General features: G+C 47.9%; 8 protein-coding genes across 16 annotated transcripts in view; 5 read left to right on the top strand and 3 right to left on the bottom strand.

Moving 5' to 3' along the window:
* The first annotated feature begins 6,524 nt into the window (after positions 1–6,524).
* PYCR3 (pyrroline-5-carboxylate reductase 3) lies at positions 6,525–17,314 on the top strand. Of its 3 annotated transcripts, none has more exons than XM_028736033.2 (7): positions 6,525–6,709; positions 10,798–11,097; positions 12,043–12,107; positions 12,853–13,032; positions 14,896–15,108; positions 15,681–15,773; positions 16,827–17,314. In XM_028736033.2, exons 1-7 carry the CDS (start codon positions 6,556–6,558, stop codon positions 17,007–17,009), a joined length of 1,188 nt encoding a protein of 395 aa, XP_028591866.2. In that variant the 5' UTR covers positions 6,525–6,555; the 3' UTR covers positions 17,010–17,314. The 3 variants fall into 3 exon arrangements, with proteins under 3 accessions (XP_028591866.2, XP_077788814.1, XP_028591867.2); XM_077932688.1 differs by having other exon boundaries at positions 6,530–6,709; positions 10,798–10,979; XM_028736034.2 differs by lacking the exon at positions 10,798–11,097 and having other exon boundaries at positions 6,532–6,709.
* A 2,542-nt stretch (positions 17,315–19,856) lies between these two features.
* Positions 19,857–23,200, bottom strand: TIGD5 (tigger transposable element derived 5). Its single transcript, XM_028736032.2, has one exon. The coding sequence runs from the start codon at positions 22,563–22,565 to the stop codon at positions 20,655–20,657; it is 1,911 nt and encodes a 636-aa protein (XP_028591865.2). The 5' UTR covers positions 22,566–23,200; the 3' UTR covers positions 19,857–20,654.
* A 131-nt stretch (positions 23,201–23,331) lies between these two features.
* Positions 23,332–51,784, top strand: EEF1D (eukaryotic translation elongation factor 1 delta). Of its 5 annotated transcripts, XM_077932684.1 has the most exons (10): positions 28,781–28,852; positions 32,296–33,554; positions 35,242–35,365; positions 39,560–39,631; positions 45,429–45,500; positions 46,655–46,754; positions 46,969–47,072; positions 48,350–48,622; positions 49,982–50,176; positions 51,693–51,784. In XM_077932684.1, the coding sequence occupies exons 1-10, from the start codon at positions 28,796–28,798 to the stop codon at positions 51,729–51,731; spliced, it is 2,295 nt and encodes a 764-aa protein (XP_077788810.1). In that variant the 5' UTR covers positions 28,781–28,795; the 3' UTR covers positions 51,732–51,784. The 5 variants fall into 5 exon arrangements, with proteins under 5 accessions (XP_077788813.1, XP_077788810.1, XP_077788812.1 ...); XM_077932686.1 differs by lacking the exon at positions 39,560–39,631; XM_077932685.1 differs by lacking the exon at positions 45,429–45,500.
* A 6,451-nt stretch (positions 51,785–58,235) lies between these two features.
* On the top strand, positions 58,236–86,720 carry NAPRT (nicotinate phosphoribosyltransferase). Of its 2 annotated transcripts, XM_028736030.2 has the most exons (13): positions 58,237–58,590; positions 65,916–66,043; positions 67,359–67,441; positions 69,258–69,388; positions 71,139–71,254; positions 71,913–72,106; positions 73,272–73,412; positions 75,977–76,061; positions 78,375–78,455; positions 80,553–80,655; positions 82,393–82,550; positions 84,681–84,788; positions 85,639–86,720. In XM_028736030.2, the coding sequence occupies exons 1-13, from the start codon at positions 58,347–58,349 to the stop codon at positions 85,696–85,698; spliced, it is 1,632 nt and encodes a 543-aa protein (XP_028591863.2). In that variant the 5' UTR covers positions 58,237–58,346; the 3' UTR covers positions 85,699–86,720. The 2 variants fall into 2 exon arrangements, with proteins under 2 accessions (XP_077788809.1, XP_028591863.2); XM_077932683.1 differs by lacking the exons at positions 84,681–84,788; positions 85,639–86,720 and adding an exon at positions 83,531–83,611 and having other exon boundaries at positions 58,236–58,590.
* Positions 86,721–88,206: 1,486 nt separating this feature from the next.
* Positions 88,207–89,638, bottom strand: LOC114600188 (uncharacterized). The gene has a single exon (XM_028736026.2). It carries the CDS (start codon positions 89,247–89,249, stop codon positions 88,533–88,535), a length of 717 nt encoding a protein of 238 aa, XP_028591859.2. The 5' UTR covers positions 89,250–89,638; the 3' UTR covers positions 88,207–88,532.
* A 203-nt stretch (positions 89,639–89,841) lies between these two features.
* LOC114601255 (uncharacterized) lies at positions 89,842–92,742 on the top strand. The gene has a single exon (XM_077932682.1). The coding sequence runs from the start codon at positions 91,614–91,616 to the stop codon at positions 92,445–92,447; it is 834 nt and encodes a 277-aa protein (XP_077788808.1). The 5' UTR covers positions 89,842–91,613; the 3' UTR covers positions 92,448–92,742.
* Positions 92,743–96,089: 3,347 nt separating this feature from the next.
* LOC114600187 (ubiquitin carboxyl-terminal hydrolase CYLD-like) lies at positions 96,090–116,042 on the top strand. 2 transcript variants are annotated; one of them, XM_028736025.2, is made up of 15 exons: positions 96,090–96,233; positions 98,032–98,511; positions 100,045–100,326; positions 103,116–103,191; positions 104,100–104,308; positions 105,840–105,993; positions 106,198–106,333; positions 106,684–106,794; positions 107,466–107,557; positions 108,353–108,419; positions 109,154–109,286; positions 109,976–110,084; positions 111,493–111,611; positions 112,133–112,352; positions 113,995–116,042. In XM_028736025.2, exons 2-15 carry the CDS (start codon positions 98,050–98,052, stop codon positions 114,177–114,179), a joined length of 2,355 nt encoding a protein of 784 aa, XP_028591858.2. In that variant the 5' UTR covers positions 96,090–96,233; positions 98,032–98,049; the 3' UTR covers positions 114,180–116,042. The 2 variants fall into 2 exon arrangements, with proteins under 2 accessions (XP_028591858.2, XP_077788807.1); XM_077932681.1 differs by lacking the exon at positions 96,090–96,233 and adding an exon at positions 97,538–97,558.
* A 5,220-nt stretch (positions 116,043–121,262) lies between these two features.
* LOC114600186 (1-phosphatidylinositol 4,5-bisphosphate phosphodiesterase gamma-1-like) overlaps positions 121,263–122,334 on the bottom strand; it is a 75,117-nt gene continuing 74,045 nt past the window's right edge. The window contains exon 31 of the mRNA XM_028736024.2: positions 121,263–121,646. Coding sequence (XP_028591857.2) covers positions 121,595–121,646 — 52 coding nt within the window. The 3' untranslated portion in view covers positions 121,263–121,594. The remainder of the gene's footprint in view (positions 121,647–122,334) is intronic.

Below are 122,334 nucleotides of genomic sequence, written 5' to 3'. Positions count from 1 at the left end.
AGAGTTTTAGTGCTGGAAGGAACCCATCTAGTACAATGCCCCTGCAACAGAGGAATCTTTTTGCTCAACGTGGAACTCAAACCCACACAACTCTGACATTAAGAGTCTCATGCTTTTACTTCTGACAAGACAGAAGTACTGGTTTTGGGGGACAGGAGGCGGGCTTGTGTGGGGGACTCCCTGGTCCTGAATGGGGTAACTGTGCTCCTGAAGGACCAGGTGCGCAGCCTGGGAGTCATTTTGGACTCACAGCTGTCCATGGAGGTGCAGGTCAATTCTGTGTCCAGGGCAGCTGTCTCCCAGCTCCATCTGGCACGCAGGATGAGACCCTACCTGCCCGCAGACTGTCTCACCAGAGTGGTGCATGTTCTAGTTATCTCTCACTTGGACTACTGCAACGCGCTCTACGTGGGGCTACTTTTGAAGGTGACCCGGGAACTGCAATTAATCCAGAATGCGGCAGCTAGACTGGTGACTGGGAGTGGCCGCTGGGACCACATAACACCGGTTCTGAGAGATCTTCATTGGCTCTCAGTACGTTTCCGAGCACAATTCAAAGTGTCGGTGTTGACCTTGAAAGCCCTAAACAGCCTCAGCCCAGTATACCCGAAGGAGCATCTCCACCCCATCGTTCAGCTCGGACACTGAGATCCAGCACCGAGGGCCTTCTGGCAGTTCCCTCATTGCAAGAAGTAAGGTTACAGGGAACCAGGCAGAGGGCCTTCTCGGTAGTGGCGCCTGCCCTGTGGAACGCCCTCCTAGCAGATGCCAAGGCAATAAACAACTCTTTTACTTTTAAAAGACAACTGAAGGCAGCCCTCTTTAGGGAAGTTTTTAATGTCTGATGCTGTAAAGTTTTTAATATTCAGTTGGAAGCCGCCCAGAGTGGCTGGGGAAACCCAGCCAGATGGGCGGGGTATAAATAAAAAATTATTATTATTATACCGACTGAGCTGGGCATGTTGAATTTTAAATTACCAAAAATGAGGGGTGCTAAGAAGTTGTAACGTAGGATGCGGGTGGCGCTGTGGATAAAAGCCTCAGCGCCTAGGGCTTGCCGATCGAAAGGTCGGTGGTTCGAATCCCCGCGGCGGGGTGCACTCCCGCTGCTCGGTCCCAGCGCCTGCCAACCTAGCAGTTCGAAAGCACCCCCGGGTGCAAGTAGATAAATAGGGACCGCTTACTAGCGGGAAGGTAAACGGCGTTCTGTGTGCTGCGCTGGCTTGCCAGATGCAGCTTGTCACGCTGGCCACGTGACCCGGAAGTGTCTCCGGACAGCGCTGGCCCCTGGCCTCTTGAGATGGGCGCACAACCCTAGAGTCTGTCAAGACTGGCCCGTACGGGCAGGGGTACCTTTACCTTTTAAGAAGTTGTAACATGTCTGGGAAATTCAAAAGGTGTTTGGTTTTCTTAAAACCAATACAATTTAGTTTTGCTTGGCAAGTAAAATGTATGAAAAAAATGCATAGAAATAAAAAATGATTGCCAAGTACTTGCAGTTATCTTGTATATTATTATTTAGCATTACATGACATTTTCAGAAGGCAAAGTCAAAATTCCTTTGTTTTCCGAAAGCCGTTTATGTGCTTCATCAAACCTAGACGTAGCAAGCTAAATGTCGCATCACAAAATAGCAGATTTGAATTTCTCACACCCAAAAACAAATTTTAAGCGCCCCCCCCCCCCGCTGAATAAATTTGCAAAAAGTAAGTTTCGCCCCCTAAAATGACACACCCTGTTAATGGTTTCACGTTGCAATGTATTCTTTCATGCTGTGCCTCTGGCTGTTAATTTTTTTGTAAGTGGCTTAGAGAGTCTTTTGCAGCAAATTACTAATAAGTCAAAAAAACCATCCAGTCTGCAGCCAGGATGCCACCTAGAAAAATAGGCAGACATTGGGTCGTGGTGGTGGGAGGGGCACCAGACCATAAACCTCTGCTGCTAACGGAAAACTTTAGGGGGAAAGTGCAGAGGAGACATTTTCTCCAGCTGGGTCCTTTGTCCAAAATTAAGGGGAAAGGGGAAAATTCACATTCCCTGTTGCTCAACTTGGGAGAAAGAGGGGCGGGGGTGTCCCATAAAGGTAATTAATAGCACTTCAATAGCACTGCTGCCCTGTTGAAAGCTATTGTTTTCCAAAGATTATTCTATCTGGCTCCACAATAGACCGAGATAGCCAATTGTTTGGGGTATATTCCTGCAAAGGCAGCCCTGGAAAAAACCCCATAGAAGTAGCCCTTCAGGATGAGACTTTGGGGCTCGTTGGATCCAGCATGTGATTTTCCCACAGTGGTCAGTCACAGGCTCTCTCCACTCCCCCCCCCCCAATATAGGGAAGGGTCATAGTTCAGCAGAGACTGCAGTGGTAGCCAAACTTGGCCCTCCAGCTGTTTTGGGACTACAACTCCCATCATCCCTAGCTAACAGGACCAGGGGGCAGGGATGATGGGAATTGTAGTCCCAAGACAGCTGGAGGGCCATGTTTGGCCACCATAGAGCAACTGCTCTGCATTCAGACGGTCCCTGGTTCACGCCCCAGCATCTCCCAGGAGAGGAGAGGTGGAATAAACTCTTGTCAGAAACTCTGGACTCAGTGTAGACAATACGGAGTCAGAAACAAGACAAGACATCTTTCTCTGTGTTTCCTAAGCAGAGCATGAAAGCAATAGCTTCCCCCATTCCCTCCCGCTGCAGCAACTGGCATTCCAAGATAGACTGCCCGAGAACATGGAGGTTTCATTTTGCTAGCAACGTACCCAACAGCGGTGCTTTTTCCCCTGGGGGGACGCAGGGGTACGCACACCCCTAAACATTTTGTGAATCTAAGTTTGGCCTCATTGAGGGGCAGAATTTCAATGTGTGTAGGAAAAGGGGAGTACCCCTATATATATATACACATTATATACAGTGGTGCCTCGCAAGACGAAATTAATCCGTTCCGCGAGTCTCTTCGTCTTGCGGTTTTTTCGTCTTGCGAAGCACGGCTATTAGTGGCTTAGCAGCTATTAATGGCTTAGCGGCTTTAAGAGAAAGGAAACAAACTCGCAAGAACTCGCAAGACATTTCGTCTTGCAAAGCAAGCCCATAGGGAAATTCGTCTTGCGGAACGACTCAAAAAACGGAAAACCCTTTCGTCTAGCGAGTTTTTCATCTTGCGAGGAATTCGTCTTGCGGGGCACCACTGTATATTAGGGAAAAAAGCACTGCCCAACAGCATGAGCAAGCATGCCTGGAGCTTTCAAGCCTGGTTTTCTTTAGGTAAGCAGTTAAAGACATTTTTATAAGAATAAGAATGAATAGTTTCACCTTTGCTCCAGAAACAGAGAGCAGGCTGCATGCTCTTCCTGCTAGGGGCACAGCCAGACATGCTATCACATGCAGTAAGGCATTCTGGAAGAACCATGAACCTTGGTAAGCTGGATGTGGTCAAAAATGAGATGGCAAGAAGGGGAAGACATAGAGGCAGTGAGAGATTTTACTTTCTTGGGTTCCATGATCACTGCAGCTGGTGACAGCAGTCACAAAATTAAAAGACGCCTGCTTCTTGGGAGAAAAGCAATGACAAACCTAGACAGCATCTTAAAAAGCAGAGACATCACCTTGCCGACAAAGGTCCATATAGTTAAAGCTATGGTTTCCCCAGTAGTGATGTATGGAAGTGAGAGCTGGACCATAAAGAAGGCTGATCGCCGAAGAATTGATGCTTTTGAATTCTGGTGTTGGAGGAGACTCTTGAGAGTCCCATGGACTGCAAGAAGATCAAACCTCTCCATTCTGAAGGAAATCAGCCCTGAGTGCTCCCTGGAAGGACAGATCCTGAAGCTGAGGCTCCAAGGCTTTGGCCACCTCATGAGAAGAGAAGACTCCCTGGAAAAGACCCTGATGCTGGGAAAGATGGAGGGCACAAGGAGAAGGGGGCGACAGAGGACAAGATGGTGGGACAGTGTTCTCGAAGCTACCAGCATGAGTTTGACCAAACTGCAGGAGGCAGTGGAAGACAGGAGTGCCTGGAGTGCTCTGGTCCAGGGGGTCACGAAGAAGCGGACACGACTAAACGACTAAACAACAAGGCATCCTGGAAAGTTTCAGGTCAACACTATTTGAGCAGAAATAGGTGGGAAAGGACTCAGAAGGTCCTAGGTTTAATCCCTGGCATGTCCAAGGAGGACTGGCAATCCACACGCACAAATACCCCACCTGAAATCCCTGGGGAACTGCTGCCAACCTGTGTAGACGATACAGAGGTAGACTGACCAATAGTCCCATAAGGCAGTTTCCTGTCCATCAACCAGGAAATTCTTTAGAAAATGAAATTATGATTTTATTTTTTAAAGACCCATACCAGGTAAATTGCAGAGGGTTTGGGGTGCCTAGCACCTTCAAAAACCATGTCAAGATTGCTGCATTGCAGCACGTTGGACTAGATGACCGTTGTGGTGCCTTATGATTTTAAGGCTTGGCATCTGGATATTTTCGTGGAGCCAGTAGCAGCTCTAGAAGCAATGAGCTATTTATTCATGTATGCTACGACAGCGGCAAGAGTCTTGATAGCACAAGGATGGAAGAACGAAGAAACCCCGACAAAGGAACAGTGGCAAGAGAAATTGGTGAACTATGCAGAATTGGCTAACATACAAACTGTGAGATAAGGACAACTGTGACTTCAAAGAAGAATGAGAACTTTTTACAAAGTATTTAAAAAGACAACAAAATAAAATGGACTCCTGGGCAGGTTTTGAATAAATATATGCAAATTTAGTGATTGGTAACATGGTAGATAAATAATATAAAGATGGAAATAAAGAGTGACATGGCTTGAGAAATCAGAGGAGCTGAGGGAAGTCTCAGTGGGGGAGGGCGGGTTTGATGGGGTGGGGGAAAATAATGAATATGATATATTCATTTGATATATTATGTTGAAATTGTTAATAAAAAAATTAAGGGAAAAAATAAAATGGAAGCAGTAAGCTAAAGCGGGACACCGAAATGCTAAAAATCCCATGTAATTTGGGAGACAGAAGAATGTTGACCACTCCCAGCAAAGTCTGTTACACCCCCTAGTCAGCAGCAGTGTAGCATAGTGGTTAGTGTGTCAGACTAGGACCTGAGAGACCAGGGTTCAAATCCCCACTCGGCCATCCTGGGTGTGTCTTTGGGCCTCTCTGGCCTACCCTACCTTACAGGGCTCTTGTGATTGTTAAAAGGAGAAGGGGGAGAAGCATGAATGTCCCCTTGAAATCCTTGGAGAAAGGAGGAGGAATATGAATGCAATAAAATAAAATGAAATAAAATACGCCTGGGCTGCTCCAATCAAAAATTCTATACAGAATCGGAATGCATAGGGGAATACCTGAAGAAATATGGTGTTAAAGCAGAACTCTTAATAGGCAATTGTTAAGCGTGTAAGGACAAAAGAAGCAATTATAATTTAACAGTTTTCAAGTTATTCTATTTTGTTAAAGCAACTAGAAAAAAAATTATTATGATGGGAAGATCTCACACAGGTGAAGGGAAGCAGTGGGGAGGAGGGGAGGGTTAGGTTGAATTTGGGAAATAAAATAATATATGGGACAGCAAAGGATATAATAGATTCTTATAGACTAGTAATATATTGTAACCAGAATAGAAGTTCAAAAAGGGAAGTAAATGTATTTTTAGTATTTTCATTATGGTAATTATTATTATTTTAATTTTTGAAAAGTTTTTATTATTAAAACAATTCAGCATTAATACACGTTACGAATACACAAACATACATTTCATACAATCCTTAAAAATGTCCATACATACCCACACTCAATCCCACAGATAATTCCTTTCCCCATCACCATCTACCACCCCTCACCCCACCTTTGTGTTAGTCTTCCAATCTACTCAATTGCAATTTCTTTCCACTTCTATTACTTTCTTTCGCACACCTTTAACCTAATTTCATGCTTCTTTTTCTGTTACACATTGTTATCCATCTTATTTGGTATTTCAGCATTTTTAAAACGGAACTTGTTTATTCTAATAGGAGTTCTGATTTTTCAGTATGGTTTTGCAAGTATCCTTTAAGCACCTTGGAAGGATCTCAAAAGAGAAGATAGACAGGGACAATAATTATTATTTCTTATCGGTAGAAGGCAATGTTAATTTAGGCTTCTTCGTTTTGCTTTCTGTATAATTTTCTTAAGTCAATAAAAAACGAAACAAAACAAAACAAACCCCTCGACCAATCATCTCCCCACCTGCCTCGCCGACGTCTCCGGATTCCCCCAAACGCGCATTTCGAAAGTTTCCCGGCAAAAGCGCTACCAAATCCATTCTTATGAACGCCTCTGACGGTGACGTCAGAGCCGGCCCTAGCCAACCCGCAGCCGCGCCGGCCCTCCCACGCCCCGCTTGGAATCCAGCGGCGGCCAATCAGGAGAGCGGAGGCGAAAGATGAATGGCCGCGTTCTGAATGGCGGCGTGGGATTCATTCGCGCTCACCGCGCGGGGAGGAACCGCGCGGCTTGATTGGCTCCCTGGCTCGAGCGGAGGGCGGAGTCTGGGCCGGGCCACGTGGGTATTATGAGTTCGGCTCTTAAGGAGGAGGTTAAAAAAAGGGACAATCCGGCCGGTCCGTGGCAGATTGCGGAGATGGAGAAGCTGCGGGAGCTGCGCGTGGGCTTCATCGGGGCGGGGCGCATGGCCAGCGCTGTGGCCCAGGCGATCCTGCTGGCAGGTAAGGGCAGGTAGGAGAGGCAAGGTGTGTTGTAGGGGGGAGGGGAAATCTCCTGCATGGACAAAATCCTAGAAAAAGCCCAAATCAGCAGGGGGCTGGGATCTTCAAAACCCCTTTTAGGAAAAAGGAACGCCATCGGATTGCAAATGAGGCTTGCTTTTGAGTAAACCTGCTGTAAGTGATGAGGGGCCCAGAGGCCAAAGGTGGCGGATCTGTTGTTGCGCGGTGCAAAGGGCGTAGGTTGAAAGACAGACTAAATATGATTTCTGGTTAGAATACTTGCAGGGCGCTCGGCTAGGTGACCCGGGGGTGGGGAGACTCTTCAAAATCTGCAGTTCTGTGTTTCTATGTGGCTGGGAAAGACCCACCCCCTGGTTGAACTGTCTTTGGGTAAGGCAGCCTCTATATCTGTCGGGAAGAGGCATTGCGACAGCAGGTGCCTTGTTTTGAGAAGATGGGTAGGCAAACTAAGGCCCGGGGGCCGGATCTGGCCCAGTCGCTTTCTAAATCTGGCCCGCAGAGGGTCTGGGAATCAGCGTGTTTTTACATGAGTAGAATGTGTCCTTTTATTTAAAATACATCTTTGGGTTATTTGTGGAACATAGGAATTTGTTCAAAACCCCCCCCCCAATATAGTCCAGCCCCCCACAAGGTCTGAGGGACAGTGGACCAGCCCACTGCTGAAAAAATTTGCTGCTTAGAAGGTCTCTGCTGCCAAGCTAGTTCAGGTGTGCTGGAACATTGGTTTTGCAGATGGTGCTGAACTACAATTCCCATCAGCCTCAGCCAGCATAGCCAAAAGCCGGGAGTGATGAGGATTATAGTTCCACGACGCCAGGTGGGCCAAAGGTTCCCCACACTCAAGTCCGATAATGCTGCATTAGTTGGCAAAATAATAATAATAAATTATTATTATTTATACCCCGCCCATCTGGCCAGGCCTCCCCAGCCACTCTGGGCGGCTTCCAATAATAATAATAATAATAATAATAATAATAATAATAATAATAATAATATAATTTATTGTTTGTACCCCGCCCATCTGGCTGGGTTTCCCCAGCCACTCTGGGCGGCTTCCAACAAAGATGAAAGATACACTAAAATGTCACATATTAAAAACTTCCCTGAACAGGGCTGCCTTCAGATGTCTTCTGAATGTCAGGTAGATGCTTATCGCTTTGACATCTGATGGGAGGGCGTTCCACAAGAAGGGCGCCACTACCGAGAAGGCCCTCTGCCTGGTTCCCTGTAACTTGGCCTCTCGCAGTGAGGGAACCGCCAGAAGGCCCTTGGAGCTGGACCTCAGTGTTCGGGCAGAACGATGGGGGTGGAGACGCTCCTTCAGGCATACTGGACCAAGGCCGTTGAGGGCTTTAAAGGTCAGCACCAACACTTTGAATTGTGCTCGGAAACGTTCTGGGAGCCAATGTAGGTCTTTCAGGACCGGTGTTATATGGTCTCGGCGGCTGCTCCCAGTCACCAGTCTAGCTGCCGCATTCTGGATTAGTTGTAATTTCTGGGTCACCTTCAAAGGTAGCCCCACGTAGAGCGCATTGCAGTAGTCCAAGCGGGAGATAACCTCCATGGACAGCTATGAGTCCAAAATGACTCCCAGGCTGCGCACCTGGTCCTTCAGGGGCACAGTTACCCCATTCAGGACCAGGGAATCCTCCACACCTGCTCGCCTCCTGTCCCCCAAAAACAGTACTTCTGTCTTGTCAGGATTCAACCTCAATCTGTTAGCCGCCATCCATCCTCCAACCGCTTCCAGACACTCACACAGGACCTTCACCGCCTTCACTGGTTCTGATTTAAGTACACTGTAGGAAGTACACTGGTTCTGTACTTCCTACAGAATATTAAAAATGCAACAAAACATCAAACATTAAAAGCTTCCCTAAACAATCTAAAAAAATCTCACTATGTACAGATTCATAAGTCTGTGTGCTACAGGACTTCTGTTTTTGCATGTAATTGAGTATTCGGAGCCCAGCTGCAGCTTAATAGCATTGATAGCGAGCTCGTTTAATTTTACAGCACAGTGTAAGCCTACGTACGCTTAAGTTCCATTGAGTCTAATGGGGCTTACTGTGAGAAAGTGCTACAGGATTGCAAGTAGAATAGGACTTAAAAGTGAAAGGTAAAATATAAACTGACCCTAAAATACCAAAGGCCATTTCAGTTACGGGTTCAGAGGAGGGGTTTTTTTTCTAGAAGGGGTAAGTGGAGTCCCCCCCCCCCCCACCCTTAGGCCAACTTTGTCCTGTGAAATACCTCCAAGTGGAAGAATTTTTCCAAGGCCTTCAGACATGACAAAACTTGAGTAACAACAACCTCCATGTGTATTAAGCAATACAGAATTGTATGCTTTATAAACAGTAGCTCAGTAACATCTTTAAGATATCTAGTTCTGGGCTGCAAAATAGGTGGGGCTTACTTCAGAGTAAGTGTACTGCAAATTGTGTCCCAGAATGGGAGGTGGGGGAAAGTTTTGTAACCGAGTGTAACTGAGCTTTTTATTGCTTTACATCCATCGTGGAAAATTACTCCGGCTCATGGAAAGATACTCATCTGTCTTTGATGATTCCCTTCCTTGTTCCTTGTAGCACGTAATACCCCATGCACAAACCCCCAACTAAATCTTGTCCCGTGGAAGTGCCAAATTGCCTGGAAAGTTGTGCAGGGGAAACTTGGCTAACAGCATGCCGGTTGCACAGTCAAGATGATAAGCAGGACATCTAATTGCACATGGAAAATGACCAGCAGCTGATAGAGCCAGGCAGAAACATGGTCCTGAAAGGCATTATGTGCCAGGAGGTGTTCCCAAAATTTCCAAACATACTCCATGGGGAGTCCCATATAGAGTTTCTTTACGATACGATACAATAATCTTTATTGTCATTGTCCCATACAGAACAACGAAATTGAAAAATCTACCGTATTTTTTGCTCTATAAGACTCACTTTTTCCCTCCTAAAAAGTAAGGGGAAATGTGTGTGCTTCTTATGGAGCGAATGCAGGCTGCACAGCTATCCCAGAAGCCAGAACAGCAAGCGGGATCGCTGCTTTCACTGTACAGCGATCCCTCTTGCTGTTCTGGCTTCTGAGATTCAGAATATTTTTTTTCTTGTTTTCCTCTTCCAAAAACTTGTGGTCTGGTGCGTCGTATAGAGCGAAAAATACGGTACATAAGACATTCAAAACCCAACAAGCCTCCTATCCCAGCTATCCCAACCTGGTTAGCCCCTAAAAACTCTGATACCCCATTTTTAAATACAATATACAGTACTCCCATACAGACTCATTAAAGGTAAAGGGACCCCTGACCATTAGGTCCAGTCATGGCTGACTCTGGGGTTGCAGCCCTCATCTCGCTTTATTGGCTGAGGGAGCTGGCGTACAGCTTCTGGGTCATGTGGCCAGCATGACTAAGCCGCTTCTGGCGAACCAGAGCAGCGCACGGAAATGCCGTTTACCTTCCCGCCGGAGCGGTACCTATTTATCTACTTGCACTTTGATGTGCTTTCAAACTGCTAGGTTGGCAGGAGCAGGGACTGAGCAACGGGAGCTCACCCCCAGGTGGGGATTCGAACAGCCGACCTTCTGATTGGCAAGTCCTAGGCTCTGTGGTTTAAGCCACAGTGCCACCCGTGTTCTTGACCACTCCAGGAGCCTTCCACAATTGGTTGCTGCAGCAAGGCAACTCCTGACCACAGCTGCCGCCTGACCAACAGGGGCAGAGCTGTGTCCAGGAACACACCAAAACGGCAAGCCCCATCTTTCAGGGAGAGTGTAACCCTATCACTGGGCTTGTTCATCCCCTGGCGAGAACACACCTGCCTTGTGCAGTCTGAGTTTCAGCTTGTTCTTCTGCATCCAGTCCATTCACGCGGTGGTTCAGGAGATCCAGAGCTGTGTGCCATCTGCCTATTGGTGACTGTGAACTCCAAAACTCTAGATTCTGTGTGGGTTTCATGTCAATGTTGGGTAGGTAGAGGGCAAGGTGGAAGTTTTGGGGGGACACCCGAAAACAAAAGTGCGAAGCAGGGGCTGCCCCTCGGAACTACCTTCTGGAATCTGCCCTCCAGGAAAAGCCGGAGTCTCTTTGTTACGGCACCCAGAAACCCCATCCCAGGAAGGACAGCAGGGCCGATGGCACCGAAAGTGGCTCAGGACGCCATCGGAAAGAACAGGGACATTCTGTCCGGGTCCAGCGTCCAGCATCAATCATCCACCAGGGCGACCGAGGCAGTTTCAGTCCCAAAACCAGGTTGGAAACCAGAGTAAAATGGCTGAAGATAATCTCCCTCTCCCAGGAAGTCCTGGAGTAGGGTCATCACCACACACCCAAGCATCTTGTTCAAAAACGGAAAGTTGGAGACCAGACGGTAAATGCTGATATTATTAGGGGTCTGGAGAGTTCCTTTAGCAAAGGATGAACTACTACAGTGTTTTAGTTAGCTAGCATAGTGTGGACACACTTTCACAGATACATTAATCTTCACCATCTAAGCCAGGGAAGCAGGGTTTGGAATAATAATAATAATAATAATAATAATAATAAATATTTATATGCTGCCCATTTGACTGGTTTGCCAGCCACTCTGGGTGGCTTCCAACAAATTATGAAACCACAGCAAAACATTAAAAACTTCCCTAAACAGGGCTGCCTCCAGATGTCTTCTATATGTTGTTAGTCTCCCAACTCCTTCCCGTTCCAATGGTTAGGGAAGATGGTGTTGGAAACTGGCTCCCTCGGGAAAGGCTGACTCCTCTTCCCAGGCACTGGGGCCTGTTGCCAGTGATCTTCCCTGGCTGGTCTTCGGTCAGACCAGGGAGATCTTCAATAAGTGACACCTCCTCCTTGAGAGATGCACACTCCCTTCCCCCTTGCATGCCAGCAGGAGAAAGAAAACAGTCCGAAAGTAGTCTTATTTCATTCTACTTTATTCCTGGACTGTACACTGTACAAGAGCTTGCACAAAGCATGTCAGCTCTCTCAGAAACCTCCGAACATCTCACTGACTCCCCCTTTGCAACAACAACAACAACAACAGGAAGGTCTCAAGTTACACTGAGAACAGGCCCTTTTTGGTGCAGCATCCCTGAGCACTCATATTACAACAGATGGCAGGTAGAGTCTTGCACACCTGGAAGGCAACAGGTTGTGCATCCCCTGCCCTGAACCACTTGGAGCCCAAATTCCTTGAGATTGCAGAAGGGAAAGACAGCTTGCAAAAACAGAGTGGTCTTTCTCCTGCTGGGCTTGTGTTTGGGCAAAGCATAAGCTGCCGTACATTCAGCCAAGCTTCCTTTCTCCCCATCTCTCGCAGGAGAAGTCCAGGCAGTGAACATCTTTGCCAGTGCTCCATCCAACAGGAACCTGGACAAGTTCCAGGTAAGTGAAGGCCAAATGTCAACAGGACCTGAATCAAAAGGGCTGTGAAATGCTAAAGGCCATCCTTTCTGTGGCAGCCGCTAACTTGGATGGCTTGGAAAGGGGAATTCATTCTAACAAATGAGGAATGGCTTTTAAAAGTAATGGACGATGTTGAAATGGCAAACTGACAGCAATATTAAGAGATTGAAATGATGGAATTCTTATAGAAGGAGGGAAGCCCTTTTTGGACTATTTGGAAAAGCACTACAGTATTGTCAAATGACGTTGTGGGCAGGATTAGAGATGGGAGCAGCGGAAGTAAAATGACAAAGTAACTGTATTAGAGGGATTTCTGTAATAGACAAGTGTTTGATCTATAATGCAGTAGAAAAGGGTATGAACAAAACCATTCTGGAGGTGTGAGTGGGACGGCAGTACATGAAATGACGTTGCTATTTAATTTGAAGCCAGTTTGCAAAAATTTGAAAGTTCAATAGAAGTTACATTAAAAAAAATGAAATGAGCAATTCAGATCTGTTGATCCATGGGAAAATTAAGCACTGGGAAATGTTCTGCCCCACATCACTGAGTGTCTAAACACCAGTTAGCCAGAGTACATGAGTGGGGAACTGTGTGCGCTGTTGGACTCGTCACAGTTGTGGCTTTCCTAGAGCCATGTGCTCAACATAGGCCTATGGTCTGATCCACCTGCAGGGCATGAAGTTCTCATGTTCTTACCTTGTGATCTCTCTTTTGAATAAAGACCTTTGAGTGCAAGACGACGCACTCTAACCTGGAGATTCTGGAGAACTGCACCATCGTATTCCTGGCTACCAAGCCCCATGTGCTCCCCGCGGTTCTGCGAGAGATCGCGTCTGCGGTCACCAAAAAACACGTCGTTGTCTCCATGGCAGCTGGAGTCACACTGCAGGCCTTAGAAGAGGTGAGTTCTTGGAGGAGCAAGCCCACGGGCCCATCCCCATAGGCACACCCAGCATGGTGAAGTAGGGCGTTAATGAACCTTGCAGCCCAATCATCACTGTCCTCTCCATTGAATTTGCTTTGGGCTGGAACTTGATTGTAAAAGTTTAGGGAAGCTTTTAATGTTTAACAGACCACTGTATTTTAATATTTTGTTGGAAGCCGCCCAGAGTGGCTGGGGAAACCCAGCCAGATGGGTGGGGTATAAATTATTATTATTATTATTGCCGCCACTACCTGGTATGTGCAGGTGAGGCTGCAGCTCACTGGAACATCTCAGGTTTTGCACACAATCATGTCAAATCCTTGGCACCTGCAGTTTAAACAGAATCTCTGTTAGCAGAGAAGGCCAGTGCTAGTCCTACTCAGAATAGAGCCACTGAAATGAAAGCGCATGACTAAACTGGGCCCATTATTTACTTTATTTAGTTGTAATCTGCACTTTCATTAAAAAAATAATAATAAACGTATTGAGGCGGTTTGCAACATGTAAGGGAAAAAATCCATCAAGAAGCATAAGTGAATACATGTTGGTTAAAAAGGAAATTCATACTGCAAAGGATTGTCTGAAGGATAGTTAATTTCAATGGGTTCGCTCAGAGTAAAACTTGGTCGGACACAACACTTAGATCAGTGGTTCCCAAATGGGCGGTACTGCCCCCTGGGGGGGTATTGGGATTACTTGCGGGGTGCTAAGAGGCAAGGGGTGGCAGGGGGAAATGACTATCAGGCTTTGAAAAGCTGGTATCGCTGGACTGAGTTCATCTCTTTTGTTCAATTAATTAAACCAAACAGTTTTAATTGGATTTTGAATATATGAGTAATTATGGTTTTCAGTTTTAGAGAGCTCAGTCAGTAGAGCATGAGGCTCTTAATCTCAGGGTTGTGGATTAGAGCCCCACGTTGGGCAAAATATTCCTGCTTGGCAGGGGGTTGGACTAGATGACCCTTGTGGTCCCTCCCAACTCTACAATTCTATGCTTCTAACAATATCTTAGTGGGTCATGCTCATAGCTGTCAAGCGTCCCTTATTTCGCGGGACAGTCCCTTATCCCAGCGCCGTGTCCCGCTGCTGTCCCTTATTGATGATGTCCCTTAAATTTCCCGGATTTCAAAGGAAGCAGCTCCTCTCCCTCCCTCCCTGCCGGCCAACTGTGTTGCTTGGCCACGTTGCTCACCCAATAAGGAGTCTAAGAACGACTGGGGGGTGGAGCTTGCATGCCTTGTGCCGATCAAATCGGCCGCGTTGCCTGGGGACTCGCCTTTGCTCAGCGCTTCCCAGCGGAGAGGTGACGGTGGTTTTCCTTGCTGCATCCCCTTTGCTGGGTTGCTGCGCTGTGGGAACCACCGCTTGAGGCTTGGTTTGGCTGCTGGCTGGGCTTTCTGCCCTTGGGTCGGAGGGGCTCAGAAGTTGAACATACCTCTGCCTGGGAAATCCCTTATTTTGGCTGCTGATCCCTTATTTTCGAGGCTGCTGGTCCCTTATTTTCAAATCTGTAAGTTGACAGCTATGGTCATGCTGGCTGCTGGCCTGAATGTTTTTAATAGGATAGTGGGCACTGGGGGTGAGTTTATGGAACCAAGGGTGTGGTGGCCTTAAAACATTTGGAAACCACTGCCTTAAATTCCCCATAACTTCTAGGTGGTAATCATATTATCCACTCAGTTTAAACAACATCTCGTTAAAAAAACTGTTCCGAATGCAAGGAATCCCTGCAGAATGTTGCCGCTTAAGCTCAATCCTTGTGGCTAAATGTTAGGTAAAGCATCCCTGCTTGCAAAACTAAATACACATTCCCTCTTCTTCTTTTCTGGGGTTCCACAGCTGCTTCCGACTGGGACCAAAGTGCTGCGGATCATGCCCAACCTTCCCTGCGTGGTCCAGTCGGGCGCCATCGTTCTGGCTCGGGGCACCTGCGCTGAGGAAGAGGATGTGGCCCTGCTGAAGAGGCTGCTATCTCATAGTGGGCTGTGTGAAGAGGGCCCTGAATCCTACATCGACATCCACACAGGGCTGAGCGGCAGCGGCGTTGCCTATGTGAGCTACCTTTTTTGTTGGGTCTGCAAGTGGCCTCTTAAATAGTAGGCATGGCATTGGGTTTAAACACATATTCTGCAGTTCTCGCCTTTGGCATCCCCAATCCGGGGTCCCCTATTGTGCATGGCTGCCCACTTGACCTTCAGCCGTTGCTGGAGTACAGCTCCCCATCATCTTATTGCTTTGGCATGCCAGTGGGGAAGATGAAAGTTGGAGTCCAACATCATATTCAGATTAGCCAAGCACAAGTTAGCGAACCCTTGCCTTGAGCTTCAAGCCAATGCATGTGTTAGTTTAAACTACACTGTTTGTCTAGCAACCTAGACAACACTTGCTTATAATCTTTGCTTTGTCTAAGTTAACTCTACCCCTAAAAGCAGAGGCATTTTGTTTACTTTTCTCTCCCCGCTTGCTGAGACCAAGATGCCTGCTACTTTTGCTCTCCCATCTCCTCAGGCCGTAAATAGTTCCTGCATGAATAAAGCCTTTGAACTCCAGAAAGTGATTATTGTAATCTAATTGGATGGTCTGGTAATGGTTTCCTCTTCTTTATTCTCTCCCCATCGCCACAGGCATACATGTTTGCTGAAGCATTGGCGGAAGGAGCCGTAAAGATGGGGATGCCGGGGCCTATGGCCCAAAAGATTGCTGCTCAGACCCTCTTGGTAAGGAGCTGTGATTCCTGCCAACCTCCTCCGTCCCTCCACCATCCCATCCCTCGATAATCTCCCTTGGTAACCTATAGGTTTAAATGATTGCAGTGTTATATGTAGGGATGCCTCTGAAGAAAATTTGGAAACTTCAGCTGGTGCAGAATTCAGCAGCCAGGTCGCTCACTGGGGCAAGATGGCTGGCAGCCCAACTGCACGGGCTGCCAATTACTGTAGGTTTTGGGCCCAATTCAAAGTGCTGGTTAAACCGCTCAGGGTTGCAATACCTCAAGGACCGCCTCTCTCTATAGGAACCAACCCAGACCCTGCAATCATCCCACAACACAGGGATCTTTTGCCTAACATAGATCTTGAACCCACAACCCTGGGGTTAAGAGTCACATGCTCTACAGACCGAGCTAAGGATCTATAATTCTTTCCTCGAAGCTTGAATTTCTCCTGGATTCTTTTTAATTTGATGTTTTCATTGTTATAAACTGCTTTGAGATTTGCTATTTAAAATGCAGTGGTACCTCTGGTTGCAAATGGGATCCGTTCCGGAGGCCCGTTCGCAACATGAAAAGAACGCAACTCGCAGCAGCGTGTCTTTGCACACGCAGGTTGCAATTTGCCGCTTCTGCGCATGACGTCATTTTGCACATCTGTGCATGCGCGAGCGGCAAAACCCGGAAGTAACCCTTTCCGGTACTTCTGGGTTGCTGCGGAACGTAACCTGAAAGAACGTAACATGAGGTATGACTGTATAAAGCAGTATAGAAATGAAAATAACGTTAATAATAATTTATTATTTTTTCCCCAGCCACTCTGGGCGGCTTCCAACAAAACTCTATTGTGGGGGGGGGGACCCAGAGCCTAGACATTTCATTGTGGTGACCATAACCTAGGTTTAAGGTGCCATTTGGCAATTAGATTATATATCTGAGTTTCTAACACTGTGATTGAGCAGTGATCTGAACTTTGGTTCCTTGTGTGGAAATCCAATGCACTATCCACTCCCCCCCCCCCCATCGTCATATCTGAAACTGTATTTGTTGTCTTTTCTTCCAGGGAGCAGGAAGAATGATCCTTGAAACAGGGGAGCACCCAGCGGTTCTGAGAAGTGCTGTTTGCACCCCAGGGGGAACAACTATCCATGCCTTGCATGAGCTGGAAAAGGGGTCTCTTCGCTCTACTGTCATGAACGCTGTGGAGGCAGCCACCTGCCGTGCTCAGACATTGGGCAAGCGATAGGAGGGGGTGGGCATGTGGTGACCTTGGCGATGGAGGCCCCCGCATCTTATGCGTGGGATCCAGGATAGAGAACCACCTGGAAGAATTCTGGGGCAGATGGCCTGGAGCTGTTGCACGTGTGAACTTCACGATGCAAGTCTGTTTTTTCTTTGGAAGATTGACACTCATGGGATTTTCTCCCCCGCTGCCCCCCCCCCCCCGCCCCGTGACTCAACAGTAAGGGAAGAATCCACACCAGTGACAATCATCCTCTCTCTCCGAGCCCTCAATATTATTAAACACAACCCAACTCCAGGCTTCCTATCCGCATGTTAGCTTCTCTTGTGTCATTATGTACCAAAGTTACCTGAGCGTACAAGCACTAGCAGAAACGAGCCTTTTGCACTGTAAAAGGTAAAGGACCCCCGAAAGTGAAGTCCAGTCGCGAACGAGGGGGGGGGGGGGAGCTGACGTTTGTCTGCAGACAGCTTCCAGGTCATGTGGCCAGCATGACTAAGCCGCATCTGGCAAAACCAGAGCAGCGTATGGAAACGCCGTTTACCTTCCCGCCAGAGCGGTACCTATTTATCTACTTGCACTTTCACGTGCTTTCAAACTGCTAGGTTGGCAGGAGCTGGGACCGAGCAATGGGAGCTCACCCCGTTGCAGGGATTCGAACCTCTAACCTTCTGAGCGGCATGCCCTAGGCTCAGTGGTTTAGACCACAGCGCCACCCGCGTCCCTGTTTTCACACTGTACCTCGCTTTAAAACAGTGGTTCTCAACCTGTGGGTCCCCAGATGTTGTTGGACTACAACTCCCATCATCCCTGAGCTCTGGCCTTGCTAGCTAGGGGTGATGGGAGTTGTAGTTCAACAACATCTGGGGACCCACAGGTTGAGAAAGTCTGCTTTAAAAGAAGCTGCACTTCTGGTACAGAGAATGGTGTTGATGGAAGTAGCAAAGGAACACATCTGGCAGAGTAAACTTCAATAACAGATGAACCAAAAGCTGGCTGGTTAAATAAGAACGTAAGGAGAGCCTGCTGGATCAGTCCAGTGCCCCATCTAGTCCAGCATCCCGTTCTCACAGTGGCCAACCAAATTCCTCCTCTGTTGGGAAGCCCGTCAGCAGGATCCGAGCACAAAGAGCCTTCCTGTGGCTTCCAGCAAACGGGCGTTCAGAAGCATCTCTCCCTTGTGGCTCACAGCCATCGGTAGTGCACTGAAGCTCCTTAGGGACATAGAAGCTGCATTATATTGAATCAATATTTACACTGACAAAGCAGCACCGTTTCAGAGTTCTTTCCCACCTCTTCCTGGGGTTGGCTGGAAATGGGGCCTGAGACTTCCTAAATGTGCTCCGCCACTGAGCTAGAGCTGTCCTACGCGGGCCTAACGCTGCACAGGGGACCAGAATTGTACATTGCTCACACAGTGCAAGGGAGACAGGACTTTTCCTTTCATAGGTTCCAATCGGGCCCAGGCAAGTGTGCTTCATTCAGAGTTTGTGCGTGTGCCATTGGGGTGCCACTGTCTTATTGCAGCCAGGCTGCAAAAGGACAGGCATAAATCCATTACATTAAAACAACTGGATCCCACTGCTGATCTCTTATCACAGAACTGGGAAAACAATACAGTCATACCTCGTGTTGCATTTGCTTCAGGTTGAGCGTTTTCAGGTTGCGTCCCATGGCAACCCAGAAGTACCGGAAAGGGTTACTTCTGGGTTCTGCCACCCGCACATGCGCAGATGCTCAAAATGATGTCACACGCATGCGCAGAAGCATTGAATTGCAACCCGCAGATGCGGGTTGCGTTCTGCTCAGGTTGTGAACTGGGCTCCGGAACGGATCCCGTTTGCAAACGGAGGTACCACTGTAAATTGAATAAAAGGCTTCTATTTCCCAATTGTTGTAAAGTGGTATCTCGGGTTAAGAATTTAATTTGTTCTGGAGGTCTGTTCTTAACCTGAAACTGTTGTTAACCTGAAGCACCACTTTAGCTAATGGGGCCTCCCTCTGCCGCCGCATGATTTCTGTTCTCATCCTGAAGCAAAGTTCTTAACCTGAGGTACTATTTCTGGGTTAGCAGAGTCTGTAACCTGAAGCGTAACCACTGTACTCTGAAATGGAAAAGAGTCTGCTTCTTGAGGAACACATTGAGCATGTTCAGGAATCATTTTGGGTTTTTTTCAGTTCTGTAATAGGACAGCATTAACCCCCAAAAAGCTCCAAACACACACACACACACGCGCGATGTGAAAATTCAAGTCTCTGAAGTCCAATTCAAGTCTGTTCACAAGTGAGAGACCAGTAGCTGTACCATTTCATTTTATTAAATTAATTCTTTGGCTGGCAGGCAGGGTGGGTCTCTCATTTCCAAAGCATCCAAGTAACTCCGAACCCATGGAGGGTTAGCACCACCTCATCTCTCTGTACGTCACCCAAAGCTTCCTGATCATCTCACCAGTCCTGATCCAGTGTGCTTCTTGGAGAGGCATGTTTTTTTAAAAAGAGGAGATTCAGCAAGAAACTCAGGAAATACGGAGGGGAAGAGCAAGCAGCCCTTTCAACAAGTGTGATAAGCTTACAAAAAAGGTGGTTGGGTGAGGGGAGTTACCAAATAGTCTGTTCTGACGCTGTGGATGGCATAAAATTAGAGAGTACTATACTCCTGCCTAGGCGCTCTTCCCATTGCACAGCTCTGCTCCTTTCCCTCTCTGCTTTCGGACCTGCTTCCCCTGTCACTCTGGAATCTCCACCCCCTTCACTGCGCTCTGGCGGAGAAGCCGGTCCCGACCCCCAGCTCCCACTCTGGGTTCCCCCGCTGGTCCCCTGCTCCTGACGAGTCCCCCCTGTGATTCCCCTTGGCCTGACCACAGGCGCCCCCTTCTGGGAATCCTCCGATTCACTTGAAAGACTCATGGAATCCCTCAAGTCATTGTCATCCTCTTCCTCGCTGCCCTGGGATTCTTCCCCCTCGCTCTCCGTCTCCTCCCTCACCTGTGCCTCTGTCCCTGAACCCCTGACAATACATAACTCTGCTTTTTAGGTAACATTTGAATTCTAGAGCCCTGCTGTGCTTCTGCACATTCCCTTTTCTATTCAAGTATGCCTACATGGCCAACTCACACCTCAATCTTTTGTTTGACACTGGAAAACCACTGCAAACTCCCCACCCCTTTTGCAGGGAGCACCCCCCCCCCCGAACCACTTTGAACTAGCAGCGAGATTGTCTCCACCTTGGGACAACTTTTTCAACCTGTTTGCTGGACAGGAGAAGTCTTTAGTTTTACCCTGCGTAGAGTCTGTTTGAAAGGAAACCTCCGCCATGCATAAATTCTAAGTAAGAAGGAAGTCCATGTGGTTCCACCATAGGCAACAGGCAAGAATTGCACCCTGAGCAAACGGTTTAGGGAGCAGAGGTACCCCTCCTGCCCCTCTGCTGTTAATAGCCACTTTTTCCAACCCCCAGAACTTGGGGAGTCGAGCCCCTTTAACAGCCTCACCCCAATGCTCATAGGGAGGGGGAAGGAACTATCCTGTTCTGCCCTGATTGTGCCATTTTTGTACTTCCCAGTGATTATGGGCACACGGCACAATCCCCTATTGCTGCATAAAGAGTAAACACTTCCACCAGATATGTAGGTGAGTGCAATAATCTGATTAGCTGTTTTGCTCTGAGCCGCCTTGCCAAGAGTTGGGTTCAGCTGCCTTCTGCAGCCTTTGTGCCATGCTGATGAAGGACCGGAGCTGGACCACCTTCAGCGTCCCAACTTCCTGGGGATCCTGGCTCTCCAGCCAGCGCAAAGCCTTCTGGAGGCCTTGTATTGCTTCCCGGGCAGTGGGCAGCGGAGTATCTCCCATTTCATCACTCCCACCACCTCCACCATCTCTTGTCCCAACTGTTTCTTCCTCCTCCTCGCCTTCCCCTTCCTCTGTGTCCGGAATGACATCATCTAAGTGGAGCCAATCGGCCACTTCTTCCGGAACCAGCCGTTTGCAGGTAAGGGCAGCCAGGTGTACGAGGTCAGCGAAGTCCAGGTTGTCCACACCTGCAGAGGCCTCTCCCGACTCCTCCTCTTCGCCTCCAGAGTGGGGCTCAAAGGCGGCACGCAAGCCAAGCAGCCAACATTTCTCAATGGATCCAGCCGGGATGAGATCCCAAGACAGGCCAGCTAGGCAGAGCATATCCTCCAGGAGAAAAGAGCGGCCAAAGTCCAGCTCTCCGCCAGGTTTTTCGGACTCCCCCACAGCTGCTCCTCTCGCTAGGCAGGCCACAGCCAAGCGCAACAACTCCCGCTTGTACAGCAGCTTGAAGGCCGACACAACGCCTTGTTCCAGCGGTGGCAAAATCCGGCCTCTGCCTCCCAAAGACCCTCCTGCTGCCTTGGAAAGGAAGAGCGCTCGGATAGACCCGTCCGGAGTTTGAAGATGGGGCGACTCCTCGGAGTGCGCGGAGGCGCAGCTGAGCAGGAGGACGGCTTTCTGCTGGAGGCAGCTGCGGCGCAAAAAACACCTCACGCTAGGCACGAAATCGTCGAAGAACCAAATCCGCAGCAGGGAGCGGTCCAGCCGGGCCCGGGGGCTGTAGCGGTAGCAAGCTGGGAGTGTCTCCCTCTTGCGGCACCGGAGGCAAGGAGGGTCCCGCAGGCCTCCCACGACCAGCGGTTTCAGCTTATGGGAGCCGGTTAGATTTGCGGCGAGCAAGACCGTGACCCCGTTTCCCACCCACGATGGGAGAGGCTGCGGCAGTCGCGCCTGGCCAGGCAACAGCTTCCAATAAAGCCCGGTCATGTTAGCGTTGTAGATTTGGTCGTCGCTGTAGCCGCCTTCGTCTGGTGGCGCAGCAGCCGTGGGCGGCCGGGTATGGTCGGAGAAGGCAGAGCAGGGGGAAGCAGCGTCCGCTTCGGTTCGGAGGGCAGGCGTGTCGCCCGCCGCCCCTAGGCCACCCCCCTCACGTTGGCTGGAAATGCCGTGCCGCTTCTGCCACCGCCAGAACCACCCGTGGCTGGCCTTGAAGGTGCATTCGGGCCCGTAGATCTGCCGGGCAAAGGCTTCGGCCTGGGCCTGGATGGCGGGTCCGGAGAGCGGCACGCCGTGCTGGCGCAAGGCGAGGAACCACGTGTAGACGGCGCGGTCAATCTCCTCCTCGTTGGCCAGGCGCATTTTCTTGCGGTGGGTGCCCACCTCGCCCCCTAACTGGTCCAGGAACCAGCGCAGCTTGCTTTCGTCCTTCAGCCAGCCGCGGAGGGTGCCGCCGGGGACCCCGAAGTCCCGGCACACCGAGGCCTGCCGCTCGCCCCTCTTCACGCGCTCGATGGCCTGCAGCTTGTCCTTGATGGAGTAGGCCCGGCGGAAAGCCATCTTGGACGCCGGCAGCGGGGAAGATGGGGCGGCACGGGGGGCCCGCCTCGCAAGGTCGTCGTCGGGCTTGCCGCAAGGCGGGAGCGAGGAGCCTGCAGGCTCACCTGTCGCTGGTGGCTGTTTCATGGGGGAGGCCTGGTCCCCCCCAGGGCTGCCTGGGGCCCCGATCCCTTCCATTGCAGGGAGGAGGGCACCTTGCCCCCCTGCCATGGCGGGCTCCTTTCACTTCCTTCCCCCTGAGGAAGTGCCCCAAACAAACGAGAGGGAGGCTTATGGGGGGGGGCGGGAAAAGCGGGGCGCGTTATATCCGGGGAGAGCTGAAAAGCGAGGGAGGGGCAGGAGGGGCGGAGCGGCCGCCTTTGTCTTCTCTGCCTCTCTCGCCTTCCGATAGGGCAGGCCGGCTTAGAAGGCGCATGCGCCGCGGGACAGCTCCCTTTCCGTCCCCCCACCCTTTTCCATGGAATCTTCCTCTCCTCTGCTGCTCTCCCCCATGTTTTGCGGTCTGTTGGACTCTCTCATGCTCTCTTTTGGATCGTTCCAACCCGTCGAATCCGGGGGGGGGGGATAGTCCAGTGAAAGAAACTGGGATTTCTGCCTTCTAAAATCCGCAAGTCTGTTTCACCGGATATGTTGCCTTAAAAAAAAACCTAACAAAATTTATCTTTCTAAAAAGAAGCTAAAAGCCTCACGCTGCCGTCATCCTGTTTTGCCTTTCACTCCCCTCACCCACTTTCACCGGACTGGGCTATTCCATTGACGACCCCTCTGGTAGGGGGGGAAGAAAAGAAAAGAAAACGGATTAACTTCACCTGCACATTGTTGACTGTTAGTAAGATTATTAACCCCGCCTTAAAAAAACCATTCCATACTCCATTTGCTCCGCGGCTCTCCAACTTCCTCCTTTTCATTTCCTTGCACCCATTCCCTCCCCCCCCATTTCCAAGCGGGGATGGCGCGCCCCGAGCAGCCGCGTTCCCAGAACCCCCCGCGCGGCGCGTGCCTTCTCTCTTTCCTCAGGCGGAGACCGCGCGGAGCGGAGCAGCTGCTGGTTCTTCCTCTCGGGTCCCCCCCCCCCAAAAGTACCGTTTCCCTCCTCTCACCTAACGGTTATTGCGTGAGTAGAGACCATTTCTTCTCACGGGGGGGGGGGAGTTGAGAAGCGGTTGCTAGGCGACGCTTTACCGGCAAAAAAGCGGGGGGGGGCCCTGATATTTCAAAAATGGGCTTGACCTGAAGCCTTCCCCTCCCCACGTCCCATCATGCACCGCGGGGGCCTGACTTTGGACCGCCAGTTGCAGCCTCTGCTCTATTTCTCTTCTCTCCCCCCCTCCCAATATGGAAGCAGGAGGGAGGGGGGAAGAAGCGCGCCCCTTACAGGTGGAATGGGAACCCAGGGGGCCATCTAGTCTGACCCCCTTTGATTCAGGGTTTTTATGTTATTTTCCTGGTTTTATTGTGATTTTTTTTCCTTACTCCCTCCCCAATGTATGGAAGCAGGAGGCGGGTTAGGAAAGAGGCCCTTTTATAGGTAGAATTGCAGAATCGGGAGGAGATTCCTTAGGGATCGCCTGGTCCACCTCCCTTGCACTTCCTCTTCCTTTCTTTCCTGGCTAGAAAATTATTGTTGTTATTTCTTTGTTTATACCACCCTTTCTCTCCCCCCCCTCCCGACCAGGTATCAAGGCAGCTTACACAAATTAAGACAGCATGGATAGCATTCAAAAAGCTAAAGGAAAAAAAACGTGAAAGGTGGTTGCTTAAAAGTCATTGAACTCAAATGGAATTAAAATAGTGGCGTATTTATTAATCTAGCTGTATGTGTAGAACAATATTTAAACACCTCTAAATGGGTACACAAAAATGCTGCCATTTGTGCCCCACCCCCCTATGTTGTTTCCCTCTGTCTGTTTTAGATTGTAAGCCCTTTTAGGGCAGGGACCTGTCTAACTTGTTTGTAAGGCACCATACACATAGATATTGCTATAAAAGAAATAGTATTATGTGATAAATGCAACTTTAAGAAGAGGGGTGCTGCTCTAGCTCTGGGTTATTTATTTATGAATTTTTTTTACTCCACTTTTTCTCTCTGAGGAACTTGGGGTGCTCTTCCACTCACCCCAGTCTTACCTTTCCCATTGATGTGGTCGTGAGTTGGGTTGTAATTGGCCCAGAGAATAAATCTGAGAGGTTGCTGCTCCAAATCTTGACCATGATTCAACATTGTAGGCTGCCTTAGGCAAGTGATTGTCTCTTGGTCTTAAGTTGGGGTGATAACTGGTCTCTTCTATAGCACTGCTGTAGCACATTGGTTATAGTGTCTAGGGAGACTTGGGTTCAAATTCTCACACAGCTGTGGATCTCATTGGCCGATCTTGTTGCGTGGGTCACCATCTCTCATCCTTGCCTACCTCACGGGACTGCTGTCTGGATGAAATGCAGGGAAGGAGAGCCATGTATGCTGCTTTGACCTTTTTGGAGGAAGGGTAGGATATTAATGTAATGTTTGTGAAGCCCTTTCAGTTCTTCAAAGTACTAGGTAAACGCCAAGTTGCAGGGGTGTGCAATTGGCCATTTTGGCTGCTAGCATTTAAAGCTGGTTTTCGCCATGCAGAATACATCATGCGAAAGGCTGGGCTGGATGAATCCCAAACTGGAATTAAGATTGCCGGAAGAAATATCAACAACCTCAGATATGCAGATGACACAACCTTGATGGCAGAAAGTGAAGAGGAATTAAAGAACCTTTTAATGAGGGTGAAAGAGGAGAGCGCAAAACATGGTCTGAAGCTCAACATCAAAAAAACGAAGATCATGGCCACTGGTCCCATCACCTCCTGGCAAATAGAAGGGGAAGAAATGGAGGCAGTGAGAGATTTTACTTTCTTGGGCTCCATGATCACTGCAGATGGTGACAGCAGCCACGAAATTAAAAGACGCCTGCTTCTTGGGAGAAAAGCAATGACAAACCTAGACAGCATCTTGAGAAGTAGAGACGTCACCTTGCCAACAAAGGTCTGTATAGTTAAAGCCATGGTTTTCCCAGTAGTGATGTATGGAAGTGAGAGCTGGACCATAAAGAAGGCTGATCGCCGAAGAATTGATGCTTTTGAATTATGGTGCTGGAGGAGACTCTTGAGAGTCCCATGGACTGCAAGAAGATCAAACCTCTCCATTCTGAAGGAAAACAGCCCCGAGTGCTCACTGGAAGGACAGATCGTGAAGCTGAGGCTCCAGTACTTTGGTACTTTGGCCACCTCATGAGAAGAGAAGACTCCCTGGAGAAGACACTGATGCTGGGAAAGATGGAGGGCACAAGGAGAAGGGGGCGACAGAGGACGAGATGGTTGGATAGTGTTTTCGAGGTTACCAGCATGAGTTTGACCAAACTGCGGGAGGTAGTGGAGGACAGGGATGCCTGGCGTGCTCTGGTCAATGGGGTCACGAAGAGTCGGACACGACTAAACGACTAAACGACAACAACAATCAGGCTGCTATGCCATGCTGACTGACCACCTGACTGCCTCTCTTATGCTGACCTATCTTATGGGCTCGGAAGAACTGCTTTGCTGAATCATACCCAAAGGCTGCTTCTTCTGGCATTTTTGCCTCAGACAGTGGCCTTATGGATGCTTTTGAAATGCTTCCAAGCGAGGCATGCAGGTGATCACTTCCTTTTGTGTCATCATTTGGTAGTTGGAGGTGAAATGCTTTCAGGCATAGTCTTCTGTTTTTGCCATTCCTTCTGTTAGCCCATGGTAGTCCTGTCTTCCATGAACTTGAATAATTCCTGAGGTTGTTTCCAAGCAGCTGTGAGCCAATGCAACCTTCCTCCAGGAAATATGTAAAGCTGTACTTCAAGAAGCTTGTGGATGCATATACAAAAAACTGCATTTTCTTACTAGGTGGTCTCTTGCCACATATGTGATCCTTTCTACTCGCAAGTGAACTGTTTGTGATGGAGTCCGAGGCGTTCTCAAGAAGAAACATTATTTCACACAGTGCTCTCTGCATATCTCTGCCACCCAAGGATTGAATTCTTTCACCAACCTTCTCTAGCCCAGCTTCTTCATACAGCTAAAGAAATGTGTCTGCATTTACTTCTTAATAATAAATGTGAGGGATTGTTTCTGGTTTTTGGTTTGTTACTGCCCCGTCTTTGAAACATGACTGGCTACAACATCTGCTGTAGCTATAAAGCACTGCAGCATTCCTGAGTATCTCTGCCTGTGACAGTTCTATCTTTGCATTTCCTGCACTCTAACCACTGTTCCATTTTTAATTCAGTGTTGTTAACTACTGTATGCTATCTTAACTGCTTGTGGATCATACGTATTTTTTTCTTCCCTGCATTAAATGTTTGCTGTTGGATTTCCCTTTTCTTTTTATAGCAGTATTTCCTCTGTCCTTCTTGTTCTTCTCTCTCCCCCCCCCCCCTCACTTTTGAGTTTTTATTTTAAGTGACCCTTAAAACAGAATGCTGGACTAGATGGGCCTTTGGCCTAATCCAGCAGAGCTTTTTTTTAAGGTTCCTACCCTTACTGTTGTGTTGAGGGTTCTGGTTCAGAAAACGGACAGGCATCTCTAACCTGACACTGTGACAGAATACCTTTAACTAGGATTGGGAAAAACACAAGTGCCTTAAGACCTGGTTACATATTTTCTCAAATGTTTTTCCTCCCCATCAGAACCAAGGTTGTTGTTGTTGTTTAGTCGTTTAGTCGTGTCCGACTCTTCGTGATCCCATGGACCAGAGCACGCCAGGCACTCCTGTCTTCCACTGCCTCCTGCAGTTTGGTCATTATTTTTTAAGCTAAGGTGCAAATCTTTACTTGAGGATTTTGCAGTTCCACCACCCTTGGAAGATCGGAGCAGAGAGGTAGGTCCGGACCAGGGCATTCTCTGCAGTTGTGGAAATCCTTCCCTACAGATATGTGTGTGTGTAGCACCTTCATTATACATCTAACAGTCTTTGACACCTGGAAGTGTGCTTTCAGGATCCACACTGTTCCTGCAATAGTAATTAATTTTAACCGTTTTAATACTGATTTTTCAGCATCTTTAACTTCCTCTGGGACCTGCTGGTGAAGGGCAGGTAATAGATTTAAATAATAATAGCTGATCGCCAAAGAATTGATGCTTTTGAATTATGGTGCTGGAGGAGACTCTTGAGAGTCCCATGGACTGCAAGAAGATCAAACCTATCCATTCTTAAGGAAATTAGCCCTGAGTGCTCACAGATCATGAAGCTGAGGCTCCAGTACTTTGGCCACCTTATGAGAAGAGAAGACTCCCTGGAAAACACCCTGATGTTGGGAAAGATGGAGGGCACAAGGAGAAGGGGATGACAGAGGACAAGATGGTTTGATAGTGTCTTCGAAGCTACAAACATGAGTCTGACCAAACTGCGGGAGGCAGTGGAAGACAGGAGTGCCTGGCGTGCTCTGGTCCAGGGGGTCACGAAGAGTCGGACACGACTAAACGACTAAACAACAACAGTCATAATACATTTTCCTTTTCATTATGTGGGCTTCTGAGGGATTCTCTATTATGGTAGCCTCCTGCCATAGAGGGTGGAACTTTCGTGTTACATACAGGGGAGAGAGCTACCCTTTGGGAGTGGAGCAGGTTTTTCAAGAGTCAAACCCTTTTTTGTTGTGCTGTGTTTCAGATGTTTCCACTTCTGCACAATGCCATAAACTGCTTCTACTTGTCTTGTAGGATTGTGCTGTGATGGTGGGTTTGAATCCCTTGGTGGCTTTACGCTTTGGCTAGTATGTTTCTGGAAACAAAATCATCTTAACCTTTCTGTTTTCTGTCTGTCTTTCTTAATGCTATCCTAGGAACTAAAAAAGTAAGTACTTGCTCACAATATTCTTGCTCCTTTGTTTGCTTGACTTACTCGAATGAAAAGTGATGCCCAGTAAGGTAGATCTACTAGGCTTGGCTTTTAAAGTATTTAATAGCAATTGTGGCATTAAGTATTTATATTGTACTTGTGTCTTTCATTTTGATGCTGAGGCTTTTGTGGAGGAGTGGATAGCATCTTATTTCAACAAAAACAGCAGGAATGCAAAATTACTACTGTCTTCCATCATCTACAGCCTCCTAATGGAAAATACGTCCTCTGCTGCTGATAATCTGAGGTGTATTGCCTTTTAGACAATTGTATATTGCTTTTAGATTCTACCCAGCTCTTTTACAAAAGCTTGGTAGCAACTCCTGAAAAAATAAGTGATTAACAGAATACCACATTAAAACCTATTTAAAATAAATCTACATTAGCTTTACTATGGCTGTTGAAAGCCAGCCCAACCAAGAAAGCTTTTTCAGGCTGCCGGAAGGTATTCATGCTTGACATATCTCTATTGTGATTTCCACAACTGTGTAGTGACTGCTGATTAACCTCGCAATATATATAATTACCGCTCACACTAGGTGTCATGTACAGTACAGTTCTGGAGACATTCCTATCACAACCAGTAGGATCAGAGGAGAGGGTAAGGCCCACACTATTAAACTTTTGTAACCATAATCTTAGCATCTCTCAAACAAAACAAAAAATAGTAATTATATTAAACTTAAAATATGCATTTAAATAACCCCACCTACTGTAAAATGCTGCCTCCTTTTTGAAACAGCAGTTTCGCTCACTGGCTTAAAGCAATTGGCTCTTAATTCTGCTAATCCCAGAATAAGATGGAACATTTAGGGGGAACACCATGTAAGCACCCTTTCTTTTTAAGGATTTGGGTTTTCAAACAAATTGTCTATGCAGTTCATGTAGAAAAATCATGCCCATGTCTCAAAAGTGTGTATCCCTTTTGAGATAATCCAAGTCATAACTGAAATAATTTCACAAATATATTTACTGCTGCTGAATCCTTTTAGCTAACAGCTCCTCTCATAAAAATTTCCAAAGTGATAGCCCCAATATTTAGCATTTTGTAAGTCACCTGATTTTGACCTTAGGATGGAAGGTTCACTGCTTCTGTTACGTGCTCTTTGACACTTCAAGCAACTGGAGAATAAAAAAATTAAACTCCTCTTCCCGCCCGCCCCCCACTCACTGTTCCTTCTCAAAATATGGCTCTTTTCTCCAAATTTAATTCAAGTAATTTGTGGCTGTGGAAGAATCCTATCTATCCCTTGTGTCTTTTGTCAGCCTTTTGGTAAAATCCTTGTTTTCCCCCTTCTCCAGCTCTTTCCCCTCACCCAGAACTGTAGCTTACTCTTTTCCACTGTTGGATGCTGCTTCTATTTCTAGGGGAAGCTTTAATATTCCAAATTCTCCCCAAATCCCTTATCCCTTGCACTTAGTTAATGGCTATATCAAAAGGTTGTGGAAGAGTTACCACGAGTTCAAGCACTGTTCCCACTTTGCTCCTCCCGTAATACAAACAGGAACAGCAAACCACAATTTCTGGCTTAGCACGGTGTCCGGATCAGGGATCATGGTTTATTTCACTCCCTGCCCCAAAATAATAATAATAATAATAAACTGCTATGTGAATCCTAAGATGTGCACTTTGTTTCTTGGCCATGGCTTGTTTGAGCGACACAAACCACAATCCCTGGTTTGGACATAATGCTAAGCAAGGGGTCGTGGTCTCTCCTGCTTGTACTAGGGAAGCAACAAAATGGAAACTATCTCCACCTTGACAATAAACCATTAACTATGGTTTACGCTGATGTCCGAATGCAGCCAGGGTTTCATACAGCTTCTGCCATGTATGGGACAACTGGCTAATTCCCTTTTTATGCAACGTTAAAAATACGTTGAAACTAGGATTCTGAGGTTACTGTAAATATGGGACCTACTTTGTACGTGGGTGGTGCTGTGGGTTAAACCACAGAGCCTAGGACTTGCTGATCAGAAGGTTGGTGGTTCGAATCCCCGCGACGGGGTGAGCTCCTGTTGCTCGGTCCCTGCTCCTGCCAACCTAGCAGTTTGAAAGCACATCAAAGTGCAAGTAGATAAATAGGTACCGCTCCGGCGGGAAGGTAAACGGTGTTTCCATGCGCTGCTCTGGTTCGCCAGAAGCGGCTTAGTCATGCTGGCCACATGACCCGGAAGCTGTACGCCGGCTCCCTCGGCCAATAAAGCAAGATGAGCGCCACAACCCCAGAGTCGGCCACGACTGGACCTAATGGTCAGGGGTCCCTTTACCTTTACTTTGTGCAATGTGCTGGAAATGTGCAGTGTACCTGTTTCGACATTCATTATATGCACTGAGAGGCCATGTGCAAGGAGAGGCAAGAGGTTTACTCCCATCAGTCACTACGTTTCATCCCCTGAGATGGCATTGTGATGTCATTGCTGTTCACTAGTCACAATGCCCTAGAGGTTTTACACAAAGGAGACTCCCTTGACCAAGTCCATACAGCTCCCAGCTTTTCAACATCTTGATATGAACTTGTTTTCAATGGGGTCAGGGCTGGACTTTTAAGAAGTAAAATTTTCCATTTTTTTTAGAACGAGCATTCCATTTCAAGTCACCAATAGTAAGTAGGGAAATTTAAAAAATGCTTTTCAAGAAATAGAAAGCTCATTTTAAAAATGATCCTAGTTTTGGGGGTGTCCAGTTCTGATGCGTCTTTCAAGTTATTTCACTTACACAATAATTACACATTCACAAAATTGTCCACAGTGATAGACCCAATATTTAATACTGTACCAAGAGCACAGATTTTAAACCACATGGTAAATTTCAAAAGTTTGGATTTCATTAATAGCATAAATATGGGCACAAATCACACCAATCACAGCTTTGAACCAAACTTTAACCTCAGTAGGGCTTTCATGAGATGTAGATTGGATTATGACCATCAGCTGCACACTATGATATTCGAAATTTGAGGTCAGTTATTCCCTTTGGAGTTGTTGGACAGTTGCTACTGATTCATTCATATTCTGACATCCTCTTGCAAAAGGAGTATGAAGTCCTAAACAGTGCTCATTTACATTTTAATAACTGATGCTACTTGGATATATAGCAATGTGACTGATAACTTTGGTTTAGATAATAAGTTTTATCATTTGAGCCTCATGAATAAAAGATCATCCACAATGCGTATGTTGTTCCCAGCCTTCAAATGAACAGTGAAATAGATTTGCTAATTTTGAGATCAACATCTGTTGATCTGCTAGACAGTCTGTGAACTTTGAAAAGCCGTTTGTTGGCTCTGGGAGGGCTAATATTGCCTAACCCACAAATTCCAATCCGAAGTACAGCAATTACTTGATCTACTTTGCCTCTGCCATTCTGTGTGATGATGTCCTATGTGGTGGTACCTCGGTTTTTGAACGTATTCCATTCTGGAAGACTGTTCAACTTCCGAAACATTCAAAAGCCGAAGCATGCATTTCCAGAAGCATTTACGTCCAGGAAACTCAATACGGAAGCCGCGTGGCATATTCGGCTTCTGAAAAGCGTTCGAAAACCGAAGCAGTTACTTCTGGGTTTTTGGCGTTCGAAAGCTGAAGTTCGACTTCCAAGACGTTAAAAAACTGAGGTACCACTGTATATTCCAGTGAACATGATGTGCACTGGAAGACAGAGGGTGCAAACCAGATCATTTCGTTGCTCTTACTGGTTCTGGTCTGCATCCCAAGATACGGAACTAAATTTATGCTGCATCGAATAAATCTACTCCCCCCCCCCCTTGTGTAACAACAAAACAATTTTGGCATGTGAAATGCAGTTTGGGGAGGCAGAGCCTTCTAGAGCAGCTTATTTTGAGCAGCTTTGAAAATTGATCAACTCTTGAGTATGACTAGCATTGGATTTTAACTAGGGCTCTGCATATATGTAGGTAGTAGAACCTGAGGTCTTGAAATGAATAGAACCTAACTGCATGCCATTAGTATGTCTTAGGTTTTTCCCCCCCCTGCAACTATATTGCTGTGCTTGTTTCTTAATGCTGCCTCCCCGTTTGGAAGATGAGGACAAGGAAGCTGCTTTATCCAGCGGAAAAAGTCTGGGTGGACAAGCACAAGTATGACGAGGCAGAGAGGCTCCACTATGAGAGGGAAGCAACCTTAGCAGCTTCTGCTGCCGGGGCCTGTCAAGAGGTGGTGGCGGTGAACGGCTTCTGCCATGAGGAGGACCCTGTGGAAGAAGAGGTGAAGGGAAACCTGTGGAGGTCAGGAAGCAGGAAGAAGCAAAAGAAAAGGAAGTGCTCCCCCAAACGCAAGCCTTTAGACCCCAAAGTGGACTTTGTCCTGGCCGGGTTACTGGCTGACCGTGTCTGGTTTGACAAACCTCTCTTTGACCGGGCGGAAACAGCTTACAGGAAGAAGCTTGCTGAAATGTTGTTGCAGGAGGCTTCTGAGGGCCTCCCGGCCGCTGAGCAGTCTGCGCTGGTGCCCTGGTCAGAGGCAGAGGTCTTCCAAGGTGATACGAGGCCACAGAGAAACCTGGCTGCCTTGCACTGTGCCCATGGCAGCCTGATGGCCTGCCACCACATCATCCAGGATGTTTGGGTCAACAAGTTCAACTTTGACGACGCTGAGAAGCTGTTTGTCGAAAAATCCCAGTTGGTGGCTCTACCACAGACCCTGGACCTCTCATCCACGCCATTGCACGGCAGTAGTGGACTAACACCAGATGAAGGCTATGTGACTGCACTGCCTACTCCTTCAACACCAGCCCAGCCTGCGGATATCATCGTGGATACCGGTGCGCCCCCAAATCTGCCTGATACTTTGATCCAGCCGGTGAACGGCAAGCCTCAGGTGTCGAGTTTGCAGGCGCTGATCTCGGAGGTGTGGCTGGAAAAGCCTATCTACGATGACGCAGAGAGATGCTTTTACACAAACATGTTTGACGGGCACCCTCCGGGAAAGGTGAGGTTGCAGGAGTGTGGGCGCCCGGAATCTTCCAAGAGGAGCCGGAAGGACAAAAAGGGCCGTAGCACAGGGAAGCAGGCAGCAGCAGGCAAGAGGGGGAACAACAACATCTCTGCAACGGCACCTCCAGATTCTGCACTCTCACCAGCCACCTGGTATTTCATTCACAAGGACAGCGAGTCTGCGTGGCTCAGCAAACCCACCTACGACAGTGCTGAGGCGCAGTACTACATCTCCAAAGCCTCAAAGCTGGCAAGCAAGCAGGAGAGTGCCGGAATGCCCGAAACGATGTTAGCAAAGCCATCGCAGCCAGCTGCTCTCGCTTCAAGCGCACCAGAGTCTCATGCTAAGTAGGAAACGCTTGTTCTGGGGTAACATTCCTAATGGGCCAGGATAGTGTGGAAGAGCTTCTGTATGTAAAACATTGCAATGTGTTGTGTCCCACTGTAGAAAGATGTAAGCAGGCCATAATAGACATCCATGTTAATTGGGCCAGTCCAGGTTAGAAGGAAGAAGGGAATGGTTTTATGATTTGTCCTCCTCAGTTGCTGGTAGTGCTGCTCTGTACAATTTAAGCTTATAAATTATTCCCATTACTTTTGCAGAGCCTGTTAACTTGTTCAGGGGAGGCATCTGAAACAGGATTTACTATCTCTGTATTATTATTACTTTTAGGGAATTAGTACCCTGCTCCTCATGCAAAAACCTCCCAACTAGCATGCATCAGAAGAGCAATTTGTTTGATTTTATATACGGTATATATGTAGGGCATTAAGAAGTTCTACATAATTTTATATACGCAAGTCACATCCATTTCTCATGTGCCTAATTTGTGGGAGCTTTTGTTTTTGGCAGATGTGGAAAAGCTTTTTAAAAAATAGGACCTCCACAGATACTGTATCTGACCCTTTTTGGCTGTGTCAAACACAAGCCGTATTAAGCTGGAACCATACCCTAAAGTGCTTCTTTAGCAAAGGATTGTTGTCACTTGAAGGTATGCTGAGTGGTGACTATGGCTTTGGTGGTTTTGGACTGATCTGGACGTTTATGTGAATGGAATGAACCAAACAGATACCTCTGAAAGGTTCTTCTTTTTGTTGGCTCTGCTTTTTCCTGCAGTTTAAGTGTTTCTCAATAGCATATAGCATATTGCAAAATCTGATGTTTCTTGTCAGGTTCTCCCCTTTCCCTCTTCACTTAAAATCTTCTATCCTGTGATCCTTTTCTGTGTCACCCTGCCCAATAGTAACCATGTAGTCTCTCCTGCCATGCAGTGAACCTCCCTTAGTTTTGAATTCCACTGCCACATGCAAAATTCTCACCTCTGTTTATGAATGTCTATTTCCCATTTAGACACAAATTTAATGTGCTTCTCTTTTGGCCAGTTTACCAAACCACTGTGTACTAGAAGGAAGGCCTCCACAAAAGGGATGGGATGTTTTGCTCTTTAGTAGACTTTGCCCTGGTGCTTGGCTTTGCATTATTTTAAGCAGGTCTATGCTGTGTCCATTGGTGGACATTGGTTAATGTGGCTCCACAACACTCCATATATATTTTTTGCCCATAAGAGTTGAAGTGCTACTTAAAATCATTTACGTAGAATCATTTTGGTGGCTTATTCAGGTGTCCATAGAGCTGGTGTCATAGCTACCCTCCTGTCTGGGCAAAAGAACTCTGCCTAGCCCTCCGAGAAAGGCAATGTCAGGAAAGGGTTGTTTGAACATGAGCATATTGAGAAAAACTATTCTTAACTGTTGGTTGGACTGTGGATTTTCACGTGTCTTGTCTCAGGGTAGTTGAACTGGTTTTTTAAAGAACGCTTGCTTATCAATGTCAAAAGGACTGAACAGGCAACCAAGTGACTGAGCAGTAGGTTCCTAATTGGTCCCATTTACACAAGCCTTCCCATCTCAGGTAGGGAGGCAGTGGGGATGTGGCCCAGTGGGATGGAAGAGGGAGATGATGTTTGACTAAGCTGGCCCTAACCGTTGACCTGAAATATTTCTAGCTATTTATTTAGTCTCCCCCTCTTTTCAGAAACATGGCCACCAGCTTCCTCATGCATGAAAAGATCTGGTTTGACAAGTTCAAATATGATGATGCTGAGAAGAGATACTATGAACAGAAGAACGGTCCAGCTGCTAGCCCCTCCTGCCAGCAGGTAAGATGCAAATACTGTCCAGGGGAAACAGGCAGCTTGCATGGCACAATCCTTCTGGAGCAGGTAGCAATATGGTGGGGGCTTTCTTCATACCTGTATGAAGTCATTTCCATTAACAATCTCACCACCTACTGAACACCAGATGAGCTTTGCTAGCCTTTGCCTAGCCTCCTGCTAATCAGATGTCTGTGGGAAGCCTATAAACGGGGCTTGAAGGCAACAGCCACCTCCTGCTAGTTCCTGACCACCACCATATACTGCTTGGTACCTGTAGGATCTACGAAACAATACCCTACGTAGAGTACCTCTCACATTATTCTTGGAGCACCAGACGTCTTAAAATTATCTTCCTGCTTATCATCTCCTTGTCAAGTACTGGGCTTTTGCCTTTGGTTGCAGAACAATCACTCTGCTCCCCGCCCCACCCTACTCTATGGTACAAGTGAATCCAAAACATGTTATTTCCCAGTGGGATGCACTGCCTTGAGGGGGCAAGATCTCCTTTCCCTGGTTCATTTCCAGGGAAGAAGAGCTCCTCAGCTACTGTACAGGTGTTGTAGTTTGAGTACTACAAGAGGTAGTGATTGCCAAGCAGGTAATTTCCAGTTTAGCTCCATTCCACATTCATTACCCCTTGCCCCTCGAACCTTGCATTCTTTGCACTTCTAAATGTTTGTCCTTGAGAGTGCTGGCTAGGGTAGAACAGTGTGTATTAAAATAAAATTTTGAGCTATTTGAAAAGGAAAAGGAAGCCATAATTGCTGCATTCGGGTGCAGTGCTAATATATGACTTAACGATATGAGGCCGCACCATGGTGAGGTTTGGTCTCTCATGTTCTCCTTCTCTCCCCACTTCCTTTGTGTGCTAGGAGAGAAAACTTTACTCTTTCAGTTGTGCTTTGTGACAAAGCACAATTCACTCCTCCCCCCCCCCGCCCCCAAATATATGCAACTGGCTTGTCCAAATAGTGGCAAACCAGGATCTGATCGTGGTTTGATAATCCCAGTTTAACCATCTGTAGTTTGTTACAAAGAGAAAACAAATGCTTCAGATTTTCTCCTTTGTAGGTGAAGGGCTGGGAAGGCCTGTTATGACACATTCCCATATTGCTAAACCAGGGATGGGGGACATTTTTGGCCTGGTGGCCCAGATCTACAATTCTCTTTTGTGCACCCAGACTAAACAGGACTGAACACTCAGCACATCAGCTGGTGAGAGGGGAATGGAATCCTGCTGTGCCTGTCTGCCCCATACCTGATGTCACATAGGATGTTTGGTGTGGGGCAGGTGAGTGTGATTTCAGGGAAATGATCTTGCAGGCCAGATGGTGGCCTAGATTTGGCCTATGGACCAGAGGTTTCCCACTCCCGTGCTAAACCATGCTTTAGTGTTCCATCTGAATGCAGCCACTGACTGATTTAAGCTGTTTCCCAATAATCCAGGTTACTCTGAAAGGACAGAGTAGGAACAGCATTGCCTCCCTGGCATTGAATAATGGAGACGAGAGGCAGGATTCAGTAGTGTTGATGAGGTTTTCTAGGCTGCAAGAAAACAGCTGTATAGCAGGAAGCAAAGTTTTGTGACTATGAACAGGTTCCATAGAGGTTGCTGTTGACTCTGTTATAGAAGATGGCTTGTAAGGAAGGGAGAAGGTGCAGGAAATTCTTGCACGTTCTTTCTTACGAATGTTATGAACAGCATTTGTTGGACACCTGCATACTCCCCTCTTCCTCACAACCTACAGCACTGCTTTTATCTGGAAGCTCATCTAAAACCCTCTGTGTCTGCACATGCAAGACATTTCCCCTCTCTTTTCTTGCAATCTTAGAAAAGTTTATATAGGCCCCTCCCTAAGGGTAATAGTCTCCAGATTAGACCAAACCGAAATTAAATTTCTGACTCAGCAGCAGCACAAAGACTTGCCGCGGTGTCAACTGAATTTCTGCAAATTCGTCCAGGTTAGGGTGGAAACACTAAATGTAGTGACTGGGCCCCCACAAATATGTAAAAATGCAAAACTGAAAGATGGTTGAAATCTGCAGGTCTTTTTAAAAATAATTCCCTGAATGGTAGATTCTGCATCTGTTCAGCTACATTTGTGCTGCCTTCAGTAGTGACATTATTGTAGGAACTAGAAATGCTCACCTGTGAGCAATTGTGTACATGGTACAGGCTCTCATAGGGTCAGGCTGTAAGTGAAGCAGAGGGCTCTCTTTTCTATGGTAAGCAGGCGATCAAGTGAAGTTCGCCCCATATCCAGAAGCAGCAGCTTCTAAGTATTCAGTCTCCCAGGGCGTATTCTCCAAGCTGCTTTGTTAGCTAGTAAGGAACTTGAAGCAAATGAGACTGACATTCATTAGGGCAATGAAATTGATAAGCGTCTTCTTTAAATAGGCTGACTTTCCTACATCTTGAGAACATGACAGTGTGATGGCCTATACTTGTAATGTCTAATAAAGATTTGGCGAAGTAAGTAGAGAACATGACAGTTTAGAAGGATGTTGGCTCTTGCCAGGAAGGATTAGACTGGTGCTTTCCAGGGCCCTGTTTTCTTTTGGCGTTTTTTTAACACATCAGGGGCTGCCCAGCAGTGTCACAAGAGAGACTGAAGTGTGCCTTCACAGTATTCACCATTCCAAACACAGATTCTTTGACGCAGCTTGCACTATCACTAGTCACCGGGGAATCCTAGAACACCCAACATTGGCCAGAAAGTTCTATCCCATCCCTGAACCCTAACTGAATGGACAGACAGGTGGGTGCAATATGGGAAAACAGCATAGACTTGGCTGTCCCACAGGTCTAAAGAACTGGTTGAGAAACTACACATCTTCCTGCATTGCAAATAACTTGACAGTTATTTGATTCTGTGATTCTGTTTTTTGGGTATAAGACTGAAGTTTGTGTCCAATTTTTTTTTTAACCTGTGCCACAGGTGTCAAAGGTTTGGGGAAATGTTCATGTAGGATCTGATGCATACTAATCTCAGCTTAGTTTGTGTGGCGGGCTTAAGATGCATGGCCTAGGCAGTGTGATTGCCACCATTAGAACAGCACAGCTTTCATGATTTAACAGCAGTTGTTATGCCAGAAGATACAGTCTAGATTAAAGTTAAACCCAGCATCAGGTCAGCACGAGGAAACTTATGTTCAAGGCTCTGATGTGTAGATTAGAGTACCCCACACAGAATTTGGTGTTCTGAAAAATTTCACCTAAAAAAGTTTGCAGTCACAATGGTTGAGAGGCGTTGCTGGAGAAAGACTCAGATGAGAGGGCACCTGGTTTGCCAGCAGCTGTGGCATCAGTGCTTGGCCCAACTCTGCCCCCCATCTCATGGCTTCCTTATCATGTTATACATCTAGCCCAGGTGTGCTTGCCATCTCCACCATGTTTCCAATTCTGTCACCATCATTCTTGATGTAGTTGGGGAGATGCCAGTTTTTTTGAAAGCCTGGCACTTAAGAGCAGAATCTTGTTCAAAACCAAGTATATTCAGATTTCATAATCTAGGCCAGTGTTTCTCAAACTTGGGTCTCCAGCAGTTGTTGGACTACAACTCCCGTCAACCCTGACCACTGGTCCTGCAAGCTAGGGATCATGGGAGTTGTAGTCCAACAACAGCTGGAGACCCATGTTTGAGAAACACTGATCTAGACCAAAGAATGCAAGTCTCAGTTCGGGATATGCGGCTGCCCTGCCTTTGATGTAAGAAATTTATCGTGTCTATAAACCCACTCTATTTGCATAGGGTGAGTAGCAGCAGTATAAAAAGCACTTTTGTCAATTCGCAGTCTGCATGTGCACTTTCTATGGCGAATAGGGTCACTGACCCAGACACTGACTTGGGTATGGCTGTGTCATGAATAGCTACACCCGCTTGTCTGATGCAAAAGTTGGTGGGAAGTTGGAGCGTCCCGGTGGCTGCTGCCTGGATCCTATCCTGCAGCTTATTCCAGAAGACAGGCTGGATATAGCTGCCGACAACATAGTTGTTTCATTCTGCAGATGGATTTTTATGCTCACTAATTTTTTTCAATGGCTGACTGCTCTCGTACACAGTAAAAACACTTTCCCTTCTTTCATGTGATCCACCCTCAGTAATTTCTCCTGTATCTGTTTGTGCCTTTTTAAAAAGAACAAAAAAAAAACCAAACCAAAAACCAAACACTTGGTTCTTTCTGCACTGTTTGCAGGAGAACGGAGCCAGCACGATCCTACGCGACATTGCCAGAGCCAGGGAGAATATCCAGAAGTCGCTGGCCGGAGTGAGTACCTGGGCGCTCTCTCACCAGCTGGCTAACTGCATTCATTTTTCCTAGCTATGGCATATCTCACAGATATAACTCCCCCTGCTCCTACTGTGATTGATTCCCCCCCCCCCAGAGCCTGTGTGTGTGTCGCTTTTCTTACCATAAGTCAGAGGGGATGGATGAGGTGGAATGAGCTCTGTCATATCATGGCATCCTATTTGTGACATAATCCTGCTTGCTCTAGCCAGATTGCATCTGCAGACTAACCCAAAGTGGAATTGCGGTGTGGCATTCCATTAGCTCATATTTCAGAACCAGAGCATGCGCTTGGGAGCAGTCATAGGGCGCAGCTTTTGCTAGGGTGCCATTTCAGACGACAGGTGGCAGGTTGCAGCCTTGAATCCAGCCTTATGATATGTTCTCGTATGTCAGTTCTACTCTAGCGTCTTGACATACATTGGTGGTTAGGAGCTTATAACATGGGGGGGGGGTGATTCAAGCATGCATTCCCCCACCCCATCTGATCTAGCAAAATAAATTGCATGCAACTTCCTCTGTTTCTGTTCTTTGCGGGCTTAGCATTTGCCTAGCTTCACATTAACGTAGCACTTCAGGGACAGCAGTTGACCTGTCAGCAGGGGCATTTGTGAGCTGAACAGTGAATTTCTTGATCCAGTTTCCATTAAGACACATGCAGAGAGATTGCATTTGCACATTCTGCCTCCGGTGAGCTGGTTTGGCTGTGAATTTTAACTCTGAATGCTGCTGCAGCAACTTAGCCTGGGTTTGCCTAAACAAAGGCAGTTGACTTTCTTTAGCAATCACATTGCTGTTCCTCCTGAGGAGCTTGGAGTCATTTGCACAGGTTCCCAGGCTCTCCAAATTCCTTAGCTTCAGCAATAGAACTGGATCGTATGCAGTTTGGATCAGGAACACAAACTTCAATTTGATGTTTAGTGGGCATGTCCTCTATAGTTTCTCATAAAGAGAATCTTGTTCAGTAAAGCAGGCAACCAATATCCCAGATTCTTCCCCAGGTGATTTTTTTTTAAAGAAAGAAAGTAGCCCTCACCCACATTCTTAGATGCATGCAAAGTAAAGCCCCAATTTCAGCTCCTGAGTGAGAACAGGAGTTGTTTTTAGGAGCGGCTGTTGAACTGAAGTAACTGTCTGTGTTAACTGTGACCTCGGCTATGGAGCATAGCTAGAGTGCATAGTGTAGATTTACAGTTTCCAGAAAATTTGAAGCCATAGTGGGGGGCAGAACTGTGGTTCCTCCCCCTGGAAATTTTTATGCAAAATATGTACTGCATATTAAACCAAAATTTACTTTGCCGCTTTAAGTACATAAAATGCATCATCTATAACTCAGCACAAGAGTTTGCCCCCCAGATTTCCAATCTTTGTTGGAAAAATGAAAAAAGCCCTCATAGGTGGGCATAAAAAGCTCCTCTTTCCCATTGTATATATTTTTCTGAGCCTCGTTGACTCTAGTGCTTCTTAATGCTGCCTTCTGCTTTCAGGCAGTAGTCATTAGGATATGTCTTCTGTTTTAGCTTGTGGGCCTTAAAAAGATTAGATTTTTCTGAAGAAGGCAGAAAATCTTATTTGCAGGAGAGGGCATATAGTAAAGCAGTCATCGGTGGCCCTGTGTGGCATGTGTCTGCTTTCTGTTAGCCACAGCAAATTGAGAAAATGAAGCTGTACTGCCTGGGGCTGATGGAAGTTGTAGTCCAAAATAAGTGAATAGCTTCAGGTAGAGAGAGGCTGCAGTAGAGGAATGAGCTGAAGTGACTCGTGAGTGTTAGGTGAGAAGCAGAAGAATGTGGGGTTTGAGGTGCTGCGAGAAGATCCTTCACTTTCAAGGACACACCTTGGGGACTTACAAAAAAGACAAAATAAATTTGCCTCATCTTCTTGCATTTAGCCGGGAACTTTCATTCATTTGCATGGCTTCCTTTTGGAAACAAAAGGGCATCTTTCTTGCTTGATTTCATGCTTGCATTAACAATTAATCTTGGGTGTGTTAATTTGAGCCAGTGAAGGGCTTTATTTATTGACTGAATTTGCATCCTGCCCTTCCTGCCGAAGGAGCCCAGGGCAGTTTTGACTTTGAATTATGCCTGGATGGCTCTGGATAACACTTGGTTGCTTGGCAAGTAGATGTGCGGCATGAGCAGAATAAAAAAAGCCCCTCTTTCCATTTTGCATTTGCATGGCCTCTCTGTTTCAAATAACGGCTGTTTTCTGCTTTGTTCTGTTCAGCTGCAGCACTTCTTATTTTCTGCATGTGTGGCGTATTAAATGGGTACGTGTCTTTAGTTGATGAACAGGTGGGGTCCCTCACAGTGGGTTTGATTTGACACTCTTTGACTTCACATGGCTGAAGCAGAGAAGAGAGAACAAAAAGTGACTCCCTTGGGCAGGCATAGGCAAACTCGGCCCTACAGATGTTTTGGGACTACAATTCCCATCATCCCTGACCCATCACCCCTGGTCCTGTTAGCTAGGGATCATGGGAGTTGTGGTCCCAAAACATCTGGTGGGCCAAGTTTGCCTATGCCTGCCCTTGGGCATCTTCTTGCCTGTTTTCATGCCTCTTAAATTCAGCCCCAAACTATATATACTGGCTTCAGTACTCTTAAAACTTGGATAGTAAGACAGCCTTGTATTTAACAACTTGCCTGGTGCCTATAGCGGGTTAGGAGTCCCACGCAGGTGAGTGAGTAAGCTGGTGCAGAAGGAATGGATCTCTCCATTCTGCTTGGTTTCCATGCCGACTGCAGAAAACGAAGGGGAACTCTCCCCCTTCTCTCTGTCTTCCCTCCACTGGCTTGTTTGGGAGGAGGCAGTATTCATTCTCTCTCTCCCCCCCCCCCCCCCCGCCCTTCTCCCTCTAAGCCTGCTAAAGGGCAACCATCCTCTCTTTCTACAGTGATTCACTGCAGCCAGCATGGAGACACAAATTGCTAGTCTCTTAGGCTAATAAAAAAAGGTTCAGGCTAGTTCAGGCTCATTTTTATTTGCAATATTTTACTCTGTCTCATCATTGCATAGTGAAACCAGGGCAGGCAATAGTCAAAACGTAAAATTATAAAACAGTTTCCAGTTAGGAAGCAGGAACAAACAAAGTTAGGAAGCAGCCTGTGGGTCCCCAGATGTTGTTGGACTACAACTCCCATCATCCCTGAGCACTGGCCTTGCTAGCTAGGGGTGATGGGAGTTGTAGTTCAACAACATCTGGGGACCCACAGGTTGAGAAAGGCTGGATAAACAGTCTTGTCCAGTCCCATAAAAGCCTGCTGGCAAGTATGTGTGTTAATCTGGCGGTGAAAGATCTTCAGTAGCTCATTTCAGCCCTAATCCCTGGCCTTAACCCGGACTGAAGTGGGTCAAGATAACTGGTCTAGGCAGGGCTATTTTTCTAGAAAAAAGGGTGCCAGAACTCACCATAAACACCTCCCTCATTCTCTTAGAATGGCAATGACACCCACCTGAGAGATGCTGGAACTAAGCAAGTTCCAGCTGGAAAAAAGCCCTGGTCTAGGAGATAGTTTGGCCTTAACTGCATATGGTAGAATTCAAGATCTGAAACAGTTAGTCATCCCTGCTTTAAAAAAATCATTTGGTAATTGTAGGTCCTTTAGCTCATTAAAAGCTCTTAAAGCTGTGGGGTTCCTTTTAAAGCATTTGTTTGGAAGATTTATAGACCACTAAATATTTGACAATTTTAAAAAGGATTTCCCATCCTGTTTCTTTTGCATTTCCTTGTTAAAAACTTGGAATGGCAGCTTGAACTAATCTCCATTGTTAGGCTTTGGTAGCCAGGCTACCACCAAATGCGGAGGGCACCAGATTGACCAAGGCTGCTCTGTTAAGATTGCCCAGATCAGTACTGTCGGCTTTTTCAGGGGAAGAGAAAGGGATTTGTGGTGGTGGTTTGTGAGCACAGCGTATGAGTTTTGTGGGTGTGTTTTTCTTTGTTGTGCATTTGATTTCTCTGGCCGCTGTAACACTCTTATTTTTAAAGCAATTTGCCATTCCTCCCCTGCTTATTAAAGGGAAGGACTGATTATCCTGATGGATAATCCAGAACTTGTTTTTCCACAACTTGTTCTCTGAATTGATTTAATTGTGTTGTCTCAAACGTTCCAGCTACAGGACACCAAGCTTCCTAAGTGGGTTTTTTAGAGGAACAAACAAATTGTGGTGACTTGGGCCTAGTGCTAAGTGTAACATGAACTCATTTTGATTAGGAGGGTCGGTTGCAGCATGTTTAAAAATAAAAAAAATAACCAGACTACAAATGGAGCTGATGATCAATTTATTTTAATAATTCAAGGAATGGCAGATACAAAATGCAGAGCTATGACAGTACTAAGAGATGGAGAGGCAAGTTGCAAGGCAAAACTGGGGGGAGAAAACAACCTGCAACAGAACCACAAATAAAAATTTAATGCCAAAAAGAGAGGACATTTTCATTTGGGAAATGGAACATTGTTCCACCCGGACTGCAGCTCTCCCGGATTTCAGATAGGAGACATTCCCAGTCCTATCTGGAGTTGTGAGAGGTTGAACCTGGGACCTTCTGCATTCAAAGCATGTATTCTACCACTGACCTTTGGCCCTTCACCATTGTCATAATATGCAACATCAGACAAAGGTAGGAGGAGTTGTGGCATACATGGAGATGGTGCCAATGGTGCAAAATTTAAGAATCATTCTAGGAATCTATGGTATAAACAGGTTGTGAAAACAGTTACAGTGGTGCCTCGCAAGACGAAAATAATCCGTTCCGCGAGTCTCTTCGTCTAGCGGTTTTTTCGTCTTGCGAAGCAACCCTATTAGCAGCTTAGCGGATTAGCGCGTTTAGCGGCTATTAAAGGCTTAGCGGATTAGCGGCTAAAAGGCTATTAGCAGCTTAGCGGCTTAGAAAAAGGGGGGGAAGCGGGGGAAAAAATCGCAAGACTCACAAGACGTTTTCGTCTTGCGAAGCAAGCCCATAGGGAAAATCGTCTTGCGAAGCAACTCAAAAACGGAAAACCCTTTCGTCTAGTGGGTTTTTCGTCTTGCGAGGCATTCGTCTTGCGGGGCACCACTGTACTTGCAAATGTGACTACATGCTGCTCACCTCAGGCTCCAAATCACGTATGAACAAGTTATACAGCATCATTCCCCATAAATAACCTCTGGGGATTTCCCCATCACCATTCCTCCCTCCATCACAAGAATTCTCCCCCTACTTCCACTTTCAGTTTCTTGACTAGTTCTCTTACTTCCTGGCTGAGGTTACCTAGGCCTAGGGACTTTGAATGAGGGACTTAAAATGTATATGGATTGTTTTCACGTGTTTGTGTCTGAAATAATCCTGGCTGTTCCGCTAAGCCTAATGGCATTCCAGTTGCCGTGTCTATGGCTAAATTGCAAGTTGCCTTAACTGTTTAACACAGAACTTTCTCTGCTAAGCTATTTCTGCCATTTCCGTGTCGGGACAAGTTGACAGTGTGAGCAGCTTATTTTGGGCTGGAATGGTAGGATTTGCTATCTCTGGTTAGGCAAACAAGACCAATTCTGTGCCCTGACCCTAGTTGAAAAGAACAGAACTTTGAAGCTTAAACTCATTTTTTAAAAATGCACCCCAGGTTACTGTCTTACTCTCAGAATATTGATTTTACTTAACTTTTCTTACCTAGGCATGTTTTCCTGCATGTGGGTTGGACTGCTCTGCTTAGCTGCCCACATCTGCATGAGTGACCAGAGTAAACCGTGTATTTTTTTTATTTTTACCATAAAATACTCTTGCCCTTTCCAGCTCAAGACAGTTTTGCAAAACCCCCACGAAGCCCCTCCAGCACGTCGCAAGAAGCAGTCAGGTCGCGCGACTGTAAGTCGCTTTTGGGGGCGGGGGGAGCACAACAACCTGTTTGTTTGTCTGCCAGGGTCAGCCCTTGCTCCTACGTCAGGCCCTTCCTCTGCCTGTTCCCCATCCTGTCATTGTGCTGCTTTGCAAATTCAGTGCCGTTTAAGGGTCTAGTTATACATAGTTGTGCTTGTGGAAAATATCCACACAGTTATGTTCAGTTATCCTTCAGGAATGGCTTCTCAAGTAGGGAAAGAAACCTATATTCTAATTTTTAAATTAAATTTACCGGTAGTTTTTATAAACATCTATACTACTTAAGCAGCAGAATAACTGAAAATAGTATTCCCTAACCCACCTTTCTAGAACCCTTAGCTATAAGCTGCCATAGTTGTGATTAGATCCCAGTCATAAGATTCTCTGGTGCAAGGAACTAGCTGAAGCTCTCACAAGGGGCTTGTACAAACCCCCTATGATTTCTGATGCTTGTCTGTTGCTTATTCGATGTTCCAGTTTGCTTTTGAAACTCACAGTTTTCCTTGCAGAGTGGAGGACTGCTGTTTAGGACAGGAAAGTGCCTCGAGTCCTTTTAGGCTCACGGCGCCTTGGATCCTGGCCAAGTTCTCTTGAGAAGAACTGGAGCCATCTCTCCCAGTCTTGTTAAAAAAAAGAAAATTGTCTCCCATCCCTGTGTAGGATAGGTATTCACATTATTTGCCTTGCATGATGGTGTGATCTTAAGAACAGAATACTGATCATGTTCGGCAGGGTTACCTCCCCCTTAAAAAGAGGTGCATGCCATACACATACCCCCCCTTTTGAGCCATTCATACACATGCCATGCAAATATTATCGTACTTAAGATATCAGGAGGTACCGCATAGGGACTATTTGACAGCTATGTTTTGTTTTGAATTGCCTAAAAGCCCCACAGGAGCACATATTCAGGAGTTGAGGAACTGTGTACACCACAGTTTCCATCATGGGGCTCAGGCCATGTGCTATTTGTCTTGCACCTTCTGTGTGAAAAAAGCTTGGTCCCTGTTGCTCTCTTCATGGCTTCCCCCATCCATTTCTCTCCTGTCACTCTGGCTCTGTTATGATAGAGCGTCTCTCTTGTCTGATGTGTCGGCAACCAACGGCCTCACCCTTCTCCATACTGCCTGTCTCTTTTTCAGAGTGTGAGCAGCACCTCCGCAGCAGGACCGGCTGGGGACCAAAGTGAGCTGGTCACCAGGATCGCGACCCTGGAGGCAGAGAATCAAAACCTTCGTTGTGGTGAGTGGCGAAACCGGATTATGACTTGCAACTGACGTGCCGGTAAAATCTTCAACGTTCTCTTGTTCAGAAGGAGGAGTCTGTGTGTTTTGACTTCTGCCAGCGTTCTGCTGATGCTAATACAGTAACTGGCAGGAAGGAAAGCAAAGTGCTCCATGCTGTCAATTTTGATCCCATTCATTCAGTGTTCTCTACCCCTCCTCCCATTTTCCAGTGGTTACAGACCTTCAGCTTGCCATTTCCAGACTTGAGAACCGCCTGAGTCTTCTGGAAAAATCATCTACCTCTCATCACCCTTCACCGCCACCACCAACACAGGTAAAACCATTTCTAAAGGAACATGCCATCCTATGTTTCATCCAGTTGTGGACAGGAACTCTGGGGGGGTTTTGGGGAGTGGCGGCAGTGGGGTTGCAGAAACCTCTACAGGGTGTTTTTATTTAAGCCCCATGGAAAAGTACATAGTCTCAACAAGACCTTTGTGTGGTAGAAAGGTGGAACAAGTTCCTTATCTGTGGGGTAACATCATTTGTTGTTATTGGAGAGCTTTGTTGCAGGAGGAAATCGGCAACAGTGGGCACTTCACCTTCAACTGTTAACAATCTTCTCATTAAGGAGTGTCAGGGTTCCCCAGAAAATGTGTTTTACTTTGAAAACTATTCCCTTAATCTGTGTGTGGGAGTGACCAAGTAAAAACTTTAAGTTTACCTCTTGCACTGGCCTGGGCTGTGATAAGTTACTGTCTACATTAGAAGATCCCTGCTGAGTTATCCCAAAGACCCATTTAGTTCAGCAGCCTGGTGGCCAGCCAAGTGCCCACCAAGTGTCCATGGGAAACTCCCACGCAGGATCAGAACACAACAGCACTCTGGGGTGGAAAGCCCAAATGACAGCCCTCTCCCATAATTGTCACGAATCACAATCCATTTTGGTGTTTCTACGCATCTTCCTACGTTTCCGAGCACAATTCAAAGTGTTGGTGCTGACCTGTAAAGCCCTAAACGGCCTCAAAGCCCCAGTATACCTGAAGGAGCGACTCCACCCCCATTGTTCAGCCCAGACACTGAGGTCCAGCTCCAAGGGCCTTCTGGCAGTTCCCTCGCTGCGAGAAGCCAAGTGACAGGGATCCAGGCAGAGGGCCTTCTCGGTGGTGGCACCCGCCCTGTGGAACGCCCTCCCACCAGATGTCAAAGAGAAAAACAACTACCAGATTTTTAGAAGACATCTGAAGGCAGCCCTGTTTAGGGAAGTTTTTAATGTTTAATAGACTATTGTATTTTAATATTCTGTTGAAAGCCACCCAGAGTGGCTGGGGAGGCCCAGCCAGATGGGCGGGGTACAAATAATTTATTATTATTATTATTACTTCTATTCATTTCAATGGGGCTCCCTCAGGGTAACATGATGGATTGTGCCCCATGGGTCAAATTTGTGCTTGCTTATTGGCTGGCGCCGAAAACCCACCTTCTCACACGTCTCCCCTTCTTTTGCCTGTGACCAGAGTTCCTCCGCTCCTAGCGATTACCTCCCCTCCCTTTTGGCATTTGCTTTTCGCTTTCCTTTGATGCAAGATTTATTTTGGTGTCTCCTTGAAGCATGTCACTCCCATGAAGAAGGTGGAGCCGTTGACCCATTTATCAAGGAAAGTTGAGCTGCCTTCTGCTTCGTCTACAAGGAAAGCAGAGACCTCCGCGGCAGCGGCTGCAGATGAGGACGATGACGACATCGACCTGTTTGGTAGTGACGAGGAGGAGGAAGACCAGGAAGCTGCCAGAGTTCGGGAAGAGCGGCTCAAGCAGTATGCAGAGAAGAAGTCCAAAAAACCTGGCCTGATTGCCAAGTCTTCCATCCTCTTGGATGTCAAGCCAGTAAGCTCCTATTTTTACCCTTTTCCAGTGAGTCAGTATCATGGGGATAACTTCAGGTGCTCCACTCAACTGGTAAAGTGTATCTTGTGTGAATTGGGTGTTCATAAAGAACTCTCCACCTTAGCCCTGAAGCTCTGAGTGTGTTGTCTCTGCCCTTTTCTTCTCTGTCTCTCACCCTGTCTCTGCAGTCTTCTGGGGTGCTGGAACAAATAGAGGAGAGCTATGAGCATTCCATGTTCTCTTGATTGTAGCTGCAGAACTGAGTGTCCTGAAGTTTGGACGAAACAAATTGAGCTCTCAAGACTGATGTAGCGCTGCCTTGGAGTACTAGGCCGTGGTTAATGGGCGTTGCTTAATAGGGTTCCTAGTGTTTGCTGGTTTGGGCTTCCTGCCTAACTCCAAATTTGGCATCCTCTAAGACTTTTCTTAGAACGCGGGTGGTGCTGTGGGTTAAACTACAGAGCCTAGGACTTGCCGATCAGAAGGTCCGAATCCCCACAACAGGGTGAGCTCCCGTTGCTTGGTCCCTGCTCCTGCCAACCTAGCAGTTCAAAAGCACATCAAAGTGCAAGTAGATAAATAGGTACCGCTCTGGCAGGAAGGTAAACGGCGTTTCCGTGCGCTGCTCTGGTTTGCCAGAAGCGGCTTAGTCCTGCTGGCCACATGACCCAGAAGCTGTACGCCGGCTCCCACAGCCAATAAAGCGAGATGAGCACCGCAACCCCAGAGTCAGTCATGACTGGACCTAATGGTCAGGGGTCCCTTTACCTTACCTCCACAAGGCAGAGATGTGTTCTACATTATAAAAGGTACCAACTCAAGAGGTCATCTTGCTGTAGCATAACGTATTGAAATGTAATTATCTAATAATTTTTGCACTGCAAACCTCCCAAGTGAACCTTGCAGCCCAATCATCACTGTACTCTCCATTGAATTTAATTTGGGCTGGAACTTGATTGTACAAGTTTAGGGAAGCTTTTAATGTTTAACAGACCACTGTATTTTAATATTTTGTTGGAAGCAGCCCAGAGTGGCTGGGGAAATCCAGCTTTGGGGATATGTTACATTTGTCAAAAAAAGAGCTCGGTGGAGTAGCTTGAAGACAGGTGAAAGGGAAGATCTAAAGTTTCATAAAATTGCTAACTAGATTTTATTTCTCACCAATGCTGGTAAGCTAATTGACAGTCATGTATGGCTTCTCCATTTCACATATTTACTTTTGGATAATCTCTGGGAAGTCTTTTATTCCTGCAAGCAACCTTGCACTGCCTTGTGTCAACTGTAATCCCTTGGCTCCTGCATTTTCTGTACTGATTGTGTTGCTAACTCCCATTTCCCCCTCTCCTTTCCCTCCTTCAGTGGGACGATGAGACGGACATGGCCAAGATGGAGGAATGTGTCAGATCTGTCCAGATGGATGGTCTGGTTTGGGGAGCCTCCAAACTGGTCCCAGTGGGTTATGGCATCAATAAACTCCAGATCCAGTGTGTGGTGGAAGATGACAAAGTTGGGACAGATATACTGGAGGAGGAGATCACCAAGTTTGAAGATTACGTAAGTTCCCACGCAGCGCTATTTCTCTGGCCCAGTTGCCCAGCCCATGGTGATATAATTCTGTACTGTAGAGATGGATGGCAATCTGTCATGGATGCTTTAGCTGAGATTCCTGCATTACAGGGGTGTGTGGACTAGATGAGCCCTTGGGGTCCCTTCCAATTCTATGATTCTGCGTCCAAGTTGTGCAAGCCTCTTAACAAGATCATATTGACCATATTGGAGTTGATCCAAAACAATTGGGGAAGAGGTGGAATTTCATGAACATTCCAAGCTATTTTGGGGGGGGGAGAGGACTTTTGGGGTTTTGCTTTTTTTCCCCAGGGAGGGAGCTACAGAGAGAAACACACACTGTCCTGGCATCCTGCTAATTCCCACTCCCAGATGCCTTGAGTAACTAGGAATAATGCAGGCCCTTGACTAGGACTACATTAGCAAGAAACTAGTGCAAAAAATTAGGCTTTTGGCAAGAGCTTTTGAGTCTCCTGAAAAGCCCATCTTTGTGCTCAAACTTTTAGAACATTCAGTTCATCCCCAGACTTTAAAAGCTTGTGTTGATGCTGTTGGCAGTGCCAGAGGCTTATATTTGTGCATTGAGCTTGGGTCTTGCTGGTTTGTTCTCTCAGCTCTTATACCATCTGCTGCTAGCTTCGTCCCAGGAGCAAGTCTGCCACGTTCACTTTGCCAACCTGGTATATACCCTTCATATGTTTTGGATTGATGGTGGCTGTGATCCAAAACATCCGGAGGGGACCATATTGGTGGGAGGTGCATTGGTGATTGAGTATTTGCTTGCTAAGAGGTTATTGTCTTGTGCTCTCAAGGGTACAACAGGCATGCATCCCTGTGGCTTTTTAACCTTAACCTTAAAAACGCTGATGCAAAGCGTTTGACTAAGGCCTAGTGTAGTCACATTAGTAGAACTTGTACAAAACGTTTCGCAGAAATTAGATAGACAGACAGACAGATTCATTGGATTTGATATCCCGCTTTATCACTACCCGAAGGAGTCTCAAAGCGGCTAACAATCTCCTTTCCCTTCCTCCCCCACAACAAACACTCTGTGAGGTGAGTGAGGCTGAGAGACTTCAGAGAAGCGTGACTGGCCCAAGGTCACCCAGCAGCTGCATGTGGAGGAGCGGAGACGCAAACCCAGTTCACCAGATTACGAGTATACCACTCTTAACCACTACACCATACTGGCTCTCATTCTGTGTAGCTGCTTATGTACCAGGATGCGATCTGCATAGGTCACTGAAGCTGAGTCCCTCTTAAACCAGCAGCTGTGCTTGAGAGTCCCATTATGTTTCCAAGCCTTCAACACACATCACACCTCCTTCTTAATTATCGTAATTATCACGAGGGTTAGGGTTTTCAAACGATGCCTGGATCAGATTGCAGAGTCTGTGGTTTGCACACACGGCCCCTTCGCTTAGGCCAGTCTTGGGATTTACTTTTTTTGGCCTGACGGTGCAAAAACTCTTCTCACTTCATTTTTCTCCCTTATGTCTTCCAGGTGCAGAGTGTTGACATAGCTGCTTTCAACAAGATCTAACGGCAAACCTTTACACTTTCTAAAGCTAATAAAAGGTCAAGAGTTGGAGAGCAGTGCTGTGTGAGGGCATCTTTCTTTTCTGTTCTAGGAGGTGCTGCTGATCAGAGGGACCAGCCTTTTTCAGCTCTCCTCCTCCAGGGCGCCTCCTCTTGTTTTGGAGGTGGTTGAACTTAAATGTGCACTGCCTGGAGAGAAAGTCGCTGGTCCTGTTACGTTTCTTGTGCAAATAAAGCTCATTTCAGATGACCTTGTACTGAAGATGTCCCTGCAGCATTGTCCGTGCACACCTCACCGGCCACATGGACAATAGCTGGGTAACGTAGGGGTGGCTTGCATTCTCTTGTTACAGAGATTTAGTGTTTATTGTTCTGGATTTAGTGTGTGTGCATGTGCAACCACACACACACACACACACAATCAAATGCACAGAATAGGATGGGATGTACCTGACAGCAGTTGTACATCTGAAAAGGATTTTGGAAATGGTAATAAGTTGCAAGCTGAACATATGTCTGCAGTTTGTGACTGCAAAAAATATATATAGTTCCAGGCTCTCCATTTTAAGAGGGATATAGACAAATTGGAGCCTTTTCTCGGGGGTTGCTATGACAGTGGTCAGTGGTAGGGAAAATGAATCCTACAAGAAGGTTGAAGGAAGTGTTATGTAATATTAATGGAAAAGGTTCAAGCCTTAGGTCAGGCATAGGCAAACTTGGCCCTCCAGATGTTTTGGGACTACAATTCCCATCATCCCTGACCACTGGTCCTGTTAGCTAGGGAGGATGGGAGTTGTAGTCCCAAAACATCTGGAGGGTGAGTTTGCCTATGCCTGCCTTAGGTATAAACATCGGTTAGTTCTTGAGCCAGAAGGAACATAAGTGCAAGGAGACAGATTGCCCAGAAGGGGGAGATCCTCTGTGAGGTTAACAGTTGCACAAAATCCTCCTTAGGGTGGAGTTAAACTGGAAAGGGAATGTTGGTCTGCACGTCAAGGTAGCTCCCATGCTTTTCTACTGATTGGGAGAAGTTGGCTTGGGCTGTAGGTCCAGTTTACATGTCAGGCTAACATAGATGTCAGCACAACCTGCCCAAGTGGGGATGAGCAAAGCAACCCCACCAACCTCTTCTAATGCAGGCAGTGGAAGAGCTGCAATGTCTTGGTTTCACAGTCCTGGCTGCTTGAACCAGGTATGATGGGCATCTTCAGATATCTAAAGGGCTGTCATATGGAGGGTGGAGCGAGCTTGTTTTCTCCTGCTCCGGAAGGTAGGCCTCGATCCAGTGGATTAAGTTACGAGAAAGGAGATTCCAACCCAACCATAGGGCAGAACTTTCTGACAGTAAGAGCAGTTCGACAGTGGAACAGATCTCATGAGATGGGGTGGACTCTCCTCCTTTGGACGTTTCCAAACAGAGGTTGGATAGACATCTGTCATGTATTCTTTAGTTGAGATTCCTGTATTGCAGGGGGTTGGACTAAATGACCCCCCCCCCGGGGTCCCTTACAACTCTGTTTCTGTGACTTCCAAGAACTCTGAGCAGTTTCAAAACAAGCCAGCTTCAAACCAGGGGAGGGCACCATGTTCTGGAATCTGCCCCATACCTCTACCCTAAATTTCATGTTGCAATAGACTAGTTTGCATTAAGCCATTGTGTGCTCTGCTGCCTTATTGGGGCGTTGGAGGGGAAGGCTTGCTCTTGTAAGGACTAAGCATGCATCCAAGGAAACGGGGGCAATTGGCAGGCCCCCAGCTGGCTCCAGCCCACCAGCCGCTGTGCCGGGCGAACTCCGGTCCTTGGTGCAGCATAAATCTGTGACACAGGCTTTAGAAGACTGTGCACACTATTCAGCAGAGACAACGCTATGCAAACAGAAGTGGCATGAGCATATTTACAAGCAGGTTTATTCAGTGTAGATCAGGACAATAGGAAACACGTCTGATCTCCTTCGTGTCCAAAGCAAACAGCATAAGCAAAAGCTATACACACAACGGAAGTTCCCAGCAAGCTGTGCTGGAATGTAAACAGACATGTGCCATGCAACAATTCCACATGCCTGTTCCTTAAGGTGGAGCAGAATTCTCAACAAGGACATGGATACACGGAGCAATGGATCCAAACTACAAGAAAGAAGATTCCACCTAAACATTAGGAAGAACTTCCTGACAGTAAGAGCTGTTTGACAGTGGAATTTGCTGCCAAGGAGTGGTGGATGTTGAGGGCCTGCTCGACATCCGAAGAAATCAGTCTCACACCAAGATAGGTTGAAGAAATCTGGCTGCTCTAGAGCTACTGCAGCACAGTCTTTATTGTGTGAAGTCAGAAAGATACAAAATACAAGCAATGCAACTTGTTCTCAGCCAGCAGATAAGGGCCATCGCACTAGACCACGCAAACGATCAGGCCATGTTACGTTGACCAATCATTTGGGACAGCACGAGCTATTCACGCGCTGTTCATGCTCCAAGGATGCTTTTAGCTATGAAATCACCCTGCAATAATAAGAACTTTGCTCATGCTCTTATGTACAAGCAATCATTTTCCCACATGTCTCCTTCTTTGGAGGTCTTTAAGCAGAGGCTTGACAACCATATGTCAGGAGTGCTCTGATAGTGTTTCCTGCTTGGCAGGGGGTTGGACTCAATGGCCCTTGTGGTCTATTCCAACTCTATGATTCTATGTTCCGCTTCTGCACAGAACTTGTCTCATCAGCACACTTCTGGGGTGGGCATTGCATGGGATCAGATATGTGGTGCATTAATGTCTGCAGAGTCAGCTCTACATGAATAGATTAATGATGTCTGGGAACCAAGGAAGCAGCTGGCATCTGCTTATATATCCCATCAACAAATCCTTCTGGGGTTGCTGTAGAGAAGCTTCTAAACAGCCTTTGCTTTGAAACCTTCCAAGCTGCTGCTGTGTTTGGTCTGGTGAGACGCTGCTGAACAGGGGCTGTAAGGCCAGACAGGTTTTGCGTGTTCTTAAGATGGTGGTAATCCCACTAATGAAACAGCTACGACTAAGCCTGATAAGTAGGAGGAAGGTGAAATTCCATCTTTGCTTTGAAATCGGAGAGGAGGAATTAAGAATGGGAACATTTGGTAATTTCCACTGGCCACGTTGCATCCCCGTAATTAAGCAAACGCACCTCAACGTGAGCAAAGAAGCATGTGCAATGCTCACACCTCTGTATAGTTAAGGAAATCACACTCTTTTAGCTCTGAATGCTGCACCTCCTGGGCTCTTAACACAGGTTGCCCCTGTTTCTGTAGCCCACTTAGGATACTAGAATCTGGTGCATCTCTCAGCCTTGGGGTGAGAGATTTCTCCATGTCCTCTTGCTAGCATTGGTCAAAATGTATGTGTTGTCATTGGATTATTTTTTAAAGCCAGGTGACAGCAGCCACGAAATTAAAAGACGCCTGCTTCTTGGGAGAAAAGCAATGACAAACCTAGACAGCACATTAAAAAGTAGAGATATCACCTTGCCAACAAAGGTCCGTATAGTAAAAGCTATGGTTCTCCCAGTAGTGATGTATGGAAGTGAGAGCTGGACCATAAAGAAGGCTGATCGCCGAAGAATGGATGCTTTTGAATTATGGTGCTGGAGGAGACTCTGGAGAGTCCCATGGACTGCAAGAAGATCAAACCTCTCCATTCTTAAGGAAATCAGCCCTGAGTGCTCACTGGAAGGACAGATGCTGAAGCTGAGGCTCCAATACTTTGGCCACCTCATGAGAAGAGAAGACTCCCTGGAAAAGACCCTGACAGAGGACGAGATGGTTGGATAGTGTTCTCGAGGCTACCAGCATGAATTTGACCAAACTGTGGGAGGCAATGGAAGACAGAAGTGCCTGGCGTGCTCTGGTCCAGGGGGTCACAAAGAGTCGGACACGACTAAACGACTAAACAACAACACAAGTTTCCTATGGGATCATGAAATTGTTAATGGAGCTTTGATTCTTAATGCTTCGGTGTTGGGGTGTTCAAACAGGAGGGACTGCTTTAGTTCTCACACTGCTTTCCACTCATAATAAATGGCTGCTGTTAAATCCTATGGTAAAAAAAAAAAATCAGTGGTGGAGAGGAAATTTGTGGGCAGTACGCAATCATGGTTGGATTGCATCCTGCTGTTCAAAGGTAAAAGTCACCTCATTGGCCCAACCATCACTGATCAATGCCTGAGCATCTGCTGTGCCTGCAAGAGATCTCTGGTTTGGTCCCTGGCATCTCCAGGTAGCAGAGATGGGAAGAACTTGCTGCCTAAAATTCTGGAAAGCCACAGCTGGTCAGTGTACACAATACACTGATGGACCCCAGGGTCTGGTTCAATATAAGCTTCCCCTGTTTCTACATGTGAACTGCGTGCTTCGCAGAGCACATAGTTAAGCTACGGATTCACTTCTGCAAGATGTGATGGTCATCAACTTTGATGGCTTTAAAGGAGTACTGGACAAATACAGTTATACCTCAGGTTGAAGTAGCTTCGGGATGAATATTTTTGGGTTGCGCTCCGCGGCAACGTGGAAGTAATGGAGCGTGTTACTTCTGGGTTTCACCGCTCGAGCATGCGCAGATGCTCTAAATGATGTCACGTGCGGAAGCGCCGAATCGCGACCCACACACGCAGGTTGTGTTCACTTCTGGATGTGAATGGGGCTCTGGAATGGATCCCGTTCACATCCAGAGGTACCACTGGTAAGTGGTAAGATGTAAGTCTATCGGCAGGTACAGTGGTACCTTGGGTTACATACGCTTCAGGTTACATACACTTCAGGTTACAGACTCCGCTAACCCATAAATAGTACCTCGGGTTAAGAACTTTGCTTCAGGATGAGAACAGAAATCGTGCTGCGGCGGCAGCAAGAGGCCCCATTAGCTAAAGTGGTGCTTTAGGTTAAGAACAGTTTCAGGTTAAGAACGGACCTCCAGAACGAATTAAGTTCTTAACCTGAGGTACTAGCCATAATACAGTGGTACCTTGGTTTAAGAACAGCCCTGTTTCGAACTATTCGGTATGCAAACTCCGCAAAACCAGAAGTAGTGTTCCAGTTAGCGAACTTTACCTCGGTCTATGAACGGATGCCGAACGGTTGAAGGGCACCGGCAGCGGGAGGCCCCATTAGGGAAAGCGTGCCTCTGTTTAAGAACGGCTTTGGTTTAATAATGGATTTCGGAACGGATTAAGTTCGTAAACCGAGGTACCACTGTAATAATTTTATTCTTTATACCCCGCCCATCTGGTGGGGTTTCCCCAGCCACTTTGGGCGGCTCCTGACAGAATATTAAAAACACGATCAAACATTTAAAAACTTGCCTAAACAGGGCTGCCTTCAGAGGTCTTCTAAAAGTCAGATAGTTGTTTATTTCCTTGACATCTGATGGGAGGGCGTTCCACTACCGAGAAGGCCTTCTACTTGGTTCTACTGTGCCTCCACTGTTGGCGGGAAGCAGCTTGCCCCTTGCTGCTGCTGCTGCTGGGAATACCAAGTGGGGAGAGTTCTGCTTGCAAGCTTCTCCTGGATGCGTCGCTGGCCTGATTCATCTGCAGGGCTTTTTTTAGACCAGCCTCTCCCACAACTGTAGCAAATGCACAGGCACTTGGGGAGACCTATAGGAATGGGGTGGGGTCAGGGCCGGATTTAGGTTTGAGGAGGCCCTCAGCTACTGAAGGTAATGGGGCCCTTTATATGTCCGGCTGTCCTTTGTCAACAACAAATTTGTTGAATATACAGTCATACCTCGGGTTGAATGTGCTTCAGGTTGAGCATTTTCGGGTTATGCTCTGTGGCAACCCGGAAGTAACGGAGTGCGTTACTTCCGGGTTTTGCCGCTTGCTCATGTGCAGACGCTCAAAATGACATCACCTGCATGTGCGGAAGCAGCAAAACACCACCCGCACACGTGCAAATGTGCCGTCGCTTCTTACGTTCTATTCAGGATGCAAACGGGGCTCTGGAACGGATCCTGTTCACATCCCGAGGTACCACTGTATGCTAATTTATGGACCTCATAGGTATCTCAAGCCATTTGCCCATGTGGCCGTGCAACCAGTCCATGCAGAATGTAGGCACCCTATATATAGAAAGGAGCAAGCCAGTGATATTTTAGGGAGCAGGCGGGGCCCATGACTTACATCATTGGCGCCTACACAACACAAAACACTGTTGCTGTCTGTAGGTTTTATTCTATTTGTTTTTTATTTTATCTTTTGGAAATGTACATCCAGTATTTTTTCCCGGGTTTTTTGGGGGGTTGCAAGGGAGTGGGGCCCTAATTTATAGCTTGCTTAGTTTATGCGTAAATCCGGCACTGGGTGGGGTGGCTGATGGTTCGTGGTCCTCCTCCTCTGCGGACCCGCAAGGGGATGGAGAGGGCACGCCGTGCACCGCGATCACTTCCCGGGTCTGGCGTGCGCGCTCCAGCCGCTTGCCCTCGGCCTACATCTCCCAGGCGCCTTAGGGGGGAGGCGGCGCCTGCCCTCCTGCCGCCCCGCCCAGGGCTGCCCCCTTGGCACGTGGGGGAACCGGGCGCCGCCGCGGGACTCCGGAGCCTGGTGTCCTCGGCGCGCCTCCGAGGGCGCACAGGGCGCAGCGGCGGGCGCGTCTGGGTGCCATGGGCGAGCCGGGTCCCCCCGGCGCGGAGGCGCCTCCGCCCTGGCGCCGCGGGTCTCTGGCGCTGCTCACCGACCTGTACCAGTTCACCATGGCGTACGGCTACTGGCGGAGCGGGCGGCACCGCGAGGCGGCCGCCTTCGAGCTCTTCTTCCGCCGGTGCCCCTTCCAGGGCGCCTTCGCGCTCAGCGCCGGTTTGGCCGAGTGCCTCGCCTTCCTGCGCGCCTTCCGATTCTCCCCGGCAGGTGAGCGCGGGGTGGAGGGGGGCGCAGAGACTTTGCAAGTCAAGGAAAGGGTGCAGGGGGGCGCGGGTCTGCTTCCCAGGGAAGCACTCTGCACGTGGCCAGAGGCTCCGCGCTCCAGGCAGCCGCGCAGCTGAACTGATCGATGGGGAGGAGGCGGGGAAGAAATAATAAAAATTTATTGTTTATACCTCGCCCATCTGGCTGGGTTTCCCCAGCCACTCTGGGCGGCTTCCAACAGAATACCGTCATACCTCGGGATGAATACGCTTCAGCTTAAATATTTTCGGGTTGCGCTCCGAATTAGGTAACCTTCCTAATTTGTGAGGTTCGAAGAAGGTGGTTAAACTGCTTTGTGGAGCGACTGGCTTGTGTGTTGAGCGTATGGCTCTCATGGGGCAGGTCTGACTTCCTGGGTTGCAGGATTTGTCCTGCCAAGTGAAAGGGGAGCTAATTCTCAGCTGTGTTGAGAGCAACCTTGCCGGGTCCACTTCTGCTCTGCACATAGCTGGGTAATGGACTCCCTTTTCCCATAGGACTTAAGAACCACATGTAACTCAAAAGTCTGCATGTTTTTACAGCACATGCAAGAGCTGATCTTGCAAAAGAGGTCAGTTCAAAAGCATGCCAGTGCAAGTAGATAAATAGGTACCGCTCTGGCAGGAAGGTAAATGGCGTTTCCGTGCACTGCTCTGGTTCGCCAGAAGCGGCTTAGTCATGCTGGCCACATGACCTGAAAGCTGTCTGCGGAGAAACGTTGGCTCCCTTGGCCAGTAAAGCGAGATGAGCGCCGCAACCCCAGAGTCGTCCGCGACTGGACTTAACTGTCAGGGGTCCCTTTACCTTTAAAGATGGTCTGTGGAAGCAGAGCATGTGACCACTGTGGCCCTGATCCACACCACACCCCGCTCTTTCCTCTCCAGCTCTTTTTCAAGTGCGGCCTGACATTTTCCCATTTGGCAGACGCCAGACCATGTGCTGGGATGCGGGTGGCGCTGTGGGTAAAAGCCTCAGCGCCTAGGACTTGCCGATCAAAAGGTCGGCGGTTCGAATCCCCGCGGCGGGGTGCACTCCCGTCGTTCGGTCCCAGCGCCTGCCAACCTAGCAGTTCGAAAGCACCTCCGGGTGCAAGTAGATAAATAGGGACCGCTTACTAGCGGGAAGGTAAACGGCGTTTCCGTGTGCGGCTCTGGCTCGCCAGATGCAGCTGGCCACGTGACCCGGAAGTGTCTCCGGACAGCGCTGGCCCCCGGCCTCTTGAGTGAGATGAGCGCACAACCCTAGAGTCTGTCAAGACTGGCCCAAACGGGCAGGGGTACCTTTACCTTTAGACCATGTGCTAAGTGAAACATTTACTTCGCCAGAGTGTAAAGGCATTTCCCTGGGCTTTGCAGATATTTCCTGATGTCTCTGGGTTTCCCGAGGGCTTCTGGCATCTTTCCCTGCTAACCTTTGATCAGCAGGGGAGAAAGAACCTGCTCTCTCTGTGAATTTCCATAACTTGGAACTGGGAATGGAGGTGGCAAGGGAGAAGAGAGGAGAAGAGGCTGTGCTTGACTGAAATTTGGGCGTGGGAAACAGGAATGAGTCTAGCTACGCAGCAAAGGCTGTTTGTGTGTGTACATAATTACGGTTTTACCTCCTTTGACACCTAACCCATGCGCTGTCTCTGTCACAGCCTTGTGGACCGAGTTAAAATCCTGATAACCCGTTCATCTAAAAACACCAGAAAATTATCTCTCTTTGAAAGTGGTATCTCAGACTTTGCTTACAGACTTAGTCCAGTATCAGTTCAACAGAATTTTCTGTGTACAGTGGTACCTCAGGTTACATACGCTTCAGGTTACATACGTGTAATGGTTCTAGGGGTTGCTCGTGCGTAAGCCTGTGCCAACACCTGGCTGGGTTGCCTAAGTGAACCTTTCCTGTCCGGAGAGCCACTCACCCGTGGCTGTCTCAATCGCTGGCAGAATCCGTCAGTGGGCGTTTCTTAAACTTCTTCCAACAAAGAAGTTCTTTGACGCCCAGTCTCCTCCTACTCTCCCTGCGCGGAAGCCTTCTGCACAAGGAAGGCGTAGGCAGCGGAGGACCCTTCCTCTCCCCGCTGGTCCCCGGCAAGGAGTCATGTGACCGCCTCTCTGATTCCCCCATCTGCCCCCCTTCTCCACTGGAGCTACGCTAATTCCCTTCCCCAGAAGATGGGCTGCTTCTCCCAATCCCGGGACGCTCTCTGGGATCCCTCTGGAGCTTGCTCGCTCCCTCTGGCACTGATGGCAGTTCCCTGTCAATACGCTTCAGGTTACAGACTCCGCTAACCCAAAAATAGTGTTTCAGGTTAAGAACTTTGCTTCAGGATGAGAACAGAAATTGTGCTCCGGTGGCGCGGCAGCAGCAGGAGGCCCCATTAGCTAAAGTGGTGCTTCAGGTTAAGAACAGTTTCAGGTTAAGAACAGACCTCCGGAACAAATTAGTTACTTAACCCGAGGTACCACTGTATTATCTTAAACAGATTTTCTCCCCCAACCAACCATACTCATTTATTATATGCTTTATATATCTTTTCTGTTTGTTTGTGGTCCTTCCTGCCAGCCAGCCACGCATCAAAAACCCCTCCTCATATTTTTGTTTTTAATATTGGATGTTTTGTTATGTTTTTATGTGTGTGGGAAACAAACAACTCAGAGTAGCTGGGGCAACCCAGACACATGGGCTGGGGTATATATAATAAAATAATGAAATTGTTGTTGTTCAATCATAGAATCTTAGAGTTGGAAGGGACCCACGGGGTCATCTTGTCCAACCCCCTCAATGCACCCCCTGCACGGATGTTGTTTCACCAGTGACTCTGTCATGCCAAGTTCTTGTTTTGAAGGCAGCCCTGTTTAGGGAAGCTTTTAATGTTTGATGCATTAGTGTATTTTAATATTTTGTTGGAAGCTGCCCAGAGTGGCTGGGAAAGCCCAGCCAGATGGGCGGGGCATAAATAATAATAATAATAATAATAATAATAATAATAATTACTACTACTACTACTACTACTACTACTTGTTCACACCGTGTAGCCTGGTGCCGGAGTCCCCGTTGTCATCCTGTGGCTCTAGAGCAGGGGTCAGCAAACACTTCGACCAGCGGGCCGGCTCACTGTTGTTGTTGTTGTTGTTGTTGTTGTTGTTATTAAATTTTATTTATACCCCGCCCTCCCCACCTAAAACCGGGCTCAGGGGCGGCTAACACCAGTATAAAACAATTGATTGAAATACAACTTAAAAACAAGATTAAAATACAACATTAAAATGCAGCCTTATTTCAGTAGGAACTCAAATCAAAAACTTTTTTTGGGGGGGGGGTGAAAACGTCAAATCTTCCCCAGGGCTAACTGTCCAGACTGGTCCTATGTGGCCCAGAAAAAAGCCAGGGAAGTCCCCAAAGAGGAGTTCCATCACAGAAGAAGAAAGGAAAAAGGAAAGAGGGGAAGGGGATCAAGTTGATTCCAAGCCAAAGGCCAGGCGGAACAACTCTGTCTTACAGGCCCTGCGGAAAGAAATCAGATCCTGCAGGGCCCTGGTCTCATGAGACAGAGCGTTCCACCAGGCCAGGGCCAGTGTTGAAAAGCCCCTGGCTCTGGCTGAGGCTAATCTGACTTCCTTAGGGCCCGGGACCTCTAGGGTGTTGCTATTTATGGACCTTAAGGTCCTCCGCAGGGCAGACCCACAGGACAGGTGGTCCCGTAGGTACGAGGGTCCTCTAAGGAAGAGAGGGAGGGACAGGTGGGATACATGCCCATGTGGCTCCTCCACGTTACACAGAGACGTCTTAGAATCATAGAATCCTAGAGTTGGAAGAGACCACAAGGGCCATCGAGTCCAACCCCCTGCCAAGCAGGAAACACCACCAGAGCACTCCTGGCATATGGTTGTCAAGCCTCTGCTTAAAGACCTCCAAAGAAGGAGACTCCACCACACTCCTTGGCAGCAAATTCCACTGTCGAACAGCTCTTACTGTCAGGAAGTTCTTCCTAATGTTTAGGTGGAATCTTCTTTCTTGTAGTTTGGATCCATTGCTCCGTGTCCGCTTCTCTGGAGCAGCAGAAAACAACCTTTCTCCCTTCTCTATATGACATCCTTTTATATATTTGAACATGGCTATCATATCACCCCTTAACCTCCTCTTCTCCAGGCTAAACATGCCCAGCTCCCTTAGCCGTTCCTCATAAGGCATCGTTTCCAGGCCTTTGACCATTTTGGTTGCCCTCCTCTGGACACGTTCCAGTTTGTCAGTGTCCTTCTTGAACTGTGGTGACCAGAACTGGACACAGAATACAGTGGCACTATTACTTCCCTTGATCTAGATGCTATACTCCTATTGATGCAGCCCAGAATTGCATTGGCTTTTTTAGCTGCCGCGTCACACTGTTTCTTAGGAACATCAGAAGGGCCTGCTGATTCAGGCCAGCGGCCCGTCTAGTCCAGCATCCTTTTCTCACAGTGGCCTGTAGGAAACCTGCAAGCGGTACCCGAGCTCACGAGCATCTCTCCCCTCCTGCGGTTTCCAGCAACGGGTATTCAGAAGCATCACTGCCTCCAACTGTGGAGTTAGAAGATAGCCATCCTGGCTAAGCAGCCATCCATAGCCCTCTCCTCTGTGATTTTTTCCAGTCCTCTTTTCAAGCCATTTACCGTATTTTTCGCTCCATAAGACACACCTGACTATAAGACGCATCTAGTTTTTAGAGGAGGAAGGGGGGAAAGCCCTGTTTTTTTGAGGATCAGTTCACAGTTGTGCATCTTCTTTTGCAAAGGGGAAAAGCCCCGTTTTTTGAGGATCAGCTCAAAAGTTGTTGAGCTTACTTTGCAAAGGGGGAAAAAGTCCTGTTTTTATGGGGTTCAACTCACAGTTCTGCAGCTTCTTTAGGAAAGGAAAGGGAGCCGTTTCTACAGTTTCCAGACAGATAATCTAATCAGCCAGTCACACGTCGCTGGGGAAACAAACAGCCTCCGCCTGCAGAACATTCAACAGTGGAGGCCTGGGTCAAGGGGCCGGAAAGGGAGCCAGCGATCAACCACACATAAGACGCACAGACACTTCCCCCTTTTAGGAGGAAAAAAGTGTGTCTTATGGAGCGAAAAATACGGTAGGTTGCTGGCACTCCCTTCCTCCTGTGGCAGGGAGTTCCACAGGTTAACTGTGCTGCAAGCAGTGCTTTCTTCTGCCTGCCCTGATTCCCCCAAATCTTCATCCCCGCTCGCGGCTTCACATTGTGATTCAGCTGGGATTTGTCCTTCTGCTGGTTGCATCACATCCCAGCACGAGTTTCTTCCCTTTGTGGTTTGGGCTGTTGTTGACTGGACGATGTTAACAAAGCCCAGGGCCATGGATGAGTAGAAAAATAATGAGGTTGGGTTTTGTAAACAGAACAGATAAAAAAAACAATGAAGGCCTGGCAAACAGAGATCGTCTGAAAGTATTTAGGGTGTGTGTGTGTGTTATTGTGGCTTTTTTTGTGCGTCTGAGAGCACTCGTCCCCATGGTTTTATGTATTATAATTTTTATTAAATTTCTAAAATTTCACATTTTGACTTCAAATCAAATAATTACATTGCTGAAATCATTTAATGTGTCAATACGAATGGGAGTTGTTAATATTGCAGTTGCTGTATAAGGGATTGTTATTTTGCCTTGAGTGTAATGGAAATTACGTAATAAGATTTTGGGATGCAGGAATAAAGTAAATTGTCAAACCATCAATACTAGCATGTGGGGCCCACCTAAGTTTTATAATTTGGCCTCTGTATGATTGGTATTAGTAATTGTATTATAATTTGGCATTGTTATAATGAGGCTATTATTGGATCATTGTAATTGAAAACTAATAATAATAATAACAATAACATTAACAACAACGTTGCTTTGTAAACTGACTTCTGACCCATACCTCCAGGTTCATATATCAGACTCTTATCTATTACAGAAATCTCTCTAATACAATTACTTCTTCATTTTTCTCCCTTTGCTCCCATCTCTAATGCTGCCCGCAATTTCATTTTGCTATAATGCTTTTCCAAACAGGACAAGAAGGGCCTCCAAAACACTTGTCCCCCTGTATATGTGCTTGTTCATTTTGCTGCTCTTTGCTGTAACAGAATCTCGGAAGAGAATTAGCAAGAGGTCTATAATGCAAAAATACGATGTAACGGTAAAGGAACCCCTGACCGTTAGGTCCAGTCGTGGCCGACTCTGGGGTTGCAGCGCTCATCTCGCTTTACTGGCTGAGGGAGCTGGCGTACAGCTTTCGGGTCATGTGGCCAGCAGGACTAAGCCGCTTCTGGCGAACCAGAGCAGCGCACGAAAACGCCGTTTACCTTCCCGCCAGAGCGGTACCTATTTATCTACTTGCACTTTGTCGTGCTTTCAAACTGCTAGGTTGGCAAGAGCAGGAACCGAGCAATGGGAGCTAACCCCGTCACGGGGATTCAAACTGCTGACCTTCTGATCGGCAAGTCCTAGGCTCTGTGGTTTAATCCACAGCACCACCCAACCAAAAGGCAAACACCAAAACCATCACCTCTAAAACCCCAACCATATCAACACCCACATGCCTAAGAGAATAGGAACACCTTCACCCAGTGAAAAGCTAGCAATTTATATACATTTGTACCTTGGAAGTTGAACGGAATCCATTCTGGAAGTCCATTCGACTTCCAAAACGTTCGGAAACCAAAGCGCAGCTTCTGATTGGCTGTCGGAAGCTCCAATCGGAAGCCCCGACGGATGTTTGGCTTCCAAAAATAGTTTGCAAACCGGAGCAGTCACTTCCGGGTTTGTGGCGTTCGGGAGCCAAAACGCTTGAGAACTAGGCTGTTCGAAAACCAGGGTATGATTGTACAGGTTTCTGGAGGTGTGACAGGATTGGGCAAGGAGGTCTTAAGCTGCATCCTAACTCGGTTCAGCTCAGTCAAATGCTACCTGGAGAAAAAGGTAGCGTCAGTGGATCTCTTATTTTAAAGGCTCAGGTTTTTTCCTCCTCTGATAGGCTTGGCCCAGCTCCTTGCTCCTGAACAGGGTTTGGATCTGAAGTGAGTTTTCTCCAGCTTCTGTTGCAAAGGGTTGCTGCCTTAAAGCGACTGATCACGTGATGCTCGATATAAAAATCTGCTTCTGCTAACACCATTTTAAAGAAAATAGCTGCTGGGAAAGCCGAAAGGGTGTTTAGTTTTGGTTTTTTTAAAACGCTTTCAGCTTTTCTGGGCATCGTCCCTTTTCCTTCAAACCGTCCCATGGAAACTTCCCCTGTCGCTCACAGTTTCTTCGTGTGAATCCTTCCTTTCCAGACATCGAGTATCTTGAATCTGTCTTTCCCGCTACCACAGAGAAAGCTTTCTTCGATTACCTGCGCACGGTGGATGCGTCCGAAGTTTCCGTCTCCGCCGCCCCAGAGGGATCCGTTGTCTTCGCCAGGGTGGGTGTTTTCAAGGAGTAGTTTCTGCCTGCGAGGTGTTGAGCGGACAAAGGCGTTTGGGGCCGCACATCAAGAACCTCTCGCATCGCACACACAAACTCACAAAGGCATCTTCAGACCTGATAGGAAATGCATGTTTGCACATCTGGTGGGTGGGACCAATCGTCTTTGCTGAAATTGTCAATTTTAGTCAGCTTGTGGTGGTTATAGTAATCCATGTGCTAATTGTTTCTGTTTGCATTCATATTTCAGAACATGTTGTCTAATGATTTGTGTTGCTTTAAATAGTGGTGGTTTTTTTAAAGATATTTTTATAACGTTGCAAATTGCCTAGTTATATTATTACTATTATTATTTCTTACATTTATTTGCCACCTTTTCCTTCAAGGATTTCAAGATTCTCCCCCACCTCCCATTTACTCCTCACAACATCCCTGTGAGGTAGGCTAGTCTGAGAGGCAGTGATTGACTCCAAGGTGAGCTTCATAGCTGGATTTGTCTCCCAGGTCCTAGTCTGACACTCTAAGCATTCTGGCTTTCTTTGAGCTTACGAGGGATTATATATCAATTAATATTTTTTGTTCTCGAAGCTACCAGCATGAGTTTGACCAAACTGCGGGAGGCAGTGGAAGACAGGAGGGCCTGGCCTGCTCTGGTCCAGGGGGTCACGAAGAGCCGGACACGACTAAACGACTCAACAACAACAAATATTTTTTGCTGCAAATTCGGGGGGGGGGGGAGGGAAAGCACCATGTTTTTCGCCCCATAAGACGCACCTGACCATAAGACGCACCTAGTTTTTAGAGGGGACATGCAAGGGAAAAAATATTCTTTAAAGGGAGCTCTGAGCAGAGCTTGTATGCACCCCAGGCTCTGCTCAGCGCTCCCTTAAAAAAAATTTCCCCCTTGCATTCCCCCTCTAAAATCCAGTCAGTCCCTTCTCTCTCCTCCGGGAAAAGCCCCCAAGAGCAGCGTGGAGCGTGTGTGTGGCTCTTGGGGGTTTTTCCCGCCTGCCTCCTGCCTGCATTCGCTCCATAAGATGCACACACATTTCCCCTTACTTTTTAGGAGAGGAAAAGTGTGTCTTACGGAGCGAAAAATACGGTATGCATTTCTGCCCTTTGTTACCTAAGTACTTTTAACAAAAGGTGCTTCCTTTTAAAACTTCACCTGAAGGAGCCTTCAGATGCAGAAGAGACAGGCCTGTAGGGGGTGATGCATGGAGTTCTCTAAAACCGTAGCAAAAAATGGCAGGTCCTGATTGGTTGCAAAGGAGTTCTATGATACAGGTGTGTTTCTGAATTCCTTCCTGTAGGTGCCGGTGCTGCAGGTGAAGGGTCCCTTGCTGGTGATACAGCTTCTAGAGACCACCCTGCTGTGTTTGGTGAACTACGCCAGGTGAGGATGTGAGCGGGGGCCAGAGGACCTCCTTTTCTTCTGGCCTCTGTGTTTTGGTTAACACTGACGGCAGGATCTTGTTAGAATTCCTGCTCCGTGATTGCAGTCATGGGATTGTTGTCTATCACGTGACGGTGTGTGTTTTGACTCCACAGAGTGGGAAGTGACGGAGACAGGATGTTTGTGTTACTGTGTTCCGTGAAGTGGGACTGTTGTCGTTTGTTTTTTCTCTTTGCTGTCTGATGCTAGAGAGAGAGGGAGCCATGTTGCAGTGCTTCTCCGTGTGTGTTTATATGTAAATAAAGTAGATTAGCCAAAATGCTGAGCTGCTGAGGTCTGTCACACATGATGCGCAAACTCTGCGGATCCCTAAGTGTGCCGGTGTCGGTTGGCATCGGTTGCTGTGATGTTCAGGCAGAAGAAAGCTTGTGAAGCTCCCAAACAATCCACCAGGAGGGAGAGAACATGCCAGTCGGGCGTGTGTCTCTGCTAAGGTCCTACTTGAGCGTAGGCCGAACTCCTGACAGATCTGTCGTGCTGAGACTATAATTGGTGCACATCGCCCCTGTGGACTCTGGACTTGGGGGTATGGAGTGGCAGGGAAATTCTCCTAGAGGCTGCTTGGCAGGTTGCCAGTTTCCTACATGGAAGTCGCTTCCCGCAAGTGGAAGACAAAGGAGCCCTCTGGAGCAGAGGGGGCAATGCTCAACGCTTCTGCACATTTAAAAAATTGCTGTGTTCGCAGCACTGTTGTGAATTCTGTGTGTGGGTTTGCAACCGGTGAAGCAGGCTTCCATTAGGCCTGGGGGGCAGCGCATTTTCCAAAGGACTGGAGATGTCATAAGGTAAAGGTAAAGGGACCCCTGACCATTAGGTCCAGTCATGGCTGACTCTGGGGTTGCGGCACTCATCTCACTTTATTGGCCGAGGGAGCCGGCGTACCACTTCCAGGTCATGTGGCCAGCATGACTAAGCCGCTTCTGACGAACCAGAGCAGCGCACGGAAACACCGTTTACCTTCCCGCTGGAGTGGTACCTATTTATCTACTTGCACTTTGACGTGCTTTCGAACTGCTAGGTTGGCAGGAGCAGGGACCAAGCAACGGGAGCTCACCCTGTTGCGGGGATTCAAGCCGCCGACCTTCTGATTGGCAAGCCCTAGGCTCTGTGGTTTAACCCACAGCGCCACCCGCGTCCCCGGAGATGTCATAATTGGACGCAAATGTCTATCTAGAGATGCATCGAGGATTTTGTGGGACTGTGTGGAGAACAGGGAGGGCGCATTCAAACATTCGCCCATCCGAACTTTAGGAAAACAGTTTTTCTGGATCGAACACACAGCCCAGCCATGCTTTCCCTCTTGGAGGTTTTCCCCCTTTCACTTGGTGTCCCTCAGCCATGCAGATGTTATGGACTCCAGTACCCATCACTCCCAGCCAGTGGGGCCAGAGGGTCAGGGATGATGGGGGTCGTGTTCCGGCAGGCATCCAAGAGGGCACCACGTTGGGGAGTCCTGCTCTCTCTAGCCCAGCCTTTCTCAACCTGTGGGTCCCCAGATGATGTTGAAGTACAACTCCCATCACCCCTAGCTAGCAAGGCCAGAGCTCAGGGATGATGGGAGTTGTAGTCCAACAACATCTGGGGGCCCGCAGGTTGAGAACCGCTGCAGACACTCTTTCTAATGTGCACTTCATCCGAAATCAAAAAAGGAATTGTTCCTAGAAAAATCCCAGCAGTGCATTAAGGAAACCCTCTGCTGTGTTGGAAAGCAATAAAAGGATCGGTTAATATTCAACCTGAATTTTCCTCCTTGCAGCCTCGTCGCTACGAATGCTGCCCGATTCCGGCTCATAGCAGGCCCGGACAAGAAACTCATGGAGATGGGGCTGCGTCGTGCGCAGGGACCGGACGGGGGCCTCTCTGCATCCAAGTATACCTATGTGGGGGGTAGGTTCTGACTCGTGACTCGCCCTTCGCTGGCCACTAGGCGGCACCACCTGCCTTGCCCTTGCTGCTGTCACCAGAGACTTCCTTTTGGGGTTTGGTCTCTGCCCATACCGACACCACGAGGATCCAAAGAGCTCGTAAGCCAGGTTTGGGAAACATCTGGGGACTTCTGGATGTTGCTGGACTCCAGCTCCCATCAGCTGCAACTTAGGTGGCCAGTGGTTCAAGGATGATGGGATTTGTAGTCCAGAAACGTCAGAAAGGCTGCAGGGTCTCTGTCCCTACTGTAAGGGAAGGAGTCATGCTTGGAGATTTGAGGTGGAAACCTGCAGCAGGATGGGGGAGACTGGTTGGGTTTGGATATGGGGTCTGATGGATTCGGGGCAGGGTTCATTGCAGAAGCCCTTGAGCTGAGCAGAAAACAGACTGGTCCCCTTAGTTTTAGCTGCTCTTCCTGAGATTTTAATCCTTCCCCCTTTAAACCCTGAAAATAACAGCACTCATTCACAGTTACGGTCACAATTAGTTTTTTCCCCCCTTTGTTTTCTGCATCTTGTTGACTTTTTGCAGATATATTCTCAAAATTTTATATGTCTGTATTAAATAAGCAACCCTGAAAAAGGAGGCCCAAACCCCAAAGCCTTCAAGTCATACCTCAAGACTCGACAGCTGCACCTCTTATGAAGAAGACTTTTCCTTCCCAAATGCATCCTTCCTATTTTCTCCTATCATGGGTGAAAACAGTACACTGCGATCGCAGTCAACTTGTGTGATTTCAGCTAAGAGAGAGATAGTAGTAGTAGTAGTAATAATAATAATAATAATAATAATAATAATAATAATAATAATAATAATAAATTTATTATTTATACCCCGTACATCTGGCAGAGTTTCCCCAGCCTCTCTGGGTGGCTTCCAACAAAGTATTAAAATACAGTGGTCTGTTAAACATTAAAACCTTCCCCAAACAGGGCTGCCTTCAGAGGTCTTCTAAAAGTTTGGTAGTTTTTTATTTCCTTGACATCTGCTGGGAGGGTGTTCTACAGGGCAGGCGCCACTACCAAGAAGGCCCTCTGCCTGGTTCCCTGTAACCTCACTTCTCATAGGGAGGGAACCGCCAGAAGCCCTTGGAGCTGGACCTCAGTGTCCAGGCAGACCGATGGGGGTGGAGACACTCCTTCAGGTCTACTGGGCCAAGGCTGTTTAGGGCTTTAAAGGTCAGCACCAACACTTTGAATTGTGCTCAGAAACGTACTGAGAGCCAATGTAGGTCTTTCAAGACCAGTGTTATGTGGTCTTGGCGGCTGCCCCCAGTCACCAGTCTAGCTGCCGCATTCTGGATTAGTTGTAGTTTCCGGGTCACCTTCAAAGGTAGCCCCACGTCGAGCGCATTGCAGTAGTCCAAGCGAGAGATAACCAGAGCATGTACCACTCTGGCGAGACAGTCTGCGGGCAGGGAGGGTCTCATCCTGCGTACCAGATGGAGCTGGTAGACAGCCGCCCTGGACACAGAATTAACCTGCGCCTCCATGGACAGCTGTGAGTCCAAAATGACTCCCACGCTGTGCACCTGGTCCTTCAGGGGCACAGTTACCCCATTCAGGACCAGGGAGTCCCCCACACCCGTGATAGCCTATGCTTACCCGTGGAGGCTCACTTCCGATTTGGTTCCTGCTGAAGGCCTGGTGGAAATGGGTCCTGGGAACCATGCAGGCCCCCGCAAACCTGACACGAGTCCCTTCTCTTCCAGGGTTCGATTTTACCAGCAACGTCCTCGCCGGGAAGCTCTATGGGATTCCAGTGCGGGGAACTGTAGCGCATTCTTACATCTTGTCCTTCACCTCGCTGGCTGAGGTGAACCCGCGGGTTAGTATTTGGGGGGGGGGGGACGGGACGGGACAGGTTGCAGAGGCATGTAGAATGTTTTAATTTTAGCCTTTCCTCTTTTTTTGCAATTTTATTTATTTATTAACATTCTTATGTTACATCGGTAAAGAATATCACATTGCAATACAATGCTTATTATCATATATTTTTCAACATGTATACAAAATTGATGTACAAACTCTATATACCTAAAGATAACAAAAAAGAAGGGGGAAAAACAAGGACCAAAAACTATTCCAAAATAGTATTTGTACCAACATTTTGGACTTCCTGTCTATCCCGTTGTATATTCCTTTTTTACAGTTGAATGTACTCTTATTAATGTATATTTGTTTACATTTTGTCTAATACATTCCTATATTAATATGTACCCTTGGTCTTATTTCTCAACTCATCTTTTTAGCCTTTCCTTACTGTTGATTTTATCTTCTCGAAAGAGTTGCTTCTCCTGCTTTTGCTTCTCAATCTACCGTTTGCTCCTCTTCGTAAACCTGGGGCTTTTGCTTTTTTTAAAACAATCGAGCGGTGCCTAAGTTTGGCGGAATAAATGCACCAATGAGATCGCTGGGTGGTCGGTCCAGAATCCCAAGAGGCGACCGGGCCTGGATTCTGATAGCTCCTCTGTTCCTCTCTGCAGACCCTGATCCCACGACATGGAAAGGAGCCTGTGGATTTTCTGTCCTTAGTGGAGACATGGCTGAGCCGGGTTTGCCAACTGCTGCAAGCCCCGCTGGAGACAGTGAACCGTGGGGAGCTGGCTGCCTTCGTCTCCTACGCCATCACCTTCCCACAAAATTTCCAGGGTCTTTTGGACACCTTCTGCGTGATGAAGTAAGCTCTGCGCTCCAAACCTAAATTCGTTATTCTTGACTGTATTCACACACTCCTTGATTCGCCAATGTCTCTTGCCTCCCTCCTCGCTTTATCGCAACAACAACGCTGTGAGGTAGGTTCGGCTAAGAGGCAGGGACTGAGCCCCAAGGCCACACACAGTGAGCTTCATGGCCGGGTGGGGATTCGAACCCTGGTCTCTTCTCAGGTCTGGCACTCTAACCACTGTACCACACTGTTCTGAGGCCAAGTGCTTACGATCTGAGGTTACATTGGGCTTTGCTTTGTTGTTGTTGTTTAGTCGTTTAGTCATGTCCAACTCTCCGTGACCCCATGGACCAGAGCACGCCAGGCACTCCTGTCTTCCACTGCCTCCTGCAGTTTGGTCAAACTCATGCTGGTAACTTCGAGAACACTGTCCCACCATCTCGTCCTCTGTGGTCCCCTTCTCCTTGTGCCCTCCATCTTTCCCAACATCAGGGTCTTTTCCAGGGAGTCTTCTCTTCTCGTGAGGTGGCCAAAGTCTTGGAGCCTCAGCTTCAGGATTTGTCCTTCCAGTGAGCACTCAGGGCTGATTTCCTTCAGAATGGATAGGTTTGATCTTCTTGCAGTCCATGGGACTCTCAAGAGTCTCCTCCAGCACCAGAATTCAAAAGCATCCATTCTTCGGCGATCAGCCTTCTTTATGGTCCAGCTCCCTACAAACTTATATTTATACAATACAGGGATCAGTCTAATTGTGCCAAGATGTTTCCTTTTATTCCACAGTTTTCTAAATATTCTTTAAATATTCCCCAATCCTTATACAGTGGTACCTCAGGTTACAGACGCTTCAGGTTACATACGCTTCAGGTTACAGACTCCGCTAACCCAGAAATAGTACCTCGGGTTAAGAACTTTGCTTCAGGATGAGAACAGAAATCGTGCTCCTGCGGCGCAGCAGCAGCAGGAGGCCCCATTAGCTTCAGGTTAAGAACAGTTTCAGGTTAAGAACGGACCTCCGGAACAAATTAAGTACGTAACCTGAGGTACCACTGTAGACTTTTTGTTTCGGTTGGGCTCTTACTCTTCCTGTCGCTTTCGCTAGCTGCAGATATTCTACTATTAGGATTTGCCAAGCTTCCATCCTCCTTACGGTTTCTTGCAACCCCTTCCCTGCCCACAGGAGCGGCATCCCGAACTTTTGTGCCGTCGCCCTGGCGCTGAACGAGTTGGGCTACCGAGTCATTGGCGTCCGCCTGGACAGCGGGGACCTGGCCAAGCAGTCGGTGGAGATACGGCGAGTGTTTCGCACCTGCAGCAAGCAGTGAGTGTGCGGCTGTTTCCCCTCACGTTCCCCCCAGATTTGACCTTTCCAGGCGGAGACGTTACTGCGGAGCTGATGGCTGCTGATCAAGGCCTGATTCCTGATTCCAGCCAAACTCAGGTCCATCTCTAGATTTCTTTTGCTTCTCATGTTCCTCAGTGGCCTGTTTCACCGCCAGTGCTCAGGCGAGGGGTAGAGAACAGAAGGCCATTGCTCCAAATGCAGCCCTCCTCTCTCCCTTGCCCCCTAGGCCCTCGGGAGAAGGGCCACAGCTCAGTGATGAAGTGTTGGCTTTGTTTGCATATGGTCTCGGGTTCAATTCCCGGCATCTCCAGGTCTTTGGCGATCCCTCGTATGTGAGTAAGATCGTCTTCCAAAAACACGGTTCTAACAATGAGTCCGTGACTGTGGAGGCCAATTCCGGATCCACACCTCCTTCCACAGTGGGAACATAGGTTTCCGGGCGGGAGTTGATCCTGGTGTGGATTTGCCAAGTGTGCCTTCCTCTGAGCACGTCTCTCCCTTGCGTCCTGAGTTCGAGTGTCTTCAAAGCCCAGGACACCTTTGGTAAAGGCTGTTCTTCAACTGGAGCGCTCGCAGGCCAGTGTTTCCCAGTTGTCAGTGTTTATACTACATTTTTTTAGATTTATAATAATAATAATATAATAATAATAATTTATTATTTATACCCCACCCATCTGGCTGGGTTTCCCCAGCCACTCTGGGCGGCTTCCAACAGAATATTAAAATACAATAACCTATTAAACATTAAAAGCTTCCCTAAACAAGGCTGCCTTCAGATGTCTTCTAAAAGTCAGGTAGTTGCTGTTCTCTTTGACATCTGAAGGGAGGGCATTCCACAGGCAGGGGCCACCACCGAGAAGGCCCTCTGCCTGGTTCCCTGTAACCTCACTTCTCCCAGGGAGGGAACCGCCAGAAGGCCCTCAGCGCTGGACCTTTGCCTTGAGAGAGTCTTTAAACCTCTTTTGTTGACCACCAGCATGACGCTTTCCATTTTAAAGTTTGGAATAGAGCAGTTGCTTTGGAAGACAATAATCAGGCATCCGCACAACATGACCAGTCCAACGAAGCTGATGTTGAAGAATCATCGCTTCAACAGTCAGCAGGGCTGGGAAGACTCTGCTCTGAAACCCTGGATTGTGGCTGCCAGTCCGTGTGGACAATACTGAGATAGATCACAGAATCTGACATAGACTTCCGAGGAAGCTGATTGTCAGAAGGTTCAGCACAGATACACGAAACAATTTCTTTTCACAGCAGATAGTTGAACTGTGGAACTCCCCGCCACAGGAAGCAGTGATGGCCACCATCTTGGGATGGGTTTAGCAGAGGATTAGGCAAATTCTTGGAGAAGAGGGCTATCGAGGGCTGCTAGCCAGGATGGCTATTCTCTGCCTCCATAGCAGGAGGCAGCCATGCTTCTGAATCCCAGTTGCTGGAAACCACAGGAGGGGAGAGTCGGTCCTGTGTTCGAATCCTGCTTGCAGGTTTCCCACAGGTATCTGCTTGGCCCTGTGAGAACAGGATGTTGGACTAGATGGGTTCTCTTTGGCCTGATCCAGCAGCCTCTTGTGATCAGGGTGGATTTGATTTACCGTATATTTTTTCTCTATAAGACTCACTTTTTCCCTCCTAAAAAGTAAGGGGAAATGTGTGTGCGTCTTATGGAGCGAATGCAGGCTGCGCAGCTATCCCAGAAGCCAGAAGAGCAAGAGGGATCACTGCTTTCACTGCGCAGCGACCCCTCTTGGCTTCTGAGATTCAGAATATTTTTTTTCTTGTTTTTCTCCTCCAAAAACTAGGCGCGTCTTGTGGTCTAGTGCGTCTTATAGAGCGAAAAATACGGTAAATCAAATCCCTTTAAATCACTATTCAGTAAGACTTAATTTAAATAACTAGTCAGTAAGACTTGATTTAAATCTCTCTTTATTTTACATAAAGACTCATTCTTGCTAGTATAATCTTAATATTTACAACCAGATGAAGGTTTCGTTTTTGGAATAATAAATTTTCAGAGTAGTTTTTACACTTATATCGAAAATTGCTGATTTGGTTATACTGTAAGAAATACATAGGCAGATAATTATGAAATTATTGTGAGGTTTAATAAATTAGCTGTTTATATTTGGACAACTTTTCTGCTGTACTTTATAGGAAGGAGAAAAATAATCATTTCCTTAATAACAATTTAAGCAATTTATTTAACTAAAACAATTAACATTATAGCATATGTATCCATGTTTGTTAACTGATGTGGTTAAACTTTTTTTTTTAAAAAAACTCAGTCTGAGTTTTAGCACACATGAAAAACTAAAAACAAATCCGTATTTCCTGATGAATAGCCTTTGGACTATAATGTAACTTAAATAGAAAACTATCTTTAGAAAGATTTTTCGTCCAAAAGCATTTTATTTTAAAAATTTTAATAAAAAAATCAGATTTAAATTTTAAAAATTGGGTTGTTGTTTTTTTAAAAAAATAGATTTTTATCCACCCTGCTTGTGATGTCCTTACACTTCTTTTTTGCTTGTCTTGCCATCCAGCTTTCAGGTCCCCTGGTTCGAAGCAGTCCCCATCGCCGTGAGCAACGACGTCAGCGAAGAGAACCTTTGGGAGCTCTCTCAGGAGGTGAGGACATGCTTGGTCTTGCTCAAGTTCGGTGTGTGGGACGGGGAGACGCTCTGCGAGCAAATAATTGCAGCAGGTAATAGCAATAATTACCTGCAGCAGCATAGCTCAAATTATTCGGCGCTCCAAGGAAGCCCTGTAAAAGTTTGTCCTGGCCAGGTAAGGAAAAGAGATCACAGACATTCGGTATTATTAATTTAATAATCATTTATTATTTATACCCCACCCATCTAACTGGGTTTCTCCAGCCACTCTGGGCGGCCTCCAACAAAATATTAAAAGTACAATAAAGCATCAAACATTAAAAACTTCCCTTAACTGGGCTGCCTTCAGATGTCTTCTGAAAGTCAGATAGTTGTTTATTTCCTTGACATTTGATGGGAGGGCATTCCACAGGGCGGGCGCCACCACCGAGAAGGCCCTCGGCACTGGACCTCAGTGTCCAGGCAGAATGATGGGGGTGGAGACGCTCCTTCAGGTATTCTGGGCCAAGGTAAACTGGACACTATCAGGAACTTAGATATTCCAGGTTCCCTAGCCTATCGGAATGTTATTGGTAATATTATAATACTTGTCTCTTGCCCATCTGACTGGGTTGCCCCAGCCACTCTGGGCATCTTCCAGCAAAATATAAAAACACAGTCAGATGTGCATCTTCTCCCTTTGGCTTCACTGTCTTGGAAATTGGGGTAGGTAGTTGCGGGAAAGTTACTGATTTCCAATAATAATAATAATAATAATAATAATAATAATAATAATAATAAATACATTATTTATACCCCGCCCATCTGGCTGGGCTTCCCCAGCCACTCTGGCAGCTTCTCGCAGGGAGGGAACAGCCAGAAGGCCCTCGGCGCTGGACCTCAGTGTCTGGGCAGAACGATGGAGGTGGAGATGCTCCTTCAGATATACTGGGCCAAAGCTGTTGAGGGCTTTAAAGGTCAGCACCAACACTTTGAATTGTGCTCGGAAACGTACTGGGAGCCAATGTAGGTCTTTCAAGACCGGTATTATGTGGTCTCAGCAGCCGCTCCCAGTCACCAGTCTAGCTGCCGCATTCTGGATTAATTGTAGTTTCCGGGTCACCTTCAAAGGTAGCCCCACGTAGAGCGTGTTGCAGTAGTAGCTATTGTGGTCCTTTCTGGGTCATCCCTCAGCCGGCAAGACAAAGATTGCCATTTTTCTGAGTCATGCAGGGTGATGCAGCGGTTTCACCCTCAAAGGCCTAGCAATTAAGTAGATTCCACACACAAAACTTTGAAGATGGCTCTTCGCTTGCAGGATAAAGGTAAAGGGACCCATGACCATTAGGTCCAGTCGTGGCCGACTCTGGGGTTGCGGTGCTCATCTCGCTTTACTGGCCGAGGGAGCCGGTGTACAGCTTCCGGGTCATGTGGCCAGCACGACTAAGCCACTTCTGGCAAACCAGAGCAGCACACGGAAACGCCGTTTACCTTCCTGCTGGAGTGGTATTTATCTACTTGCACTTTGACGTGCTTTCGAACTGCTAGGTGGGCAGGACGCTTGCCGGATGGCAGCTATTAAAAGCAGCATCTTGCATGTATACTAAGTGCAGTGCAATGTGTTTCTCTCCCTTGAGCCCAAGAGAGGGTCTTCTTGCTGCCAAAACTCCTTTGTCGCAGTGCGTAAGCTGTCTGTCTGCACAAACTCCCCTTTGGCACGACGTCTCCACACTCAGCAAAACAACACCATCAGCTTGATTGTAAACCACGGGCAGAACTCAGAGCGGTAAAACGAAGCATTTACCAATGAGAAAAACTGAGAATAATTTAAGGCTTTCGAAAAGTTAAAATAGCGATAGTCTGGAAAAAGATTAAAACATATACCAGCTTTCTAAACAGCATGTTGCTTTACAGTGTTTCGCGAGCTGCTCTGTGATTCTTTTTATAATATAAAGTGGTCTAACACATAAATAAATATGATTTCCCCCGTATTGCAGATGATCGGGGGAAGGCTGAGGTTGTGATTCTTTTATTTATTTGTTTCTTCATTCCATAGGCTTCTGAGCCATCTTTCAAAACCTAATTATTTTTCCAAAGTAGCAATTATGACTTGGCCAAGTAGGCTGAGAGCTGAGGGCCTCTGGTCTATTTAGAGCAAGCTGTTCTAACTTTTACTCTGCCAGCTCTTTTTCGTGGCAGGAGAAGGCGTTGAAACTGACCTCCTTTTGAGTTTCTGAGAGTTTCGGCATGTTCCCGAGGCGGCTGTGTGGGACGCAGACAAGCGCCTGCGATGCCCATTAGCCGAGGGCGGACAACTCAATTGTTCTCTTTTGCTGTGTCCTCTTGCCAGGGGAATGAAATAGACATGATTGGCGTGGGCACTCACCTGGTGACATGCACGCTTCAGCCGTCCCTGGGCTGCGTCTACAAGGTAAGCCAGTTCTTCCACAGAGACACGCTTGCAGGGCCAAAATCTCTTGGGCTCTGCGGTTCGGGTCAAATCTATCCTCTCATGATTAACAGAGGGGGAAAGAGAGTAACCTTTATGAGCCTGCTGGCGTGATGTTGTTGTTATTTAGTCATGTCCGACTCTTTGTGACCCCCTGGACCAGAGCACGCCAGGCACTCCTGTCTTCCACTGCCTCCTGCAGTTTGGTCAAACTCATGCTGGTAGCTTTGAGAACACTGTCCAACCATCTCGTCCTCTGTCGTCCCCTTCTCCTTGTGCCCTCCATCTTTCCCAACACCAGGGTCTTTTCCAGAGAGTCTTCTCTTCTCATGAGGTGGCCAAAGTCTTGGAGCCTCAGCTTCACAATCCGTCCTTCCAGGGAGCACTCAGGGCTGACTTCCTTCAGAATGGAGAGGTTTGATCTTCTTGCAGTCCATGGGACTCTCAAGAGTCTCCTACAGCACCAGAATTCAAAAGCGTCAATTCTTCGGCGATCAGCCTTCTTTATGGTAGCTTTTCAGAAACGGGGATGCATTGGGAGACAGAATTTTGCAAATGTATAAGCCAGCTTTTGGCAAGCTGGGGCCTTCCAGGTGTTTTGGACTACAACACCCATCAGCCACAGCCAGCATGACTGGCTGTGGCTGATGGGAGTTGTAGTCCAAAGGTTGCCAAAGGCCAATAAAAGCATTATCTACTAGCAGTTGAGGTATTAAAGGAGGACTTGGGCTGGGTCTCTCTCTGAGAGCCAGTGTGGTGTAGTGGTTAAGAGCAATAGACTTGTAATCTGGGGAACCGGGTTCGTGTCTCCGCTCCTCCACATGCAGCTGCTGGGTGACCTTGGGCCAGTCACACTTCTCTGAAGTCTCTCAGCCCCACTCACCTCACAGAGTGTTCGCTGTGGGTGAGGAAGGGAAAGGAGATTGTGAGCCGCTTTGAGACTCCTTAGGGTAGTGATAAAGCAGGATATCAAATCCAAACTCCTCCTCCTCTTCTTCTTCTTCTGTTTCTCTCTCTCTCTCTCTCTCTCTCTCTCTCTCTCTCTCTCTCTCGTTGAAATAGCGTATTTGATCCCCTAACTCAGATCCCTAGAAATCTATCCTTCGGGTCATGGAGGATGATCACTATGCAGCACCCAGATGTTGTATAGAAGCTCTACCTTTCTAAACCACTAGCAAAAGCTTCCTGCACATTTTTAAATCTTGAGGACCAGAAGATTGCTGCTTCTTCCTTTAATGAAGGCAAAGCTTTTCACATTTCAGCAGCCTGCATTTCCTTCCTAATCTCACCCTGTGCAGCATAAGAGCACCTTGGGTGCAAAAAAAAAAAAAAAAAGAATTTTTACTGCCACATTAAAGGTAAAGGGGCCCCTGACCATTAGGTCCAGTCGCAGACGACTCTGGGGTTGTGGCGCTCATCTCGCTTTATTGGCCGAGGGAGCCGGCGTACAGCTTCCGGGTCATGTGGCCAGCAGGACTAAGCCGCTTCTGGTGAACCAGAGCAGCGCACGGAAACACCGTTTACCTTCCCGCCAGAGTGGTACCTACTTATCTACTTGCACTTTGACGAGCTTTCGAACTGCTAGGTTGGCAGGAGCAGGGACCGAGTGACGGGAGCTCACCCTGTCATTGCGGGGATTTGAACCACCGACCTCCTGATCGGCAAGTCCTAGGCTCTGTGGTTTAACCCACAGCACCACCCGCATCCCTTACTGCCACATTAATGGTATCCAAATATAGACTATTCCGGGAGCCTTGGGTTCTATATGATACCTCTTCCTCCCCACCCACCAAATTTACCTGCCTGCCTGCCACCTCTCTCGGCTCCTTAATTCCCACTATCAGCACTGGATTGCTTTAAAGGAACTGCAAAGAACAACAAGTAGATTTGATTCCTGGAAAGAGATTCCGCCTGAGCACCGTATTTAATAGGGTGGCCCACATACTCCTGCAGTGCATTTGCCTGCCTGCCTGCCTGCCCCCGTCCTGTCTCCCCATCCTTCCCTCCATCGCTATTGCCATTATCCTAAACGAAAACCAGGTTGCTTCCATGAACAACTGCCTGTCTCTCTGTCCATAGCTGGTGGAGGTGAACGGTTCCCCGAGACTGAAGGTGACGGAAGACAAAGAGAAGACAACCTTACCTGGAATCAAGCGAGTCTACAGGCTCTGGGATGCTGGAGGTGAGATTTTGGGGACTGATTTTCGAACATAGGGAAAAGGAGATTCCTTCTGTTCTCAGAGTCCATTGCTCTCGGTCTAATAATAATAATAATAATAATAATAATAATAATAATAATAATAAATTATCTATACCCCGCCCTTCCCGGTTCAAAAACCAGGCTCAGGGCGGCTAACAACAAATTTAAAACACTTAATTGTAAAAGCAGCATAAAATACAGTATAAAAACATGAATAACAATAAAATTCAAAATTCAGAAATCAATTTAGGGGAAATAAGCATTAGATAGTCCCCAGGGCTAGCTGGCTGAATGGGTCCTACTTGGGCCAGTGAGGAGACCAGGGGAGAATGAGCTGTGGGGTCTCAGAGCGGGTGATCCTCATAAAAGGGGAGGGAAGGGAAATAAAAGATCAGTCTGAATTGAAATTAAAGGCCAGGCGGAATAGCTCTGTCTTACAGGCCCGACGGAAGGAGGTGTAACACCAAAGAGGTGTTAGGCCCAGAGGTCTAACAGAAGTCCTCAGGTCTAGAGGGCAAGTAGTTCTCTATCAGTGTCCCTTCCTCAAGTATTTCTGCTTGGTTGGAAATCAAAGAATCGTAGAATTGAGTTGGAAGGGACCCGCGGGTCATCTAGCCCAACCCCGTGCTATGTAGGAATCTCAGCTAAACATCCATGACAGTTGGCCACCCAACCTCTGCTTAAAAAACCTTACGAGGAACAGTTGAGGGATTTGGGTATGTTTATCCTGGAGAAGAGGAGACTGAGAGGAGATGGGATAGGCCTTCTTCAGCTATCCAAAAGGATGCCGCATGGAGGATGGAACAAGCTTGTTTTCTCTTGCTCTGAAAGGTAGGATTCGAACCCATGGGTTCAGGTGACAAGAAAGGAGATTCCGACTAAACATTCGGAAGAACTTTCTGGGGCTAAGAGCCATTCAGCTGTGGACTTGGGGGACCATCTGTCGGGGAGTCTTTAGCTGTGATTCCTCTATTGCCGGGGTTGGACTGGCCAGAGTGGTGCATGCTCTGGTTATCTTCCGCTTGAACTACTGCAGTGCGCTCTACGTGGGGCTACCTTTGAAGGTGACCTGGAAACTACAACTAATACAGAATGCAGCACCTAGACTGGTGACTGGGAGCAGCCGCCGAGACCACACAACACCAGTCCTGAAAGACCTACATTGGCTCCCAGTACATTTCCGAGCACAATTCAAAGTGTTGGTGCTGACCTTTAAAGCCCTAAACAGCCTCGGTCCAGTAAACCTGAAGGAACGTCTCCACCTCCATCGTTCTGCCCGGACACTGAGGTCCAGCGCCGAGGGCCTTTTGGTGGTTCCCTCCCTGCGAGAAGCCAGGTTACAAGGAACCAGGCAGAGGGCCTTCTTGGTGGTGGCACCCGCCCTGTGGAATGCCCTCCCACCAGATGTCAAAGAGAAAAACAACTACCAGACTTTTAGAAGACATCTGAAGGCAGCCCTGTTTAGGGAAGCTTTTAATGTTTAATAGGTTATTATATTTTAGTGTTCTGTTGGAAGCCGCCCAGAGTGGCAGGGGAAACCAGTAAGATGGGCAGAGTATAAATAATAAATTATTATTATTATTATTATTATTATTATTATTATTATTATAGATAATCCTTGGGGGTTCCTTCCAACTCTACAATTCTGTGGTTCTATACCTGGCCTTTCACTCTCATTCCTCTCTTTGGGTCATGATCCTGCCCTTCTTTCGCTTGCAGGATTCCCGTGCATGGATCTCATGACTTTGGAAAAGGAACCTCCTCCAAGGGCCGGGCAGGAGGTGGACTTCTGGCTGGTGGGACCGACCCAGGAAGCTGGAAAAGTGACTCCTTCAGCAGTCGAAATGCTGAACCGCGTCTACCTCAAAGATGGGCAGGTGGGGAGGAAGACCCTTGCGGTCCTTTCTTTGCAAGACTTCATGTGGACCAATGTCGGTTTGCATTTAGGGCTGCCTCTGAAGACGGTTTGGAAATTTCAGCCAGTGCAGAATTCAGCGGCCAGGAAGCTCTCCAGAGCAAGACAGTTTAAGCCTATTACACCAATGCACTGGCTGCCAATTAGTTTCCGAGCCCAATTCAAAGTGCTGGTCTTGACCTGTAAAGCCTTAAACGGCTCAGGACCGCAATACCTCAAGAACCGCCTCTTTCCATAATAATATACCCGGATGCTGAGATCATCTTCTGAGTCCCTAATTTGTGTGCCTCCTCCTCGAGAGGTCCGGAAGCTGGCAACACAAGAACGGGGCCTTCTCTGCAGTGGCTCCCCGTTTGTGGAATGCTCTCTCCAGGGAAGTTCACCTGGCGCCTTCATTATATACCTTTAGGCGCCAAGCAAAAACATTGATCTGATGCCCTTTTAAATTTGTTTTTTTGGGGGGAACGGGCTATTGGGTTGCTGTTTTTCCTCTTATGTCTTTTGTGGTTTTATATTTTGATTTTTCTCTGAGACCCCCAAGTATAGGGCGGTATAGAAATTCAATAAATAACAATAATTATGCCAGCCTGCGGCATAGAGCCTTGTGCTTTCTGGCCAGGGTGGGGTCAGAGCCCAAATGAGAGAGAAATAAAATATTTCGGGACTCGTAGAAGATCCCAGTTCTCATTTGAGTGGTCAGTTTGGGTGCAGAGAGCTGGAGGAGGAAAGCAGTTTTTCTGTCTGTCAGCCGTTGTTGTGCCACGTGACTAAACCGGGCAGAACAGCTGTTATTCGGGGATGCTTAAAATATTTAAAAGATTGCTATGTCTTGTACCCTGAATGACACCTTCCTGTCTTCCTAAGCAGGGTTAAGTGTCATGCATCCATTGCAATGCTAAATAAACCTCCTGTTTGACTGATGATTGCATTATTGACTATCAGGATATTGGGTAAAAAGGTAAAGGTACGCCTGCCCGAAGGCCAGTCATGACCGACTCTGGGGTTGCGTGCTCATCTCGCTCAAAGGGGCCGGGAGCCGGCCCCTTTCCGAAGACACTTCTGGGTCACGTGGCCAGCGTGACGAAGCTGCGTCTGGCGAGCCAGCACCAGCGCCGCACACGGAAACGCCTTTACCTTCCCGCTATAAAGCGGTCCCTATTTATCTACTTGCACTTAGGGGTGCTTTCAAACTGCTAAGTTGGCAGGCGCTGGGACCGAAAGACGGGAGCTCACCCCGCCGCGGGGATTCGAACCGCCGACCTTACGATCGGCAAGTCCTAGGCACTGAGGTTTTACCCACAGCGCCACCCGCGTCCCAGGATATTGGGTATTGAACCCCAATATAAAGAAAGGAGTTTGTGACTAAAAATCAGGCAGAACTTCATTGCAGTATGAGCTGTTGGCCTCTCCTTCTCTGCAGGTTTTTAAGCAGAGATTGGATGGTCATTGGTCCGGGATGCTTTTGCTAAGATTCCTGCATTTCAGTGGGTTGGACTAGATGACCCTCGGGGTCCCTTCCAACTCTACAATTCTGTGATTCTCTCTCCCCAGCACCATATTGTTCTTTGCCTCAGGCAGCCAAGATGTCTTGGGATCGCCTCTGGTTGGAAGACAGTCCCCAGCTCCTGAATTAGATGGGATTTTGGTCTGCTCTTAGGGACGCAGGTGGCCCTGTGGGTAAAACCTCAGCGCCTAGGGCTTGCCGATCGAAAGGTCGGCGGTTCGAATCCCCGCGGCGGGGTGAGCTCCCGTTGCTCGGTCCCAGTGCCTGCCAACCTAGCAGTTCGAAAGCACTCCCGGGTACAAGTAGATAAATAGGGACCGCTTACTAGCGGGAAGGTAAACGGCGTTTCCGTGTGCGGCTCTGGCTCGCCAGAGCAGCAATGTCACGCTGGCCACGTGACCCGGAAGTGTCTCCGGACAGCGCTGGCCCCCGGCCTCTTGAGTGAGATGAGCGCACAACCCTAGAGTCTGTCAAGACTGGCCCATACGGGCAGGGGTACCTTTACCTTTACTTGGTCTGCTCTTATGGTTTTATTCCCAATTCCTGATCATTTTGAAATGCGTTCCTTCTGCCTTTCCCACCACGAAGGTCTGCCAGCCACTCCCCAGCCTTGTGGAGATCAAGGACCATGCACAGGCCTCGCTGAACAAACTCAACCCTGCGCACAAGAGACTGAAGGACGCGGAGACCTACAAGGTACAAAGGGGCCTAACGATGCCGATTCAGAATCTCTTAATGTGGATAATAATAATAATATATTTATACCTCGACCATCATGTTACCCTGAGGGAGCCCCATTGAAATGAATAGAAGTAATTATTATTATTATTATTATTATTATTATTATTATTATTATTATTTATACCCAACCACTCTGGGTGGCTTTCAACAGAACACTAAAATACAATAACCTATTAAACATTAAAAGCTTCCCTAAACAGGGCTGCCTTTAGATGTCTTGTAAAGATAAGATAGCTGCTCATTTCCTTGACATCTGCTGGGAGGGTGTTCCACAGGGCAGGCGCCACCACCAAGAAGGCCCTCTGCCTGGTTCCCTGTAACCTCACTTCTCGCAATGAGGGAACGGCCAGAAGGCCCTCAGTGCTGGATCTCAGTGTCCGGGCTGAACGATGGGGGCCGCTGCTTCCTCTTAAACCAGGGTTTCCCAGACTTGGGTCTCCAGCTGTTTATGGACTACAAGTCCCATCATCCCTAGCTAGTGGGACCAGTGGTTAGCCGCCCTGAGCCCGGCCTTGGCTGGGGAGGGCGGTCTATAAATAAAATTTATTTTTATTATTTATTATGAGTAGAATGTGTGTTTTTATTTAAAATGCCTCTCTGGGTTATTTGTGGGGCATAGGAATTTGTTCATTTCCTCCCCCCCCCCAAATAAAGTGTGGCCCCCCACAAGGTCTGAGGGACGGTGGACCGGCCCCCTGCTGAAAAAGTTTGCTGACCCCTGGCCTAGCTGGTCTTTGGGGTTCCCTTCCATCTCCTACAATTCTGTGATCTGTGATCCCTCTTTCTCAACTTCTTCTGCTCTCAGGTAGCTGTGACAGAAAAGCTTCATCGGCTTCTCCTTGATCTCCAGAGAGGGAGCCAGTGACCCGCAAAGCCTTTTCCCATGCCCAGGAGTGGGGAGCAGCGGCAGCACCCCCTCTGCGTCGTGCCTCGGATCCTGCTCCAAACCACCACCGCCGCCGCCTCATCACCTACAGACGCAGCACCTTTCCTGTGCCTTAAGAACTGAAAGTGCCCCTTTGCACTCAACGGATCTGTCTAGGAATGTATTGCACACTGCAGGTGTGAGAATTAGGGGGGGGGGGCCTGGGAGCAAACCTCATGAATGGAGAGCTTGAGGAACACCTGCAGGACAGGTTTCTGCAGGTAGAATTCAGTTCAGGGGAATTGCAAGCTGGTTGCTATTTTCCAGTGGGACTCAAATCACCTGCTGGCAGATTCGGGTTGCGCATGTTGTTTAGGAGGCCTTACACAGCAAACTACACACACACACACACACACACACCCCGGCACAAAAAAGACTGAACTTTCTGAAATAGTAGAGATCCATGCGGGTGGCGCTGTGGGTTAAACCACAGAGCCTAGGACTTTACCCTCGAATCTGCCCTGCAATCTGTCCCTGACACCCGTTTTCCTTTTCCAATGGACATTTGACATTCCATGGCACCCGCTGAACATGCTTGGTCCTTGCCGGGCTGGGTTTATGTGTTTGTGTCCCCCTGCCCACCAACGTACTACTGCAAATCTTTCATTCAGATACACCCCTCTCATTCCTCGCGGGTCCTGTTCTGACTCCATTGCTGCTGCTGCTGCTGCCACCAACCACCTGAGTTTGATGACAGAGGTGGGCTGCGATTCTAAACAGGAGCATCCAAACAGGACTAACCTATTGTGGCATAGACAGATTTAACAGTGCCTTGAATGTTCGCAATCCTGGCTTTTATACCTGTATGAGAACATACTGGACCGCATGTATGCTCCTCTTAATTTTTGCGTGTGGCTTAACGATCAAATTGCACCAGTCTTTAGGGGAAATCGTACCGCTTTCAAATAAATGCATATAAATTTCTGTACGCAAGAGAAATAAATTGTGCAATCCTTATTCTAGACGTGTATATCTGTCTGTCTGTTGCAATGTGGATTCGAAATATGTGGTTTTTGCTATGGATTAGGTTCTGCCCTGGCAAGATGGAGAAATAACTGATTTGCACCCACAGCTGTTGGGGAAACTGTGAGTTTAGTCAAGTTAGGGGTGGAGAAGCTTTGACCAATGTTGCCGAACTACAACTCCCATCATCCCCAGCAAGCATTGCAAGCGACCAGAGATGGGAGTTCAGAAATATCTAGGGGCCCAAAGATTCCCTGCAACCCGATTTAAGTATCTTTGCTGGCTCTTTACCATGGCACTGAAATGCGAGTTTCAAAATGACGGCAGAAACCAGGGAAAGCTGCCATCTTTTGCGCGCTTGGTTTTGGAAGCAGCATTGGGGCGAGTGGTTTGATCTGCAAAGTTTCAAAACTTTGTTCTGCCTTTCACCCACCCTTTGCAAATAAAGGCATCGCCTTTTCCAAAAAGCAGCAGGGCGACTTCAACATCAAAAGACGTGCGACCGCATTTCCAAAGAACAAGCCGTTCTTTGCAAACGGTACTTGGAATGAGTTTGGCGGAATGACGCTTGTGTTGCGTACCTTTCCCCAAAGGAATAAGGCACGCATAGTTCTCATTTTGTCCTCACCACAGATGTGAAGTCAGCTAGGCCCAGAATTAGTGGCTGTCTCAAGGTCACCTAAGTGGAGTTCACCGGATGTGAACCCCTGTCTCCCAGGTCTCCTGAACTTAACCTGGAGCCAGTGTGGTGTAGTGGTTAAGAGCGGTAGACTCGTAATCTGGGGAACCGGGTTTGCTTCCCTGCACCTCCACATGCAGCTGCTGGGTGACCTTGGGCCAGTCACACTTCTCTGAAGTCTCTCAGCCCCACTCACCTCACAGAGTGTTTGTTGTGGGGGAGGAAGGGAAAAGGAGAATGTTAGCCACTTTGAGACTCCTTCGGGTAGGGATAAAGCGGGATATCAAATCCAAACTCTTCTTCACTTGAAAGCAGTTCCCACAATTGCTAGGTGAACCAAATGTGAATTTAAGTTCCATTTTGGGGAGTGGAATCGGGTGAGAGCACCTTGATGGACAGGTTCAATGTGCACAGTTGATACCTGCGCCAAGGACTGAACCAGGTGGGCTCCCAGGTGATCGACAGGTGGGTGGTCCCACTCACCTGTCAAAGTTGGGGGGGAGATAAAGATCCGGCCCACCAAGGCAGGAGGCCTCTCCAAGCTCAGATTCCGGCATGCCAGGCAGAAATTGTACCCCTGGGCTATGCTAGCAGGCTTGTCCATCCTATTCCTTTATGGGGCTGGAGACTTCTGATCCCAAATAACCCAGTAACAGCCACACAAGCAGATACACCCCTCCCCTGCCCCTGGGATTTATTCTGAAATCTTTAAAAAGTGGCCCTCTTTCAACTCCAGCCAGCTTTTTCAAGCTTTTAATGCAATTCCCCCCTAAAATAAAATTAAAAACACTAAACGAGAAACCAGATAGAAGAAGTCTAATTTATTGAAACAAGCCAACAAACACGCCAATAAATGCTCAACTCTTTGGATTCACATTTTTGAAAAGCGTCGGCAAGCAGGAATAAAGGTTTCAAAAGTCAACATGCAACAACGGTTGCCAGAAGGCCTTGCAGATCATCATCTCCTTGTACTTCTGTGTAGTTACTTTTCACCAAACAAGCACAAATAACAACGCACTTGAACTGAACGAAACCAGAACCGCTCCTTAAACAGAGACCCCAAAGAGGCGCAAAGCGCTTTCACAGCATCCCCGAAGGGAAGTGCCGCGCGAGGAACTGTCGGGCAACTTTTTCAGACGGCAGCTCCTTTCTCCGGGCTGGAAGAACGCGATTTGGGTTTGGATTTCTCCTTCTCCTTCTCCTTCTCCTCCTTCTCCTCCGCCGGCGGCAGGCTCTCTTTCGCCGTCCCGGCGGCGTCGGAAGCCTTGAGGATGGTGATGGGGATGGTCCTCTCCCCGACGGACTTGGGGACCAGGCGCGGCGCCTCGATGCTGAGACACCCCAACTCGGAGGAGAAGTTGCAAGCCAGCGCCTCGATGTTGGCGTCTCCGGGCAGCAAGACCTCCTTGCGCACCTCGCGGAACTCGTGCGAGACGCAGCCGTCCGTCCCCTCGGTTTTCTTGTCGTGCTTGGCGCTCACCGTCAGCTTCCTGCCTTCCACCTTCACCGACAGCTCCTCGGGCTCGAAGCCGGTCACGTCCAGGGAGTACAGGTAGTCGCTGGTGCCGTCGTCCTCGTCCTCGTCGTCGTCCAGGCAGCGCCTGTCAAGTTTCCTGCCGCGGCTCCTTCGCCGTCGGCCTTCGCGCCGCGTGGCCAGGCACGGGTACGCGTCCACCAGCACCACGCGCATCTTCTCCATCTCCTCCAAGTGGTTCTGCATGTCCACCACCAGCTGGTCCAGCAGGCTCCGAGGGGGCATACCCACCGGCACGTACTGGACGCAGGAGTCCCGGCCCGACGTGCGCGCCAGGGCGCGCCGGGGGCGGCAGTCCCGGGAGAAGCTCGCCATGCGCGGCCGTCGGGCGAACCTCGGGGCAAAACGGCTCCCTTGCTTCGCCTGCCCGCCCCGACGGGACTCTCCCCGGGCTTTTGGCGCCTTCTCGACGGGGGGAGGAGCCCAGGCAGCTTCCAGCCGCGGCCCGGAGCGAGGAGGTGGGAGAAGCGCGGCTGCTTGGCTGCCCGGGCTCTCCTTGCAAAACGGGCGCGCTCGCCGTCGGGTCTGCAGCGCCTGAGCTTTGCGCGCTGTCCTGCACCCTCGCTTTGCAAGCGGCGGTGCTGCTATTGCGAAGCCAAAGCTAAGCCCCTTTAGGTCCCGCGCCCCGTTTAAGTGTTTGGGACTTTGGCAGCACGCTTGTCCGTGTTGCGCCCTTCTGCAAATAAAAGCCGTTTTCAAGGGGGCTAGACGGGGGTGCAAGTAAAGTGCATATAGACAGCCCGCCTGCTCGTCCAGGCAATTGTTGCAAACAAGAAATGCAACATCACTTTTTAAAATAGAAGTTGCACTGGCATTGGTATTTTGCAAAAAGCATTTTTCCCCTGCAATAACGTGAGAGAAGGCTGCTTACAGCTGCATTGAAGGTATTTCAGGGTATTTGCATTTAAAAAAATAAATGAACTGCGTCCACGTTTTTGCTATGCATGTCCATTTGCAGTTATCTTCAGGAGAGCAGAAGGCAGGGTCAGCACCTAAAGAAATGATTGGGATTACATCTGAAGGCAACACATTTAGTATTCCTGGAAACGCTGGGGTTTTCTCCCCCAAACGTAGCTTTGCACCAGTCACTGGAAGATGTTGCCTCCTTTTAGCTTCATGTACTGTACTTAACGTGTTTGCCACTTTCCCACACTACAGAGTGCCCAAAGCACCTCACAACAGATATTAGGGGTGCCATGAAGCCTGGAGACTTCTGCACAACTGCTTTAAGTGCAAGTAGAGAGCGTTGGGGATGCTTGTAGGTGCAGCTGTAGACTGCAAATTATGAAACTGTCAAGAAAGGCTACTGTCTCCTCACTGTGTAATAGTGGAGATTTTATTTTATTTTTTGCAAAAATCAATCCTAGTCTTCGTTTAGGATTTTGGTAGAACGACCCTGTTACTCAGAAGGAAGTCCCGTTAATGAGTGAATTTGACATGCATTTTAACAGGCGACACTAAAATCCTTATTTTTCAAACTCGTGATTTTATTTATATTTTAGGGGGAAACAGATTAACTTGTCTTTTCACCCCCGATTCTATTGGTATACTTTAAGTGGCATATAAACTCTGTTTGTTAAGTAAATAAGTGTGCAATAAGGATTGCAGCCTATAGAAGGACATGAATTTGATCCCGTCAGAGAAACTTGTTCCTATGTCCTGCCGAATGAGAGTCCTACGCTCAGAAAGGAAAGGACCTCTTCCAGTTGACCCTGAAATTTCGTTGGGTGTTCTGGATGCTTTTTTTGTGTGTGGAGGGGTGTCCTAAATTTTCAGCCAAGAGCTGAATATCTAGTTTCTAAGGTGTTAGAATATAAATGCTGTCCATGGCCCTGCCTTGCACCACCATGTGCAAAAAAGCGTGGTTTTATTTTCAGTTAAAAGCAGAAACTGCCCACAAAACTTCCATCATATGATCAAGTAACCCTTTTGGATGGGCTCATTCTCTCAGGCATTTGCTTGTTATCAGGCAAGAGGAAATAATAATAATAATAATAATAATAATAATAATAATAATAATAATAATAATAATAATAATATCCTGCCCTGCCCAGCCGAAGCTGGGCTCAGAGCAGCTAACAATGGTAAAAATAACACAATTTACATAAAATCACAATCAATTAATTGAAATACATTGAAATAGGGGTTGTCAGGCCATAGCACTGCTCCTTAAACTTTTTATCTGGGCCACACATTCAGAATAAAAATTTGTGTGCGCTGCTCCAGTTTTTTTCTTGATGAGAAATGCACTGGGGGAAAGGAAAAAAAAAACCAGCAACAACTACCAGTGCTTGGTTTACAAGATAGAACGCAACTACTTTATAATACGATCCTGGGACATCCAAAAAGCATGCAAAAAACCAGCAGAAAATTGAAAGAAGGAATGCTCTCCAGGTGAGGGCAGGAATAGCCAGGAGCTTTTGGGAGAGGGCGGCGGCTGATGAATATGTGTTGGAAGTTTCTGGATGGTGTTTCTATCTCTTGGCACATATTTGTGAGTCAAGGTCATCTTGCCAGCGCCAGGAACAACAGAAGAGGAAGGCTCCAGAAATGTCTGGAAGGCCACTGCAGAGGATAAAAGGAGGCTCTGAAGCTTGTCAGAGACAGACGCCGGAGCGGAAAGAGACACTGCAGGCACCCAGAGCCCAGAGAGAGAGAAACAGACCGTCCTTCTGAGCTATGCTAAGCTTATCGAGACGCGGAGGGCTGCAGCTCGGGGGTTATCCGGGGTCCAACCTCATCTCCCCGCAGCTTTACAGCAGAGATCCAAGAAGCGGCTACAGGTGGCTGGAGGTTCCGCAGAACCTCTCTGCGCAGCCCCAGGTGGATGAGATGGGGAGGCCGATGTTCTTGCCTGCAGGTAGCTATCCCCAGAACCTCTTTGCGCAGCCCCAGGTGGATGAGATGGGGAGGCCAAGGGTCTTGCATGCAGGTACCTATCCCCAGAACCTCTTTGCGCAGCCCCAGGTGGATGAGATGGGGAGGCCGAGGGTCTTGCCTGCAGGTAGCTATCCCCACGTCTCCTGGGCAGCCCCAGGCCAGGAAGGGCAGGGCAGCCCCAGCCTTGCCCCCAAAGTCAGCTTCCAGGAGAACAACATCACGTTCCAGCTCTGCCTGGACATGGCCGGGTTTTTGGCGGACGAGCTGACCGTGAAGATGGACGGGAGGAAGCTGACGGTGTCCGGGAAGCACAAGAAGAAGACCAGGTCGGAAGACGACCTCGTCTTCCACGATCACAGAGAGGTCCTCAGGGAAGTTCTCCTGCCGGAAGATGCCGATCTCGACGCCGTGACCTGCACCTTGACCCACGACGGGAAACTCTGCTTCCAGGTCCCACGCAAGGCCCCGACTGCTTCCAAGGTGACAAACATCCCTGTCACCAGGGCCCCCCAGGGGGGAGAAGGGCAGGAGAAGGCTGCTTTGGAAAAGGATGACCAAGAAGGAGGAAGTGGAGAGCGGGAGGCGAGGGATACCGGGGACAAGGATGACCAAGAAGGGAGTGAAGATGAGTAGGCATGTCCAGGACAGAAGTGAGGGAGGGCGGACAGTGCAAAGCATGGGGCTTCAAAGGACATGTGGCGATTCCAGCTGTTCCAGCTGCAAGCTTTGGGGCTTGGGAACTTTGCTGCCATCCTGTTCCCTGGGCGTCCTCTCCCATGTGGGTCATCTCTTTTGGGGGTACCTTTTAAACATCCCACAAGTCATGGGTTGTTGTTTATCGTGCAGTTCCATTATGATTGCCGTTTCCTTCATATTGTACTTTGGAGAACCCATCAGGAAATAAACTTGCATTGTTTTCCCCTTGAAAGTATTTGCTTGTCTTCACTTGGGTCGTTTTCAGCGTTCCTGAACGTGTGGGTGCTGACTAAGAACTGGCAGTACACCAGATTGACTGCTTAGGGGGCCTGAAAGGATAGGCCGTGGGGAGGGGACGGAGAAGGAAGGGGGCACAGCTGCATTTCTCTTAAAATAGAAAGCCGTTTCCTAGTGTATCCCCCTTGCAAATTCTCAGCGTTTTATACATTATTATGAAGCCGTTAGTCCTTGCACCAGGGTGCATTCAGATAACCGCCCCTATCTTTTGGGTGGCCTCTGCACATGCTCAGAGGTAATCAGATATTCATTGCGAGTGTTGAGATTCCAGGGCTGTGGAGTTCTGGAACAGAGGACAGATTCCTAAGTAAGTTGTGGATTCTGGTTTGATGTAAAGCACTGCATGAATTTTTCTCTCACTGGCCTTGATTCTGCTCGCATCCTGATTGCAGAGCTTGCAAAAGTACTTTAGCTGGAACTGAGCTGCTTCTGTTGTCCCTGATTTTCACTCTGAATATGCTGGGAGTGTGAAGGAAACTGCCCCAGGGGAAATTTTGACAGGGTGTCCTGGCAGCCTATGGTGCAAAAGGCACTTGGCATTTCACAATTGCGTTTTATAGAGAAATTAACAATGATTCAGGAAAGCTGTTGGGAGGCTCTGGTGCCCCCAAGCGGCAGGTAGGGGGAAGGGAAAAAACCACATTTTTTTGCTACCTGATTCTTTGCGGGGGGGGGGGGGCTTTTTCTGCTGTTGGGTCTCTTTACCTCATCAGCAACTTTCCTGGGGCCGCATGCCAATGGCAGGGAGGGCCGGAAGGAAATTGGGTGGAGCAACGGACTTTGTTCTGTAGTCTACATTAGTGTCATGGAAAAGAAATGTTTCTGCGTATCACCACACGCAAACATCATCCGAGTATGCATGAAGCGTTTTTTAAAACAAATAATGATAATAATTTTTAAAAAATTATATCCCATCCATCTTGCTGGGTTTCCCCAGCCACTCTGGGTGGCTTACAACATACATAAAAAAACAACAAAGCATCAAACATTAAAAAACAAAATATCCTATACAAGCAACAAACAAAGCAATAAATCAATAGAAACCAATAATAGCAACAATAATAAACAGTTTACAGTTATACCCAAGTTAATATTTATATATCGCCCTGTTGCAAAACATCAGGGAGCGTGCAGCAACACAGAAACACTTAAAAGCAATGCAAAGTGTAGCAGGAACCCCCCCACCCCAATCATTCTGCTTGTACAAACTTCACACACACACACACACACACTCACACACTACATACGCCACATTTCTGTTATAAATTCATAGAAAATCAACCATACATCGGATTTGCACTGTTCCATTTTTATTTTACTCCATATGACAAGAACTAACAAAGGGGGGTGACTTATTCCTGGTCAGCCATAATCCCTCCACCATCTCAGCACATCTCAGCACATCTGCAGGAGCCCTGCCCAGATGATCCCAGACAGAAGACAATCAAGGCCACAAAGAACTTGCATATGGGAGTGGATTCAACACGGACTGAAACAAAGGACAATGATCAGATCTTCCCTCAGGGGGCAGGAAACTGCAAACTCCCCTTTGTCTCCTGGAAGTGACTCATGGGGAGGGGGGAAAGGAGGAACCAGCCAGGTGACAAGACACTCAGGTTACCACCAACTCCTCCCTCAACCCCTCCTTTCTGTAATGTATGCATGATGTTTCTGGGGGTGGGCTTGACCTAGAGGAGGGGAATTTCAAAAGTTTTTATAAGACCTTGCACACTATTTTTCTGGGTCTTTCCTCTCTCCTGCAAGTGAGGGGAACACCCTGATGCATCAGTTCAATAAAGGCCAAGCCTACAGGCTGCTGTTTTGCTCCAAGTTATCCTGGTTGGTGTCTTTGTTTTGTCCAAGGGAGCCCTCGGATTTTTCCTGTAACAAAAGCATTAATTAAAGCAACTGGCTATTCAAGAATCATAGAATCATAGAGTTGGAAGAGACCACAAGGGCCATCGAGTCCAACCCCCTGCCAAGCAGGAAACACCATCAGAGCACTCCTGACATATGGTTGTCAAGCCTCTGCTTAAAGACCTCCAAAGAAGGAGACTCCACCACACTCCTTGGCAGCAAATTCCACTGTCAAACAGCTCTTACTGTCAGGAAGTTCTTCCTAATGTTTAGGTGGAATCTTCTTTCTTGTAGTTTGGATCCATTGCTCCGTGTCCGCTTCTCTGGAGCAGCAGAAAACAACCTTTCTCCCTCCTCTATATGACATCCTTTTATATATTTGAACATGGCTATCATATCACCCCTTAACCTCCTCTTAACCTCCAGGCTAAACATGCCCAGCTCCCTTAGCCGTTCCTCATAAGGCATCGTTTCCAGGCCTTTGACCATTTTGGTTGCCCTCCTCTGGACACGTTCCAGTTTGTCAGTGTCCTTCTTGAACTGGGGTGCCCAGAACTGGACACAGTACTCCAGGTGAGGTCTGACCAGAGCAGAATACAGTGGCACTATTGCTTCCCTTGATCTAGATGCTATACTCCTATTGATGCAGCCCAGAATTGCATTGGCTTTTTTAGCTGCCGCGTCACCCTGTTGGCTCATGTCAAGTTTGTGGTCAACCAAGACTCCTAGATCCTTTTCACATGTACTGCTCTCAAGCCAGGTGTCCCCCATCTTGTATTTGTGCCTCTCATTTTTTTTGCCCAAGTGCAATACTTTACATTTCTCCCTGTTAAAGTTCATCTTGTTTGTTTTGGCCCAGTTCTCTAATCTGTCAAGGTCGTTTTGAAGTGTGATCCTGTCCTCTGGGGTGTTAGCCACCCCTCCCAGTTTGGTGTCACCTGCAAAGAAGGTTTTAAGCAATATATTTTTAAATAAATAACATCATCCCAGTGGGAGGCAAAAGCACTTTGAGAAGGGCATGCCAGGAAGGGGCACATATAGTAATAATAATTTTATTATTTATACCCCGCCCATCTGGCTGGGTTTCCCCAGTCTGGCATAGATAGTTCCCCCATCCCTAAGTTGTCTGCTAAACATCCTCAGCAAACTACAACTCCCAGAATCCTTGGCGGGGGGGAAAGCGTAACCGCTGAAAGCGCCCGCAGAACGCGGCCCAAACCTCCTGACGTGAAGGCTCACGCATGCGCACAACGCGCTGGTGCCTGCGTGTGGGTTTATTTGCCCTGCCGCTACTGGAGTTTCCCCATTGGCCAAGCCCAGATTCCGTCTTGAACTTCCCCGTTCCGACTCCTCTTTCTTGATTGGCCAAGCTCCGCTCCTTTGCCGCCCACCCCTTCATTCCGATTGGCGGCTGAGGCGGCCCTGGCTGCGGATTGACCTGAGGGAAAAAAGTGGGCGACGGCCTCCTGTGGACGCTCTGGCCGCCCCCTGCGCTCTATGGCCTTTCCTCAGAGCGAAACGGGAACGGCTTCGGCGCCGGCTGGGCCCGTCGCCGAGCGGAGCGAGCAGGTGAGGGACCCTGCGGCGCCCCCGCCTTCCTCTCCCGCAGGGCTGCCGTTTCCCTGCCGGGTTCCCCCCGGCGAGGCTCCTTCCACCCCCCCGGTCCATCCTCACAACAGCCCTGCGAGGGAGGGCAGAGGCCGACGGGGGCGGGGGGGGGGTGCTGGCTCCGCGGGGAGAGGGGCCTCCGCCGGCCCTCCCAGCGCGGCCTTGGCCAACCTGGGGCCCGTCAGAGGGGCTGCACGGCCACTGGGAGCGGGTGGGAGTTGTAGCGCAACCTCGCCGGGTGCTGGGGCAGGTGGGAGATGTAGTCCAAGCTTGCTGGGTTCTGCTAGGTGCTGGGGTTGGTGGGAGTTGTAGTCCAAACTCGCTGGGTGCTGCTGACTGGTGGGAATTGTAGGGCTACTTTTAGGTGCTGGAGCTGGTGGGAGTTGTAGGGCCACCTCTAGGTGCTGGGGCAGGTGGGAGTTGTAGTCCAGCCTTGATGGGTGCTGCTGGCTGGTGGGAGTTGTAGGGCAACCTTGATGGGTGCTGCTGGCTGGTGGGAATTGTAGTCCAGCCTTGATGGGTGCTGCTGGCTGGTGGGAGTTGTAGGGCAACCTTGATGGGTGCTGCTGGCTGGTGGGAGTTGTAGGGCAACCTTGATGGGTGCTGCTGGCTGGTGGGAATTGTAGTCCAGCCTTGATGGGTGCTGCTGGCTGGTGGGAGTTGTAGGGCAACCTTGATGGGTGCTGCTGGCTGGTGGGAGTTGTAGGGCAACCTTGATGGGTGCTGCTGGCTGGTGGGAATTGTAGTCCAGCCTTGATGGGTGCTGTTCCTGGTGGGAGTTGTAGGGCAACCTTGATGGGTGCTGCTGGCTGGTGGGAGTTGTAGGGCAACCTTGATGGGTGCTGCTGGCTGGTGGGAATTGTAGTCCAGCCTTGATGGGTGCTGCTGGCTGGTGGGAGTTGTAGGGCAACCTTGATGGGTGCTGCTGGCTGGTGGGAATTGTAGTCCAGCCTTGATGGGTGCTGCTGGCTGGTGGGAGTTGTAGGGCAACCTTGATGGGTGCTGCTGGCTGGTGGGAGTTGTAGGGCAACCTTGATGGGTGCTGCTGGCTGGTGGGAGTTGTAGGGCAACCTTGATGGGTGCTGCTGGCTGGTGGGAGTTGTAGGGCAACCTTTAGGTACTAGGACTGGTGGGAGTTGTAGTTCAGCCTTGATGGGTGCTGCTGGCTGGGAGGAGTTGTAGTGCAATCTCTCTGGGTGCTGCTGACTGCTGGGAATTATGTCCAAACCCTCTGGGTGCTGCTGGCTGGTGGGAGTTGTTCTTCTTTGGCGATCCCTCGTAGCCGAGTAAGATTGTCTTCCATAAACACAGTTTTAGAAATGAGTCCGTAAGTGACTGTGGAGGCCAATTCTGGTTCCACACGGCCTTGTAGTCCAGCCTTGATGGGTGCTGCTGACTGGTGGGAGTTGTAGGGCAACCTCGCTGGGTGCTGGGGCTGGTGGGAGTTGTAGTGCAAGTGCTCCGGGGGCTGGGGGAGGTATACTTGTGACTGATGACGTTTTGACTGCGGTATTGCTTATTGGGGTTTGTTGGTTGCTGCTAATTTCTTGCATCTGCCAGAGAATTCTCAACACTCCTGTTCTAAATAAATAAATAGTTGAGATAAATGTTAAGTATGATGGGGAGTCTTCCCACTTCCTTATTCTCATTGCCCAGGAATTACCTGCAAGCATTCCTAAGATTATTTGTTTCTTGTATTCAATGACTAAAGTAGGTTTATTAAATTCCCCTATGACATGATTGTGTAATTTCTTTTTAGGACTGAAGGAATGTGAAGATGACTACTGTAGCTATGTACCAGCCTTCCCATGGGGATAAGAACATGTATTACATCCTGACTGAAAACCACCCTTATGGCAGCAAATTTTTTCCTGCAGGGAGTATGTGTTACCTGAGCGAACAGTCTTACTTGCGGTGCATTAGATTGTCACCCACTCGCTTCTTGAGGGTTGTCATGGAGCAAGATGGATCCGTGGTCACTGTGGATGCTGAAATTCTGCAGCCTTTGCCTGACAAGATGGCTGATTATCTTTCAGCCATCAGCAACATTCATGAACGGTTGAACTGTTTTCTGAACAGGCATGTTCTGGATGCAGCCATGAATGCCAAACAGGGACAGCAAGTCTTTGTGCAACTAGACCATCAGACTTTCTCTGGTACCATCTGCTACATTGGGAAGGTTCATAGGAGCCCTTTACCATCTGGGCTCTGCCCAGTTTACTTTGGTGTAGAGCTGCAGGTGAGGCCATTTATGGAGGTTGTAATTGTCCTGAATTTTTACGGTCTGGTCTGTAATTAAATTTAGGCTTTGAACGCTTAAATAGGCTATACCATATTTTTCGCTCTATAAGACCACAAGACGCACCTAATTTTTGGAGGAGGAAAACAAGAAAAAAAAACATTCTGAATCTCAGAAGCCAGAACAACAAGAGGGATCATTGCGCAGTGAAAGCAGCAATCCCTCTTGCTCTTCTGGCTTCTGGGATAGCTGCGCAGCCTGCATTCGCTCCATAAGACGCACACACATTTCCCCTTACTTTTTAGGAGGGAAAAAGTGAGTCTTATAGAACAAAAAATACGGTAAATTCTTTCTCAGTAATCCATAAGAGAAAAGTACATTGCCTTGCATGTTAGGCCTGAGTCTCTTGTTTTGAAGAGCAAAGTGCTTTGCTTAGTTCACATCAAAGAAGGAGAAGCATTAAATGCTTTCTTTGGGCCAGCCAGTTCAAAATGTCTCACACAAGCTTTTGAGATCCACAAAACCTTTCCTCAGGCTGCATGGTTTCAAAGAAGGAAAAATACGTTATTTTCTGGCTAAGGCATAATAACGTGCTCATTTTAATCTCTTTCCAATCTCTTGGTTACTGTGAAGGGAGTAAGATGGAATTAATGCAGTCACATTAAACAGAAGTCACATGATGGAAGTTTTGAGTTAAACAGTACATGAAAAATGTGCTCCTTTATGGAAATGGAAAGCTAGAAATAAATTTAGTAAGTTTTAATGGGGCGATTCCTGAATTTTATTCAGCTGCATGCTACCTGTATGGTTTTGGGCTTTATGATACATAATAATAATAATAATAATAATAATAATAATAATAATAATAATAATATATTTATATATACCCTGCCCATCTAGCTGAGTTTCCCCAGCCACTCTGGGCAGCTTCCAATCAAGTGTTAAAAACAATACAGCATTAAATATTAAAAACTTCCCTAAACAGGGCTGCCTTCAGATGTCTTTTAAAGAGAAGATAGCTGCTTATTTCCTTCACACCTGAAGGGAGGGCGTTCCACAGGGTGGGCGCCACTACCAAGAAGGCCCTCTGTCTGATTCCCTGTAACCTCACTTCTTGCAATGAGGGAACCGCCAGAAGGCCCTCGGCGCTGGATCTCAGTGTCCGGGCTGGATGATGGGAGTGGAGACGCTCCTTCAGGTATACTGGACCGAGGCCGTTTAGGGCTTTAAAGGTCAGCACCAACACTTTGAATTGTGCTTGGAAACGTACTGGGAGCCAATGCAGATCTCTCAGGACTGGTGTTATGTGGTCCTGGCGGCCACTCCCAGTCACCAGTCTAGCTGCCGCATTCTGGATTGCAACTACAGTTCAGTTTTTCTGAAGGATGGGGAGCTGTCCTGCTCCTCTGAAGGGTATACTTTGGTTCCTACATGATACTCAAATATTTGTAGCAGAAATGGGCTATTCTCTTGTGTCCTCTCTTTGTTCATATCTTGAGATGTTATAACATAACCTATCTGCTGCTTCTCCAGGGTGACGGTGAAGGCAAAGGCCACTGCGATGGTACCTACAATGGGACAGAATACTTCAAGTGTAAAAAGGACTGTGGCCTTTTCCTCCCATGTAACAAACTGCAGTTTGTATCTGCACCAGAGAAGGGCATGGCGAAGCAAGAGGCAAATCCGGACGCAGTTGGGGCCTCTCCAGTGAAAGTGGGGGATACCATCGGCTTCTATTTGGATGATGCCTTCATGCGAGGAATAGCAATGGATGTATTCAAGGAGGAAAACACCTGGATGGTTAAAGTGTGTCCGGTAAGAAAGTCATCACCATTCTGATTAAATCCTTCTGGAGGAGGCATTCATTGAGACAGTAATGTCCTGAAAATAGAGAATGATGATGCCCCCATTTTGGGATTGCGCCAAAAAGAGCAAGGAAGGGAAATAATGCAACAGGTCTCCTCTGCCAGTTGAAACTGATAAATGCTTGCTTGTCCTTATCTGGGCAGATGGATAAAATGGCCGGGTCTGCACATAACACTAAGCCATGGGTTGCTATATTATGATAATATTTTTTGTTTTCAATTACAATCCAATAATAGCTTCATTATAACAATAACAATTTATAATACAGTTATTAATACCAATCGTTCAAATGCCGAATTATATAATTTAGATAAGGTGGCCCCCTGCATGCTAGAATTGATGGCTTGATTATTTGCTTTATTTCTGCCTCCAGAATCTTATTAATTTCCATTACATTCCAGTCATAATAATAATCCCTTATATAACAACTGCAGTACAGTGGTACCTCGGGATGTGAACGGGATCCGTTCTGGAGCCCCGTTCGCATCCTGAATAGAACGTAAGACGCAACGGTGCATCTTCACATGCGCAGGTCGCGTTTTACCGCTTTCATGCATGCGCATGACGTCATTTTGAGCGTACGCGCATGCGTGAGTGGCGAAACCTGGAAGTAACTCACTACATTATTTCCGAGTTGCCACAAAGCGCAACCCAAAAGCGCTCAACCTGAAGAACATTCAACCCGAGGTATGACTGTATTAATTACTTCTATGTGTGTTGACACATTAAATGATTTATAAAACTACTAATGAGGAACTCAAAAGATATTCTTGCTTTTCCTGTGTGTGGCAATTATTCTGTCCGTGGTGTTTCTTCCTGTCCTTGTAAGATGTTATGTCTTTCTTTCCCCCAGTTGTTGCTGTTTCCCATCATGCCTTGGGCGAAGCTGATATCCCATTGTTATTCCAGAAATTTCTCCATTGCCCCATCTTATGCTTCATTGTTTTGCAACATTAACAACTGCAAAAATCACAACCTGTTTTAACCATTTTTCTTCTCAGCCTGGAAAGAAGAGTGGTCTGTTAAACTGCAGATAATTCAGATATGAACCTTATCAGTTCCTTGGCAAGCTCACAGACTCCTTTCATCCTTCCATCCAACTGAAGATAAATGAGCAATTATACTTCCAATTAAATTAAATTCCAAGTCCTCTTAGCGTTATTCAGTTCACTCCGTAAATAATAAAGGATGGGGAAGAGTCAGCTCTAAGTTTCCATTGTAAACCTTTTGCAAAATAGAGCTTCCCTCTCTTTTTCTTTTTTTTACACACAGGGTTCTGTTTGATGTTATATTCCATATTTATAATCCAATTTCTTCCATCCTTGCTTGTGCAAATCTAATTTGAACTCACATTCGGAGGTGGGTTGCCGAATCATAAATGTAAAGAAGAAAACTTTAAATAAAGAAACTGTAGGCTCCCCTCCACCCGTCTTTTGCACCAAATGAAGTCTTATCTCAAGTTCAAACTGTAAAGTCCTTGCAGTTGGTTTTGTTCTGCAGTTTGTGATCTCATCTCTTCTAGCACGCACCCATATTTTAGTCCAATTAAGCTCTAATTAACAGGAGAACCTATACTTCTTAATGGCGTCATCGGAGGGTTTTTGGCAGGCGAAGTGCTTTTGCACTCAGCGCATCTCTGCCTCCCGCATTCCATGCCGGGGTCAGAGCCAGGTACCGAGACGAATTGAGAGTGAAGCCCATTTCCCCCTGTCCTGGGGGGGGGGATTTTCAAGGCTAATTGCCCTCAGTCATCCTTGTTTTTCCTTCTTCAACGTTTTCCCACTGTTGTGGGAGCTGCCTCCCTTAAGGCAGAGCAGAACCGGAAGCCAGTGCTATACTGTGGCTTAACTATGGTTTGGTTTTTGCCAACAAACCAAGATGGACTCCATGGCTTGTTCTTTCTTTGTTTAAACTCCCGCTTGGTGTTGCATGTGAATCGATCACCCTTTCTTAATCATAGTTTGCTTGGCTGCCCCACCCAAGATGCTCACCAAAGAAGCAGCTAGAAAACAATCTAAGCTTTGAAGAAACAAGCTGTGGTTGTCTGTGCGACAGCTTGTGGTTTGTTAAACAAACCATGGCTTGGTGTGAACTAAGCCAATGACATCCATGTTGCATATGTAGCTTAGTAGTAGCTCACATACTTTGTACAGTGGTGCCTCGCAAGACGAAAAGAATCCGTTGCGCGAGTCTCTTCGTCTAGCGTTTTTTTTGTCTTGTGAAGCAACCCTATTAGCGGCTAAGCGGATTAGCGCTATTAGCGGTTTAGCGGCTTAGCGGCTATTAAAAGGCTTAGCGGCTTAGCTGCTAAAAGGCTATTAGCGGCTTAGCGGCTTAGAAAAAGGGGGGGGAAGCGGGGGGGAAATCGCAAGACTAGCAAGACGTTTCGTCTTGCGAAGCAAGCCCATAGGGAAAATCGTCTTGCGAAGCAACTCAAAAACGGAAAACCCTTTCGTCTAGCGGGTTTTCCGTATTGCGAGGCATTCGTCTTGCGGGGCACCACTGTATGTAAAACTTCCAGGTACATCCTTAAATTTTCTACTTCATTTATTTCATAAATTAATACTTCTTGATTGTTTAAAAAAACCAAAACTCAAAGCTGTTTACAGAGAGAATAAATCAATAAATTATCAGGAAGAAAACCCATAAAACAACTTTGTAAGTCATTCAAAGCATAAAATCAATAATAAGCTAAAAACAGATTAAAACATACACCCACATTCTATTTTGGTTTGTAGGAGGAAGAAGGATCGGAAGATGTTTTCCGCATGATCCCCATGGACTCTGTGGTTAAAGAGGAGCTGCTTTCCCCAGGTGACTTAGTACTTCTGTGGTAGCTTTGCTTCTCCATTTCTGGAGGACCAGAAATCTTATTGAGAGCCAGTGTGGTGTAGTGGTTAAGAGCGGTGGACTCGTAATCTGGGGAACCGGGTTCGCGCCTCCGCTCCTCCACATGCAGCTGCTGGGTGACCTTGGGCCAGTCACACTTCTCTGAAGTCTCTCAGCCCCACTCACCTCACAGAGTGTTTGTTGTGGGGGAGGAAGGGAAAGGAGAATGTTAGCCGCTTTGAGACTCCTTAGGGTAGTGATAAAGCAGGATATCAAATCCAAACTCTTCTTCTTCTTATTGGTTCTACTGTGGCATTGGGGTTGGAGTCTATAAGGCTGCTACTGAAAACAATAACATGCACACCAACCACCTTTGTAGTCTGCCTTTTCCACCAAATTATAAGACTCATAGGGTATATTTTTCTGTGTTGCACTCCTCTTAAAACACTGAGGCAGCAAGCATTCTTGAGTGCCTTGCTGAAGAATGCACGAAGGGAGAAGTGAAAATGAGATGGCATTTTGTTGTTTGGAAGGAACCCTGGTCTTCTGATTGCCCTGCACCAACCAGGAAGATGTTCTGCTGAAGCAAAGGCGCATTTCAACACTGATGGGTAGAATGCAGAGGTAAACATACCCAGGCACCCCATAGCAATTCCTTTAGTAGCAGAAAGTCAAGTGCATTGCAGAGTGTAAGTGAGGGTTAGCCTAACTTCCAAAGCCAAATCAGGTCTAAAGAGAATACTAAACAGCCAGACCAGCAAAATGGCTACGTCACTCATAAATTCCTACTCTCCAGCTCCCACCCAGTGTCTTCAACAGCAAAGTAATAAAACGGCATCAAAATGTTAATTACAAAAGTCTGTCTGGCATAATACATATGTGTTGCCTTTCAGGCTTTGAAGTGGATGCTGATTCTGGGCTCCAGGACCAGCCTAAGCGCAAGAGAAGTGAGAGTGGAGAGGATCTGGAAAGCAAGTCACCCTCCCTTGACGTGAACTCAGTGGTACGGATCAACTTGGACAAGGGGAACTCAGTCACGGGGACAATCTGTTGGATTGGCTGTCTGCCTGAAAATCGGCAGAAAATGGCTGGAGTTGAGCTGGTGAGAGTTCCATCCATGCATCCATTCATGGTCTTTGACATCTCTAGCTTCTTCTTTGGCAATCCCTCGTAGCTGAGTAAGATTGCCTGCCATGAACACGGTCTTAACAGTGAGTCTGTAAGGGACTGTGGAGGCCAATTCTGGATCCACACGGCCTTCCACAGTGGGGACATAGGTTTCCGGGTGGAAGTTGATCCTGGTGAGGGTTTTTCCAAGCGTGCCTTCCTCTTGGCACATTTCTCCCTTGCGTCCTGAGTTCGAGCGTCTTCAAAGTCCATGACACCTTTGGTAAAGGCTGTTCTCCAATTGGAGCCCTTGCAGGCTGGTGTTTCCCAGTTGTCGGTGTTTATACTACTTTTTTTTTTAGATTCATGTTAGTGGGATCTAGAACTGTATCACAGGGTTGGGCTATGCAATGGGTAAATTGGCACGCAGTTGACAGGACTACTGGAAATGAAAACCTGCTTCCCTCTCTAAGAAATGGGCTACTACCTTTGGATAGGATACAGTTTGACTTACCATATTTTTCGCTCTATAAGATGCACCCGACCATAAGACACACCTAGTTTTAGAGGAGAACAAGAAAAAAAAATGTTCTCTCTCTCTCTGTGCAGTGCCCCTTCAGCGAAGTGGCAGGAGAAATGGAGCTCCTTCCATTTCTCCTCCCGCTTCGCTGAAGGGGCGCTGTGCAGAGAGGGAAAGCTGCGCAGCGGCTCTCCAGCGAAAGCAACATGAAGCCTCCGGAGCACAGCGGGAGGAACGCTCCTGCTGCACTCAGGAGGCTTCGGGCGGCTATCCCTGAAGCCAGGAGAGCAAGAGGGATCGGTGCGCGCCGATCCCTCTTGCTCTCCTGGCTTCAGCAGCCTGCATTCGCTCCATAAGACGCACACACAATTCCCCTTACTTTTTAGGAGGGGAAAAGTTCGTCTTATAGAGTGAAAAATATGGTACTTTCCTTTGTATAAAAAACCCCTGAAGGAGGCCCCTAACCGGCTCACAGATCCTTGTATGATCAGTGAAACAGTTGGTCCTTGCAAGTTTTAACCACTCTCAGTTCCAACCTGATAATTGCCACTTGCCCAGATTTTAAGTTGTCTGAATTAATTTTAAGATGTATTTTAATTAATTGATGTCTGTTTTTTTGCATATTGTGTTGTTTTTATGATGTTAGTCGCTCTGAGCCCGGCCTTGGCCAGGGAGGGCGGGATACAAATAAAATTATATTATTATTATTACTAGAGCCAAGAGTCTTGAGGTGGGTAACTTAATTGCGACAGTTTGACTCTTAGTCTTTTCGGCAGCCTTTGGTACCACTGATTGAGAGGTGTTGGTAACTCAACTGCAGAGCCCAAGAGGGATTTTAGTTCTTGTCTCTGATAGGAAGAACAGAGAGGATGGTCCTGGCACAGCTTCCCATGTGGAATCCCCCGGAATTCCCTCTTGTTCCTTTTCCTTGTCTGTGAGACTGCTAGGGGAGATTCTGACCAGGATGCTTGCCTGTCTGACTGAGAGATTTCACCCTCCCACACAGGATGAAGATAAGGGCGTTTCCGATGGCGAGTTGCAGGGGGTGCGCTACTTCACTTGCCCCCCAAAGCGTGGCCTCTTTGTGAGGCTGCAGTCGTGCCAGCCAGACATGCGCTTCCAGTCCATCAGCCACACTTCCCCGGAGTCCACAGAGCTGAGTAAGTTCCCTTCCTCCACTGAAGATATACCGCGGGGAGGATGAAGTGGTCCATTTGCAGGTTTTGACCAGTCCCCCTTCCCTCTTTCTTTCCCTTCCCATCATGGTTTGTTGCGTCATGTCTAAGCTAAAAGAAAAGAGGCATATTTTCAGGAGCAGAACGTTAGAGGTGTTTTTAGAAAGAGGAAGTATCTATCTGTTTCAGGTGGACTGGATGCTCCTGCTGTCCTAAGCAACTCGCCCCCTCTCAGGGATGCTGTGGCCGTGAATGTCCTGGAAGGGCGGATGAGGGGGATCCAGGGCCACTGCAATTCTTGCTACATGGATGCTGCACTTTTCAGGTAGGTGGGTCTGCTTGCTTCCTTTCCTTCCCCCATACAAGTGGGTCCCTTTTGGAAACCACATTAGGTCCGTTTAGTTAATGGGAAATAGCCCCCTTTGTGCACCTTCAGGGACTGTGCTTAGATCCTGAATAATTGCGTTTCTCTTCTCATGGCTCAAAGTCTTTGTAGGGCATGTGAACTGCACTGTCAAATTCAGCTTGATGGGGAAAATCTATTCTCTGCCGCTCATGCTGTTGCTTCGATTTCTCTCTGTCTCCATGTCAGTTTTTTGTTTTGTTTTAATCCCCTACTCTGGAGTGTTGCTGCCAACCTAGCAAAGTTACCAAGTGCGTCCTCTCTCACCACAGCCTCTTCTCCTGCACCTCTGTGTTGGATTCCATGCTCTTCAAACCCTCCCTCCCACCTGATGGGCACGTTCAGAACATCCTCCGGGACAAGATAGTCAACCCTCTCAGGCAGTGAGTAGCTAAAGGGGTGTCCTCCTGACCAACGGGAGCAGTCCACAACTCAGCTCTGTTATTTGCCCCTTTGTCTATCTGCAGTTTTTGCAGGTGCAGCTTTCAGTGTCACATGCTGAATTCTGCATCCTCGAAGCAGAGAGGTTCCCCTTCTATATAAAAACCAACAAAACCCTCCGCAAAGTTTCTAGTTCCCATAGCTCTGCAGTAAGCTTCAGAGCCTGGTGAAATCTAAGAAGCTGAACAGGGTGGATTCAATGGATTTCAGAAGCTGCAACTTGGGTTTCTGTGGAGCTCCTTGTTTCTTCCCCCATTGTGAAGCAGAATGTTGTTGTTGTTTAGTTGTGTCCAACTCTTTGTGACCCCCTGGACCAGAGCACGCCAGGCCCTCCTGTCTTCCACTGCCTCCCGCAGTTTGGCCAAACTCATGCTGGTCTCTTCGAGAACACTGTCCCACCATCTCGTCCTCTGTCGTCCCCTTCTCCTTGTGCCCTCAGTCTTTCCCAACATCAGGGGATGCAGAATAAATGCTGAAGCAGAATAAATTCTGCAAAATAAGCAAATCTATATTAATTTTATTTATTAATCAGCAGTGTCCCCTTGGCATTTGGGATTTTGGGGATGGGTCATGCATTCATGCAGACCATGACACGATTCCCTCCTCTTCTCAGGAAAGGATTTGTTGCTGCTAGCAATGTGATGGACCTTCGACACCAGTTGACTGAGAAGGGAGAATGTTCCAGCTTTGCCACTTCTGAGAAAGGTGTTTAATTTCCCCCTCCCTTTGGGGTCTCATGCTCTGGTGCACTTTGATGTGCTACTAAGCTATTCCAGTATCAGATCCCTGCTCAGCCACAAACCTGACTGGTGGAGGAGACTGCAATAGGTCACTGTCTCTCTCAGCCGGCCTAACCTACCTCATGGGTTTTTTTGTTGGGGAGAGCAGGATAAAGATGGAACTGCTAGAAATCCCAAATTGGATTCTTTGCAAGACTACAATCAAAGACCCTGGGTGGGCGTGGTCCTCCTTCCCTTTAAGCTTTTGACAAAACTTAAAGAACTACCTGGCCAGTTTGGTATGGCATCGTATGAGAGCTGGTATTTGCTGTGCCAAGCCAATACTCCTGGCCTTCATTGGCTGCGGGACAGTGGGGAGTCCTGTATCCTGCAATGACAGAAGACACAAGTCTCCCCCGCTTTTTGGCTTCATTTTCTCTGTGTTCTTGCTCTGTTCTTAAGTGATGGAGGGGGCTAGTTACCCACCCCACCCGCACCTGCCCTCCTTCGTTTCTTCTTCCACTGTCGGAGGTAGGAAGCCTCCGAATACCAGCTGCTGAAGAAGAAAGTGCTCTTGTGCTCGAATCCTAATTGCGGGCTTCCCAGAAGAGGCATCTGGTTGGCCACTGTGGGAAAAGGACTCTGCACTGAATGGGCCACTGGCCTGACCCATCAGACTCCGCTTATGCTCTTATTTATACAAAAGATTTGCCCGTGTCTGACAGCAGCTGGAGAAGAAGGGAGCAGCGTGTCTGATGTGGCGTTTACTTTGCCCTTTTAGACCCTGAGGAGTTTCTCAATCTCATCATGCATCACATCCTTGGGATAGAGCCACTTCTGAAGCTGCAGTAAGTTTTCACCCCAAAGAGCTGAGAAATATGGGCTGCATGTTTCTGGAACTAGGAAGAAATAATCACATTTCAAAGGATCTTGTGCCTCAAAGGGAGTTGATTTGGGTGGCTAGTGACTTAAGGTGGTAAAGGGAAGCTGTCAAAATACCTCCTTGTGGTCAGGGGAGAAGGAGGAAAGGGGCAGTGCCTTAGGCCTGGTGGAGCAGGAGTGACTTGTGGCTCTTGAGATGTTGCTGGATTATCAGCTTCTCCAGCCCCAGCCAGCACTGCTAATTGTCGTGGATTTGTAGTTCAGCAGCAACTGGATGACCCAAAGGTTAACCACCCCTGTGGCAGAGGAAAATTGTCGGGAGGAGCACCATTGCTAACTATTTTTATTTTTACTTGGCTAGGGAATTAGTGTTCAGCTCTACAAGTGTGTGTTGATTTGAAGTCTAGAGAGCATCAGGTGTTGATGGAGGCAAACCCAAGTTCTCCAGGTCTCTAGCTGACCTTACCCCAAAGGCAGGAGTTCGTATGCCTGCAGTGGCTCAGAATGGGGAAGCCTGGCTTCCACCCAGCCACACCCCCTGCACCCCATAGTGCTCAGAGGGAATGGGGAGGAGCCTAAGAAATTCATTTTCCCATTGCACCGTTGAAACAGCTGCCCGTTGCTCTAATAATTCCTTTTGTGGGGAGTGGGGTGAAGCATCTGGATAGCCGCAGAGGAGTCACCTGCCCATCACTTTCAGGTCTGGAAGGCTCAAGGAGCAGGAGTGCTACTGCTACCAGATATTCATGGACAAGCAGGAGGACTTGGTGGTGCCCAACGTGCAGCAGCTGGTAGAGCATTCCTTTCTCTCATCTGATCTCAAGCTGGTGGAGGTGAGTCACTGTGACCCTTTTGGTTGCTGCTTCTCTGTGTGTTAACATTCTGGCTCTGCAGATCATGAGCTGAGCCTGTCCAGGAGGGTATCTTGGTTAATGGTGTCAAAAGCTGCTGAGATATTGAGCTCAATCAACAGGGTCACACTCCCCCGTCTGTTTCATGGTTATCCATCAGGGTGACCGAGGCTGGTTCAGTTCTGAACCTGAACCCACATTGTAGGACATCTAGACCAGGGTTTCCCAAACTTGGGTCTCCAGCTTTTGTTGGACTAATCCTCCCATTATCCCTAACTGGCAGGACCAGTGGTCAGGGATGATGGGAGTTGTAGTCCAAAAAACACCCAAGTTTGGGAAACCCTGGTCTGGGTAATTGGTCTCATCCAGGAATACCAGCAGTAGCCCCGCCGCCTTTGCCAAGAATTGTACTGAACTTTGAGCAGGCACAACTTCACATGTAGAGATGAGGAAAGCTTGCTCTGCAGCGGTGCCCTCTTCTACACAGCTTTGAGATACAGGAAACTGCTGGGCTTCCCATTGCAGTTCAATTTGCTATGTGGCTATAAGCAGATAGACTGCCCTTCCCTGACCAACGGCCCAACCCAGATTCTGCATTGTGTGATTGCTTGGAAACTTCTGGGTGCAGAGCAAGTCCTGATAATGTGGCTTCCATTTCTCCCTCTGCCTAGATTCCCTCCTGCTTTATCCTCCAAATGCCCCGTTTTGGGAAGGAATACAAAATGTTCAGCAAAATTATCCCCTCCTTGGAGCTGGACATTACTGACCTGCTGCTGGATAGTAAGTTATGGGCATCCTACGGTAGGGGTGGGGATGTGGACGCAAACGTATTCTAGTTCCCTTTACCTAGATTTGTCATCCACTTCCTTGGAGTGACACGCTGCAATAGCACTGTGTGAGACTGATGGCAGTTCAGAGAATGGATTCATTGCTGTGGCCTCTATAACTGACCCAGGGTTCATCGGGAACGTCCTGGAATTAAACAGTGAGAGCTTCTCATGCCGGTCCATTCGTGAAGCTCCCTGGCTAATCCTTCTCCCTCAGCCTACCTTTCATCATCGGGCAGTTGTGAGAATAAGTACAAGGAGCGTTCTTAAGCATTTTGTAGGTGGTTCAGCTTGTTTGTCAGGAAAGATCCTGCTGTCCTTCTTTCTCCCGGAGCCTGATTCAGGCCTAGAGGCTGCTATTATAGAATCATAGAATAGAATCATAGAATCATAGAGTTGGAAGAGACCACAAGGGCCATCGAGTCCAACCCCCTGCCAAGCAGGAAACACCATCAGAGCACTCCTGACATATGGTTGTCAAGCCTCTGCTTAAAGACCTCCAAAGACGGAGACTCCACCACACTCCTTGGCAGCAAATTCCACTGTCGAACAGCTCTTACTGTCAGGAAGTTCTTCCTAATGTTTAGGTGGAATCTTCTTTCTTGTAGTTTGGATCCATTGCTCCGTGTCCGCTTCTCTGGAGCAGCAGAAAACAACCTTTCTCCCTCCTCTATGTGACATCCTTTTATATATTTGAACATGGCTATCATATCACCCCTTAACCTCCTCTTCTCCAGGCTAAACATGCCCAGCTCCCTTAGCCGTTCCTCATAAGGCATCGTTTCCAGGCCTTTGACCATTTTGGTTGCCCTCCTCTGGACACGTTCCAGTTTGTCAGTGTCCTTCTTGAACTGTGGTGCCCAGAACTGGACACAGTACTCCAGGTGAGGTCTGACCAGAGCAGAATACAGTGGCACTATTACTTCCCTTGATCTAGATGCTATACTCCTATTGATGCGGCCCAGAATTGCATTGGCTTTTTTAGCTGCCGCGTCACACTGTTGGCTCATGTCAAGTTTGTGGTCAACCAAGACTCCTAGATCCTTTTCACATGTACTGCTCTCAAGCCAGGTGTCACCCATCTTGTATTTGTGCCTCTCATTTCTTTTGCCCAAGTGCAATACTTTACATTTCTCCCTGTTAAAGTTCATCTTGTTTGTTTTGGCCCAGTTCTCTGTGCTAGGATATCTGTGTGATCTAAGCAACAATATACCATTGTGGCTTGGAAGCTGGCCAGCGGAACCACACTAAAGATCGCTTAGCCATTTCCGGGCCCAATTCATTTCTCAGTGGAAAGTGCATCCTGTCCTGTAGGCAGGCTCTGAAAGGTTCAAGGTGTGATCTATGGTCTCCCACTGTAGGTCCCAGGGAGTGCTTTGTGTGCGGAGCTGTGGCCACTCAGGAATGCACAGCGTGCTTCAAAGACAAGATGTTTGCAGACACCGGACTGAAGCAGTACTGCGATTCTTGCTGCACTCAGGTACCCCCTTTTCATTTGTACCATAGTGGGAAGAAATTTCACGTCTAAGGCCCCAGATTCATGCCTGCTCCTCCTGAGACTTCAGGAAAGGAGTGAAGGAGCCCTCTTCTGTAGAGGAACGCACTGACGGACTTGGTATACACCGGAGGGTGGTTAACCAACAGCCTGTGGGCCTTACTTGGCTCCCCAAAAGCATTCTAGTTGCCCCTGAGGGCCCTCTCCAAATTTGGTAGCAGTATTTATTTGTTTAAAATGTTTTCATAGAATCAGAGAACTTTAATCATTTTTCTTCACTGTGAACGTTCCCTTTGTTCTGTGGGTTCTGCAGGTGTTACTGCATGCCTTGGTTAGGGTGGATGTGGATTTTCTGAGAGCAAAAGGGATGCTAAGCCACAGTTCCTTGACCGGGGCTTGTGGACTTCCTTTCTTTAAAAGCACAGACCACCTGATGGCAGCAGGTGCTCCATTCCACGTGAGCCCTCGCCACCCCTTTAGCTTTACTGTCTTGTGGCTGCTTGCAGGCTCACTCTCATTACCAGCGCAAAGCCCATCAGCTGACAAAGCTGCACATCCCCGAGGAGTTCTGCAGGGTCAGCCGCCTGGGCAGCCTCCGGGTGCCTCGGGAGAAACTGGAGCTCTTTGCTGTCCTCTGCATTGAAACCAGTCACTATGTCTCCTTTGTGAAATACGGACCAGAGAAGGAGAATTGGATGTTTTTTGACAGCATGGCAGATAGGCATGGTAAGTCTGTGTGCTGTTTGAACAGGTGCGTGCATGCCTCCCCCCGAAGCCCAAAAAAGCCACAAATGCATTTAGGGATGTTGTTTCGATGTTGGGAAGGGGATTGGCTCATTTAATGCAGGGGTCTGGGACTACGATTCCCATCTTCCCTGGCCATTGAACACGCTTGAGGCTAATGAGAGTTGTAGTTCAGCAACATCCGGAGGACCAAAGGTTCCCCACACCTTGTTTATAGCAAGGATGGGGAACCTGTGACCCTCCAAATATTGTTGGATGCCCCAGCTCCTATCAGCCTCAGCTAGTGGGGCAAATTGTTAGGGATGATGGGAGTTGGAGTCTAGCAACAGCTGGAGGCCCACAAATTCCCTGTATCTGATTGAAAATGTCAAAATTGAGTAGCTACACAAAAGCAGTTCTGTGAGCAAAGAACACAGTAGGAAGAGTTAGGTTTGGCATAATGTCACAGAGATAGCCAGTAAGTCACAGAGTTCGAAGCTGGAGTTAACTCTTTATTAGCAAAACATGATCTTCACAGACTTGGCTGAGTTTCAGGCCTAATGAGCACAGCAGCTCATGGCCTGTAGGTCCTACTGCATGAAATCAATTTCCAAGACTAAACGTCCTCGCCTCCCCACAGCCCTCTTATGCCACCTCTCCAGAGTTTCTTCCAAGCAATCAGAGACTGCTCCTGCATGCAGCCTGCCTATGCTCCTCCTGTTTCATACCTCTCCTGGTTCTAGGGGAGGGGAGCTTGTTGCAGAAGGATGGGGGAGAGACACCTGTGACTCAGCTCTCCCTCTCAGCCCCCCTCATCCCACTCGCCTGCTTCTGCCTCCGATTCTGGACTCCTTTCTGTCACAGACTGTCCCTGGTCACTAAGCCCCGTTACCCTTTCAGCTTCTGACACCTCCTCCTCCCAGTCTGCTCCCTCTGACCACTCATCACCGTCCCATCACCACTCCCCGGGCTGCTCTGAGCCTTCTTCCCTTGGGGTTCCTCCCGCTATTCATCTGTGCCCAACCAGTCCATGACACAAATAATTCCTTGCTTCCTGAATCAACAAAGTGCTCCTCTTTCATTTCTTGAAGGGCAGTGATCTCTCACGAATGACACACCCATCCCAGTTGTGTGCCTGTGCAGTTGCAGAGGTTGACCAGTCCTGGCTGCACAAGGCAGGGGGTCGTTCCAAATGCACCCAAGGGGGTTCACCTAACCAAAGGACCCTCTTTTCTGTCGGAATCTCCACTACGACCGAGCTGGAAAAGCTCATCCTCTGGTCGAGTCTTTCGGAATCTCTTCCGACGTGATTAACGACCTGAGCCTTTGATGAGGCTCCAGGCACGTTTCCTCATTACGCAGAGTATCCAGCATGCAGAGAAGGACAAGAAAATTTGAGCCACATTGCTAGGTTTTATTTCTAACTACGCGGACTGAAAAGAAAAATACCGGTACATGCTCTCTCTGTGAAAGCAGAGAGCAACTGAAACAACGGAACAGGAAATCAGTAACATCACATCCGTCTCCTGTCTTCTGTGAGACTTCCAACAGCCTGGAATCTCTGGAATGCAAAACAGAGTCTTGTGACTCTAAGCACTGCACAGTGGCATAGACAGAAACTAACATCTTCCTCTCTTTCCCGCAGGTGATGAGGACGGCTTCAACATTCCCACTGTGACTCTGTGCCCAGAGGTTGCCAAGTACCTGGAGATGCCCGTAGCCACCCTGGCCATGCAACAGCCCCGGGACATGGAAGGAGTAGCTAAGCGCCTCTTCTGCGATGCTTACATGTACATGTACCAAAGCAAGAAAATGGCACTCTATAAGTGAGCGGTGGGTTGCTTCTTGCAGTGGAACAGAGAGGAAGGGGCTCCGACGCTCTTCCACTGCGCTGTCTCTCACGCTGTTTACAGAATCGCCTCTGGAGAATGGAACCAGTGAAACTACTTTGCCTGGGGCAGGTGATTCAAACCTGCGAATCTGGGCTTGTCAGAAATGTGGGACTAGTATTGGTGGAGCAACCTCCCCTCTCAGTTCCCACACTCCTTTTGGTAAGGGCTACAACTCAGGAAAACGCTGAAGCTCAAGGCTGGGCTTGCACAAAGACACTCTGGTCTGTGCACCAGGAAGTGGCCTGTCTCAGGGTTTCACCTCAGCTGGGTTCCAAAAACCCAGTACTCTTATTCTGATCATTCCTTCTCCTTGGTGGGAGAGGTGGGAATTGAATGTCTCAGGCAAGAAGCTCTTCCTGCAGTAAGTTCTGGGTTTGACCTGGAATCCCTAGGGAATAGCAGACTGCCCCTCCTCTGCACACTTGGTTGTTGGCGCGGTCCTTTGCCATCTGTGGCAGCCCTGTGCGCATGACTTGCACTTTTAAATTTGTGTAATTTGTTTTAGATGGTAATTGAGGCTTCCTACTGAAGCGCCTCGATGACGTGTCTCAGGCAGGATAAGCACTTTGGAGAAATACCTTTGGTTTGGGGAGAAAATGGCCCAAGCGTGTGGAGATGGCTCTCTCGCGCCTTCTGCTTTTTCAGCCTTTACAACTTTCACAAGGAAGCGTGGCAGCCAGGGCTGTGGACTATATACACCCATCCAGAACAGCAGGTGCCCAGGCAGTCTGGTGACTCCTGGGGAATGGCCTGGCCTGCCTTACTGTGAATTCAACAGCACTGTTATTAAACCTCCTGCGTGAGCCGTCCTTGTAGAGCACTGCAGAGCTAAGAGAGTAAGTGGTTAAGTTTTTGTTCCTCCTGTTCAAGGACTCCTGCTTCCTTATGCAAACTGGCCTTTGTTAGCCAGATTTCCTGTGATGGTTCCTAGAAACCTAATCCTTTGGACTTCCTCTTCCCCCTCTCAAATTCCGTGATGGTATCTTGACAGTTCATCTCCTGTGGGTTAGAATGACCCCCCCCCCCGCCCCACTCTCTCCCCAACCCACCCCCAAGTTGACATATCTTCTTGGTTTCCATCTCTAAATAGTTTGGGTTTGGTGTTTCAGACATTCTCCCAAGTATATTGAGCAAAGAAAAAATAATTCTCTTGCAGAAAAAGCACAGGGATTCTGTATTCTATGTGAATTTTACAGAACAGTTGGCATTTTCTGTCTACTAAATATTGTGCAATAAGATTTTGGGTAGGGAGAGGACAAAGTGCCTTACATGTGACAGCATCTGTGTGACCTGTCTAGCCCTTTTAAACGACTCTCCCTACTTTGTATTTCTAAATCACCTCTGCTGAGATGTCCTGTTCTGCAGCCTGAAATTATAAAGTATTACAGCACTTTCCAGTAGGACATTGCCTTGTTGGGGAAAGAAGCTTGTCTGACACAGAAATCCAAGAGGTTTTGGTGTCTGCTTGGGCTTCTACAAGCAGGAAATAAGATATTAGCAGGAAAGTAATTTATCAAAGTTTTCGTGTTTATTTGGTAATAGCCGGGATTCACCTTGTAACAGTCCCTTCGCTTCATTGAGGCCTAGCTTGAGAGACCAGCTGCAGAGATTGTGCTTGCATTATTTAAATTCTTGGAATCTGTGTTGGCATTCTTCTTTCCTCTATTTCTAGAACTTATATCACCAGCTGTATCCAACTGCCCCCGCCCTGCCTTAAAAAAATCTCAAAGTGGACATTTTTGTATTTAATGATGTCAATCTCTTTGTAAAATACGTTCTCCAATAGAGCCTTCTTTTCTGACTTGGCTGTGTTTGCTTTATTTCCCAAGAAATGTCTCATACCCAAGAGTCACCAAGGAAAATGTTCTACAAGTGAATGTCTTCTGTGTTGCCCATGTTTCACGAATGCAACACAGCGATCAGGAAGCTGAGGCCCTCCTGCTGCTCCTAGCACCAGCCAGAATGCTAATGGGCAGGGATGATGGGAGTTGTAGTCCAATAATTCCTCGTTCCCCACCCTTGTTCTAAAAGATGTCGATGGGAGAAAACAGTGGCGTGGAAGTTTATTTACACATACCCCAATTCTGCGTAGGGCTGAAAGCATAAGATTTGATGCTCATCCCTTGTGGGGATTTATCACCTCTTCAATCCTCATCAAAGGATCATTCTGGCAATTTGAGAAGGACCAGCCCCAACAGGGTGTTTGACTATACACACGTTTTGTTTCTATGCGTTCCTTTCCCCACCCCTTTGCCACTGCCAAAATCGGTGGGCTGATGGGAGGGACAGAAAAATTGGCTCCTCAGCTGGTGGAAGGGGAGGCTAGTCACCTGTTTGTGCAAGAGAGAGAATGAGACAGATAAAACAAGCGATGGAGCCAATGGCTGACTTGTGTCAGATGGTCACAAATTTGTAGGCTGAATGAGGCCAGGTGTTTTTGCCAGTGCAAGAATCCTGAGGCTTCGGCAGCCAAGTGGATGTTTGTGAAGTTGAAAGCACAACCGCACCCTTGACAGGAAGAGGAAAGAAGCCAGACAGGCAAAGCACTTTTCTGTATAAATACTGGCTAAATAGATTTTATTTTCATACAAAGGGTACATGGGTCCCTCCCCAGAGTGGAACTGGAAGGGACGTCTCCTTGCAACAGTGCTGCTGTATTTGCTGGCACTCTTGTGCTTGTTGTGCCCTCCCCTCTTGGTCGGGGCGAATCTCCCCACCCTGCGTAAGCAACCCTCCCGCAAAAGAAGCTTCTGAGTTGGGTTCTTCTGACTGGGAGGTGGATTCTACCTGCACACTGAGACTGAGTCGTGCTCAGAAACTTCACCTGCTCCCTCAAGCCTTTTCCTCCATCGCCCCATGTGGTCTGCAGCCCGTCCGGCAACCGTGGTACTGAAGAGCTAGGAAGTCTCCAGGTTCAAAGGCATGGATGGTAGGTAAACTGGAACTCATGGCTCTGGCCAAGGTGAGGTTCGCTTGTGCCCTCTCTCGAGCCCCGTGAAAATTACAAAAGAGACAACCACTGATACTAGGTTTTGAAATTAGTCGGAAGAATCTGCTTTTGATGATGTGAACATGCAAAGGGTCAGTATCACAGTTAACCCAAATTCCCTTGACCGGCAGCTACTGCAGAGGCCCAGCCAGCCAGCTGCCCAAGTCGTCATCTTGCAAACTTACAGCACTGACCATTCTCTTTTGAGCCCCTTTCGCTGGGCAAAAGGTTCCTACATTGTAGGGGGCTGGACTATGAATCCATAGGGGAGGTTACGCACGAGTAGGAAGCACCACACCCTTGCTTTCAAGGCAGGGCTAGGCAAAGGGATTCAAGTTTGGTTCCCTGCAGGGGGCAGAACCTATTGCCTGCTTTGAGACAACAGGGTTTTAAATGTGGTTGTTGTGGTACAAGATCTCTCTCCCTGCCCTTCTCTGGCCAAAGTAAGTGAAAAAGGGAGTTAAAGCAATGCTATTCTGGTGGCCCGAATGAGAGAACACAAGCATTTCCATTCTGGATCAGGCCAAGGTCTCACCTAGCACAGCATCCTGTTCTCATAGTGGCCCAACAAATGAGCAGGATTCGATCACAAGAGCTCTCTCCCCTCCTGTGAGATCGCAGAAACTGGTCTTCGGAAGCATTTCTGGCTCTGACCGCAGAGGCAGACCAGAACCATCATGGCCAGCAGCCATCAATAGGTAAAGGTAAAGGTACCCCTGCCCGTACGGGCCAGTCTTGACAGACTCTAGGGTTGTGCGCCCATCTCACTCAAGAGGCCGGAGGCCAGCGCTGTCCGGAGACACTTCCGGGTCATGTGGCCAGCGTGACATCGCTGCTCTGGCGAGCCAGAGCCACACACTGAAAACGCCATTTACCTTCCCGCTAGTAAGCGGTCCCTATTTATCTACTTGCACCCGGGGGTGCTTTCGAACTGCTAGGTTGGCAGGCACTGGGACCGAGCAAGGGGAGCGCACCCCGCCACGGGGATTCGAACCGCCGACCTTTCGATCGGCAAGCCCTAGGCACTGAGGCTTTTACCCACAGCGCCACCCGCGTCCCATAGCAGCCATCAATAGCCCTCCATAATTTTGCCTAATGCTCTTTTAAAGGACCTTCTGCCATAGCTCTGATCTGTGCCCATGGAAGGAAGGAGCCAAGATGGGGAGGAAGGAGGAGCAAGCATTCCAGGCATGGAACCGCCGCCCTTCTCAACACCTGCAGGGTAAATCTGCAAGGTTGAAGTCGCATTAAGTCTCTGGCTTGCTGCATTTCGCCTCCGGCCCTTTTCCAGCAGCCGAGAGAGATTTCCCCAGCATGTCAATGCTTATCCTTGCTTTGGAATGCATGTTCCGTTTTCTCTTTAAACAGCCAAAGTTGGAATCCTCAGCCTGCTTGTGACAAAATATTCTGGGGTGTGGCTTGTGCAGAGTTCCTCGCAGCTGCTTCTCTCTAGCTTTGGCACCCACTTATCTGAAGGAAGACAATTCTGCTCTTCTCTCCAAGCTTCTTTTTTTGCACCCCGCAGCTCCAGGCCCTATCAGTGCTTCGTGGTGGTCATTTCTGCATGGTCCTGCGAGGTCCTAAAATGCCCCCACCTCTCCACCAGACCCTTTTTAAAGAGCTCAGGACATCCCTCACACCACAGCAAAGGAACGGGCTGCAAAGATAGCTCAAACAGCAAGCGTTTGGCAGAATGCAACTACCCACCCCACCAATAAATCTGGTACTTGGGATCTTCCTGGTCTCTTCTTCGCTCTCCTTGCCAGCTTCTCACAGCCACCTTCACCTTCCCTCTTCCCTACAGGCCACAACTTTCCTGCACAAACATCACTGGGCGAGGAGGACTCCCGCAGACATGTCCCACTCCTCTCAACCTGGTTTGGGCAGCAGCGATTTCCCTGTGGCTTCAGCCCTTTTCGCAAACTTAACTCTGCCAATTCGGACTTATTTCGCTACCTGTACATTTGGACTTTCTGCGCAAAGCTTTCCATTTCTGCGTACAGGCCAACTTTCCCCATCAATAAAACTTCACCAGAACCTCTCCTAAGACCATCTCGTCACTCAAACAGGCCTCATAGTAGCAGCAGGAGCTTTCTGCGTTCCCATGAAGCCTGTGAGTTGGGAGCTGCCACTATAAGCCACAATGATTTGGGGGAGTCACTTGCTCGTGGGCTCAATTCCAGTGCGTGTAGACTTTTGGCAGAATTCCACCCCCCCAGCATCAGGCCCTGGGTTATGCTTCTAAAACGGCCCAAATTCTGCAATTGGTAGGAAGGACACAGCCGTTGGGGTTTGCTTTATCGGTGTACGTGATTCTACTGCAGAATCCCTGGGATTCTTTCCCTGGGAAAGAAGGAAGAACTCACTAAGGTGAATGGTGACGTCTTGGCTTGCCATCCTGCTAAGGGACAGGGGCAAGACATTGGACATCTCCTCTGAAACACAGATTCTCAAAATGCAAACGTTTATGGCAGAGCTTTCCAAAGGGTGTGTCGCAACACGTTAGTGTGCTGGCTGCAGTGTGTAATGATAATAATAATTTTATTATTTATACCCCGCCCATCCGGCCGGGTCTCCCCAGCCACTCTGGGTGGCTCCCAGCAGAGGACTAAAAAAGGAATAAAACTTCAAACATTAAAAACTTCCCTATACATAGGTATAGATGTCGCACGACTGCTCCCGGTGTTGGAAAGGGGTTAGTTTAGGCTTGCTAAAAAATTGAATTAGTGTGTCGCAAAATGATGCATGTCTAAAAAGTGTGCCACCGACGTGCAAAGTTTGGAAAGCTCTGGTTTGGGGACTCCTTCCGAACAGAGGAAGGGAAGTTTTCAATTCGACCCACCACCAAAAATGTGGGGCAGTATTTTTACTATGATTTACTGATGTGCTCCATAGCTTCCCTCTCTCTCTCTCGGCCAGTATGAATGTAAAAGAGACAGCTGGGGGTAGGGTGGGGGTCTCCTACCACATGTCTGTTCCTACCATGGCTTGCCCTGTGGTGTGCTAAGCCCCCAGCGAAAGAAATTACAGGAGTCTGCCGACAGCTAAAGTAAAAATGGTGGCGAATTCAGAGGTTCCTTCTCAAACAAATGACATTTCTCAGGGCTTGCTTCTCCCCCCAGTGCCTGCAGGCCCTTTCCCTACTTCCATTTGAAGACACTAATAAGGCAGCCAGGCTATCAAGGCCAGATGGTGCAAAGCCACGATCGCAGTCCCTGGGCCAACTCCCTTCCTGGTGTCCGAGATACAGCAGGAGAGAGCCTACTCTCTGCAACAACAGGAAACACTGGGGGGATATTCTCGACTGAAAGGCAGCGGGAGCATGGGAACTTCCTCCCTTCCAGCAATAAATAAATAAATATACCACGGCCGCCGTATTCTGTGCTGTGCACGCTGAATGGGAATAAGCCCCCTCAAAATAAACGAGATCTATCCAGGATCAGGCCAACGGCCCATCTGGTCCAGCCATCCCGTTCTCACGGTGGCCAGCCAGATAGACGCCCCTTGTTTGAAACCCGCAAGCAGGATTCGAACACAAGACCTGTATTCTTCCCCTCTTGTGGCTTCCAGCAACCGGTACTCAGGAGACCACTGCCTCCGAGACAGAGTGCAGCCATCATGACAGCAAGGTTTGCGGTCAGAGAACTTTTGTGCTTAAGGATGGAGAGGAGCTCGCTCGCTGTGAGGCACATCGCAATATGCCTCTCGGGGGGGGGGGTGAATCTTGTTCCTGCCCCCACCAACTGATCCTCCTGCTCATTAACCTTTGATGTCTAACTATCACCCCACGGGATCTATTTTTCTCAGCTTCCTTTTGCAAGTCCTCTGCATCCAGCCGTAATTTCCTCTGTCCCAGATTCTACTACTCCAGGTTTTTGGCCTCTGTAGGTTTGAAATGTGCGGGGTTAGGTGTGGGAACTGTCCTGCAAAGTGACACCAGGGACTTCTTCCAAGCTGCGACCATAAAGCGGCCAGGATTAAGCGGGGGGTGGGGGGTGGAATGATTAAATTAAAAGTAATAAAAAGCCCAGCTCCTTCGCTACGGGTTAAAATTAAGCTCAAGCAAACTTTTCGACAAGGCCCACGTCCGACGTCCGTAATGGGGCCTGCGGGAACTTGGGGGGTTTCCATCCCCGCAGGTGGTCAGTCCCCTCAGATTCCTGCTTCCCATCACCCCTGGGGGGCGCTCTTGCTGTGGCGGCCTCAGCCTCTGCCCGCCCGGCACCAGGAAACCAGCCAGCTGGGACTTGGGGCAGCAGAGAAGTGTCTAGGCAGTGGCTGGTGGGAAAGGCCATTTTGGGGCTTGGTGGGGAGAAGGAAGAGGCTGCGAGTGGCACGGGCGAGCCAGGGACGCTGGCCTTGCTTCAGTTCCGCTTGTTGGCCAGCTGCCGGTCTCGCTTCTTCTTCTCCATCAACCTGCGTTGGGGAAAACAAGGAGAGTGATAATGGGGACCTGCCTAAGCTAGATGGCTTTCAGGCAAAATTTCCACGATCTCTGCTGTGTCCCCAACTCCATACTTCTGTTAGAAGCTGGTGAATGCCCAATTTCAACTAAAGCGTGGTGGGCTGCCCTAAAACATTGGCTCAGGATTTCAGTGTTTGATCTAGGGAAGGGTTTGTACCAACACCTGACCAATGAGGAGTTTGTCAGCAAATGGCAGAAAACCATGGCTAGAAAAGCCACCTCTATTGGTCTGTCACCCCCCCCCCCAACTGTATTACCTGGGTTATGAAGGCACCCAAAAGATATTAAAGCAAAGATTATGGGATAATGCACACAGTGACTTGCAATCTCGATCACGCGCAGTCTGTAGTCCGCTGGCAGTAGGAGTACAATATGGGTATGTCTTTAAGTTAACATCTTACATTAAAAACCTGACAGTATCAAACTATCGAAGGCTTTTCGCCAAAGCCAGACTAAATGTCTTTCCTTCTGCAGTGTTGGATGGCAGGTTGAGAGGAATTCTCTACCAGGACAGACTTTGCTCGTGTGCTCAAGACATCGATTCCATAAAACATATTTTGTTGCACTGCGCAAAATATGAGCAAGCCAGGGCTGAACTGATTCTACCCTTACTGGTACCTTTCCCGGGAATGTCAGAGG

This window comes from Podarcis muralis, chromosome 8 (genome assembly GCF_964188315.1).
Source record: "Podarcis muralis chromosome 8, rPodMur119.hap1.1, whole genome shotgun sequence".
NCBI classification, from domain to species: domain Eukaryota; kingdom Metazoa; phylum Chordata; class Lepidosauria; order Squamata; family Lacertidae; genus Podarcis; species Podarcis muralis.
Note: the sequence above shows the minus strand (reverse complement) of the source record. Positions and strands in the feature narration are given on the sequence as shown.

Excerpts from the sequence above, each read along its gene's own strand:
- LOC114600188 (XM_028736026.2), bottom strand. The coding sequence starts at position 89,249 with ATGGCGAGCTTCTCCCGGGACTGCCGCCCCCGGCGCGCCCTGGCGCGC.
- EEF1D (XM_077932684.1), top strand. The coding sequence starts at position 28,796 with ATGTACAGTACAGTTCTGGAGACATTCCTATCACAACCAGTAGGATCA. Across the intron at positions 28,853-32,295 it reads CAGTAGGATCAGAGGAGAGG|ATGAGGACAAGGAAGCTGCT; the intron begins GTAAGGCCCACA and ends CCCGTTTGGAAG. Across the intron at positions 50,177-51,692 it reads TCACCAAGTTTGAAGATTAC|GTGCAGAGTGTTGACATAGC; the intron begins GTAAGTTCCCAC and ends TATGTCTTCCAG.
- LOC114601255 (XM_077932682.1), top strand. The coding sequence starts at position 91,614 with ATGCTAAGCTTATCGAGACGCGGAGGGCTGCAGCTCGGGGGTTATCCG.
- LOC114600187 (XM_028736025.2), top strand. The coding sequence starts at position 98,050 with ATGACTACTGTAGCTATGTACCAGCCTTCCCATGGGGATAAGAACATG. Across the intron at positions 108,420-109,153 it reads GAGCCACTTCTGAAGCTGCA|GTCTGGAAGGCTCAAGGAGC; the intron begins GTAAGTTTTCAC and ends CATCACTTTCAG. Across the intron at positions 109,287-109,975 it reads CTGATCTCAAGCTGGTGGAG|ATTCCCTCCTGCTTTATCCT; the intron begins GTGAGTCACTGT and ends CCCTCTGCCTAG.
- NAPRT (XM_028736030.2), top strand. The coding sequence starts at position 58,347 with ATGGGCGAGCCGGGTCCCCCCGGCGCGGAGGCGCCTCCGCCCTGGCGC. Across the intron at positions 69,389-71,138 it reads CAAGTATACCTATGTGGGGG|GGTTCGATTTTACCAGCAAC; the intron begins GTAGGTTCTGAC and ends CTTCTCTTCCAG. Across the intron at positions 82,551-84,680 it reads TCTACCTCAAAGATGGGCAG|GTCTGCCAGCCACTCCCCAG; the intron begins GTGGGGAGGAAG and ends CCCACCACGAAG.
- PYCR3 (XM_028736033.2), top strand. The coding sequence starts at position 6,556 with ATGAGTTCGGCTCTTAAGGAGGAGGTTAAAAAAAGGGACAATCCGGCC. Across the intron at positions 6,710-10,797 it reads CCAGGCGATCCTGCTGGCAG|GAAAAGCCGGAGTCTCTTTG; the intron begins GTAAGGGCAGGT and ends TCTGCCCTCCAG. Across the intron at positions 13,033-14,895 it reads CACTGCAGGCCTTAGAAGAG|CTGCTTCCGACTGGGACCAA; the intron begins GTGAGTTCTTGG and ends GGGGTTCCACAG.
- TIGD5 (XM_028736032.2), bottom strand. The coding sequence starts at position 22,565 with ATGGCAGGGGGGCAAGGTGCCCTCCTCCCTGCAATGGAAGGGATCGGG.